The 134,550-nt window shown below is 59.4% G+C and overlaps 8 protein-coding genes across 13 annotated transcripts in view; 3 read left to right on the plus strand and 5 right to left on the minus strand.

Annotated features, from left to right (window-relative positions):
• Positions 1–9,414: 9,414 nt before the first annotated feature.
• Positions 9,415–18,806, minus strand: SNAI3 (snail family transcriptional repressor 3). Of its 3 annotated transcripts, none has more exons than XM_055552785.1 (3): positions 14,734–18,796; positions 13,038–13,262; positions 9,415–12,388 (listed from the first exon to the last, which is right to left on the minus strand). In XM_055552785.1, the coding sequence occupies exons 1-2, from the start codon at positions 15,440–15,442 to the stop codon at positions 13,084–13,086; spliced, it is 888 nt and encodes a 295-aa protein (XP_055408760.1). In that variant the 5' UTR covers positions 15,443–18,796; the 3' UTR covers positions 9,415–12,388; positions 13,038–13,083. The 3 variants fall into 3 exon arrangements, with proteins under 3 accessions (XP_055408760.1, XP_055408759.1, XP_055408761.1); XM_055552786.1 differs by having other exon boundaries at positions 9,418–13,262; positions 14,734–15,354; positions 18,674–18,806; XM_055552784.1 differs by having other exon boundaries at positions 9,417–13,262.
• Positions 18,807–18,948: 142 nt separating this feature from the next.
• On the plus strand, positions 18,949–41,441 carry CTU2 (cytosolic thiouridylase subunit 2). 3 transcript variants are annotated; one of them, XM_055554394.1, is made up of 15 exons: positions 18,949–19,180; positions 20,552–20,724; positions 32,622–32,699; positions 34,631–34,709; positions 34,881–34,940; positions 35,980–36,040; positions 36,444–36,553; positions 36,663–36,928; positions 37,007–37,142; positions 37,258–37,389; positions 37,651–37,742; positions 37,830–37,924; positions 38,023–38,152; positions 38,443–38,501; positions 38,580–41,441. In XM_055554394.1, the coding sequence occupies exons 2-15, from the start codon at positions 20,561–20,563 to the stop codon at positions 38,747–38,749; spliced, it is 1,632 nt and encodes a 543-aa protein (XP_055410369.1). In that variant the 5' UTR covers positions 18,949–19,180; positions 20,552–20,560; the 3' UTR covers positions 38,750–41,441. The 3 variants fall into 3 exon arrangements, with proteins under 3 accessions (XP_055410369.1, XP_055410372.1, XP_055410370.1); XM_055554397.1 differs by lacking the exons at positions 18,949–19,180; positions 20,552–20,724 and adding exons at positions 31,817–31,971; positions 38,284–38,350; XM_055554395.1 differs by lacking the exons at positions 18,949–19,180; positions 20,552–20,724 and adding an exon at positions 31,817–31,971.
• RNF166 (ring finger protein 166) lies at positions 24,226–31,745 on the minus strand. The gene is made up of 6 exons (XM_055554398.1): positions 31,505–31,745; positions 27,215–27,371; positions 25,798–25,910; positions 25,305–25,419; positions 25,109–25,216; positions 24,226–24,432 (listed from the first exon to the last, which is right to left on the minus strand). Exons 1-6 carry the CDS (start codon positions 31,657–31,659, stop codon positions 24,367–24,369), a joined length of 714 nt encoding a protein of 237 aa, XP_055410373.1. The 5' UTR covers positions 31,660–31,745; the 3' UTR covers positions 24,226–24,366.
• On the minus strand, positions 38,741–94,835 carry PIEZO1 (piezo type mechanosensitive ion channel component 1 (Er blood group)). 2 transcript variants are annotated; one of them, XM_055554392.1, is made up of 51 exons: positions 94,400–94,835; positions 65,058–65,153; positions 60,463–60,585; positions 59,595–59,652; positions 59,333–59,471; positions 56,424–56,592; positions 56,064–56,277; positions 55,790–55,961; positions 55,593–55,706; positions 55,424–55,514; positions 54,499–54,599; positions 53,967–54,227; positions 53,301–53,412; positions 53,038–53,216; positions 52,784–52,932; positions 52,514–52,696; positions 52,132–52,244; positions 51,879–52,033; positions 51,598–51,774; positions 51,381–51,506; positions 51,105–51,305; positions 50,514–50,718; positions 48,899–49,003; positions 48,168–48,321; positions 47,827–48,070; positions 47,612–47,708; positions 47,350–47,521; positions 46,940–47,029; positions 46,775–46,869; positions 46,405–46,476; positions 45,765–45,865; positions 45,249–45,330; positions 45,122–45,178; positions 44,861–45,033; positions 44,596–44,681; positions 44,210–44,401; positions 43,845–44,103; positions 43,588–43,776; positions 43,139–43,400; positions 42,783–42,924; positions 42,562–42,709; positions 42,268–42,482; positions 41,996–42,154; positions 41,761–41,908; positions 40,349–40,537; positions 40,161–40,253; positions 39,907–40,079; positions 39,667–39,789; positions 39,511–39,590; positions 39,230–39,419; positions 38,741–39,140 (listed from the first exon to the last, which is right to left on the minus strand). In XM_055554392.1, exons 1-51 carry the CDS (start codon positions 94,461–94,463, stop codon positions 38,891–38,893), a joined length of 7,542 nt encoding a protein of 2,513 aa, XP_055410367.1. In that variant the 5' UTR covers positions 94,464–94,835; the 3' UTR covers positions 38,741–38,890. The 2 variants fall into 2 exon arrangements, with proteins under 2 accessions (XP_055410367.1, XP_055410368.1); XM_055554393.1 differs by lacking the exon at positions 46,405–46,476.
• A 12,622-nt stretch (positions 94,836–107,457) lies between these two features.
• On the plus strand, positions 107,458–111,828 carry CDT1 (chromatin licensing and DNA replication factor 1). The gene is made up of 10 exons (XM_055552151.1): positions 107,458–107,801; positions 108,281–108,406; positions 108,485–108,636; positions 109,100–109,297; positions 109,389–109,534; positions 109,692–109,792; positions 110,149–110,337; positions 110,593–110,745; positions 110,833–111,034; positions 111,274–111,828. The coding sequence occupies exons 1-10, from the start codon at positions 107,571–107,573 to the stop codon at positions 111,435–111,437; spliced, it is 1,662 nt and encodes a 553-aa protein (XP_055408126.1). The 5' UTR covers positions 107,458–107,570; the 3' UTR covers positions 111,438–111,828.
• Positions 111,829–111,985: 157 nt separating this feature from the next.
• APRT (adenine phosphoribosyltransferase) lies at positions 111,986–114,631 on the minus strand. Its single transcript, XM_055552154.1, has 5 exons — positions 114,473–114,631; positions 114,260–114,366; positions 112,799–112,932; positions 112,468–112,546; positions 111,986–112,363 (listed from the first exon to the last, which is right to left on the minus strand). Exons 1-5 carry the CDS (start codon positions 114,550–114,552, stop codon positions 112,221–112,223), a joined length of 543 nt encoding a protein of 180 aa, XP_055408129.1. The 5' UTR covers positions 114,553–114,631; the 3' UTR covers positions 111,986–112,220.
• Positions 114,632–115,267: 636 nt separating this feature from the next.
• GALNS (galactosamine (N-acetyl)-6-sulfatase) lies at positions 115,268–131,176 on the minus strand. Its single transcript, XM_055552152.1, has 14 exons — positions 130,932–131,176; positions 127,671–127,794; positions 127,016–127,090; positions 126,635–126,737; positions 124,626–124,769; positions 123,951–124,017; positions 123,636–123,763; positions 123,215–123,354; positions 122,020–122,123; positions 121,641–121,777; positions 121,034–121,136; positions 119,346–119,467; positions 117,923–118,040; positions 115,268–116,157 (listed from the first exon to the last, which is right to left on the minus strand). The coding sequence occupies exons 1-14, from the start codon at positions 131,046–131,048 to the stop codon at positions 116,071–116,073; spliced, it is 1,569 nt and encodes a 522-aa protein (XP_055408127.1). The 5' UTR covers positions 131,049–131,176; the 3' UTR covers positions 115,268–116,070.
• Positions 131,177–131,290: 114 nt separating this feature from the next.
• TRAPPC2L (trafficking protein particle complex subunit 2L) overlaps positions 131,291–134,550 on the plus strand; it is a 6,299-nt gene continuing 3,039 nt past the window's right edge. Inside the window, exons 1-2 of the mRNA XM_055552354.1 lie at positions 131,291–131,398; positions 133,509–133,681. Of these exons, the coding sequence (XP_055408329.1) occupies positions 131,366–131,398; positions 133,509–133,681 (206 nt within the window). The 5' untranslated portion in view covers positions 131,291–131,365. The remainder of the gene's footprint in view (positions 131,399–133,508; positions 133,682–134,550) is intronic.

The following is a 134,550-nucleotide window of genomic DNA, read 5'->3' on the forward strand; positions in this document are numbered from 1 at the left end:
GCCCGAGGTCCCCCACGCCTCGCCGCCCTGGGTTTCCCTCACCCAGCCGCCCGAAATTCCCCTCACCCGGCCGCCCTGAGATTCCGTCGCCCGAGTTTTCCTCAGCCCGGCTGCCCGGGGTTCCCACAGGCTCTCGACCCCTCACCAACCAGTTCCTGGGTGAGGGGCTGCTAAGGCAGGAACTTCTTCGGAATAGGTACTTTCCAGCCCTACCTAAAGCTCCGTACCAGCCGGGATTCCCTTTCCAGGGTTAAAGTTCAGTTGCTCAGTCGTGTCCGACTCTCTGCGACCCCATGGACTGCAGCACGCCAGACTTCCCTGTTGAAGTGGGTTGCCACATTTATAATGACTCGTATTGGTGTAAAATGTACCATTTTAACCACTTTGAAGCTTGCAATTCTGTGGCATTAAGTACCTTCACATTGTTGGGCAACCATCACCACTCTCCAACTCTAGAACTTTTTCGTTTTCCTAAGGTCAAATTCTATTCCTTACACAACAACTCCCAGTTTCCCCCTTCCGTTTGTAAAAATTTATTTTTGGCTTTAAAATGATTCGGTTTTCAGTGAAGATAGGAGCGCAGCCCCCCACCCAGTTCTGTTCCTACAAGTATCAGCAAATAGCTTTCTTCTGATTAGGTGTTTTTTGGAGACCATCCTGAAGATCTCCATTTGCCATAACTTGTCCAACTGGTCCCCTGTTGGTTGACAATGAAGTTGTTACCAGTTTTTGGACACAAGCAGCTTTCTTGCGCAAATGTTGAGTCCTTTTTTAGGATAAATCCCTGAAATTCGAATTGCTGGGCCTAGCAGGATGTACCTGAAGTAAAGCTGATAGCTCTTGGCAAGTTCCCTCTGGAAGTTCCATTGACCCCAGCCGCCAAAGTAAGGGATCTGGAACGTTCTCCAGCACAGCAGCTCCCCGTCAACCTGACCCGTGAAAAATGGTATCTCACTGTTTTCAGTTGTGTTTCTGATGGTTGTTACATTTTTCTTGGAATCACTGTTTTGTTTCATGCAGACCCATTAAAACTTCCTTTGAAGAGCTGTTGCTGCATTTCTCTGGACAGTGGTCACAGTGTATTCTCTGAGCTATAGAAGCAAGGTCGCCTATGAATATCAGTGATTTGTACAGTGTGTGGCAGTGATGAAGGGACATCTCACACGTTCATGATGCCATCTGTTTTGCACCAAGTGCTGTGCCAGGTGTCCCACTCTGGGGGACTTCACCTGGGGGACTTCATTTTATTGTTTATAATTTAAGTATTGACTATAGAGTGAAATGTGTCACCCCACGTTCATATGTTGAAACCTAGCCCCCAGTATGATGGCGTTAGGAGGGGGCCTCTGGGAGTGATGAGGTTATGGGGGTGGGGCCCTCATAACAGATCCCACAGAGCTCCTCACCCTTTCTCCAGGTGAGGGTACCATCATGATCCAGGAAGCGGCTCTCGTCAGACACCAAGCCTGCCAGCACCTTGATCTCTCATACTTCCAGTTTCCAAACTCTGAGAACTCAGAGGTGGTTGTTTAAGGCCCCAAGTCTGTGGTATTGTTTGTTACAGCATCCTGAACAAACGAAGACAAAGACAGTATTATATGTACTTGATTTAAAGAGAGAATTACCAGACACTCTTCTATGCTTACCCCCAGGTTCGGCAGCCACTTTATTTTTTAACTTATTTTTGCTGCACTGGGTCTCCATTGCTGGGCGCGGGCTTTCTCTAGTTGCGGCGAGCAGGGGCCACTCTTGGTCGCGGTGTGCAGGCTTCTTATTTTGGTGGCTTCTCTTGTTGCGGAGCACGGATCTAGTTGCCCCGTGGTGGGATCTTCCCAGACCAGGGATGGAAGGGACACTGTGTCCCCTGCACTGGACTGCCAGGGAAGTCCAAAGGCAGCCACTTTTACATCTGTTATTTTCCTCCGTGTTACTTTTCTTTCTTAATTGATTGACTGTTCTGGCTGCACTGGGTCTTCATTGCTGCATGTGGGCTTTCTCTAGTTGCATCTGGCGAGGGCTGCTCTCTAGTTGCGGTGCATGGGCTTCTCATTGCAATGGCTTCTCTTGTGAAGCATGGGCCCTAGAGTGCCAGCTCAGTAGTTGTGGCACATGGGCTTAGTTGCCCCGTGGCATGTGGGGTCTTCTTGGACCAGCGATTGAACACGCGTCCCCTGCATTGACAGACAGATTCTCAACCACAGGGAAGCCCCTTCCTCCATGTTTCTAAACAGCCTACTTGTTTCCCTCTTTCTTTTTCTCCTTCCTTTATTTTCATTTTCAATGGCATCTTTTGATTGTCACCAAGCAGAAATGAGGAATTGTTTTCTATCCCCACCACAACCCATCCTCCCCCATACAGGTAATGTTCTCAGTGTTATGATCGTGTGAACCATGCTCACAGTTGAACACATAGGTGTAAGTGCCTGACTGTGCATTTGTGTAGTGGGGAACCTTGAACAAACAAGCCCCCTGAAAGAGGGCTGGGCATAGACCCCAGGCTGACACCATCAGCCCCTGCTCTTCCGAACAGTCAGCCTTCAAGCATGTAGAAGATAAGCTCATCACAGGGCCTCTATTTCTAGGGCTTTTTGTTAACTAGATGTGGGTTAATGCCTGTTCTGCCATGGTGAGAGTGATAAACCAAAGGACAGAAGCTTTTACAGATGGGCACGTGTTCTGATTTGCTCCATTAAAATGTGTTTCATGGAGATGTGGTAGGTGCCTGGACACCTCCGGGAGTCAGCCTGAAGTGTCAAGGCTGCAGGACAAGAACGGAGCCTGGAGCGTTTCTCACAGTCTTCCTCAGACTTCCTGTCTTAGTTCAAAGCATTTTTTAAATGTAAAATATATAACATAAAATTTACCTTCTTAACCTTTTCCTTTAAAAAAAAAATTTGGCTGCACTGGGTCTTAGTTGCAACATGTGGGATCTAGTTCCCTGACCAGGGATTGAACCCAAGTCCCCTGCCTTGAGAGCACAGAGTCTTACCCCTGGACCCACCAGGGAAGTCCTTAACCATTTTCAAGTGTGCAGTTCAGTGGCAGTAAGTGCACTGACATCAATGTGCAGTCATCCCCAGGTCTGTCTCCAGAACTTTTTCCTCTTCCCAAACTGAGACTCTATGCTCAGTAAACTGAGTGTGAATCTCCTCCTCCAGCCCCTGGCAGCTAGTCTTCTACTCTCTGTGTCTGAATCTGTCTGCACCAGGGACCCATGTAAGTGGAATCCTGTGTCTGGCTTATTTCACTGCGTATAATGTCCTCAAGGTTCATCCATGTTGTAGCAGATGCCAGAACTTCCCTGCTTTTTAAGGCTGAGTAATATTCCATTGTATGGATGGACCACGTGTTGTTTATCCAGTCATCTGTTGTGGGTATTTGTGTTGCTTCCACCCCTTGGCTGTTGGCGGGTAACGCTGCTGTGAACGTGGGTGTCCACTATCTCTTATTATAGTTCCTCTTATTTGGTTCTTTGGGGTACACACCCAGAGGTAGAGTTTCTGAGTCATGCGGTAGTTCTGTGTTTAATTTTCTGAGGAACCTCCAGTTTTTTTCCACGCTGCTGCACCATGTTACCTCCCCACCAAAGTCCCCGGCTTCCATTTCCTGTGTCCTCACTGACACTTGTTCTTTCCCTTCCTTCCTTTTTTGCGCAGACTCCCTAACGGCCGTGAGGTGTGAAGCCGTGTCTCCTTGTGGTTTTGATGTGCAGTCCCAGATTTCCTTTGATTTGCAGTGATTTCTCAGTGTTGTTAAGACAGTGCGTGGTGTGGCGTTGCTCAAACATTAGTATGAATACCAGTCACGCAGGGAGCGTGTTGAAATGCTGATTCTGAGTCAGGAGGTCTGGAAGACTGCCTATGTAGCCAGTGTCCCGGGTGTTCAGGGCAGAAGCTTGCTGGTCGAGGGCCACACCATAAGTAACAAAGAGCCCAGGACACACAGGGGCTCTGCAGTCAGACCAACCCCGTGTGTACATAACTTTGCAAGCCACAGAGAAGTGTTTCCTACATCAGAGCAATGCTCCCTCCAGGGACTTAATGGACAAGAGGTGACTTGAAAAGATGATGTGTAGAGTTTTCTTTATTGCCCTTTCATTTCAATTCAGTCCACCCTGGAGACCCTCAGCAGCGAGGTTTTTTTTTGGAATCTGGGGGTGAAACACCACAGAGCATGGCTGTGCAAGACAATAAGGGAGGGAGTCTTCTCTGCTGGGAGATTACCGTGGGGGCGGGGGTAATCTGACACTTACAGAAGAGGTGGCGGTGCAGAGGTGCAGGGAGACTCCACCGTGTGGTAACGCGGGTAAGGTCCACAGCATGGGCTGCGGCGTGTGTGTAAGAGGAGTCGGCAGTGGGAGCTGAGGTGGCTGGAGCACCAAGGAGTGACGCAAGGGGGGCGGTGTGCCAGTGGAAGGTGGGAGGGACGTTCTGGGGACGCAGGCAGAGGGGAGCGGACTGAACAGGAGCGCGCCATCCCTCCAGGAGGAAGTCCATCTCTTCTTCAGGCCAAGCTGGGAGCCAGCAGGCGGCCAAACCCTCCTGTGCAGTGGTTGGGAGCACCTGTTCAGAGTGAGAAGGGCCCAGAGCCCCAGACTTCACCCCCCCATCTCATTTCTTGTCCTTTTCATCATCTCCTAAACTCCTCAGGACTTAGCATCTTGGCCTTGGGGATTAAGGCCTTGAACTTGGTGATCTCTAAAGACCCAGGACTTGTACTCTGTGCCCGCACAGCAAGCAGGTCTCCATGGGTCGTGACAGAGACATGGAGGCATGATACTCAGAATATTTTCTGGCCACAAAATCTTTTGATTGTTTGGTAATTCTTTTTTTAACAGAATTTTTAAAAATTTCCATTGTAACCATTTTTAAGTGTACAGTTCAGATGCTTTAGGAGCATTCATGTTGTGGTATGGCCATCACTTCCGTCTGCTTCCAGAACTCCCTCACCTTCTCAAGCTGAGACTCTCTTCCCACTAAACGCCTCCCTCCCTCTACCCCTCCTTCCCCAGCCCCCCACAGCCACCATCTACTTGCTGTCTCTCTGACTGTGACTCCTTTAGGTCCCTGTATCAGTGGAATTGTACAGCACATGCCTTTTTGTTTCTGGTTTATGTCACTGAGCATCATGTCCTCGGGACACCCCCATGTGGTGTGTATCACGATTTCCTCCCGTTTTATTGCTAAGGAGTGTCCCTTTGTACAGATGGACCATGCTTTATTCATCCACCTGTTAACCACTGTGAATAATGCTGCTGTGTCTTCTGCTTTTTTTGGACACAACCATCCTCAGCTCATGGGCTGTCCAGAAGTAGGTGGGAAGAGCTGGGTTTGGCCTCTGGGCCATGGCTCACTGACCCTGCTTGCAAACATAATCATCCCCGATCACATTCTATGCTCAGCTTTGGGTCTTTCTGTGAGTCCCTGGGGACATTCCCATCCAGAGGAAAGGCTCTGGGTGGACTGGCCCAGAGCCGAGGGCTGACCATGTCTACAGGGAGCCTCCGTTGTGCGCATGGTACCGCGGGCCACTTCCTTGCGTACCCTTTAGCCCCATGCCTGCTGTGAGCAGCCCACAGTCACCTGCCTCAGGATCTTTTCAAGCTCTTCTATGGACCCATCACCCTCTTTAATTACAAAGTGTTCCTGTGAATTATGACTTCCCTGTAGCTCAAACGGTAAAGAATCTGCCTGCAATGCAGGAAACCAGGGTTGGATCCCTGGATCAGGAAAATCCTCTGGAGAAGAGAATGGCAATCCACTCCAGTGTTCTTGCCTGGAGAATTGCATGGACAGAGAAGCCTAGTGGGCTACAGTTCATGGGGCTGAAAAGAGTCAGATACGACTGAGCGACTAACACACACGCGCGCACACACACACACACACGCACACACGGACCCATCACTCCGACCTCCCTCTCCTCTTTTTCCTCTGCCTCTCTGTCTTGTTTTCCAAACTCTGGTCAGCTCTGAGTGGCTTCCTTCCGGCCTGCTTCCATCTGCAAGCCCTTCCTCGTCCCCCAGCCAGGCACGAGGGTCCCTGCCCACATGGCTTCCAGAGCTCCCCTCCCTGCACATCCTCCCAGCCCCTTCTGACCATCTCACCCCACACCGTGGCCCCGGGTTAAAAACAGTATCTGCCATTCTGATCTAGTGTGTTATTTCTGATTTCCAAGTAAAAGGAAATTCAAAATTGCTTACTGAACAGCAGTGTGGTTTAGGAGCCAGGACCCTGGAGCTGGAAATCCCAGCTCTGCCACAGGCCTGCTGTGTGACTCCGGGCAAGCTGCTTCAGGCTCTCTGTGCTAGCACCCTCCCTTATAGGGGACAAAAACACGAGAGAGGTCATGTCAGTGCCGCGCCACGTGCATCTGCAGCAACTGCTGGTCACTCTTCGTCCCCAAAGAAGCTCTCAGGTAAGTCCAGTCGCCCTTCAGAAAAACTGTTCATTTGGTTAAATCAGGAGTAAGTTACACGGAGTCCGTCACTTCCAGCTCCCCCAAGCAAGAGCTCCAGACATGGCATCACATACTGTATGCACGAGGTGGGGACGCCTGGCCAGCCGGGACAGGCAGCTGGCATCTGCCCACACTCCTGCCTTCCCGCCAGAGCCACCGACTGTGGAAACTATTCCCTTCATCCAGGGACACGTGCACCCAGCTCACCTGCTTTCAGACGCCCGCACGTGTGCTCCAGCACCCCAGCCACCCCTGTAAATAGATCTGGGGCTTGATTCTTGTGGCCTGGATAAACCAGGAGACTGCTTTGCAGGCCTCCTGGGGCTGATGATGGTATTTCATTTGTGCTAAAAAGAGCAGACCCCTCTCCAAGGCTGGGAAAAGCCCTGATAGCTGGATTAAAAGGGGAGGAAAGTCTGGTTATGTCGAGGTCGCCTTGTTCCGTTTATTCCCTCCTTCTCTTGATGGTTGTCAGGTGTCTGTCCAGGATCTGGTGGAGGTCAGGCATGGATATGCAGGCTGCCACTGCGCGGCAGAGATCATGGGGGACAGTGGCTTCATATGTGCTGCCGAGGATGTCAGGCTTGAACTCGAGGCTGCAGGACAGACAGGCCATCTGAGGCTGCAGGACAGACAGCCTGTCTGAGGTTGGAGCAGCGCTGGGTGAGTGGGTGGTGGAGCTGCACCGGCATGCAGGGTGGAGGCTGGATGGAAGATGGACCTGGGGGCCAGGAAGATTCTTCCGCTGTCAGCCTGAGATTGTGAGAATGTGGACTGTGGTGAAGGCTATGAGGGTCGAGGTGAAGATGCTGGTCTGAGAAAGGCTTGGGAGGTGGAATTGGGTGACTGTGGGGTCAGGAAGGTGAATACAGGGGTGAGGAAGTCACATGGCCTCAGAGTTGTTCCCAGAGTCAGTGAATAAAGCAGAAAGCATCTAGGCAGAGTCACCCCCACGTGACCAGCCAGTGTCTCCCCTGGAGCGATGGGCCCACCGCCCAGCTCCTCCTGGGGCTGCCCACCTGCTGCTCCAGCCCCAAGAGCTCACATTCACATGCCAGGGTCACACAAGGGACAGGGGTTGCCACGCTGTGCATCTCAGGGACCCTCACAGATGATCGAGGACCCCAAAGAGTGAATGTGGGGGGGCTCCCATTTATTTTTACCTGCTTCAGAAGTTAAATGTGCTAAGTTTCTTAAAGATTTTGTTTATTGTTTATTAAAAATAATCACAATAAACCCATCACACCTTAACATTTTGTGAACAATAGCTATTTTCTGAGACAAAGCTGTAATGAGAGTGGCAATGTTTGGCGTTTCTGCACGTCTCTGCCTTTGGCCCCATGAACATCCTCCTTGTAACACTTTGCCTGATGGGTGGGCTGTACTGTAACCGCTTTTAGACAACATGGCTCTGGTTGGAAAGGACGAGATCTCCTGCAGGGGCATTCTGATCCTGGCACTGGGCAGTGAGCTTCCCGAGCTCTGCTGGTCTGTCTGCTGCTTTGTCTTTGGTGCAGGCAGGGCTTTGTGGCATCTACATTGGTCATTTGGAAAATACTGCTTCACTGACTAAGCAGAGCTTCCAAATGCCGACGAGTTTCATTTTATAGTATCAAAAACTCTCATCCGAAAAGTCCTTAAACTTGGGAAACTGCCAAGCTTTTAGGGAAGACAGACGTTTCCAAAATTGCCATTTTTTTCTTGAAAGCACAAATGCTTGTCACTAGCAAGTGTAGTTCTTCACTCAGAAGCTCAGAGGGACCAGGACTCGGGGACGGAAGATGTCCTGAAGCTGATGTGCTTTGTGTGGGTAGGTGGTGGTGAACTGTGGTGCCCTGGTGTGTGTGGAGCCTCTGGCAGTGTGGCCCCCCAGCTTCTGCACTGTCCACGGGTGTGGTGGCCGTAACCAGCGCCCCCTCCCCAGTGCAGCCCCTGGTCTGCTGACCACCTGAAGAACTGCTGGTGTAGGAGTGTGGGTTAAGTTCTGCAAAAGAAGGAGGTAGATGACCCCTGAGGTGACCAGAGCTGAGCGGCTGGCTGGCCGTGCCTCCCCAATGCCCAGCGGGGTCAGCTGACTGTCCTCAGTCTCGGGCTCTTTCTGACTGGGGTCCCAAGCCGCTGCATCTCAGAGGCTGCCCTGCAGCACTCAAGGAAGAGCCCCTGGGCTCCATGACCCACCTTCCTGCAGCCTCCCATTTCTGAAGCGCAGGTGTGACTGTGTCCTGGGCCCCAGGCCTGTTCCCAAGGTGGGGGACAGGTGGCAGGTGTTTGAGCTGCAAGCAAGAACTGGAGTGATTCTGCATCTTCCTGAGCACTAGTTCCAGGCCATCCTTATGGGGGACAAAAGAGCAGCCCTGAGGGGTGGAGGCGTGGGAGGGGTCATCCTGGGGAGAGCGGGCTGTGAAACCCAGTCGGAGGCTCTGACTGACCCATGGGAGAACCGTCGTCTGTTCTACATGATACCCAAGGATGGACCCTCATGGGAGCCCCCTCCACTCTTGCCCTCTGCTCTCCTGTCCTCCAGCTCTGCCCAGTGCTCTGCGGGCACCTGGGGATGGATGCTTGGGCAGCTGCCAGACCACCTCTCCAGCAGCTCAATGGGCCAAGCGGAGGCAGCTGGGAGGAGAGGCGCACTGGAGCTAGAACTTGGTGGTCAAGAATTGACACAGCATCTGGGAGAGGTTAAGGGTGGAGGGTCCCTAGAATGAGCAGTTGTGTTGTATTTTTGGCGTTTCGTGTCTCCTTGGCTGCCATGTCCCCCGGCCCCTCCTGAGTTCTGCAGCAGAAGCTCACCTACTTTCTCACAGACACCGAGGCGTCGCAGTAGAGTGAAGCTCAGCAGAGCCACGAGGCTGGAGCCAACACGCCTCACTGCTCACCTGGCAAGGACTCTGCATTTGCCGGCGGAGGCCTGCAGACCCCCAACTTGGGGAGGGGGTGCCGCCCGCCGCGCCCAGGTCCTAGCCTCTCCCTAGCACCTCTCGGTCTTGGCTGCCATGGTGCTCTCCCTGGAATGCTCCACCATCTGCAAGGTGATGGAGGCTGGAAACTTTTGTTCCACTGAACTTTGCCAGGGAGCTATACTTAGCCACCAAGTGGAGGCCAGGAGTGGGCTCTCTGAGTATAGATAGTAACCAGTGGGCTATTTTCAAACTTCCAGAGAACCCCCGGAATATTCTGGGCCAACCCGATATTTATGGAAGCCTCTGGGCTCCCTAGTGCGTCTGCAGATTCAGGAGAGAGGTCTCAACAGGGAGTAGGGGGCAGCTGGGCCCCCAGGAGGCTGGGCATCCCTCCCACACCTGTCCTGGGACCTGAGCCATGAGCCGGGCGCGAGCGTCCCAGTCAGAAGGCAGCCCCAGGGGTTTTTTGTCTGCTGCCCCTCATGCGCCTCCCGGGAGCACTTTTCATATGGTGCAGATGCCGCCCCCCCACCCCAATTCTCTTGTCCAGAATCCTGCAGGTTTCTTAGGCTCCTGCTTTTGCCCAGACTTAGCCCACCGCCTCCAAAACACCTGCTTCCTATTCCTCAGGTCCTGGGGCTCCTGTCCCCCAACCCAGTCTCCTGCCCTGGAGAGAGGCACTGACAGTGTGCGTGGAGCAGTGTGATCAAAAGGCCTTCTGATGGGAGAACAGAGAAAGTGTGACACATAAAAATCTGGGTAGAGAAAAGCAAGCCTGTAGTTGCAGGGCAGGAGACCCAGATAGCAGTGCCCCACCTCACATGGGGTCAAGCGTGAGTGAGGGTTGGACCCCTTCTTGATTCCCACCTGTGGGTGTTGGGAGTGGGCTCCAGAAACCCGAACACTAAGCGAGTGTCCTGGGTCAGTGCTGCTGCTGACCAGGCAGAACCACGAGGAACAGACAGGTGGGAAGCTGTGAGGCCTGAGTGGCCAGCAGGGACGTGGCCCCATGGCAGGGACGCGGTGTGCTGACTGCGGCCACCCTGCTCGCAGGGGAATGTCTCCCCCATTCATTCCACGTTGGCTCCTTGGCAGGTGCCTGGGCCTGTCTTCACCCTGCCTGCCAACCCACCCTCCGCCAGCCCAGATATAAATATAAGAGCATTTTCCATGGGCCAGCACAGAAGGGCAAACATGGGACTTTATTTTAGGCTTGTGAAATTCCCTTCCTCCATCCCCAACAGGTGCATCGGCTTCATTTAGATATTGGTGCTCAGAAATAGAACACAATTTACAATATAGCTTCCTTCAGGCATCTGGATGCCATTTTAAAAAAGCCGTCCAGTGCGGTGGTCGGACACAAACACAAGTGCAGTTGGAGCTCAGCCTTTGCCAGGAACCAGCAGAGGCTCCCGAGCCCTGGGCTGCCCACCCCACCCAGCAGCGGCCCGGGCACTTCAGGAGATGGTGCGGGGTGGGGGTGGGGTGTCCCTTTAGGCCAGAGGCCCCTTCTCACCTGCAGTGGGGCCCTGACCAGGACAGCAGAGAGGAGGTGGGGTCAGGCACCAGCAAACTCCAGAGGGGGCTGCGGGGGTGGGCTCATGCTGCCTTTGGCGAGGTGTTTCTTGTGAGATGGCTGCCGCCTCGACCCTTCGTGCCTGAGGGTAACAGGGACCCACCAGGCATCTCTGGGCAAATGTGTGTTGTCATCAGCTGTTACAGGGTGAACAGTGCCCCCATTCATATACTGAGGTCCTGACCCCAAGGAACCTCAGAACGAGGCCTCATTTGGAAACCGGGTCTTTGCGGATGTTGTCAAGAGGAGATCATCAGGGTGGGTCCTCGCCCAGTCTGACGGGTGTCCTTATAAAAAGGGGAAATCTGGACACAGAGACAGACACACACACGCGGGGAGATGGAGGCAGAGATGGGGGTGATGCTTCCATGAGCCACAGAATGTCAGAGGAGCCAGCAAAACAGGAGCTAAGAGAGGCCTGGGGCCCCAGAAGGGACCAGCCTGGCGGGCACCTCAGCCTCAGACTTCCGGCCTCCAGGCCTGTGGGGGAGTCATTCTCTGTGGTCTGAGGGCCCCACTCTGTGGGTTTGTAACAGCCACCCCAGCAAAGGGCACATTTCCTTCAAGGGAAACGTCCGGTTCCTGCCATCTGTCCTCGAGGGAGGCTGACTCCTGTGAGGGGAGCAGCGGGCCTGGGAACGCGAGTGTGGCTTCCTCCTCAGGGTCTGTGTTGTCAGCAGATGCAGTCTGGTTCAGGCTGGATCAGGGGCTCTCCTGGGTGGTTAGTTTCATCAGGGTCACCCTTGGTCCAAAGAAGCCCAAGGTCCGGTTTCCTCTGGCATGTCCCCAGGTCCCTTCTGACGGCCGGATCAAACCAGCCACCCGGGGCCTGTTTGCCCCCTGACGTGTCCCTTGGGGTCTGTGTGTGCAGAGCCGGGGACGGTGTGGTCCTGTCACACAGGACATGGGAAAGGGGTCAGCAGGTCCAGTGGCTCAAGGCTGAGAGCGGGGGCTTCTGCCACTTGCCATATGACTTCACTCTGGGAGCGGGACTGAGGTGCCTAACTCTTTCCCTTGGCCCGGACCAGCCCTCCTGCAGAGTGAAACAGGCGTCCCCTCCTGGTGTCAAGGACTCAACCCATCTCCGCCAGACTCAGGCTTCCTTCCCAGTTCCTGAACGCCACCCTGCAGGGTCCGGCACAGACGACTCAGACACGCTGCCAAGAAGCTGGGCCAGCCCAGCAGGTGACTGCCCATGACAAGGAAATGGGGTCTCAGCATCTGAGTCAGCTGGGGAAGCTGTGTTCTGGGTGGGATCAAAGATGGGCTGTTCACTGGTTTGAGGGTGCTGCAGCCTCAGGAGGGCGCTGCAGCCTTAGGAGGGCGTGCGCAGGAAGGAGGCTGGACGCTGAGTGACGGGCTTGGGCCGCGGGCAGTGGGCTACAGTGAAGCTGTGTCCATGGTGGTCAGTAGAGATGCTGCAGGCACATCATGGACTGTCCTCCGAGTTAGGCTTTGAGAAGATAAACGCCCACCGCAGACAGCTGGCCTCAGGTGCTCTCTCACACCCTCACCCCGTCCCTCATCTGCGCTGAACTGTCCCTGCGTCCTTCCAAGGGAAGGTGCCCTGCTCACCTGGGGCTGCCAGCCCGGAAGGACCGCACAGCTCAAGGCCCTTGCCCCTCGGTTTCCCCTACTCGGGCCAGAAGCCCGGATCATCCAGGTGCCCTGCAGCTGCAGCAGCCTGTCAGAGCTCAGCCTCTTCCGTGGACCTGGGGGACTGGGCGAGCCTCAGAGGCCAGCGCTTCGGGAGTGCAGGCTCTTTATCACCCTGAATCCACCCGCCTCGGGGCCTCCTGCTGCTCCCTCCTCAGGACAGCCTAGTGAGGAGGCAGGGGGATGCGTGTCGTGAGTGTGCGCCTGTGCACACGTGACATGAGACAGCTTGGCCCACCTCCAGGCAAGTGGAGGTGAGCCTCGAGGTAGCTCTGCCCGCGGGTGGCCCCCAGGGATGTGCTTGGCCCAGGTCAACCTGTCAGTCGGGAGCGGAGGGCACCCAGGGTAGCCCCGGTCTCGTCAGCCTTGCTCAGGGGTCGCCTGTGTCGGCTGAGCACGGAGGTTCTCATCAGGATGAGCGTCTTCCCTGGAGAGAAGCCCCTCACCTGGGCAGGGGAGGGTGCCAGGCTCCTCAAGGACACCCCTCCCCTCTCAGGGGGTGCAGCAGCCAGCCTCCTCATGCCGCGCCAGGAGCGCCATGCGGGAGAAGGTCTTGGCGCAGCGCTTACACCGATACTTCTTGGTATCCGAGTGTGTCTGTAGGTGGGCCCGCAGGTTGGAACGGTCGGCGAAGGCCCTGCTGCAGTGAGGGCAGGTGTAGGGCTTCTCACCTAGGGGAGCGGAGGGGACACCGGTGAGGGACCCGCTTGCAGCAGTCAGAACACTGAGGGGGAAGCCCCCACCTTGTGAGTGAATAACTGCCCCATCCAGAGGCTCGCTCAGCCCCCAACAGGGACTCCAACGCCTTCCTCCCCATCGCCCCCTCCCTCTGGATAACTGATGGGGGTGTCCTATCCACGCCTGCCCTCAGCCGAGGGGTCACATGCCCAGTAACCTGGGCAAGACCTCAGCAGCTAAAACACAGACTTTGGTGAGATGGCTCTTCTGCTGGAGCTCCCCGGGGCCCCTGCCACCAGCCCTGGGCGGGAAAGGCACTGCGAGCCTTCTGGCAGCTGTGCCCGCCCCCACCTCCCCCCAAGCCGTGAGTGAGGGTGGCCATGCGCGGGCAGCACACAGGCCCTGGAGTGCACCCGTGTCCTCCAGGCCGCCTCCAGTCAGGGCAAGCGGGGATTTGGACAGAGTCCTTCTGCTGGGACCTTCTGTTAGGCCGACCCAACAGGTGTAAAAGGAAGGTCAGTGAGAGTCCTCTGTTCAGCTCTGCCTGTGTGGAGAGTCCTGCGGGGCCCAGAGCATCACGTTCCCGCTGCCCGGCCCTTGTGTTCCCAGAACAGGGCGCTGACCCCTGATGGTGTGATCGGGCGCCCGGAGGGGGACATCCTCAGTGAGTGGTCAGGGAAAACCGGATGGATTTCCAGCCTGAAGAAAGGCTCCTATGAAACCCTCCTTCCTGTCCCTCACTCAGTACGACTCACAGGGCTGTGACCAAGGGTAAGGGAGGGTCCAGTTATGGAAAATGTGTTGTAAGGCCCGGAGCTGCCTCTCCGTGCCTGTCTCTCAATCACCGAGTGCTTCACAAAGCCCAGGACTCGAGATGAAGAGTCCCCGAGGGCAGGGCAAGGCTGGGCCCTTGCAGTCTTTCTGGGCTGTTTAGTTTATAATGGACAGAGTGAAGACGTGGCTCCCTGCCCCACATTCCCCTCCCATCTGCCCCTCTTCTGCAGCACTTGGCACTCCGTGGCCACCCTCTCACCCAACGATGGGTTTGCTCCAGAGTAACTCCCAGCCCCATCTCTGTCCCTCAGACAGACTGCAACCCCCTGGGGTCCTCCTGCCCAAGCCAGGCCCTTCTGGCTCCTCTCCTTTCCTTCTCCTCCAGAATCTGGAAAGGCCACGGAATGTGAGAAGTCAGGCCCTGCAGACGCCCTGTGCATCCCACCAGGTGTATGAGTTGATACTGGAGACAGGAATGTCCCCAAAAGGATGCCTGTGTGTCCTAAACCTGGGTACCTGTGAGTCTGGGGGTGTGGGCCTTTGAGCCGCAGCCTCAGGACACCAGGAAGTAGAAGCAGTGTGTGTGCATCTGTCCTCTTGCTTATTAAACCACCCCTCTCCCTGCACCTCCCACTTTGAGAGCCAGGCCTCACCCCGCCCCCAGCTGGCTCCTTGGGGGCCCGCGTCTACCTGTGTGGGTCCGGAGGTGGCCCTGGAGCAGCCAGGGCCTGGAGAAGGCCTTGCCGCAGATGGCGCAGAGGCAGGGCAGCGTGTGCGTGCGGATGTGCATCTTGAGGGCACCCAGGCTGCCGTACTCCTTGTCACAGAACTTGCAGGTGAAGCAGCGCTGGGCCTGCAGGTGGCAGTGCAGCTGCTGATGCCCGGCCAGGGCGGCCTGCGCGTGGAAGGGCTTGTGGCAGGGGAAGCCCCCCGGGGTGCAGGGGGCCCGCTCGGCCCCCTGCAGGCAGCAGCCCGGAGCCTGGGCCCCATCTGCGTTCAGGATCGAGGGCCAGCGCATGGGCAGAGCCAGCAGCGGGGGCAGGTTGAGGTGGTTCACGCTGTCTCTGAGAGGTGCGCTGGGGGCCCGGCCAGCCCAGGGGTCCTCCAGGCTGACTTCCAGGGGGCCTGGCCCCGAGGCCCTGCCAGCTTCCTCATTACACAGGAACGTGGGGAGGGGCAGGGAGACGTGGGCGACGACGGAGGTGAAGTCCCAGGGCTGGGGAGGGTCGCCAGATGTGGACGGGGCTGCCTTGTCTGGGAAGACGAAAGGCACCACCAGCCCCCCACAGGCCGCACAGGCACCATTGGTATCTAGAAGCAGGGCAGGAAGACAGGGCACGGTGAAGTCTGAGTCCCAGTGCTGAGAGTGCTCCAACCCGCCTTCTTGGCCCAATCCCATGACCAGGCCTTCGGCAGCCCTGTGCAAAGGAGGTCCTCACCAGACAGAAGTGTGGGCCACTGGGTCAGAGCAGGAATCTCAGCTCCTCTTTAAAAACAAGGACAGAGAAACATCTCACAGGGTCCCAGAGCAGCCCTCAGGGGCCAAGGGAGGCCCCCTGACCCCCTGGGCAGGACAGGCCCTGTATCTGAGCCCCTGCCCCAGCTCAGGGCCAGCTCAGAGCTCTGTCCTGCGGGCTCCCACACAGCATTAATTCACAGCACTTGGCAGCAGGCCGATGTGTGTAAAATAGCTAATTGGCCTCCAGTCACCTCCGACCCCCGCTTGCCCATCGCAACACGGGTGCACACAGCCTCCTGCGATGCTCCCAGGTCAAAACAGGCTGTTCCAGCTGGTGTCCACTGCCTTCTGGGTTGGCCTGCCCTCAGGCTGTGGGCCAGCATGCCTCATGCTTGACCCGGGGGCAAAAGCCCCCAGAGTAAACAAGTTAGGCAAGTAAGAGTTCAGTTCTGCACTTCCCCAAAGATCAAATCTCCAAACAGCTCTCAATCTATTTCTTATTTCATGTGTCAAAATAAATCTCTGGCCCCATTTCTGTGTCCGCACTATTGCTCTGGGTTGAGAAAGACAGACCATAGAATGGGGAAAATATTTGCAAATCAGATATCTGATAAGGAATTAGAGCCGAGAACATATAGGGAAACTTTGCACTCAACAATGAAACAACAAATAATCCAATTTTTAAATGGGTAAAGAATCTGAATAGACATTTTTCCAAGGAAGACATACACACAACCAGTAAGCACCGGAAAAGATGCTCAATGCCCTTAGCCTGCAGGGAGATGCAGGTTAAAGCCATAGTGAGGTGCCACATCATATCCACCTAGGATGGCTAGAATTAAAAATAGGCAATTAGATGTGTTGACGAGGATGCAGAGAAATGGATAAGTGAAGGAAGTTTTCCCCTCCTCCGCCCTCTCCTGACTTCACTGTTTTCCACTGCAGTCTTCCCAGTGATAACATCAACACACCAGTTTCCTGTCCTTCCAGAAGTGGAGGCTGGACAGTGACTAGCTAAGGGATGAAGTCCAAGGAATTTCTGGAGACAGCACTGGGGTGCCCAGACAGTCTAAGGGCCCTTGTATAGGAAGAGAGTCACCTTAAGTCTCTGAGGCTCAGCTACTACCCAGGCCCCAGGTGCCACCATGGAGCCAAACCCTATCTGGGGGCCAGTGTTGACCCCACTGGGAGGGCAGGGGAGAGGCAGCCATCTGCTGGGTGCTTGTGACTGCATGCTTCTGTTAATACTTTTCTTTTTAGTTAATTAATTACTTTGGCTGCGCTGGGTCTTAGTTGTGGCATGTGGGATCTAGTTCCCTGACCAGGGATTGAACCCAGGCCCCATGCATTGGGAGCACAGAGTCTTAGTCACTGGACCACAGAGGAGTACCTCTGCTAATACTTTAAATGTTTCCCCATATGTCCTGGGTTAGCTAGATTGTTTTATTCATCCTGTACCTCAGATTCCTGGGAGAATAGACTTTTAAATTCCCTTCTGGCTTCAGGGGTTCCCTGGGGAGGCCCAAAAGGGCACTTACTGAAAAGTGAAGAATGCTGCTGCTGCTGCTGCTGCTAAGTCTCTTCAATCGTTTCCGACTCCGTGCGACCCCATAGACGGCAGCCCACCAGGCTCCCCCGTCCCTGGGATTCTCCAGGCAAGAACACTGGAGTGGGTTGCCATTTCCTTCTCCAATGCATGGAAGTGAAAAGTGAAAGTGAAGTCGCTCAGTTGTGTCCGACCCTCAGCGACACCATGGACTGCAGCCTACAGAGGAGCCTTCCTCTGTCCATGGGATTCTCCAGGCAAGAGTACTGGAGTGGGGTGCCATTGCCTTCTCTGAAAGTGAAGAATGGGGGACCCCAAATCCAGCATCTCCGGTCTATGCTAGGGTAACTGCCTGACAGAAAGAGGGTCACCACAGCCATTTGGCCTCAGGAAGCTGGTGCTCAAGGCTGAGGGAGAGGGGTAGGGAGCAGAACACTGGTGGCCCGAAGCTGCTCCCTGACCATCAGTCACTGGGCCTTGGGCGACTGTGGGGTCTGCACAGATGTAGAGTGGGGTGCCTGTGACACTGGACTCTAGACAATGGTTTTTCAGCCTGTAAAGCCATGACCCATGTGAATTATGTGTCCTGTCATACATGTATATCCAAAAGAAAAGTTTCCTTTACCATCTGCATTGTACTCTGATGGTTTCTGTTCTTTTTTATTTTATAAAATTGCTGGTGGTGACTCAACTGGATTTCTAAATGTGAAGTTGAGAATCCCAGTCCTAGACTCTGCCCACTGGTGGCAGCACCCGCCCCCCTCCCCCAGCCTGGACTGTCTCCCTGCTGCCAGTCCTGAGTGGGCACCGATTCTGTGCTCTAGTCTCCACAATGTCCCTCCACCCCGCTCTGAGACAGCAGTACCCCAGAGGGTCTTCACCCCAAGAAGCTGTGGAGCTGGGGGCAGCTCTGACCACTCTGGAGAGGCCTTTGCCCTGGCACCTCCATGTGTCCTGACCCTAAAGGGAGTGGGGATGAGTGCACAGGCCTGGTTGCTGGACGCCCGTTTCCCCACCAGGGTGAGGACTGTCCTCCCTTAGTCCAACCTACCCTGGGCAACCTTCTCTAGGGTGAGGGGAGGTGGGAAGGAAGGAGACCCCCAGGAGGGGTGAGGAGGCATTGGAGGGGGCCCAGCAACCTACTGGGCGAGCTGGGGCTTGGCACCACGGGCCCCCTGGGTCACTCTTCCCGTTCCCTCTGCTCACCACCCAAGCCAGGATGCTCTGGGGGCCTTTGGAGAGCAGCCTGGGGTCACGTCGTCTCTCTCCGCAATATCTGTGGGGCTGTCTCAAATATCTTGTCCCAGGAAGATGGCCCTGGGGTCCTTTTGCTAGGATGAACATGCCAAGCCATAGCGAAGAGCCTCAAAGTGACTAGGGGCCTGGAAACTTATCTAAGTGGACAGAGAATCCTCACCCACTCTGCCTGACGCGAGGCCGAGGTCCCTGAAGTGCACAAGGCTCCCGCGTGACACCTTCCTACCTTCAGCCCCGTGGTCCCTCCTCCCACCTGGGACAGGTGTCCCGGCTCCCCGGGGGGCTTGGGCGGGCGGGGGCGAGGCGTCTCCCCTCTTGCCCAGCGGGAGTCGAGCCCTGGGCGGGGCAGGGAAGCGAGCAGCCCCTACCTCTCTGCGTCTCCAGCTGCCCGTAGTTGGGGACCCTGTGGCTGGAGTGAGTCTTCACGAGGAAGGAGCGCGGCATGGTGCCCTCGCGCGGGTGGCGCTGAGCGTCCGCCGGCGCCCGAGGGCTGCGCGTCCCGCAGGTGCCTGGAGGGTCAGCTTATTAGCATAGCGCACCGCCTCGGCCAACCAGCGCGCGGCGCGGCCGGGCCGGAGCGGGGCCGCGGGGCGGGGCCTCGGGCCACGCCCAGGACAGGTGCGCGGGCCGCGGGGGAGGGAGCGCGTGGCTGCGTGTCCAGCCCACGGGACTTCCCTGGCGCGCGCCATGAGTCACGCCGACCCCGAGACCTGGCGCGCCCACTCGCCGTGGACTGAAAGGAGGAGGTCAGGGCTGGGCGGAAGCCGAGCTGGGCTCAGTCCACCCTGTGGTGGGAGCGTGAGCAGAGTCCAGCTTTGGAGAACCTGCTCCAGCCAGTTAAAAGCCCGCCCCGCCTCCTGCGCAAACCCGCAAAGGTAGGTTTGATGAGCGCCAGCCCTGAACTGCAGAGCTGACCCTGCTGACCCGCTAGAGTGGTGACCAGGGGCTCGACCGGCCTTGGGGAGAGTGGCCCTCTCCCAGTGGGAGGGGACCCAAAAGAGACAGTACTTTAGCAGTTGGCTCCAGAAGGCTCATTTGGTGGGAGAAAGGACACCACCTGACATTCCGGAATTCCTAGGGTTCAGACAAGCAGTTGTGGGAAGTGGTGTGAGAGGGCAGTGTGCATGCACCCGCTGCCGCAGCCTAGTCTGTGTGACCCAGGCAGCCTCACCTTCTGTGTCTTTTGGAGTTTTCAGTGCCACCAACAGCCGGCCATGCCTGCATGTCTGGTACCTTCTGATGTGGACATTTTATGAGTTCAGGGGTCCCTCTCTGGCGGGAGTGGAGGAACACATTGCCAGGCCCCTGAGAACCACCAGGCACTTCCCTGGCTGTGCATCAGGCCTGCCTTGAGAGGCACAGGCGCCACGTGCAGCCTGATGCTTTGCCAGCCAGGAGCCTGGGGGTGAGTGGAGGTGGTGAGGAGTCCACAGAGGAGCCTCAGAGAGACATGGGGAGGGAGGTCTGAGTCACACCGGGTCTTATATGCCTTCAGTTTTGCAGAAAAGAAAACGTGCCGAGGTAGGCTACAGTGGGACTGGGACTGGGGCCGGCACTTCCGGCCTCATTCAGGGTGTCTGTTGCTTGGTTAGGGCTCATGGAAGAACAGACAGGTGGGGCACAGATGGGAGAAGATGTCTGTCTCTCCCATCACCTGGCTTACCACCGGTTGCCACTCGCATGCATTTCAGAGAACATGTGGCTGCCTTCTGCTTGTGTGTTTCTCCCGTGGCCTCAAGCTTTCCATGTGTACCTTCCCTTCCTTTTCTTCTTCCCAGACGTAGATAACACTTGCAGATACCCGGACCAGCCCTGCACCCACACCGTCCTTCCTTGCCCAGTAAGCCACTGTGTGGCCACCCCAGGTTGACTTTAGTCCCCAGAGGGACTCGCACACTCCCATGGAGAACCAGCTGATCTCATCCAGGAAACACCCCAGGGATTTCGAGGACCCTAGATCACCTCTGGGGTGGGGTGCTCCTTTCCGAGGGCTGCCATGAGCAGTGACCCAAAGGGAAGTTTGAGGTCCATGCCTACTGCTCAGAACTGCCCTCCTGTGGTCACACAGACTCCCTGTTCGGCTGTGACTCACAGGGTTGTGTCCGGGCCAGGCTGGAGTAGGACTCACAGAGGAAAACCCGAGTGTCTGCCCTGTTCGCACCCGGGCAGCCCTGGGAGGTCGGTGGCAGTGCCCCCTCATCCTGCTCTGTGTCCTCTGTCTTCAGTATGACCACCTTGCCTTACAGCTAGGCCCCATGCTACACTGTCGGAAGCCCACTCCCCCCAGCCTCCTGGAATGGTGCTCCCCATCAGAGCAGGACGTGCAGGGACCCCAGGGTCTGCCCTTGACACTTGGTGATGTCTGCTTGTGGTCACATGCCTGCTTGCCTCTATCAGACACTGAGCCAGCAGAGGCCAGGTAAGATTTTACAATTCCTCCTACATTGGTGTTCTCTTTCTTTTACAGGTATGTTTTGTTCTTTTCTGTGCTTTACAATGTGGCTCTGGGCTTGTGCACCTGTATTCTGTTAAGCCTGGATTTTCTACTAACTGGGCTTCCTGGCCCAAGGTGTAAAGCCCATCCCTGTTAGATGCAGCCCAAGGGCTGGACAGGTGGGATGCTCTCACCCTCCCCCACAGCGTCTGGGCAAGGTTGGGTCTGTGGTTGGGGCTCAGCGGTACCTGTCAGATTAGATGGAAAAGTGTCAGGTGTGGTCCAGGCATGCCCCTCCCCAGGGATCTCTCAAGTGTAGACACCTGGGTGAAGGGACCTGGCCCCGCAGTGGGCCTGGCTCTGGGGCTCAGAATGGCACTCAGAACCTGGCCTTGCAGCTGGGGCTCGGCTGTCCCAGGACTCGGGGTACTTGCCCTGGTGGCGTGGCCCCTGTGTGGGTGTGTGGTGTATTTGTCATGAGGGCGTGGCTGTGACAGCCTGCCTTGGAGCGTCCTTGTGGCTGGGCCCAAAGTCATGGACACAGTGCTGTGGCTCAGGCTGGTGGCCAGTGTGTGTGTGGTCACCCCCAGAAGGGGCTCACAGCTGCTGACAGCTGCAGGATCCCTCTAGAGGTCTGGTTGTTAGAGGTGATACTGGTTCTTAAATGGGGGGAGGGGTTCACGTGCTGTGTGACATGGGGTTTCTGGGAGGGGACCCTGACCTTCACCCACAGCAGTGACCCACAGTGGGTGTATCACCAGGCGCTGAGCCTTGCAGGTGATGCGGGGCTGAGGAGGGATGTATAGGTATGCATGCATCAGTGCTCGGGGGTGTGCAGGCCTGCACTCTGGCGTGCACACAAGCAATGCTGCAGGAGCTGTTCCGGGTGTCACTGTGGTCGGGCTTCCGCAGGTGGGCCGGGGTTTGCAGGGGAGTGTCTGCTGATGCACAGCCAAATTCCCAACTCTGGGCCCCACAGCACCCTCTCAGGGCCCCTTCCCCGTCTGGGCCCTCGTTCCCAGCGGCTTGTGGGAGAGGCCGGAGGGCCACGGGGCGTGGCTCTCTTCTCTGATTGTGAGGGCAGCTCCTCCGGGTGGGGTCCTGGCCCTGGCAGCTGGCTGGGCTGGAGAACAGGGCTCATCATGGGTTCTGGGCATGGAAGCTTGCTGCCGGCTGGTGCTGATCACACGCTGCTGGGGATGTGTTATTAGGCCCACGGAGTGGAGGTGTCTTTGGGCCCGTTAGTCTGCGCTGCCTTGTCATGAGGGAGTTCGAGGCTCCTTCCAGGGAGTACATTTCGTGGGCAGACGCATGGTGCTCAGGTATGTCAGAGTCCAGAAGGAGGCGTTGCAGCCTGGACATCACCCCCGAGGACTGCCAGCCTGCTGTGGCCAGGAGCCCTTGGTCGAATGCTGACATGGTGGGTGCAAGGCCTCTACAGGGCGAGACTCGGGGACAGACACCTGGGCATCGCCTCCTCGAGGGCACTGTGAGGTCAGGACCTGCTGAGGCTGCCCCAGGGCTGCCCCTGGGACTCTCTGGGCACCAGGGGTTGTGACGGGCACGTGAGAACAGCTCCATCCTCCCCAGGTGGCCTGTGGGTGGCTGACCAGCCTGGCTGTGTCCAAGAGGGGAGAACGTAGCTGCCGCCAGCCCCGCTCCCAGGGCTGGAGGCTGAACTGGGGCTGGGACACTGGCCCAATGACCCCAGAACCACACGTGTCCCAGACATGACGTGCTGGCAGCTCCGGGGTGGCAGGGGGAGGAAGCGACAGGTCCTGGATGGGGGCAGGGTGGCCAGCCCCGGAGGGGTCAGCAGTGATGACTGCTGGGGGCAGAGGAGGGTCGTGGTGGAGTGAGGCGCTGGGCTGGTGGGGGGAGGACGTGGGGCAGCGTCTGCACCTGGCTTCAGGAGCCAGGTGGTCCCCACGCTGTCCCCGCTGGCTCCAGGCCCTGGGTGACCTGCCAGGGCCACCCCGAGGCTCCCCTATCTGCACACGGGGGCCTGAATCCCAGCCCCTCAGCCTCCTGCAGGAGGGGGACTTCAGCCACACGCTTCCCTTCCCTCCAGCCCTGGGGAAGCTGATGCTGGGCCTGGGTGGCCCCCGGATCATGTCACAGCCTCTTCTGGAAGGCAGCAGGAAGGACCGGCTGGCAGGTGGCATCTGTGGCCAGTGGGGGGCGGGGTGCTGGTGGCTCCTGAGGAAGGCTTTCTATAGCGGCTAACTGTGCCCCAGGCAGGACGGTCCTCTCGTGGAGGCCTCTGCTTGTCAGCCCTGCCACGGTCAATGGGAGCCTCACCTTCTCCTGAGGGGCAAGGTCCAGGGCACAGGTAGGGGAGGCAGGCAGGGACAGCTCGGCAGCGCACCAGGACCCTGACCACACGGGGTTCTCGTTGTGTTTTAAAGGCCTGTGGTGACTTGGAAACAGCAGGGGGCTCCTGGCATTGATGTTGGCCTGAGACCACCGTCCCTGGATGGATGTCTGAGAGGAGGGCTGGCTCCTGGGCTGGAGTGAGGGCACATGCTGAGGGCACAGCCTAGCAGGCTGCCTGGGGAGGCTGTGGGAGCCTCAGAGGTGGAACTCCTTGGGAAGGACACATGACCGCAGGCCTGCAGCAGAGGATGGCCTCCTGACCCCACTGTGGCCCTCTGCTGTTAGTTAATGTTTGCTGAAAGAAACGCACTGGTCAGGCCACTTGAGATGCTTTGAAACGTTTTATTTAAATTTTTTTTTTTTTTTTTAAGACAGCAATAATTTACGCCAGGAACCAAACAAAGGTGCCAGTGAGCATTTTCCGGCCTGACCAGCCACTGCCCCGGCCCCGCGTTCTGCCACCCTTGGGGGTGGCCCTGCCTGGGCCGGGAGGCTGTCAGCTTCAGAACAGTGACTGCGGGGCTGAGGCCAGGACCCAGGCGGGAGGCCAGGAGCAGGCCCGGCTGCCTCCGCAAGTGGCCAGACATTGGAATTTCTTCTGGCTGTTATCACAGGGCCCCTGGGCAACGGCGAGGTGACCTGGGCAGGTGGTCACCTTGGTCCCCATGCACAGCCATTGTCCTGTCTCTCCCTTCCTTCCCCCACCTATCCCACAACCGTTCATTTTTTATTGTTTTTTTTAAAAAATATAATTTTGTAAATGTTCCATAAAAATACTATTGTTCCTAGTCAAACACAGATATTGCAATATGAAGGGTAACTGCTCTGTCTTTGCTCTAGAAAACATGAAAAGGTCATCACACCGGATAATATAGAAAAGTGCAGAACCTCTAGGTATCACAAAAGCCAGTACCGAGCGCGCGAGGGGGAAGCGTTGCCAGGTGCTGGGCCGGGCCCCTGCGTGTCCCTGCTGGGTGGCGGGGCCTGAAGGGTCCTCTCGGCAGGGAGGACAGCATGGCTTTGAGACACGGACAGGGGCCGCACTCGCCACCCCACGAGGCCACGTGCTCAGCCCGAGCACCGAGGAGCCAGCGGCGCTCAGTAGGAGCGCAGGTGGTGGGGACGTGGCCTCTCCTCTGGCAGCAATGCGGTTCTGCCCGGCCCTCGAGGCGCCTTCCCAGGCGGGTCTGGGCGCAGGAGCTGGCGGGCTCTGTCCTTGGAGGTGGGAAGGCTCAGCCGGTGGTGGCACCGTCAGTTCTCGGAGAGAGACAGGGCCAGGGCGGCCTGGAAGGCGGCCTCCTCGTCGATGCTGTAGTCCTGGAAGACGGGGCGGAGCTGGGCGGGACGCCGTGGTCTCTCAGGGCCACCCCCACCCGGTCACCTCAGACAGACCTGAGTGCAGTCCCTCCGCCCTGCCGCTGTTCAGCCTCACGGTCATGGGTCCTGGGCACCTTGTGGCAACTAGTGGGGGATGATCTGGCTGCCCTGAGGACACTACACTCAGTGACGGAGGGCTGGACAGACTGTGCGCGGTGGACGCGAGGAACGAAAGCTGTCCTTTCCCCCCAGATTCAAGGATGGCAGGGTGGGGGAAACCAGTACCCCCATATTTCTACCATCAGGACCAGGTGCGGGCAGAGCGGAGGCGGGAGCCTACAAGGCCGGGTGCCTGCAGGCTGGCAGGGGACGGGAAGAGCAGACCTGGGGGCGCACAGGAGGGGAGCATCTGCAGGCGGGATGTGGCTCTTTCCCAGCGTGCACTGGAGGGGCCTGTCCCCAAGGAGGGTCTGTGTCCCCAGGCCTCAGTGCAAACTCGGAAGACGGTGCCCCTGCAATGGCGCCTCCCCCAGAGGACCCCCCGAGTGAGGAGAGCTGGTTGGCCTGTGGGTGAGGGGCCCACTCTGCACAGCCCAGAGTCCCCAGGCCTCTGGTGGCCCTGCAGACCCAGCCACCACCAGCACTGGGGAGGGCAGGGGGAAGGCGGGTCACCCACCACGAAGGTGTCGTAGGAGAACTTGTGCCTGTGGAGCAGGTGTTGCAGGAAGTTGGCGCTCTTGTAGCTGGGGTCACCCCAGGGCATGGCCGAGCAGATGGGACATACCTGGGACAGAGCCGGGGGTGGGGGTGAGCCCACGGGGCCTGGGAGGCCATGCGTGTGGAGAGCAGGGTCCCGGGCGCAGGCAGCTTACCACGCGGTTGGGGTCGCTGCGGTGGTTGTCCACGCAGTGCTTCACCAGCTCCTGCTGGTCCAGGTTGCGGGCGCCACAGTAAGGGCAAGCGAAGGTGGACCTATTGGGGACGGCGCTGGGGTGGGGGTGAGGGGTGAGTGGCGCTGCCCCTCTTCCTCCGGCCCAGCCGGCTCACCCTCCCCGGCACTGTGGGCCCTGTGGTTGTGGAGCCCCTGTCCTCTGCACGTTCCACCAGGACCTCCCACCTGGTAACTCCCAGTCTCTCCTTCCTCGACGTGGCTGCCTGCCCAGAGTGGTGTCTGTCTGGCCCCAGCCTAAGGACTGGCGCTCCCACTAGGAGGTGACAGGTGGGCCGGGCCAGGCCCTCCTGGGTCCCCACCTGCAGGGGTTGAGGCCCTTCAGAGCCCTCCCACCTCCTCAGGGTGGAGCCACGCTGCCCACCCTGTGACGTAGGCCAGAAACTGCCCCAGAGGATGACTTGCGCAGGGCCTACCTGGGGATGGGCTGGGACGTGGGCACCACGGGGACGAACTTGGGACAGTTGGCCATCTGCTCCTGGACCTTCACGCAGGAGGACACGTGCACTCTCATCTTGGCCAGCGTCACCTGGGAAGAGAGAGGGGAGGGTCAGGGGGCGGGGGCTGAGGCCCTGGCTCCTGACACCCCGGCCAGCACCATGGCTGGAGAAGGAGGCCGATGCACCCAGGGCTGCAGAGCTGCACCCCGAAGCAGGTGCTCACAGCTCACGCTGTGGTCATGCAGGGGGCAGGGGGCCTCCAGGGAGCAGCCCTGACGGGGCCCCTGGGGAGCTGGGAGGCATGGGAGGGTTGTTCGTTTAACTGATTGATTGATTTGGCTGCTCTGGGTCTTAGTTGCCCCACTTGGGATCGTCAGCCGAGCCTTGTAGGATCTAGTTTCCTGACCAGGGGCCGAACTCGGGCCCCTGCATCAGGAGCGTGGAGTCTTAGCCACTGGACCACCAGGGAAGTCCCATGGGAGGGTATTTACTTGTGATAAGTTACCCCTCATAACGGGAGCCAGCAGACAAAATTCTAGGCAGTCAGATGTGCTGAAAACTCCTTACTAAGAAGCAAAAAGCTAATGTGACACAGCCTTCTCAATCACCAGGTTGCGCGCTCCGGCCAGAGGCGGAACCGGCTCAACAGGGCAGGGCAGGGGCACACTGGCTGCCCGGGGCAGGCAGGAATGAGCGGGGAGAAAGAGGCCCGGGCAGCCCTCCCAGGTGGCACAAACAGGAACCTCCAGGAGCGCCCACCCAGAGCCTGCAGTACAGGGGGAGGGCCTCCTGACACCGGCCTGGCCTCCCTCTGCCCAGGGCTAGGGACACTGTGCGAGGCCTGCCCCTCTAATCCCGCCTGTGTGGAAAGAACCATGACACAGACCGAGTGTGGGGGCACCTCACGCTGCTCCTGGGCTGGGAGGGAGGGGCGCGAAAGCCTGAAGGAGGCCCCTGGACATTCAGACCTGTGACCCTGAGGACAGAGCAACCAGGGCCGCTTCCTACTGTGGTAACTCAGGAGAGTTAACCTGTTAACCTGAGCAATGGCGGAATCTGAAAACCTCACTTCACGTTCTGCTCCCAGGCTGGGTCCCTTGAGAGCTGGTACGCCTGCCTGCAGGAACAGCAGGTGTCAGGCGGGCTGGGGGGGCTAGGGTGCTGGAGGGACGGTGGGCCTGGGCCTGCCTCAGTCACCGCCTGCAGCGCGAGGGTCACTGGGGTGTTAGGCTGCGTCTAGGCTGGGCTCAGCTCAGCCCCCATCCCCGCATCGGCCACAGCCCAGAGCCTGGGCCACGCTCGGGAAGTGAGCGGAATGGCAGGTTGCTCAACAGGACCAGAGGGTGGCCTGTGCCTGGTTCCCCCGAGCACCCGCCAGGAGCCCAGCCAATACCTTCTTACTGCAGCCTCGGCAGGGTGCCTTGTAGGACGCGAGCTGCTTCTCCACGTGAGCAGCCTTGTCCACCTTCTTGGGGTCAAAGGGCAGGCGGCACAGCGGGCACAGCGGGGACGGCACCTGCAGGCAGGGCTGGAGGCACTCCCCACAAAACCTGCAGGGGGGACACGGGCCTGAGGGCTGCGCGCCCCTACGTCAGCAGGTGCTTCTGTGCGGGGTCTGCGGGCAGAGTGGGCACTGTCTGGCTGAAAGATGACCCTGTCCCTGCCCCGTCATGGGCTCCTGAGCTGCAGCCGTGACCCCCTGTCCTGTGCTGGCTCCCAGACTTGGTCCCAGCAAGAGCACTGGCTGCGGGAGGGCCAGGGCCCACCCTGCCCATCTCACTGCCACGGGTGACGACAACACCTTGGGGGCTCCAGGACAGCGTGGGAGATTCAGAAGGCCCTCCACCCACTAAGTCTGGGGGTAAAATCACTAGTGCTGAGAGGAAACCACAGGGCCCCAGGGCCCAGCACTCACTGGACGGAGCAGGGCCAAGGCTGGCCAGGGAGCATCACCAGTCTTGGGACATGCCCTGTCCCCAGGCAAGCAGGGCTCAGGCCCTGAGCAGAGGAGGCAGGGTGGCAGAGGGGCTGTGCCCAGGTGCCCAGTCTCCTCTCGGCTCTGAGCTCTTAGCCACGTCTCTGGAGGTGCCATGTCCTACACCCTCAGGTGCTTGGCCACAGCAGCTTGTGTTCACAACCAGCCCTGTGCTGTGGAAGAGCACACGCCGCAGGTCAAACATTCTCAGCTGGGGGACAAGAGGGACTAAGAGCCTGATCTCAGGACCAGCTTGGTCTGGCCTTGTAGGAAGTGCTGAGGGGTCTGCTCAGCAGAGACTGGAGCCTCATCCACAGCCCACAGGCTCAGCCCCGCGAGAAAGGTGGCAGCTTGGTGGCCCGCACAAACCCTGCTGGGCATTGGGGTTTGTACTGTTCCCCACGGGTCAGGCAGGTGGGGCTACGGGCATTTCTAGGGGCCCAGCTGAGCGCAGGGTCCCCGTCCTTCTGCCTCAGACTTTCACCTCTTCTCAGGAAGAGGCACCTCAGGCGATCCAGAGGCCCTTCTCCTGCATGCTGGCTTCCGTGCAGCCACCTCTGTGTGCTTTCAGTGAGGGATGTGTCCCCTGAGCCACAAGCAGCTGGAGGAAGCTTGCAGAGCGCCAGGCTGAGGGTGTACTCAGGACAAACCGGCCTCGGGTCGGGAGAGGGGCGCCTGGTGGGGAGGGGAGGCAGGGAAGCTGCGGTTCCAGAAACAGGATGAGCCCCGCCTGACCCGCCCGCCACACTGCCAGCTCCTGTCTTACTCCCTAAGGAGCCGGGGGCAGAAGGAGGTGCAGCACGGCCCCTACCCTCGCAGGTGCACGGAGGCCTGGTTAGGGGGTGGGGGGGGCGGCCCATCAGCTGGCCGGAGCCTCTTCTGCGTGGGCCCATCGCTCGAGTGCTGCTGCCACTGGTGAACCCCTGCACAGACACAGGGGAGCCACCTGGGACCCTGAGAGGCCACTGAGCCTGTGGACAGAGGCCTTGCAAACTGAGCAGAGAAGCCCGCCCCAGGCTGGTAAATGCTCAGCAGTCCCGGGTCTCTGCAGGCACTGGACCACGGGTGCTGGGGGCTGTGGCCACAGAAGGGGCCTCAGTGACAGGGTGAGAGGCTGGCCTGGCCCAGTAGCCTGAGCTCCAACCTCGGCTTTGCTGAACACCTGGGGATTGCCCTTGGCTGCCCCGATCTCCTTTTCCTTGTGCTGGAAGAGTAACAGCACCTGTCTCCCAGGCCTCTGCAAGCAGGGAGGACTCAGAAAATGTCTGTTACCACCATTCCTTACACATGTCCTGATGCCTAAGTGTGCCAGTTTTTCTACAACTTCTGTTCATTAACAGACTGCACGTGGGGACACTTAAGCGGGGGACAATGTGACGGCACTGACCAGAGAGGGCGACAGAAGAGGCACAGTGGCTGGAGGCAGCCCAGGCAGAACTCTGGCCCCAATACACTGGCACTAGGGGAGGCTTTGTCAGAGCGTTAGAAACAGGAGGTGGCTTCTGGTTCCAGATGCGGCTTACTGCCCAGGGCATCCCCTGAGTGTGACAGATTACTGGCTCATCTGGGGACTTCCTGGGAGCGCTTTCACAGTCTCCACCGAGGAGCTCCCTTGCCTCTGGGCTCCTGCTGGAAAGCCCTCCCTATGACCTGCCCCTTCTGTCGGGTGCTAGAGCAGGAGTCCAGGCCCAGGCAGGGCTGCTGTCACCTCCAGAAAACCTGTTTTGTGGAAGGAAACTGCTTAGTTAGGTAGCTGTGGGGTGAGGCAGATAACCAGACCACCAGAAGACTTTTTAAAAGGAAAGGTGTGTCTTTAAATCTTTCATGTTCGTTTGCGCTGCTGCTGCTGCTGCTAAGTCACTTCAGTTGTGTCCGACTCTGTGCGACCCCATACACGGCAGCCCACCAGGCTCCCCCGTCCCTGGGATTCTCCAGGCAAGAACACTGGAGTGGGTTGCCATTTCCTTCTCCAATGCATGAAAGTGAAAAGTGAAAGTGAAGTCGCTCAGTAGTGTCCAACTCTTCACGACCCCATGGACTGCAGCCTACCAGGCTCCTCCGTCCATGGGATTTTCCAGGCAAGAGTACTGGAGTGGGGTGCCATTGCCTTTTCCTGTTCGTTTGCACACACACCTTCAAAACATCGGACAATAAACTTATAGAAAGTAGGCAGCAGAGATAACCAGCCAGGAAGTTTACATCAGCAGTAGGGTCAGGAAGGAAATATTTCCAAGGCAGAAGCTAAAGAAGAGGCTGCTGCAGGACCAGCCTCAGGAACAGGAGCAGAGGGGTCTGATTCTGCCGAGAAAAGTGTGGGGAGAGGGTATTAGAGAAGAATATGCTTTCACAGCAGTCTGTGGAGTTCTGTATTCTAAAAAATATTATTTGGGAAAAAAGGCTTGTGTCTAGGGCTGGGTGAGTGTTGATAGAAATCCTAAGCCCAGGAAAGGCTTTCTAAAATTGGGCCCCAAGACAAGCTCTGCAGCTCTCTCAACGATTGGCTGGAAGAAGCTGAACACACTGTGACAACACCCACTGGTGTGTGTTGATGAGAGAGGTGCTGTTCAAAGGCTGCCCCTGCCAAAATGTCACAAATGGCATGAAAAAGTGAGGTGCAGCGCCTTAAGGACTCGTCAGCATTGCTCCCCCAGGGTGCGCAGGTGGGTGTCTATGCCGCCTGCAGTGTGAGAGTGTGTGTGTGTGTGTGTAGGCTTCCCGACACCTGACACCGTCCTGCAGCCCGAGGATACACAGCATACACACCTAGCAGTTCCAGTTCCCTCTTTGCATCAAGAACCTCCTAGGCCAGCTGCCTTTGTTTGCAAAATGTTCTGGGGCCTCCTACTATCCTGGGTGCACCTCGGCCCCACCTCCTCAGCAGCTCTGCGGGCAGCCAAGCCCTCCTGTCCCCTCTCCCACCCTGCTATTTTCACTCAAGAGCTGTGTTATTCAGCCTTCTGGAGAGTTGGAGACCACACACTCTGATCTCAGGCCCCTCCCAATCAGGCTGGCAGCTCCCAGAAGACAGGAGTGCAGCTCTCTGCTGGGAGAAGAGCTACATCCTCAGGTTTGTGTTCCTGAAACAACTGGCCCTGACGCAGCTTGAAACCCTAGCAAGGTGTGTGGCATCTGGTCCACCGAGGGCCAGCCTGCCTGGCTGCTCAGTGACCCATGTGATCCAAGTTCTCCATCAAAACAAAACAGCACCAGACTCCAAGAAAGCCTTTGTCCAAACTTTAGGGAACTCCTCTCCTCTGCAGTCACGACAAGCTGACAGCGGATCCAAAAAATAGTTGACAGCAAAAGCCACAAAGCATTTATTTACAATTGCCCACCCCAGTCTCCACTAGACCAGATGGAAGGCGACCGGCACAGAGGTCGCACCCGCTGCCCTTTGAGTTCCCAGGGAGGCCCGCCGAGGCCGTCAGCGGCTCCTGGCACACGAGACCGGGCAGAGCTGCAGGTCGGCCCTGTCAGCCGACGGGGTGATCGGGGTCGAGCGCCCGGGGCGATCGGGGTCGAGCGCCCGGGGCGGGCGGGCAGGACGCTGGGCTGAGGCGGATGGACGTGCCCAGAGGGCAGAAACGGTGCTGCGCGTGGAACCCCTCGCCCCGCAAGTCCTCGCGCGCTGGGACTGCGCTGGGGTGGCCTCAGACCTCCCCGCGGCGGCGCCCGACCCCGCGGCCTCCCGGAGGCCAGCGCACTCACGTGTGGCCGCAGCTGCCGATGGCCACGGGCCGGTGGTAGACTTCCAGGCAGATGGGGCAGCTGTACTGCGCCTCCAGGGCGCTGTCGCCGCCAGCGGGCCCGCCCGGCGGCTGTCGCTGCTGAGCCGAGCCCACCAGGCTGCGGAACATCGCCATCCCGGGGCCCGGCCCGCCGCAGCCGCCGCCTCCGCCCCTGTCCCGGCTCGGCCTGCGCGTCACGGCCGCGCAGTCGCCGAGTTGACGTCAGAAGGAGCGCCCGCCCCCGGCTCTAGCGTCACGGCTGCGCCGGCGTCGTGTTGACGTCATAGAGAGCGACCTCCCCTCGCGGCGGCGCCTAGGTGACGTATCAGGATGCGCCCCGCCTCTGCCGTCGAAGCTGTCTGCTAAGCGACACGGCGCAGCCATGTGCGAGGTGTCTGAGGAGTACCGGGAGTCCGCCCCCAAAGGGCCGCCGCCGCCACGGCTTGGGTAAAAGTTGGGCAGCTGCACCCGCCACTTCCTTTCCGATCCTCCGGCAGGCGGCGAGCCCTGCCCCGAGGGCCATCCCGTACGCGCTTTGCGCTCAGTCTCGGGGGCCACGCTCCGGGAAGCCCGGAGACCGCCCAGGGCGGGTCCTGGGAGTCCAGGAATCTCTGGTGTGGGGTGGAACTCGCTCCTCAGCATCCGGGGAGTGCCTGGCAAGCCCGTGGTGAACACTTGGCGCCCTCGGACCTCTAATTTTTGTAGCCAGTGGAATGGTTCCGCCTCTGACTAAGCTGTCCTTACTTGGCGAGGAAAGTCGACCTGCCGGCCGCTTCTGCAGTCTGGTTCCAGTTCTCCCCTCCAGCGCCTCCCAGAGCTAGCTGTCTCTTTTCTCGTGCCAGCCCTAAGAGACAGAGCCCACTGAGCTGGCTTTGACGAACTGAAATCCCCTTAGGGCCCTGATATTTCCTCAGAGGGGTAGTCTGGAGAAGATACTAGGTCCGGTCTGTGAGGTGCAGGCTCCTTCCCCCGCAACCCCGACCCCCACCATGGCCTCTGTGGTACAACAGCTTGGGATGAGAAACCGGCTGCCGCCTCCCTCAAGCCCCTGAGCGCATGTAATCAGTGTCCTGGTCTCTCTTCTCCCAATGCCTCAGAACTGGGGATCAGAAGTGTGTGAAGTGCAAGGAAGGCCTGCCTGTGGTGGTGATCCGGGCTGGAGACGCCTTCTGCAGGTGAGGTCTGGAGGTGGGAGGTGACCCGGCACACACAGTCTCAGTAACCAGGACTGCCTCCATTTCTGTGGCTTTATTTCTTGCTTTTGAAAGCATTTTACTCCTAATGTCCAGGGGTGGGTGAGTGTGTGTGTATGGCTGTGGGTGTCGGTTCTTGTGTGAGTGCCGTTCTCCCAGGTGTGCATCAGGAGGCAGGAAGGTCCGAGTGGCGCTTACAGAGAGAGTTGGGAGCGAAGGTGAAGAGGAGTGTGGTGCAGGCGAGAAGAGCTCCTCAGGGCAGCTGGAACGTATTCAGGGGCAGCTTGGAGCACCCTGGGCTCTCTGGCAGGCGCTCTGTGTGTTGCCTGTATTACTTGTAAGAGAGCGATGAAAGGGGGAGTTCTAACCTCCCAGCTGTGGGGGCATCTCTGGGGATTTTTTGTTTTATTTGGCTCCATCAGGTCTTAGTTGAGACATGTGGGATCTAGTTTCTTGACCAGGGATGGACCCAGGCCCCTGCATTGGGAGCACAGACTCTTAGCCACTGGACCACCTGGGGCAATCCGTGGGGGGGACCTCTGGACAGGAGCAGGGGCTGGTCCCAGAGAGGCTTAGCATGTTCTGTCTGATCTGAAGCTGTCTGTGGCCCTGTCACGTTGGCCATGAATCATAACTTTCAGTGTCTGGTCATGTTCACGGGGTCGCTAGGTCCACAGGGGTCAGGCTCGTCACCTGCTTTATGAAATTTAGGTGACGTGACATGCATGGCAAACAAACACGTTGAATTATTTGACCAGCTCACATTTTTAAATTGGTCTCCCAAAGTATCAGACTCTACTTATTAAGTTTCTGAAAAAGAAGCCAGAGGGATGGAATAAGTTATTTTCTCCCAAACTTTCTCACGGTTGCCCATTTTTGCGGGGCTGAGTAGATTTGCTGTGTGCTGTCAGGAAATATGTTTTAGATACAAAAGTCACTGCTTTAACCACATAAGAGCATCTGGAAATGACGGTCTCTCCAGTCTGCTTGGAGAGCTCCCCGATGAAGAGGAGAGAGGCCACAGCGACTCCTTCTGGGCCCAGGGCTCCCCTCCCCTGCTCACTTAGTATGGAAAGAGGTGATAGGCTGATCTTCCAGGTTGCAGATTTTGGCAGTCTGGGTTTTGAGCAAGTTCCTCATTGGTGGAGAAGGTCAGCATGTAGGAAGCCCTTGCCTTGCCTGACCAGAGGGAGAGCGTGGTTTCTGGGGCCTCATGGTGCTGTGGGGGGCACGGCTGTGGCAGCTGCAGGGTCCTCTCTGCCACTGTGAGCGTCCGTGTCTGCCCAAGGAACCTCCCAGGGCCCTGACCTTCCAGGAGCCACCCCGTGGCAGATCCCCTGGAGTCCCTGGAGCCTCAGTGTTCTGCTGTTGAGTTACTGTCCACAAAGCCTCCATGGGGTGTTTGGTCAGCTGTTCATAAGCAGGGCCTGCTCTGTGTTGGGGGGCTGTTGTGACACTAGATCGTCTGACCAGCAAGAGGTGAATGCTGCGGGCACAGCCCCAGGCTTGGCCGCTGTCTGCGGCAGCGCTGCTCCCCTCCGCTCAGGTCCCTCTGCTTGGGCCCCTCTGCTTGGGCCCCTCTGCTCCACCTGCCTGCCTTCTGGGTTGCTGGGGAGGGAGCTTGCTTTCTCTCTGCTTGTCTCTCTTTTTTCTCTTTCCTCCCTTCTTTCCCCTTCTCCCTTTCTGTCTCTTTCTCTTCCTTTTTCATTTCTTTACTTGCATTTTTTTTTTTTTTTTTTTTCATTTCTACCCTCACCCATCTTTGGGTGCAGCTTTTAATGTCAAGACATTGCTTTAAGGGTGAAAGTTGCTAAAAGAAAGTGTAACCTGGTGGACTCTCAGGCTGTCAGCCTGCGAGGTGTTGGTGGGTGGCCTGGGCTGTGTTGCCGCGGCTGCCAGTGTCTGTGTTGCAGGGACTGTTTCAAGGCGTTGTACGTCCACAAGTTCAGAGCCATGCTGGGGAAGAACAGGCTGATCTTCCCAGGAGAGAAGGTAGGCTGTGGCGCCCCCCTCGCAGGCGGCCCGTCCCAGCCACATCGTGCCAGCCCCTCCCATGGGCGCATACCCGGACTCCTGGGGGACTCACGTCTGGAGACATCCGTGGGTGGAGTAGGGGGCCGTGTTGGAGGTGCGGTGCCCCCAGTGATGTTCCTTCTTCCGCAGGTGCTCTTGGCATGGTCTGGGGGGCCTTCGTCCAGCTCCATGGTCTGGCAGGTCCTTGAGGTATGTCTCCACACCATCCTCCTGCCACGCCTAGCCAGGATCCAGTGTTGGGGGCTGACACCAAGGGACTCTTTCTTGGGGCTGGAGAGAAAGGTCCTCTTCCCAGCCAGGATGCTCCGGGCTCTTAGATGTGGGCACGTGGACGCCGGCCCTGGAGTGGTATGGGGAGTGCCCAGCCATGTCTGGGTTTAGTGCCCTGTCCCTTTGCTTGATAGCACAAGGCACCAGGGTGGCACCAGGGCAAAGCACCCCTCAAGGCGTCCAGGGGCGTTCCCCTGGTCCAGGGAGGGTGTCAGAACAAGACAGTAAAGCAAGAGCAGGTGCCCCAGGGACCTAAGGGCTTGGGGGGGGGGGTCAGGGTGGCTTCCTTGAGCAGTTTAAGGGGGGCTTGGAGAGGCAGGGGCAGGGTCTCGGGGGTTCAGTGGAGAGACAAGGAGCATGGGGGCTGTGTTTTGGCCCATCCACAGGCCTACTTTGGGCACTGGAGGCAGTGGGACTTCTGGTAGCCCTGGGGTGCTTGGGAGGCCTTGACCCGCGTGGCACATACCTGTACCCCTGTGCACCCTCTAAGGGACAGTGGTGTGGCCTGTACCAGGGCTTCCTGAAGGTGGCACTTCTGCGCTTGGTTTTCTGCCCTTGCCTCCTGGTCCCCTCAACCTGGCCAGAGGGTGTGAGACCAGCCCCCTCCCCACCCTTGCCCGGTGGTGCTCCTCCCCGTGACCAGAGACGCCTTGCTGTCATGGTCTCTTGCCCTGAGTGGTCTGATGGGCTTGGCAGGGGCTTCTCGGGTGTTGCCAGGAGGCACAGACAGGCTTTGAGAGCGGGTTTTGCTTGGAGGGGGGACAGAGGTACCCCAGGGAGTGCCACTCTGAAGCGCGCTGGGCTGTGCCTCCACCCTGTGGGCCTGCGTGGAGTCTGGCACAGCACAGGGGACACTGCTGCCCTTTCCTGGGGCCCTTGGTCTGGCAGGAGCAGAGTCTGCAGCAAAGTGCCCGGTTGCTTCTGGCCTTGGAGCTGAGGCCCTGTCACGTCCCCCCAGGGCCTGAGTCGAGATTCTGCCAAGAGGCTGCGTTTCGTGCCAGGGGTTGTCTACGTTGATGGTACGTCTCCTCCTGGGCCCTGGTGTTCAGATGGGCCTGCTGACTGCTGGCACTGTGCCCACAGGAAGCCCTCCTGGGGCGTTTCTCTGGAGACAGTGAGCGTGTTCGGCAGACAGCACTGCTGCCGTCCTAAGTCTCAGACCATCCAGGGTTGGGCAGGAACGTCTGCTGAGTGTCCACCACGGGGTCCAGGGTACTGAGTGAGAAGGGCAAGTTCATTGCCTGAGGGGACCTGCCCTTCCGGCCTCCACCCCATCCTCAGAGAACTCACCAGCCACTCTGAAAATGCCCCCCGAGGAGACAGGTCAGCATTCAGAGACTGCTGCCCCCACAGGGCTGTTGGTCCTGACCACTGTCCGCATCTCTTGAAGCCTGACTCTCTTTTTCTGCCTGCGGGTCTCAGAGGGAGCCGCCTGTGGCCAGAGCCCCGAGGACAGAGCAAGAACTCTGGCGGAGGTGAAGCTGGCCCTGCAGACCACTGGCTTCCCATGGCACGCTGTGGCCTTGGAGGAGGTGGGCGGGCCGTCCCTGTTCGAGGGCCTGGGGGCGAGCACTGGGTGCCTGAGGGGCACGGTCTGCTTCCCCCACGTGGGGTGGGCCTCACAGCTCTGGCCTCCTGCAGGTGTTCAGCCTGCCGCCCTCTGCACTGCGCTGCTCTGCCCAGGAGCCAGCGGGGACGGAGGGAGCCTACAAGGCAGCCGTGGACAGCTTCCTGCAGCAGCAGCATGCACTGGGCACCGGCGGGGTGGAGCGGCAGAGCCAGCACTGTGCCCAGGACCCCCAGAGCCCCGCTGGGCCACCCACAGCCGCCCAGACCCAGGCACTGTCCAGGTTGTTTGACTCAGTGAAGACGCTGACGGCCAAGGAGGAGCTTCTGCAGACCCTGCGGTGAGTCCGCCTCGCCCTGCCCCCTGAGTTCTGGGCCTGTCACCCTGGGCTCCTGAGACCTCCCGCCTTGATCCACAGGACCCACTTGATTCTCCACGTGGCCCGGAACCACGGCTACTCCAAGGTCATGATGGGGGACAGCTGCACCCGCCTGGCCATCAAGCTCATGACCAGCCTGGCACTGGGGAGAGGGGCCTTCCTTGCCTGGGACACGGTGCGCCTGCAAGCTGCCCAGGGGTCACCCAGGAGGCAGGGAGAGCTCAGGACCCCCCAGTGGGCAGGGACAGCCGAGTATAGTGAAGAACACTGGTCCCCCTCACCACCCCCAGGGCTTCTCAGACGAGCGACATGGCGACGTGGTGGTGGTACGGCCCATGCGCGAGCACACGCTGAAGGAGGTTGCCTTCTACAACCACCTGTTTGCCGTGCCCTCCGTCTGCACGCCGGCCCTGGACACCAAGGTGGGCAGCGTGCACGCCCCTTGCCGTAGTGGAGCCCGCATGGGGCATCCCTGTGCTCCCGGAGTGGGGCTTTGTGGGGGTGGGGTGAGGGGCAGGACGGGCTCTTGTCAGGGTGCCTGATTGAACGGGGGGGCGCTCTAGAAGTGGGGCGCCTGGTTTGCTGCACAGCAGACTCTCAGGGCTGATGCTGTGAAGTCCGGGGTCCACGCTCCTCTGAGGTGGGGCCCCTCCCACAGCTGCCCCCTTGTCTCATTGCCCCAGGCACCCGAGAAGGCCAGCATCCACCGGCTGATGGAGGCCTTCATCCTCAGGCTGCAGGCCCAGTTCCCCTCCACAGTCAGCACCGTGTACAGGTGGGTGCGTGTGGGCACTGGGGGTGGGGGCACTGGCAGGGTGGAGCCCCCGGCCAGCAGTGTCTTAGAGCCCTGTCCCCACCCCAGGACAAGCGAGAAGCTGGTCAAGGCCCCCAGGGACGGCTGTGCCGCCGGCCCCCGCTGCCTGCTCTGCATGTGCACGCTGGACGTCGACACTGCTGGTCTGTCCTCACCCTGTGCGGTGCTGGGGCGGGCCACCCGTGAGCGCTCTTGGGGTTTTGTGGCCCCCGAGGTCCCCTCAGCTCCTCTGTGTTTGCAGACAGCGCAACGGCTTTTGGGGCTCAGACCTCACATCTCCCCCAGATGCAGACCCCTGTCACACAGGCTGGGGTGGCTGCCGGGCCCTGCTGCTGTGCTGGAATTGGTGGGGCCCCCAGCTGCTGCAGGAGGTGAGTCCCCGCCTCGACCTGTCGTGCCCCCCACCCTGCTGTGGTTGGCACCTTGGGGTTGCACAGTGTGGGTGCACCCTGGGGTCCTCACTGAGGGCCAGGCCAGGTGCTTAGTCCAGCGTGCTCTGCAGGGAGGACCCCCGGGCCCAGGTCATGGAGCAGCTGTGCTATGGCTGCCGAGTGAACATGAAGGACTTGGTGAGCGGCCACCTCTCTCCCGGGTGAGGGACAGGTGGGCACTGGCCAGCCTTGTGCCTTTCAGCCCCTTGCCCATGCTGACTCTGTTGCAGCCCTCTTTGGAGCTCTTGCCACCCTATATCCTGTCCGAGGCCCAGCTCCGCAGCCAGAGGTACTGCCTGTTCTGCTGGGGAAGGGAGCATAGGAGGGGTCCTTCTGGGTTTCGGTTTCTACCATGCGGTTCCCCCAGGGCCACAGCCGAGCAGGAGGTCCAGGAGTACCTGCTGGTGGACAGTGAAGACGAGGCTGGGACTGGTGAGAGCTGAGCTCGCGGACCAGCGCCTGGGACAGGAGACCCCCCCCGGGGGCAAGAAGGCAGGCAAGGCTGGGCAGTCGGCATGTGATTGCCCCTTTGTATAAATAAAAACGTTTTAATTAGAAAACTACAGTACGCGTGGGGGTGGGGGACAACGGGAAGGGCCAGCAGTCCTGCACCGAGCGGGCCGCGGCTTCCTGTGACAGCAGCATCAGGCCGGGGCCTCGACTCCACCCATGGTGGCTCTATTCCTTGTCGCGCGTCCACTTGATCATGGTCTCGGGTGAGCGGTACAGGAAGATGAGCTTGGCATAGAGCTCCTCCTCCAGCTCCAGCTCCCGCGTCTCCCGCACCAGGAAGATGTCCTGGCATAGCTTGAGGATGCGGTCCACGCACGGCAGCTCCTCAAACATGATGGAGTGCGAGATCTCGCTGAAGAAGCCGCGCACGAACTTGCCGATGACCAGCACGATGGACACATACAGCCCCATGATGCTGGGGGCAGGTGGGTGGGCAAGTGAGCCTCGGGGCTGCCGCTGGCCTGCACCCCTCTCCAACCTGCCCCCCAGCACCGCCACACTCACCCGTAGCCGGCCAGGAAGCCCAGGCTGGGCGGGCTGACCTTGTCACTGAAGATGACCATGGGCAGTAGGTTGCAGTTGGCCTGGCAGTCCTGTAGCTCAATGACCCACCACTCGAGGAAGCCAGCTGCCCCTGTGCCCACACGCTCCCTGCGCAGCTGGATACGCACGCCAAGGTAGTCAGCCTCCTCGTCTAGGTGGGAACCGGGAGGTGTCAGGGCCCCCATCTGTCCAGGGCCACGGCCACAGCCAGCACCCCCACCCAGAATCCCTGCCCCACTCACTGGGCTGCAGCTGCTTCACGGGGTTGGCTTCAGGCCCACTGGGGGCACGGATGTACTTAGGGAAGAGGTGGGGGATGACCCTGTGGGGAGAAGTGGTAAGTCAGGCCTGGTCCAGCCCTCCTGTGGCCTCCACGCCCGGCCCCCCCACCCACTCACACGGACTGGTCCGAGGTGCCTTCCAGCAGGCTGGCCAGCTGCCGCCGGGCGGTGCTGTTGGGGGCCAGGTCCAGGGTGTGCTTCTCGTTGGTGTACTCCACGCTGCCGCCCTTGGCCAGGTCCCTACAGCAGGGGCACAGTGTGACCTGGTGGGGTGTGTGACCCTTTGAGGTTGCCCTCTGCCCAGGATGCCCTTCTGAAGTTCCAGGTGAAGGGTGGGGTGCCCCCCCCAGGACACACCTCTGGAAGTTCCAGGTGAAGCGCAGGGTGATGTCAGCCGTTCCATTATACAGCTCCCGCTTCATCTGCGCCCGGCTTGGCGGGCTGATGCGCCACAGTGCCCCGGAGCTCCCCTCGATGTGCACCGTGACGATATCCTCGGGGCTGTACTGGCTGATGAACTGCATGGCCAGCTGGGTGCAGGGCAGCATCTCAGTGGGGAGCAGCCAGACCCTCCCTCCCACCACAGGCCGATGCACGGGGGGGCCACTCACTGGGTGGGGGTCAAACTGCTTGGACAGCTCCTCATAGGCGTTGTGTGTGAAGGGCACGATGGATGGCTGCTGGGCGCTCATGGTGAACAGGGGCTGGCAGTGGGGACATGGTGACCTGGCGCCCGGAGAGGCCCCCCCAGCCCCGCCACCAGCAGCCACTTGAAGCCAGGCCCCCTTATGATGCTCACCTCATAGCCACCCAGCTTGAGGGTGACGGTGACGTCGATGGGCTGGTTGACGACACCGACCACAGAGCGCACCAGGGACATGAAGAGCAGCGGGAACCAGATGATGGCCACAAGGAACAGGATGATGAGGCCGCCCATGCCGTACTTGACAATCTTTTTCTTCTTCTGCCCCTTGGGCTGCGGGTATTTCTGGGGGTGGGGGGTAAACACAGGTCACCCGCCTGGCCCCGTGGTCTCAGGCTCCCCTGTGACTCCACAAAGTCAAGCCTTGACTATACATTGAAACTGAAGCCATAGCGGTGAAGACAGCTGACCAGGGAGTAGAGCCCAAAGCCAGAACCAGACCCTCACCTTGAGGCTGTGGGGAAGGAAAGCCTTTGCCACAGAGGGCACTGGTCACCCACATCCTTGACAAAGATGAACTCATGGGAGACCTAAAGCAGTAGATGCTTTCAGGGCAGATCTACCTGATAAGGGTCTAACTTCCGGAATGCATAAGGAACCCTCACAATGACCAAAAACCACCCAAGTAAGAACCAGAGAGAAACCTGGACAGACGGTCTCTCCAAAGACAATGATACACAGGTGACCAACAAGCACAGGGAAAGATGCTTGATGGGAAACAAGTCACCAGGTGAAACAAGGAGAAGCACAGTGCGACACCTCCCTGCCAGGGCGTGGGGCAAGCAGGCTGGCGTCCCTGCCATGCTACAGCCACAGGGCTCGGCAGGGGCCCCCAGAGACACAGGGTTCTTTCCTAAGCGCACACCCAGGAGATGTGAAAGGCCGTGGAGGCTTTTTTTTTTTTAGGACATATACAAGTCTTAACCACAACGGACTACTACTTAGCCTTGAGAAGAAACTGGTACAGCTGCATGGATAAGCTTGGACCACACTGCGCTGCGAGAAGCCAGTTGTGGAAGGCCATGTGTTGTGGGTCCATGCAGCTGGTTTGACAGGAACAGGCAGACCCATGTAGGGGGTGGATGGGGGCCGGGGGCCAACTGCTTGTGGGGCTGGGGTTTCTGGATGATGAGTGTGGTCTTAACTGTTCTGATATTTGTGGAGATTTGAATATACTAGAAACCATCCACCTGGTGATGTGTGAATGTTATCAATAAAACTGATGAGAAAGCACAAAAGCCCAGTTAACAGGTCAGTGCTCACACTGTGACCCACAACAGTGAGCCAGGGCCCAGAGGCCAGGCCTCTCCTGCTCAGTGTTGGCTCTGGCCCCTCTGTGGTTGAGCCACCCCTGAGGCAGCCTCAGTCACCGTCCCCTGGGAGGAGCCCTTTCTGGCCACCAGGAGGATTTTAGGACAGTGCTGTCTGGACTTCTGCTGTGTGGGCAGTGAACCCCAGGTGGGACCCCAGTGGGGGTGAGTGGCCAGTGCCCCCTAGGGCCCCGGCACCTTCTCAGTCTCTCGGCTGCACTTGATGATGAAGATATTGGCATAGATGTCCTCCACGCACATCCAGTTAGACAGGGACAGTGTGGTGTCCGTCCACACCCAGTCCATCACTGCCCGCAGCTCCACCAGGAATGGCACCAGCCGGAACCTGCCCAAGGCCGGGGGCACCATCAGGAGGGCTGGAGGGACGATGCCCCCTACCCCCAGACCAGCACCCCAGGCTGGCCACACTCACCCCTGGAAGAGGAAGAGATTGAGGTGGTTGTACTTCTTGGTGAGGAAGTTGCCGAGGATGCGGGTGGGGTAGCCACAGCGGATCTGGTAGGCGGACAGAGCGAAGTAGATGCATTTCACAAAGTACCACAGCTGGGCCACCGCGTTCTGGCTGAACATCCTGGATGGGACCGGGAGGCCAGGTCAGAGGTAAGGGTGCCCACGCCCCCAACCCTGCCTCCACCAGGCACCACAAAGCCTGTGTCTGGGCGAGGCCTGCGCCCTGGCACGCACCGCTCAGTGACAGCGGGCAGGATGAAGAACATCCAGAGGTGGACGGCCAGCACCAGGACGACCTGGAAGGCCAGCTTGCCAAGCACGGTCTTGCGCAGGTAGAGGGCGCGGTCGATGACCATGGTGCTAAACTGGATCAGCAGCATAACCAGGAAGGCCTCGGGCACCTGGTCATCTGACAAGGAGGACGTGATGTCCGTGGCTGCCGAGTGCTTCTGTGGCCGGGAGAGCAGAGGTCAGAGGTGCTGGGGAGGCCGCGGGGCCTGGGCTCACCAGGGCGGAGACCCAGCTCACCCCAAAGGCCCAGAATCCGAAGATGATGATGATGAAGTCGATGACGTCGGCCAAGAACATGAGCGCGTAGACGTCAGTGGCGGCCCGGTACTTCGTGTGCAGGATGTCCTGGAAGAAGCGCCGCACGGGCCAGTACATGCTCTGGGCCCTGCGGGCGGGCGGGCTCAGTCCAGGCCCTGCTCTTCCCACCCGCACCTGGGCGCTCCCAGCAGGGCACTCACAGGGACAGGCAGAAGCTCTGCAGCCGGACCCCCAGCACCCTCACTCTTTCCCGGGGGCGACTCCGCCTCTTCTCTCTCCGCAAGGTCCCTGCCCCCGCCGCCGCCACCGCCACTGCTGCCTCCTCCTCCTCTTCCTCGCCTTCTGTGAGGAGCAACCGCCACTGATGGTGGAGCCTGCACAGCATCGGCTGGCCCAGCTCAGACTCCTGACCATCCCAGGGAACCCCGAAGGGGCTGCCAGTGCAACCAGCCCACTTTGTACAAATCAAACCGAGTGCAGGGACCTCCCCAGGGTCACCAGCAGAGGGTGTGAGGGCTGTGGGGTGTGAGTGGCTCTGCCGGGTGGGCCCTCATACCAATGGCCTGTCCTCTGGTTTCCGTGCTCTCCTTCCTCCTCCTCCTCAAACGGAGGCTGATGCGCCTCTTGCCGCCGGGCTCTAGGGGCCCACCCTTCACTTCCGCCTGGACGTTGTCCTCAGCAGGGGGCCTGGCCGCCCCTCCTGGCTCCTCCTGGGGTGCAGGCAGGGCTGGCTCCTCCTCAGCCCCCTTCTCCTTTGCACTGCCCCTATCGTGCTCCTTGGACAATGGGGGTTCCTCATGGTCCCAGAGGCCATAGCACTGTGGAGTGAGGCAGGCTGGTGAGGCTGGCATGGCCACACTGGGCTGGGTGAGATGGCCAGGCCCACCCTGGGCCCCACTATGTCCCGCCTGCTTCCTGAAACAAACTGGCTGTGTGTGTGCATGTGTGTGTGTGTGTGTGTGTGTGTGTGGACTTACGTGTGCAGGTTTGTGTATGAGTACTCACCAGCAGCTGTGCGCGGTGGAAGAATAGCGCCATGAGCTGCAGCAGGTCATACTTGACGTAGCTGTCGCTCTTCTCCAGGCCCAGGATGCGCGGCGGGAAGTAGGGCTTGTTTTCATAGCGCCGCAGCACAGCGTGGCTGTTCCACGGGAAGAAGCCAAACTGGAACAGGTACTTGGCGACCACCGTGACCTGCAGGGGTGAGAGGTCAGCGTGGCGCCCGCACCCTCCCCCACCCCCACCCCTCCAGCGACGCCCACCTCCGTGAAGACGATGGCCGTCATCCAGAAGCGCTTGCTGGGCCGCGGGATGGAGAGCATGGCCCACAGGAAGACCAGCACGGGCAGCACAAGGGAGGTGGCTGAGGCAGTGACCATGTGGTTGAGGACGATCACGAAGTAGCACAGCAGCTCCGAGTGGGCAGCCACGCACTGGTACAGGGCCTCCAGCAGCCGAAGCGCCCGGCCCCGCCCCGCCGCGAAGTGCTCCGCCTCCTCCAGCTCCGGAATGTGCATGCGCCTGCGGGGGACCAGGCTCAGGCCTGGCGCAGAGGCCTGGACGGCACCAGCACCGGCACCGGCTTGGAGCCTCGGGGGCCACCCGCTGTACACCCCTCCCTGCTCACCTGTCCACCAGCAGCTCGCTGGCCGTGCGCATTCGGGCGCGGCCGCCAGCGGGAAGCTCCCCAGAGCTGCGCAGAGAAGCCCCAGGCTCGGTGACGACCTCTTCGCTGCTGCTGCGGGTATTGTACCCAGTGCTCAGGGGACTGCTGGTGTCCTCGGTCACGCTGCTCAGCGGCTCCTCCACCCCCAGCCCGCTGCGGGAGAAGGCAGCTCACAAGGCGGCCTGAGCTCTGCCCAGGCTCTGGGGGCAGTCTGGAGGGCCTCTGGGTCTCTGGTGGACAAGGGCCCGGCCGGCTACCGCCCCCTGTGCAGCAGCTCAGGCGCTGGGGCTGGACAGGCCGTGTGAGGTGGGTCCCCACTGTCCTGAGCCGCCCGCCCCCGCTCCTACCTCGATGCTGTGCTCAGCGCATCACGGGCTGCCTCGGCTTCGCTGGCGTACAGCTGGTCCAGCACGTCCCGGCGCACCTCTCCGCCCTGCAGGGCAGCCAGGGTCTCAGGTCAACCGACTTGGGCAAATGGGGGGGCGTGGCAGGCGTCTGTGTAGGGGCGGGGCATGTGGTGGTGGGCGGGGCATGTGGTGGTGGTGGGCGGGGCGTCGGCGTAGGGGGCGGACCCGGGGGAGTGGCACGGCGGGGCCGGGGCAGCCCGCTCACCCGGAGCAGCTCCCGCGTGAGCAGGTAGCGCTCTGCGCGCAGTACGTCGCTTATGGAGCGGTGGTGCCGCGTGAAGTCGTGCAGCCAGCGCGTCAGCCCGTCCACCAGCGCCTGGCCCAGCACCCACAGGAACTGCACGGCGCTCAGCACTCGCTGCATCACATGGCTGCGGCCTGCGGTGAGGGTTGGGCAGGAGGGCATAAAGGAGCGGTCAGCGGCTGACCCCCGCTCCCTGACCCCAGCCCTTGGCCGCCAACTCACCGGTCACCTCGTCCTCCAAGCCCTCTGCCGGCCCTGCTTCCTGGCTTGGGTCGCCTCCTAGGCACAGGGGATCTGATCAGTGCTTTGCCTCCCCACCACCCCACAACCTGCCCATAACCGGACTCACCTGTGCGCAGCTGCTCGGCCCTCTGCTGCCGCTGCTGCCGAAGCACCGTCTGTGCGTTGGTCACCCACGCCTGGTACGCCATCTGCAGGCAGGGCCCTGGGTTAGCACCCCTCCACCCCTGCCATGGGATCCCATTTACCCACCTCCGCCTCCCGTCCAGGAGCAGCCTGGGGTCAGGAGGCCAGAGTGGGGGCCATCAGATCCCTGGGGGGCTGTGGTGGGAAGACGGGGGTGGTACATGAGCCACCCAGCACATCCTGGCTGCCATTCAGTGCCAGTCCCCATGCTGAGAACAGGAGCCCAAAGGTGGACAGGAAGGATGTGTCTAGCAAACAGTGAGCCTTCTCAAGAGACCAGGGTGGTCAGTCAGGGCCAGGGGAGGTGGGCAGAGGGGCACACAGCTGCCCATGACCTATACCCCTCGATCCTGCCTTCCCCCCGATATGTGAGTGCAGGAGGTCTGAATGGGCTGGGTAGGTGCCCTAGGCCTAGGGAATGTCAGGCCCACATGCTCACCTGAAAGGCGCTCTGTGACGATGGCCTGGGGTCCTCGGGCTGGGCTTCCTCCTCCTCCTCACTGTCCGACTCGAACAGGAAGTAGTCCCCGGAGTGGATAACTGCGGGAAAGGGGGGCACTGAGAACCAGCCACCCTCCCTTCTCCCGCCAGACCCTCAAGTTCATCTCCTTGGTTTGGGATGGGTCCAGTAACAGCCTGGCTATTCTGGCCAGCTTGGGACCCTCAGCAGCCCGTGACCCTGGGGCAAAGGCCCGCAAGCCACCCTCCCCAGAGGGACGGCCACGGGCAAGAACCAGGGAGTGGCAGGCCGGGGGACAGCAGCACATGCACAGGACACAAGAGCAGGGGGGGACGAGATCAGACTGGACAAGAGGAACACGAGCGGGCAGGACTGGGAAGGAGGGACACTGCCAGCCAGCAGCCAAGACTCATACTTCTGAGTCCAAGAGTTAGAAAGCAGAAGACACACAGAGCCTGTTGTGGGGACGTGGCCCCTGATGACCCAGAGGCTCAGTGTGAAGCCTGAGAGCAGGGCTCCTGGGAGGTGCCGGCCAGGTCAGTGCAGGGCAAGAGGGAAGCCTGCCTAGCGTACAGCGACTCTGAAAGGGAAGTCAGGGAAGGCCAGGTGGGAGCAGTACCTGTGGCGTGGTCCAGCCAGGGCCGCCACCACTGCTGTTGTGGCGGGGAGGAGCCCCCTGGACTGCCGGGCCCTGTGGAGGGGCAGGGTGCGCATGAGCCAGTGGGAAGGGGCGCAGGCGGCCCCTCAGCAGACACAGACTCGGAGCCCCTGGGCAATGAAGGGGCTACATGAAGTGCCACGGTGGGTGGAGGACAGCCCACAAGCGCAGACAGATAGTCATGGTCCGGCCATGTGGCCTGCAGGGACAGAGTGACCACACAGCACAGGGTGGATGGGCCAGAAGCCCGTGGGACGTCACACAGCATGGACATGGCTCCAGCGGGCGTGGACACATGGAATGTGTGCACCGAGGCTCTGTCCACACTCACCTGGCTCTTGGCCAGGGTCCGGGGAGCCCTGAAGGCAGCCTCGGTTGGCCCGGCCCTGCCTGTGCTTCTCTTGCTTGGCCCGGATCCGCTCCATCCTGCAGAAGGGGAGGTGGCTCAGCATTGGGCAAGTAGAGAAAGCCCTGGCCTTGCCCACATGGCACCTACTGTCTTTTCAGCTGGGCCAGCGACTTCTCCTCTGCCCTGCGGTGGAGCTCAATGGTCTTGAGATTGGCAGCATTGTAGAGGGCAAAGCCCCTGTAGGGCAGCAAAGCTGCGTATTAGCTACGGCCTGGCCCAGTTGGGCTCAGGTCCTACCCGCCCACACCCCTCTTTGTCCTGCTGTGGGGAGAGGGAGACCCTCCTAGAACCTCCAGTATCACAGGGAGGGAGGACAGGAGCAGCCAAAGCGCAGGGCTGGGGAGGAAGGCCTCCCAGTGGGGACGCAACCTCAGTCCAGCCAACAACCAAGAGGGGGGCGAGACCGCGCATCGCCAAGGTCCTGAGAAGGTCCCAGGGGGTCTGTCTCCTTGGTTCTCCCTCTAGGTGACAAGTCAAGTCACAGAGGGGCGGCACACCTGGAGGCCTGCAGGGCGGTGGCGCGGAGCTCGGCCTGAACGTGCAGGAAGTAGTAGCTGAGGAACACCCTGCGCTGCAGCAGCAGAAACAGGAAGCAGACGCTGTCCCACAGGACGCCCGCCTCCTCCACGGGCAGCAGGCAGTCCTGGTCGCGGCCCAGCATCTCCTTGGCTGTGGACAGACACGGTTCAGGTCAGGGTCCTGTACGCCGGCTATCCCGGAGCACCCCCGGAGCCCCGGCCGCCTGCTTCGCCCACTCACGGTCGTAGTAGCCCTTGACGGTGCATACGAGGCTGAAGAGCTGGATGACCCAGCAGAAGCTGCTCTGCATCTGCTCCACGAAGACGCAGGACAGGAGCTGCGGGTGGAGGAGGGTCAGTCTGGGTGGCAGGGTGAGGCGGAGCCAGGGGGTGGGGCGGGGCCAGGCGAGATGGGGCGGGGCGGGGCGGGGCGGGGCGGGGCGGGGCCGGGCTCACAGAAAGCATGTTCTTGGAGACGATGACAGTGACATTGTAAAGGATGAGGCAGTCCCACAGCACGAGGCGGGCACGCGTGTCCTTCTGCTGAAGGCTGGTGCCGAAGAGCAGCAGGTAGAAGCAGGCCAGTAGGTAGCCCAGCCCAAAGACGCTGATGCGCGTGGCCCCCGTGATGAACACCACCACCAGCACCAGCCAGAAGAGGTAGCGGAAGACAGCCACCTTCAGCATGTCGAGGTAGGACCTGCGGAGTGGATGTCACCATGGACCCAGGTCACCACCACTTCCCCAGCAGCCCGGGACCACAGCCCCAGGAGTCCCACAGCCTCTAAGACCCCCACCTGCAGTGGATGAAGTTGGGCACGGGGTTGGGCTCCCCCCGCAGGGGCTCCAGGCGGTCAGTATTGACGCCAGCCATGTGCCGCCACTCCTCCGTGCGCTCGGCTGAGAACACCTGCCACTGCTGGGAGGCGCAGAGCAGCAGCAGGAAGTCACCTGTGGGCAAATGGGAGGCCACTGTCACGCCCGGGAAGTGCAGTCCATTTCCTGCCAGCTCGGCCCTTATCCTGGGGTGATGGGGTGTGTGGGCAGCTGGGCAGAAACGGCCATGCGTATTTACGCCAGCATCTACACACCGTGTGGATGTGCACACGGGTGTCAGAGAACATGCCTGTGTGCATTTTCTGTGTGTACACGTAGATCTACATACACACACACACGCATCAGGAAATAGGCCAACGCGAGCCTGACTGTGTGCCATGTGGCATCAGTCTCCACACCCGTGTCCACCCGTGTCCACTCCTGCATGCACACCTGTGCCCACACCAGTGAGCAGACATGTGTCTGTGTGGTGGACTGTGTACATGTGAGATGGGCCTGTGGGACGGGGTACATTCATGGAACACAGACCCCACAGGGAATGGCAGGACTGGACTGCCTGGTGAGGCCTAGACAATGGGCCCCTTGCTGGCTGGAGATGAGGGTTGGTGCCCACCCGCTGACCATCCCATGGGCATCTGCAAGGTCTCAGCATGGCTGGCAGTGGCGCGTGTGTGAGGGGCTGGGGACTCACTGATGAGGTTGGTGGCATTGGGGGTGCTGAAGAAGTCAGGCAGGTACAGCCACTTGATGAGCGCGGAGTTCATGGGGACGGCCCGGCTCCAGCGCCACGGGTAGTCTGTAGGCAGAGGGTGTGGTCACCCACTGTCCCAACCCACCTCCAACCCCAGCAACCCCAGGAGTCGCTCATACACACCCTCTTGCACACAGGCCCAGGGAGCCCAGTTCTCACAGACATGCGCTCCAGACGCCCTGGGTGGGCAGGGGGATGTGGGTGGGGCACAGGGGTTGACGGGGGTGGGGCCGGAGCCCTGCGTGTGGGCCACAGCCCAGATAGACCCAAATGAGGCTTCACTGCACACCTGTCAGAATGGCTAAAACAGTGTGGACACCCAGTACCGGAGCAGAGGGGAACTGGCAGGACTACCTGGGGTGATCACCCGAGAGAAACAGAAACCACGGCCCCACAGACACCTGCACACTGGTGAACAAGCAGACCTCTGTAGCACCTCATCCCCGACATCTCCTGCACCTCTTCTGGTTCTTAACTTGGGTCGCTGCACCAGGTCGAGTCAGAGGCTGACGCTTCACAACTACGTGAAGCATGTTTACAAGCTCTGTTCTGCTTCTGCTGCTCTCTGTCAAAACTCACAGACTGTCAACCAAAAGCAGCATTTCACGGGCCAGGGATCTGCCTTCCACAGACACTGAGGGAGGAAGGGCCTGCCTGGGGGCTCCAGGCACCGCCGAGATGCTCCGAATGTGAAAGGGAGCACAGGACATTACAAGGCGTCCAGAGAAACCCCTGTACCTGCAGACCACAGGAAACAGCAGGAGGGGGAGAAACCCCAGCTCCTCTCACAGAGAGGACAACTAACAGGTGCGCCAGGAGTAACGGAAGTCAGAACCGATGTCCACCGCATGCAGACTTGCCCGCAGCAGGGAGTCTGCAGGTGTGGATGTACACACACAAGACCGCGCACCAGCCCCTCAGCATGCAGGGCTGATGGCCGCTCACTCCCCCCGCTGTGGGCCGTTCCTGCCCACGTGTTCACCAGCCTCTAAGCCTGGGGCATAGCCCACAATTCCAAGATCAGGGCTTTCTGCCAGCCCGTGGCCTGACCCCAGAAAGGTCACAACAGAAAGGTGAAGGAAGGAGATGGCCAAGCGCTCCCGTCAGGTCCTGCTCAGAGCCAGCAGCCACCAGGGACACGGCCTTGAGGATGCGGCTGCTGACCCTGGATGGCGCACCAGACCAAGGTGTCGTCCAGGGATGGGCAGCCGAGCGTGGTCACTGCCCTGCACACAGAGGCCTCCACCCTGGGCATACTGGACATGGACTCCAGACAGCCCCCACTAGCCAAGAGGAGCACATGTCTGCTCCCCGGACTATTTTTCAAACTCTCAACCTCTCTGATCATTTGAAACTTTTCAAAATAAAATTCTTGGCAAAAAGAAAACAACGGATTCAGGGAGACCAGTGAATGAGGGGCCAGCACTGCCCGCTAGAGCTGGCACGGCTGCAGCCCACAGAGCCCACGGAGGGGGAGGGGGTGCAGGTGCGAGGGGCCTGACGCCACACCAGCAGCCAGGGCACCCAGTGTGTGCCCTGCCAGCGGCCCACTCACCAATGCACAGGGCGGGGGGGACGCCCAGGCACAGCAGGTACTGGTACAGCAGGAAGAGCGCCAGGAACAGGCAGTAATTGGGCCAGAGGCGGGCGATGGCCTCCCGGCGTCGGCGGGTAAGGATGGCCACCAGCCAGCAGCCGTGCAGGATGACCATGAAGTTCATGCGCTGCCCGATCACGTTCACGGCTGCCAGGAAGCAGACCTGGGGGTGGCAGAGAGCAAAGGGGTGGCCAGGGTGAGGACAGTGAGCCGGCGGCGGGGGTGGGGGGTCCTCCTGGCTCTGCCTCTGGGTGGCCTTGGGGGGCAGAGGGTGTTGTGCCCAGGATGCGGGCAGCGGCCCAGGCCACTCTCCTGGACAAGCAGAGAGGCTAAACACGTCTCCATGCTGGGGGAATCAAGGTGGGGGCCCCACGACAGAGTTGAGCCCAAGCCCAAGCCCACCTCCAGCTGGGGCCCCCGGCCCCCTTGGTCTGCACCCTCCCCCATCCCCTCTAGCCTTTGCTCAGCAAAGGCCCCACAGAGGGTGGCAAGGCCCCCTGCGGCTGAGCCCAACCCCATGGAAGGGGCAAGGGTTGACCCCCACCTCACCTCCAGCCCAAATTTGTAGAAGAAGAAGTTCACGTAGTACTTGAGGCAGCTGGGCAGGTCGTGGTCCAGCCGCTGGCGGGTGCCCTCGGCGCAGACAGCCTGGGCAGGCAGTGGGGCCAGCTGGTGCCGGCGGCGGTGGTAGTCCTGGCTCCGGTACACCATGGCCTCAAACACCAGCAGCAGCAGGATCTGCAGATGGTTCTGAGGGGCAAGGGCAGTCAGGCCCCACCTGCCCCACAGCACCCCCTACCCGGCCCACCTGCCTGCTGCACTCACCTGGATGTAGCCCAGGTTGGGGAAGCCCTTCCGCACCCCAAACCAGTTGGCAGGGTCAACAGGCCCGCGATACAGCAAGGACTGGCGGATCTCTGTCTTCTGCAGGTTCGTACTGTTGGGGAAGGGCTGGGAGAGGAGCGGAGGGCACTGCATGCTGACCCCAGGGATGGACCCCCACCCAGGCCCTCTGCGCCCGCCCTTCCACTGTGACACGTACCTCCGTGCAATTGCTGGCGTACTCGTGGGGGTTGACCACCTTGAGCTGGTACAGCATCTTGCACACGATGATGATGCAGGTCCACACGGTGGCCAGGCACGAGGCCATGGGCCGGAAACGTGGGTAGGGCAGGGCGAAGGCCCAGAGCACGACCAGCAGGAAATTCAGCACCGACACCTATGGGTGGCGGCAGCCGGATCAGCGCCCTCCCCACAGGCCCCTTGCCGCCCCTCACAGCACCCGGGGGGCCCAGGCGGGTGTGCGAGAATGTCCACACTCACCTCCTTCAGGGCCACCCACACGGTGTACAGGGCCACCAGCTTGAAGACGTGCAGCTCCAGCAGGCGCCGCACCAGCACCTGCACGCGGGTGATGACGTCCGAGAAGCCGGTGGCCAGGTCCAGCAGCCGCTCAGCCACCAGGCCCCACTTGCTGGCTGGGGGGGTTGGGGGGACAGTGAGGAGGAGGGGCCTGGGCCATTCTGTCCCGTGCAGGTGGGGCTCCGGGCCTCAAGTCTGGGCACCTTGAACTTACCCTCTGGGACCTGCGTGACCTGGTGGGGGCTGGCCGTGCCCAGCCCGTCGTCCCTGGGTACCTCCTCCTCTTCCTCCTGCTGCAGCAGGGGGGTCCGGCTCACCGCGTCCCGCCTAGGACAGGGCCCCGGAGTGTCCTTCCCACCCGCGCTCCTCAGGCGGCCCTGCAGCCCCTTCCTCTCCTGCCTCCCCCTCCCCAGCTCTGGGACCCCGGCTGTGGGTGCTGCAGCCACCAGGTGGGAGCATGGGGCCTGCTGACCTCCTGACCCCTGTGACCCCATTGGGGTACCTGAAGGTGACAGCTGAGGCCCTACCCCCATTCCAGGTCTCCTGCCCAACACCATCAGCCTCTGCAGACCCCCAGCCCCAGGGGGCAGGCCTACCCGGGAACCCAGCGTGGGGTGCAGGCGCCAGGTAGGGGCCGGTGCTCGGGGTCAGTGAGCTGCATGAAGGGCCGGTGGAAGTAGTGCAGCTGCAGGATGCAGGCGAGCAGGAAGAAGCCGGGGACCAGGATGCTGGAGAAGAGCTCGGACACGCTGAACTGCTCCAGGCCCAAGTCCCCCAGCCTGGGTGGGGAGGTGGGGTAGGGGTCAGCATGGTTGCATGACCCCCATGGCAGCATCCCGCCGCCCCCAGCCCCATCCCAGACTCACTGCTCATCGGTGAGGCCCGTCAGGTTGCGCCAGTAGGCCGGGAAGTCCTGGAACTGGAAGGTGTAGACGGCCACCAGCACCAGCATGGTGTAGGCCACCACCAGCCACCAGAACGCCTTGAGCAGCTTCCGCCACAGGCTGTAGTAGACCTGCCGGCCAGCGGGCGCAGTGAAGCCGGCTGTGAGGCCCAACCCCCCGACTCCGTGCCCCCCTGTGCCCCCACCTCCACCTCTCTGTGCCCCGTGCCCCCACACCTGGAAGAGGATGAGACAGAGCAGGAAGAGCAACATGTAGACGATCTTGTAGACCACCAGGCGGCCAGCGAAGCTGACCACGATGAACATGCCTGCACACACGTAGATCCAGTACTTGGCGTAGATGCCCCTGACCAGCTCCCCCAGGCTCCGCAGCAGCATCTGCGTCCGCGTGGGCTCTGCAGCGGGTGGGGCAACGGCATCAGAACCAGGCAGGTGGGAAGGAGCTGCCCCCCAGTCACTCAGCCCTCCCGCCCGCTCACCCGTGGCGGCCACGGTGACCTCTGTCAGCGCCACAGGGGCCCGTGCCCTCCTCAGCAGCTTCTCCTTCACAAACTGGCGCAGCAGGAGCCAGAAGGTCAGGGTGCACAGCAGCTGGGGAGACGGGGGCGGCATCACTGAGGGGCCCAGGCAGGGGAGCCAGAGGCGACACTAGAGCGGGAAGGTGTCCCCCAACCTGCCATCTTCCTCGCAGGCACGAGTTCACAAACAAATGCACACACACTCCCACACAGTGGCTCCTACTCACACATGATCTTGTGTGCACACAGACCCACAGGTGAACACAGGCTCACATGTGTTTGCATGCTTGCATGCCAGTGGACTCACATGGTGAGCTGTAACCCACACCCCTCACGTGGCCACCGGTGGCATGGATGCCCAGGTGCAGTGACCTGTCTCACAAGGGGCACCATGAGCGCACAGAAACTCACTGGGACCTGGGACCACATGCAGTGCTCACAGAGCCTGTCTCAGGCAGATAGGATGGTGCCCCCAGCAACGTGAGGTCGTCACACATTCACTCGACAAACACCGATTGAGCAACTATGCTGGGCTTGGCCAGGGGGTCCTGGTGACACCCAGACGCAGGCCCTGGGCTGCAGCACGCCCACCACACTGGGAGCCGGGTGAGGGCTGGGCAGACTCACCATGGCGCCCAGGTCCAGGCAGGGGTAGCGGGTGTGCTCCAGCCCCAGCTGGCGCAGGCTGACGGGGCCCAGGGCGGTGGGCAGCTCGGGCTGCAGGTCCATGGCCCACACGTAACGCAGGCAGCAGAGCGCCAGCCCATAGAGCAGGATGAAGGGCGAGCAGAGCATGGCCAGCTGGTGGCGGCTGCGCACCGTCCAGATGAGGCAGGCCCAGAGCAGCAGCACGAAGGTCAGCCAGCTGTGGTAGGTGATGCTCCACACCTGTGGGCCGGGCGGGGCAGGGCTGCACGCACGCTCCCCAGGCCAAGAGGAAAGCAAACCCGCCCTGCTGGCCCACCCACACACCCACCGCACAAACGTGCACACACAACCACGCAGCTGGTGGCTGGCCTGGACGGCTTGTGGCCCAGCAGGCAGGCCACAGTCCCACCCACTTCTGGCGACAAGGCACCAGGCCACCATCCTCTCCTGGAATGCCGTGAGAGCCCGTGGGAAGGCCCAGCCCTCGGCTGGTCCGGGCCAGTGCCCTTACCATCATGGCGATGAGGGCACACACGTAGCTCTGGTCCATGATGAGGTGGCCCAGGCCGTGCAGCGGAGACGTCTCCTTTGGCTCAGCCAGCCGGGGGCATGCTAGGGTGAGGGTAGGGGTCACAGGTGAAGCAGGACGCCTGCTGGGGAGGCTCCGAAATCAATAGGGCAGAGCCCCTCACCCATACCTGACTCAGCCCCCAAGTGCAGACAGTGCTGGAGCTGCAGTCTGGAGTGGGGGCTGGGGGAGCCATGCTCAGCACAGTCTCACAGGGGCTCTGGCGGCAGAAAAGGGTCCAGGCTCCTGTCTGACCCTGTTCCCAATGTGTCGTGGGACCCTGGCCCATTCTCACCCCCCTCCCAGCTTTGGTTTCCAAGACTCTAGAGGGACAGGGTGGACAAGATGGCCTCAGTCCCTCCAGCTCTGTGAGTGCCCACATCCCCCGAGGCCAGCAACTTCATCCCCTTCGTAAGATGGAAATCGAGGCTTAGGGCAAAAGAAAAGAAAGAAAAAGCACCCAGGAAAAACGCCCAGACCTGCCCTGGAGACACAGAGCCAGCCCAAGACAAAGCAGTGAATAACTCTGGGACTGAAAGGCAGGAGGACAGGCAAGGGAGATCCCTGCAGGGTCTTGGGTCCGTGAGTAAGTGAGTGAAAGTCGCTCAGTCGTGTCCGGCTCTTTTTGACCCCATGGACTATACAGTCCATGGAATTCTCCAGGCCAGAATACTGGAATGGGTAGCCTTTCCCTTCTCCGGGGGATCTTCCCACCCCAGGGATCGAACCCAGGTCTCCCGCATTGCAGGCGGATTCTTTACCACCCAAGCCATGAAGGTCCGTGGGCAGCCCCAAAGAAGGGTGCAGCTAGAGAGGCCAATACGGCAAGGCCGCCAGGGGGCAGCACTGCACGGCTACATATACTTACAGGTCCGCTGCTGGACGGCGCTGTGGCCAGTGAGGTCGTGTATGATGCAGTTGTCCTCGGGGTCTGGTGTTGTGGGAGTAGGCATTGTGTGCTGTAGACAAGCCAAGCCCGTAAGCCAAGCCCGTGGGCAGAGGGGTGCCGGCCCCACCTCTCAGTCCTGACTGCTCACCTGGGCAGCCCCTTCCTCCTTGATGGCCACAACTCTGGCCTGACCCTGGGGCCACTGGTCCACCTCGGTCAACTCCACCTCCCGTGTGTCATCGTCCCCGGCCGCCTCCTTCCTCTGTGGAGACCAGAGGTGAGGCTCAGCCCCCTTGCCCTGGCCCAAGGGGGTGGGGGACACAGGGTGCTGGCCTGGGTGCTCACCTGGTCCGCAGGCTGGTGGGCATGGAGCTTCAAGAGTGAGGTCACCGTGTAGCAGAGCAGCAGCAGGATGCTGGGGCTCACGTACACGGGCCAGTCGTGGTCAGCATTGATGACCAGTACGTTGGGGCTGGAGCAGTTGGTGGGGGCCACAAAGTCCTTGAGACCAAACACCCTGCCCAGAGAAGGCGTGTTGGTGACTGCGGTGAGGGGGTCATGGGTGCCGGGTGGGCAGGGCTGGGGCGAGGGCAGGGCGGTGCCTGGGGTGAGCCCTCACCTGGCCCAGATGCCGGCAGGTGGGAGAGTGGCCTGGGCGAGAGGTGTCTGGTAGCAATAGAGGCAGATGAGATGGCCGGTGCCAACGCAGCTCACCATGACGCAGAGTGTGTTGAAGCCCAACGGGCTGATGGGAAAGTGACAGGCCCACCAGGTGCCAATGGCCAGGAAGAGCAGGAAGTAGACACTGGAGAAGGCTGAGGGGTGGGCAATGCCTGCGGGCCAGGCAGGGGCACACAGGGTCACTCCTGGCTGGGGTGGTGTGACCACCATCTCACTGGTCAGTGGGGAGCTTGGCTGCTGAGACCCCTCCCAGCGTGATGGTCAGAGGTGGGGTCCCAGCCCCCTGCCCAGTGAGTACCTGCCAGTGCGAGCAGCATGATGGCCAGAGTCCGCCCAGCTGCCACGAGCAGCCAGTGCGCTGTGATCCGGAACCGGGCGGCCAGCCGAGATCTCCGCGTGGGGGACAGTTCAGGGGCTTCCCGCAGCTCCCCCAGGGAGCCAGTGTCCAGTTCCTCACTGTCATCGTCCTGCCAAGGTCATGGGAAGAGCAGAGGTCAGGCACATGGTGGGGGAGGGGGAGGAGGGAGGAGGGAGTAGAGAGCGGGAGGGGGAAAGAAAGAAGGGGGGGAGGAGGGGGCAGGGAGGGAGAGGGAGGAGGGGGCAGGGAGGGAGAGGGAGGAGGGAAAGGGAGGAGGGGGAGGAGGGAAAGGGAGGAGGGGGGACGGAGAGGGAGGAGGGAGGAGCCCACCCCTGTGGCCATCTCCCTGGCCCCCCTTCAACACCCACTGCTGGCCCTCTGAGGTCACAGGGCCACTAGCCTGTGTGCACCAGTGCTGCCCTCCATGCCTGGTCTGCCCACCACCTTCCCATGGCCTCGCAGCCCTGGAGGCCTTCCTGGACGTGGCCCACTGCAGCAGTGACACCTTCCTGCCAAGGCCTGGCGCTCAGATGACCCAGGTGCCCCTCAGGTGGGTCTTCTTTATCTCCCACCTGCTCCAGGGGCCCCGAGGACAGGGCAGCCCACAGGCTCATGCATCTGTGCCCCAGGCCCCTGGCCTGAGAGCGCCCCAGTGGGTGTCCCCAGTGGACGCATGCCAGGACCACAGGTGCTCCTCATTCTATGGTCACAGAGCAGCTCCACACCCTACTCCTGGCCCACAGCACCTTCCTTATAAGAACGGCAATGGAGGCTTGGGGGTGGGGGGACTCAGATCACACTGTCAGGGGAGACTGCGCCAGGGGACAGCCTGCTCTCATTCTGCTGCCCATGGGGCATCTGGAGAGTGAGGTGGGCCTCCTGGGTGTCCCTGGCCAGCCCTACTGGCCTCACCTGTCCGCAGGCACGGAGACCCACCAGGGTCTGTCTCCTTGGCCCTGCCTCAAAATTTCCCAGAACAGACTCTTTCCTGGAATTGGGGAGCCTGAGGGAGGCAGAAAGAACAGCCTCTGTGTCAGAAGCCCAGGCCCTGGGTCTCCACCTGAGATGTGGGCGCTGGCCTGTGCCTCACCTGTCCTGGCCAAGGCAGCCCTCGGTTTCCAGGCTGAGAGCGTGGGGGAGCCAGGAGCCCTGGTCACACCCCAGCTCCACATCTCCCAACTGGGCAGCCTCGGCAAGCCCCCTAACCTCTCTGAATCTGTCTTCTGCCTGTCAAACGTAGGTGGGGAGCTGGGCAGGCCCCAGGGAGTGCTGCTGGGCCATATCTGTTAGTGTGGAGGGGACAGGGCAGGGCAGGAGGCCCAGCCTTGGGGTCAGAGTGGTACCCAGGGACATACCCCCCGTTATGTCGGGAAATGGGGGTGGGGGGTCAGCCCTAGAAGGCACAGCAGCCAGGCCTGAGCTCACTCCGCCCACAGCCTGGCCCCAGCTCTGGGAAAGCTGCCGTGGAAAATGACCGCTTCTGGGTGTGGGAAGAACAGAAGCAGCTGCTGGGCGAAAGGACAGGTGCTGGGGGCCGCTAGCAGCGTCCAGCCTGCCCTGGCCAGTCCCCCAGGCCGCACCCCCCACCGCAGCCCATCTGAAATGCAGGGCAGCCATGGATACACGTGTGCCAAGTTGGGATGGGCGCATGCACGCAGACACATGTACTATGGCCCTGCCAGGTGGGGTCGTCCGCAAGGGGTGCTGTGCCTGCTTCTGGCTCAGACCTTAAATGCTGGGTGCCTGTGATGCCTTGCTCTGAGGTCCGAGGGGCGATGGGCAGGGTGGAGTGGGGGGCTGGCCCCTCCCTCTGACCCAGGCATGGGGAATCAGCTAGCTCCTTCCCGTCAGAGCTGTTCCTGGAAGCCCTGGCTCTGCTAACGAGGAAACCAGAGGCTGCCCTGTGCCTGCCAGTGCCACACGCCATAGGGATGGAGGGAGCCAGCCAGTCAGGGGGCTGCCCCAGCCCCCATTCGACCCCCACAAGTACCTGGAAGAGCCGCTTGACCTCCAGGCCCCATGTCCCCTGTGAAATGGGGGTGCCAGCCTTGTCCCCCAGGACTCAGGGGATGGGCAGTCAGTTGCAGGCTGAGCCCCACCCCAGTCTGTGACAGGAAGGGCCCCCTCTCTGGGGACTGAGGCCCTCATTTCCACTAGCATCAGCAGCCTGACCAGAGGACACTGGGGCTAAGGGTGTGAGCCTGTGTCCCCCACCGCCTCCTGGGCAGGGACCCTGGATATCACAGACCTGACCCAGCCCTGGAAACCAGGTCCTACTGACAGAGGCTGAGGCTGAGTGTGGGACCCAAATGGGGCTCAAGACTACAGCCCTCATGCAGGGACAGGAGAGCTAAGCCTTCAACCAGAGGACATGGAGGAAAGACCCAGGGTGGGACTCTGATGCAGGGCCCTGCTCTAGGCCTCCTGCCTACACAGCCTCTGCCTTGTCCACAAGCCCATCGATGCCCTTGCTGTGGGTGGTGCTCCTCAAACATCTGTCTGTCTGTCCATCCGTCAGTCCCCAGATGCTCCTTGACGGCCACACACACGGCCTCCCAGCACCACTGATTCCCTGTGGCCTGCATCCCTGACGACACTCCTCAGGAGCAGCTCTTGGGGCAGATGCTGCCTGCAGCCCCCACACGTTCTGGGACCGTACGCTGCGATGCCAGTGCCCCACGGGACACACACTTGACCTCTCCGCTGCTGTCACGTCTCTCCACGGTGGGCACATACAGGCTTTTACAACTAAAATGTCCACGTTTGTTTAAGAAAAGAAAAGAAAGAAAGAAAGAGGACGTACAACAGTCCTCAAACGGCTGGGACCTGGGGTGCCCCATAGCCCTCACCGGCTCCTGGACGTGCTGGCTGTGCCGGGCTGTCCTCGTGAGGCGCCTGCAGACCCCAAGGCACAGGGAGGAGACTACTAGGATGCCCAGGTCAGGGGCCACCAGGCGGATGGCATTGGGAATGTCCTTCAGGTCCAGCCTGTAGAGGGCAGGGAGAGCCCATGGTAGGCTTAGTGGGGCTGGGGCCAGTGGGGGCACCCCAGGAGCTGGAGGCCCCCACCTCAGGCCCAGGAAATCCCTGAGGGAGACTGAGGACTCTCACCTCGTGACCCCAATGAGCCGGGAGATGGTGTCCCAGGTGATGGTGTCCCAGGTGCTGCCTGCAGAGAGAGGTGGGGGAACCAGGTCAGGCAGGTGGGTGCCAAGAAACCGTCTCGTTGCCAAGAGGCTGACTGCTCCTTGGGAGCCGGAGGGGGCACACATGGGAAGCCTGGTCTCAGAGCCACCAGGACCAGAGAGCCCTCAAGGCACCTGACTTCCAGTCTCTAAGCTGCAGGAGACACACGATCTTCACAGAATGAAAATGGGAAGCCAGGTGGGACATCCTGCCCTCCACGATCCAGGCGGGACATGGAGGTGGGAAAGCCCTCCTCCAAGCAATGGGGATGGGACCCCAGGGCTCTGTCATCTGCACACTGGGGTGCTGGAGTCAGTGGAGGTGGGAGGGCTGGGTGCCAGCTGGAGATTCTGTCCACAGGTTGAAAGGGTGCAGGATGGTGGGCGGGCAGCTCACCTGGTCTGCTGGCACCCCTGTCCCCCCAGCCTAGCCTCTATGCCTCCAATGGCTCAGGAGGAAGATGTGAGCAGGTGGGGCCTGAGAAGACCAGGGCTGTCCGGTGAGCCAGACGCCAGGCTCAGTTTGATGTTGCCGGTGTTCAGCCCAGCCCCATGGCCACCTGTTACTGGGGCAGTTAACCTGGGCCCATTTGCACTGGATATAAATAGTGGATAGACACTCAGAGGTAGACAAAGCCTGGGTGAGGCAGGGTGGCCCCTGAGGCTGGCTGACCTTGCTGAAGAATGTGAGGCTCCCTAACCCTGCCCAGGCCCTCTGGTAGCTCAGGGAGACCATTGGCTCTCCCCCAGGCCTGCTGCCCTCAAGCATCCCCCCAGGCCCCCTAGTGACTCACAGTTTGGCTCCAGAAGCTGGTCCAGGCGGGGCACAGTATGCAGGCATATCTGGAAGGTGACGTGGGCTGCCAAGAAGAGGAGGCTGAAGCCCAGCAGGGCTCGGAGGAGGCGGCCAGTGTGACCTGCAGGCAGAGTGGGCAGGGGTAAGGCCAGCACGCAGCTGAGCCTGTGGGAGTACGGGGAGGCGGAGACCAGTGAAGGCCAGTCAGCCCTGGCTTTCAGCCCTGAGTCAGGCTGTGTCCACCAGCCTATCATGGACCCAGGGTCTGTCAGCAGAGAGCTCAGGCAGCACACCCCTCCTACACCATCCCACTGATCACTCACAGCTGCCCCATGGTCCTGAGCTATCGTGACCTCACTTTACAAAGAAATGGGCGCAGGGAGGTGAAGTCACTTGCCCATAGCCATACAACAAGGAATCAGTGGAGCACAGCACACCCAGCCTGCCAGTGCTTGAGTCTCTCCCCCTACTTGGGGCATGGGACATGGGGGTCAGAGCCAGCACCAGAAGGAAAGGTCCCCTCAGGCCGGAGGCCACCTTCAGGTCTGGTCACATATCCAGCAAACATCTGTGTTGCTACTTGACCCTGGCAGCATGGTACTGCCTCACCCTCAATGTGGGCTGAAAGCATGCACCATGCAGGGAAGACCCTGTCTGACACTCAACCACAGGACTTATCAAACCTGCCCACAGAACAAAGCCTCAGATTCCCAGAGGCGACTGTACCCCAGGAATTCACATGATGGATGGGGGACAGATGGAGGGACAGACGGAGGGATGGATGATGGCTGGATGGAGAAGAGGATACACTGGATGGATGAGAGGATGTATCACGGGAATGGATGGGAGATGGATAGATGGATGAATGAATAGATTAGAGAAGGGATGGATGGCAGAAGGTCAATGAGAAGACAGAGGATGGGAAATTGGATAAATGGATGGGCAGCTGTGATTATGGACAGATGAATGGATTGGATGTATGAGAAGATGGATGGATGGGTAAATGAGGAATTGATGGGAGGATGGAGAGATGGATGAATGGGAAGAAGGATGGTGGGAAAGATGGATGGATAGATAGGAGGACAGAGAGGTTAATGGATGGGAATGGATGGATGGATGGATAGAGCAGTGGGTGAATGGATGGAAGGATGGATCAACAGGTGGAAGATGGATATACAAGTGAATGGGTGGGTGGGAGGATGGGTGGATAAATGGAATGATGGATGGAGGATGAGAGGGTAGCGGGATGGCTGACAGCAGTGTTGGGTGAGGCCGGGAGGCAGCTCTAACTTCAGAGGGTGGAGGGCAGTCAGGCTGGTGTGGGGATCCTGAGAGGGTGGGGCGGTGTGTGTGGGTCCTGGGCCACCCACTGCAGTTGCTGGAAGCCCTGCCTGCCTCTCCCCTTGATCTGGGGTCACTCGTTTGGTCTTGTGAGGCCTGCAGGGCACAGGGAGCGTGGTGGAAGGATGGTGCCCTGCCTTGGTGGGCAGGCGACCCCCACCTCTGTCGTGCAGAGGAGGGGTCACACAGAAGTGTTTCCTTCCGAAGGATCCAGGGTGCCACTCAGGCCAGAATCTCTGGAGAAGCAGGAAATGGGGCTGGGAGGCTGGGGCTTCAGGCGTGGAGGAGAGGGAGCTTGTAGGGGGTGCAGAGAGCATTTGACCAGAGTAGGCACTGGGGCTCAAGCCCCAAACCTCCCTGATCTGACCGCTCAGTACGCAAACACTCCAGGACAGCCCCACTCCCATGACCCTGTTCTGGGGCAGCCTGGGACCCCTGTGAGTGTGGTGCCCACCTGGACCCAGCTCTAGCACCATGGTGAGCTGCTGGTCGACCTCACCCTCCCAACATGAACTGGGTGAAGGGTGCTGAGGGAAGGGGAGTCCCCTACTCATCTGAGGCCCTATCACAGGGAGGATGGTCCAGAGCTGGGGGGCATGGAGGGACAGGGCCAGAGAAGGTCAGAGCCTGAGCTCGAAGCCCTGGGAATCTGCTATGCCACACCTGGCACGTTGTCCGCCCACAGGCAGGAGGGCACAGGTCTCCGGAGGACAACAGAGCCTCTCATCACCTCTTCCAAAGAGCACTGGGTCCTCCTGGGGTGCCGTTCTGCGACGTGAACGAGGTCTGCCCGCCAGGCCCTCCTGTCCACGGCCCCCAAGTCAGAGCAGAGCCCAGGGCTCCAGGGAAGTCACCCTCTCTGGACAGCAGTTGCAGGGCCTGGCTCCTTAAGTCCCTGTTAATCAGGTCACAGGAGCTGACCCTCAGGTTTCCCTGAAGCTTCTGCTGAGGCTGTGCTCTGCTGGGGCACGTGGCCCACAGTGGCAGCAAAGTGACTGAGGAAGTGCTGGAAGTTTCCTGAGGATGCACTGAAGTGGACACCCCTCTGCCCAGCACAGGGAGCTGGGGTCAAGCTGACACCCACGTGAGAATACAGCCAGGAATCAGCACCCACAGGGGACCCGGGCAGCCTCAGACCTTCCACCCAGAGCTGGCGCCAAGGCCCAGCTGCAACACGACCATGACCCTGTGGCCAGGCACTCAGGCATGGATGGGCCTCACATTTTCCTCTCTCCCACCCGGAAAAACCCAGCAGCCTCTCTGACCCTGAAGGGCCTCTGAGGCCAGACAGATGGACAGAGGGAGGTCAGGCAGGCGAGTCTTCCCAGCGCCCTAACCCTTCCCCACCCTGGACTCCTGCCCTGGCTGAGAGCCTGTGCTTCTCCCAGCGCCAATTAGAAGAAAGTGTTCCCCATCACTGCAGGGCATGAAATACAATGGAACAAACAGCTCAGAGCTGAGACCCTGGGAACGGGGTCCACGGAGAGGAGGGGAGGGCCTTGACTGCCCAGTCTTCCCAGGTTGGCCTGAGCTGCGGATTGGGGAAGGGCTGGGACAGCCAGCCATACAGGGTTGTGGCCTGGGGTCCCCCGTGGCTCCCAGCCCTACACCTGTGTGGGACCCCTCCCTGAATTCTCCCTGCACTCCAAGGTCAGGGGCCCCCCATACCAGTGCCCACGGGAGCAGAGAGTCTGACCAGACACCACAGGCCGGGGAGGGGGACCTGTGACCCTGTGGGAGGCAGGTTGACACCCCTCTAGGAGGACCCATGCCCCAATCCTGGGACCCTGTGAACATTTCCTGATGCAGCAAAGGGGAACCAGGAGTGCCAAGCAGCTAACCTTAAACAAGGGCAGCTCCTGACCACCCCCACCCAGGGCAGGCCCAGTCTTACTCCAGGGTCCCAACCATGGAGACGGGGCAGGAGGGCCCAATCAGAGTGATGGGGGGTGATGTTCAATTGGCCATTGCCAACCTGGATGATGGGGAAGGGGCGCCGAGCTGAGGAACTGGAAACAGGAACCAGATTCTCCCCAGATCCCCCAGGAGGGACCAGCCCGGTGACACCTGGGTTTTCACTCCAAGAAGCCCATGCTGGACTCTGACTCCCAGACTGTGAGCAGGGACCTGCGGGTGGCTGCTGGGTGTGAGGTGGTCTCTGCAGCCACAGGACACACCTGAGGCCCTGGGCGGCCAGCCTGCCGCCAGTACCTCCCAGGGGCAGCAGGTGTGGGCCTGGCTCCCTGCGGCGGTCTTGGTGATCCCTGCCAGGCTATTCTTCCATGACCTCTGTCCGGAATGGGATGGGGGTCACACCACTGACAATGTGCTCCCTGGGAACCCTCTTTTAAGCCTGGGCATCTCTCTTCACCCTGGGAAACCTAAGGGCCTCCCTGCCCATGGGGCACAGAGCCATCCACAGCACCTGTCCTTACTGAAAAGCCAGGACAAAAACTGACCCGGAAGCACCCCAAGAGTGGCTGGTGGGACTCCGGCCTGAAGGGGCTCCTCAACCACGCGCCCCGTGCTGTCGGCCTGCAGGTCTGCATCCCCCTTCACAGGGACCTGTCTGTGCTCCACAGGACAGGCGGCAGGGCGCCCTCCTACTCGGGGATCCTCTCCGCTCTCAGCCCCTCTCAGATAAGCCGGTTCTCTTGGCCCCACTATGCAGACTGCCCTGGGGGCAAAGGCACCCTGACAGGCTTTCCCACACATCTTGTCCGCCTGGTGGACTCAGAGGCCACCCTCCAGGAGCTCAGAACTAGGTGGGGACCGCCGGGCACCCAGTTACCCTGACAACAAGGTGGTCAGAGGAAAGCACCGCCCCAGAGAGCACCAAGCACACATGGATGGAGCCTGAGTACACAGTGGGGCAGGGGCGCTGGTGAGGTGGCTGGACTTAAGGGTTGGCCAGAGCCACTCAGGTCAGATGGGCTGCAAGGTCAGTGCTGGGACCGGGTGGGAGTCAGGGGAGGGACCTGGCAGGAAGGTGGCCCAGCCCATGGCCGGAGGAACACGGCATCGGCCCTGCAATATGAGGTCACAACAGAGATCTGAAACAGCCAAGGGTCCACCATGAAAAATGAACCTAGGACCACTCATCCTTTACCAGTGGCTCTTCAACCACAGAGAACATAACCGCTGCCCGGTTCAGCCATGGCCCAACTCTCCCCTGCCCCGGGCATCTGGAGAAAGAGCTCTGAGACCCCTGAATCCACACCCCCACCCCCACCGAGCCCCACCCGCCCTTACCTCGGATGCTGTGCCGGGAGGGGCCCGGGAACCAGGGCAGCAGCAGCAGGAACAGCAGGTAGACCAGGGAGAGCGCGTTGACCCGGAACAGGCAGGCTGCGGAGGAGACGGGACAGTCATCAGGGCTGCTCGGCAAGGGAGGACAGCCAGCCCCACACCCCAGCTGCTGCCCCGAGCCTCCCCGCCACAGGTACGGTGCTTGTCACCCCAGGAGGCTGCCCACCTCCCTCCACATGTGAGAGACCACACTCGGTGCAGGACGAGTCACCTGCCCTGGGAGCCCCGTGTCTGACCTACGTCAGGCTCTGTTTACACTGAGCAGGGGGCCCTCATGCTGCACGTGTAGCAGGACTCACCCTGCAGAGCTGCCCCCCGCCCCCAGGGCCAACACGGAAGTTTTGACAACCTCCCCACTTGTTTTCTCTCCTTTGTAAGACTTTACGTCCCCAGGCAACATACAGCACGGCTGACTTAGGGGTCTAGCTCTCTAAATCTCCTCCCTCCTGCCCGACTTCCACTTCCTGGACACCCTCGTGCACCCCCTGGGGCCGTGGCCATGTCCCCCATCACGTCTCCCAGGGGAACCACGGCATGACCCCTTCAAGCCATGCATGCATCCACAACTCACTCCCGGAAGCCTCCCCAATGCCATCCTGACAGAGTGCAGCAGATGCTGGGATTGGGGAGGCTGGGGAAATGCCAAGTGTCCCAGCTCGGGGCTCATCACCCAGAAACCAGCCCTCTCAGCCTTTCCCAGGGGCCTGAGAGGGAGCTGGGCCAGGAAAGCCAGGCTACCAGCCCAGAGGGTACTGGTATCCCTGAAAGCGGCCCCTGGCCTGGAGCCACCTCTGCCCATTCCACTCCTCAATCCACGGCCAGCAAGTGGCCCCAGTGACCTGGCCCTGCCCACCACCACCCCCACCAGCCCAGGACAGAGTGGACAGATACGGGTGCCAGTACCCACCACAGACCCAATCTCATCCCTAGACGGTCCAGCGTCATGGCCCTGTCATCGTGACTGAGCAGAGTGGCACAAGGGTAACCCCCCTGCTCAGACTGGCCTCCTGGGGGGTGCTATTCCACTTCCACTCTCACCCCTCAGGCTCCCAGGTGGGGACCGTGAACCCAGCAATAGCTGGACCTCCGCTTAACAGCCCTCTGGACGTCCTGGGCCAAGACAAGCTGACCTGAACCTGGCCACACCATCTCCCCAGAGCAGTCAACAGGGCCAGGTTGGGTGTTCAGTCCCCAAGCCCTCCAACCACCCCAGCATCAAGGTAACCTGGAGAACCATACGGGAAGAGCTGCGACCCTGAACTCTGATCAGCAGTCTTCCTTTCTGGACACCACCATGCTCTCCTGCTCCACGGAGCACCCTGACATGAAGCTGCCTCTTTCCATGAGGTATACTAGCCATAGCGACCGGCTCAATCAAAGCCTAAAACTGCTCACAATTACACAGTTGCATAAAAAACAAACAAAAAATCAATCTGATTTGGCCTGAGAAGACCAGGGAAGAGCATTTATGGCAAAGGCTTCTAACGTTCCGTTCTGTTTTCCAGGGCCGCACTTTTACCCTCTGGGCTCTGCCCCCTGCACCCACAGCACCAGCCAGGTGATGTCCACGCATCTGACCAGGTAAATTTGCTCCTAAGGGTGCATCCTGCTGGTCTCTGTACTGAGGTGTTCCTGTTCTGATCCGCCAGGGAGAACAGCGCTGGACAAGCACTTGAGCCCCTTTGACAGTGCGCACAGGCCCGTGATAGGGAGGCTAGCTCAGTGCAGCCCTGGGGAGCTCCTGGTTCTGACACCAACCCTGAGCTGGAGGGATGGTGTGGGGAGAGACGGAGTCAGAGTTTCATGATGCGGGCTGCAGCCTGGAAGACGCAAGGTTCTGGAGGTGGTGGTGCTGGCTGCACAATGCTGAGAATGCAATTAATGCCACCGAACCATCCACTTGAAAATGGTTAAGGAGGGGACTTCTCTGGTGGTCCACTGGTCAAGACTCCACACTCCCAGGGCACAGGGGTTCCATCCCTGCTTGGGGAACTAAGACTCTGCATGCTGCACGGTGCGGTCAAGTAACTAAATCAGTTACATGGTTAGGATGGTGAGCTTCATTTTATGTGTATTTTACCAAAATAAAAGAATACATGGTCCCAGAAATCAGTGAAGGATCTCAGACCAGAACCAGAAGGGCAGGAGCCACCCAAGCCCCCTCCTCTGCCACCAGTGGGGCTACAAGGCATGCGGAGCTGGGCCTCTGCCCCTTCCCCAGCCCAAGCAGAAGGAAAAGAATCTAGAAGCTCCTTCTGCCAAAAGCAGGAAATCAGAGACGAAGGGTCAGAAGGGAGGGCATGGGAAGACAGGACGGATACAGTCACCCCATGTGGGTGCTGCCGGGCACTGCCCTACCCTGAGATGGTTGCCAGGCACCAGAGTCCACATAGGGCCTGCCCTGGAGAGGGGGAACAAGGACCCCTCAGTCATTCATTCATTAGACGCAGAGCTGTCGGCCCAACGGGAGTCCTGTCTCCATAAGGATACGGCAGAGAGCTAGAGAAAGAGAGTGTCCCAGGTGGTGCTAGTGGTGAAGAACCCTCCTGCCAATGCAGGAGATGTAAGAGATGCGGCTTCCATCCCTGATCAGAAAGATCCCCTGGAGGAGGGCACGGCAACCCACTCCAGTATTCTTGCCTGGAGAATCCCATGGACAGAGGTGCCTGGCCAGTTCATAGGGTCGCAAAGAGTCAGACACAACTGAAGTGACTTAACATGCATGCATGCACTGCCAACACAGATGAGGAAACAGAGACCCTGGGGTGTCCAGGAGTACAGCCCGGCTGCTGGCCCCGCAGAGACAGGCTGAGAGACGGTCCCCCGACCAGGAAACTGGCACCACAGGCAGTTGGTGCCTGGACAAGCCCTGGACTTGACCCAGGGGACGTGAGCTGGGAACGTAGCCCAGGGTTTGTGGGCCCACTGGCCTCCAGCCCCAGCAGGGCAGCCCTGGGCCAGGATGAGAGAGGCTGAGGTCACATTCCCAGACCACCTTCCCTTCCTGTTATCAGGGCCTGGGGCGAGAGGCTAGCAGAGCAAGAGTGACAGAGGGCGGGCCTGGACACAGAGACTAGAGGCAAACTGGCCTCTTGGGGGAAGCCAGGGTGGCTCTCGCATGCTCCCTTGTTCAGAGAAAGAAATCAGGTGCCTGGGGGCAAGGGTGTTCGGATGGGAGACCAGGACTTTGGTGTAGACTCCTGGCTGCATACCCGCCCTTGGAGTCACTGGTCTAAATGCCAAGGACATGGACTCACTGTGACTCTGCAGGACCAGGAGACTCAGGGCATCTGAGCAGGCTGCCTGGAGGAGGAGGCACAGCTTTTGGTCTTGAAGGCCAACTAAGACTCAAGAGTTTTGCATCGGTCCCAGCTCCCACAGAGAAGGAAGATGCTCAGCTGGGGAGGCAGTGGGGACATTCTGAGATGGGGTACAGGCTGCTCTGCCCAGGCAGCTCCCACCTCCCCAAGAGAGCTGCCGGTGGCTGGTGACCTCATGGGGGAGATATGCCTTTTCCTGAGCAGGAACAATGGGGTGGGGGAGGGCTGTGCCTGCAGGGCTGTGCCGGCAGGAAAGGCCCTGCAACCCCTCCCCACATGCTTAACCCTTCAGAGCCTCCCTGCCCCTGTCCTGCAGGTGAGGCAAGTGAGGCCTGGGGGGAGAGACGGAGTTCTGGTCTGGCTGGTGCCTGGCCAGGAAGGGAGGCGGTGTGGAGGGTACAGACACCCGGACACTGCATGCAGAGCTGGACCCCACAGCCTGGCCTGCAGGGAGACGGGGTCCCTTGCTGGGGGCTGGACTCTAGAGATCCCAGGCCTGCACGTGGTGCCATGACACAACCCCGAGTCTGGCTTGCGTGTGCCCCCCCACCAGATGGGAGACATGTGGACAGTGAGGCCCCATCCTCTGCTCCCACGCCCAGCCCTGATTTCCCTGCCTGTGAAGGGGTGGGGGCTGCAGCTCTGCCCATGCCCTTGAGGTCCTCATCGTTACCCTCCGAGGGGTCTTTCAGCCCATCTGCAGGGAGGCCTGAGCACCATATCACCTGGCTGGTGGGACCCACACACAGGGTGGCACAGGTGGGTGACCCCAGGGGCCAGCAGAGATGGCAGGAGGAGGCTCAGAGGTCATGTCAGACCTGCATCAGCATCCAAGCTGGAAGGACGGAGGAACTGGGAGAGACTTCGGGAGAGCGCAGAGGCCAGGAGCGGGGGACGCACAGCGGCCACCACCATGACTGTCCTGGCACCTCCTCTTCGCAGATAGGGAGACAAAACAAGTCCCCGGCACAGCGGCTGACACTCCCGCCGGGGAAGTGGTGTGGGTCTAGGTGGCCCAGGGTGTAGAAGCGGGTGGGTGAGGGTCACTTCCAGGCCAGGCATTAGGACCTGCTGAACCAGCTCTGGAGGACAGCCGGCAGTGGACAGATGGGGCAGGAGGGCTGGACCAGGACTGGCAGACCTGTGGGGTCAGCTGTGGACAGGGGACGCAGCCAGAAGGCCCGACGTGGGAAACCAGGCCCCGGGAAGAGCTGCCATACCCTCCACCAGGCTAGGGACACCAGGCCCCTTCCAGGGCAGCCAGCACCATGGCACCCAGAGAAACAGGGAAGAGGATGCACGGGCGGGGGGCCCAGAGTCCGGGGCAGCTGCAGCTCCCTGGCCCTTCCTACTCTCCCCACTGGTCCTGCTCGAGGTCAAGGGGAGAAGAGCTGTGGGCCTCCGCTTGGGGATCACTTCTGGTGTAAGGTGGCTCAGGAGCCCAGAACCTGGACCCCAGACCATGAAATTCTTCCTTGAGAAACGAATGGAGGAGACCTAGTCCTGCAGGAGACAGGCCGCTCCAGGCCACTGTCTCCCCAGCCGCTGGGTGGGGTTGGAGGGCTTATAATCACCCGGAGGGGCTGCTGCCATGGGGACAGCGCCAGACGGGCAGCAGAGAGAACTAGCCAATCCCCAAGGCATCATGCAGGATGGAGGCCGCAGCTGGCAGCCACGCCCACCACCACTCCTTGTGTAAAACTTAAGTGAGAACAGACACACGCACGTGTAAACATCACAATTGCCCAGAAGAGCCATGCCAGCGGAACCAGTGTTTACCTGCACAGGAGGGACCTTGCTTGCCCCGGAGTTTCCTCCTCGGGGTGTGTTACTGGGCTTGTTGGCAGTGTGACCAAGAGGGTGAGACTGCGGGACACACCACAGAGCCGTGGGTCCGCAGACCCAGGCTTCCTGGTCACAGACGGGGCGGGAGGCTGGGGAGGATGTGCGTCACTGGAGTCCCCAGGCGGTGGCAGGACTAGGCCCGGGGTCTCCTGACCTAACAACGGGCACCCTTGGGCCACCTCTCTGCCAGCTCTTCTGGGCAGGGCCGGGCGGGGCCCAGAGGCTCAGAGTCCCCAGGGGCCTGCTGCCAGGCCACAGCAGCAGCCAGGGCAGGGGTCCCATCCGAGCCTGCCCTCCCCCAGCCTGCTGCATCTCCCGCCAGCTTGTTCACCCTGCCTTATTTGGCCTGGAGGAGAAACCCATAAACACTTCCCTACTCACTTCAGCCAGGGGCCGGTGGGTGGGGCGAGGGAGGAAGAGGAAGACAGAAGAGGGGAGATAGACATAGTGGGACCAGCCGTCCCCTGCCATCTGTGGGGCCGCATGGGCAGCCAGGCCTTGCAGCGCCCACGGCAGCGCCCACGGCACTCAGTTGCTGCACCTGCCACCACTCCCACCCACACCAACCAGGCCCCAACCCAGAGAAGACCAAGACTCAGATCAGACCCGACTTTCTGAAGAAGAGGGCGAGGAGATGGGCTGAGGGCCCCCCAGTGCCCCCTACCTCAGGGGACAGGAGCCCGGGGCCAGCACAGGCAGTGTGGGTGGCACCTCAGGGCCCCTCAGAGGGCGTGCAGGCGGCTGGGGGAGAGGGGAGTGAAGGCCCTGCTGCCCAGACCCGCCTGTGGCCAAGACACCTGGCTCTTCAGCTGCACTTCCTCCACTGCCTGCTGCCTACCCCATGCTCCATCTAGCTCGTGCCCACCTGAGACCCCGTCCCACTGGGGTACCACCTCCGCTGAAGCTCACCCGAGACCCTGTCCCACTGGGTTACCACCTCCACCAGAGCTCACCTACCTGAGACCCCATCCCACTAGGGTACTACCTCCACTGGAGCCCACCCACCTGAGGGTCGCACACAGGCGTCCAGAGGCTCCCTCCATGGCCACCCTTGGGGTGGCGGGGGTACACTGCATGGCAGGAGGGACGAAGGCAGTGCAGGGTAGCCTCCTCCAGCTCAGGGACCAAGGAGGATGGGCCCACAATGCCCTGGAGCCTCAGTGACCTTCACAGGAGTCCCCTTCCCTCCACAGTAGAAGCTGAGGCCACAGGCAAAAGGAGGCCACAGACACGGCCGCAGGCTCGTAGGGGTGCAGGACGGAGTCAGGGGACAGGAGAGGCCAAGGGACACGGCTACCTACTTGGAGCCCTGCCAGCAGCCTGGGCGCCCAGGGCAGGTGGAGGGTTTAACCACTACCGCGTCCAGGTTTAATGAGCTCGGTGTCCAGGAAACCAGGTTTCACAACTTGCCTGAGTGCACACAGGTGGCCGCCCCTTCCCCACAGCACAGGCTCCAGGAAGCATGATGACCAAACTTCCAAACAGCGCAGCCCAGGCCAGGGGACATGGCGGGGGCCAGGGGTGCTGAGAGAGCTGCTCCTGGGGTCAGGCATGGGCTTCGGGGCTGTTCACAGCCCTCCTAATTCAAAGGAGAGCCGCCCGCAGCCCATGATCTGCCAGGGAGACATGGGGGAGGGGAACTTTGGCACCTGTCCCCCACCAAGGCTGCTCAGACCCCTTCCCCCAGAGCTCAGCCTTCCCTGAAGACCCTCAAGCACTGCTGGGAATGAGCCGGCCTCCCCAGACCAGGGCCGCACTGCTGCCCCGAAAAACAGCTGCCCCTCAGGCCTGTGTCTGGAGCTTCAGGTATTCGCTGTGGCCCGGAAGGGTCAGGGTTCCCACCCCAGCTACCCCTCCACAATGGAGAGGCTGGATTCCAAGCCAGGGGTGGGAACCACATTCCACAGGGAGGGACAGAGAACCCCTGCCGGGCCCCCAGCCTCCCCGGGGCAGGAGGAGACAGCACTTATCTCAGTCTCTGCAGGTGGGACTAAGGGAGGACAGACACGCCCCTCCCACCCCTGCCCGGATGCGGCTTGACCATGCGGCCCTCCCCAGCGCCTGGTGCCCAGGGCCTGGCAGACACATGGGTCACTGCTGGGGCTTCACGGAGAGCCACAGTGAGCAGGTAACGGTCAGCCGTGTCCCCAAGGCCAGCACCCAGCAAGAGGAACCCACCCTCCACAAGGGCAGACAGGGTCCGCCGGCCTCTCCATGCGGGTCGGCTCTGGGCATGGCTCCTGCCCTCCTGGACTCCCCAGGAACAGGCAGGACCCTCTCCAGCCTCAAGGAAAGGGGCTTCCAGCTGAGCTGCACCCCCAGACTGAGGGGAGTACACCCCACTGCACTCCATTGCACACTGCCACCCCCAACTCCAGGCTCTGTGCCAGCAAGGGGCTCCTGCTGGCCATTAGTCAGGAGCAGAAGCTGAGGCCTGGCAGGGTCCACATTTAGACCTTAGGGCCTCCCACAGCCCGCTGCTTTTCCTGTGATCAAGTTCTGACCACCTCCTCCAGGCACCAGCCTCACTCAGCCAGGTTCCACCTGCTCTCCCCCAGACCTTGTCCCCAGCCCCCCAGATCAGATCAGATCAGATCAGTCGCTCAGTCGTGTCCAGCTCTTTGCGACCCCATGAATCACAGCACGCCAGGCCTCCCTGTCCATCACCAACTCCCGGAGTTCACTGAGACTCAGGTCCATCGAGTCAGTGATGCCATCCAGCCATCTCATCCTCTGTCGTCCCCTTCTCCTCCCGCCCCCAATCCCTCCCAGCATCAGGGTGTTTTCCAATGAATCAACTCTTCGCACGAGGTGGCCAAAGTACTGCAGTTTCAGCTTCAGCATCATTCCTTCCAAAGAAATCCCAGGGCTGATCTCCTTCAGAATGGACTGGTTGGATCTCCTTGCACTCCAAGGGACTCTCAAGAGTCTTCTCCAACACCACAGTTCAAAAGCATCAATTCTTCGGCGCTCAGCCTTCTTCACAGTCCAACTCTCACATCCATACATGACCACAGGAAAAACCATAGCCTTGACTAGACGAACCTTTGCTGGCAAAGTAATGTCTCTGCTTTTGAATATGCTATCTAGGTTGGTCATAACTTTTCTTCCAAGGAGTAAGCGTCTTTTAGTTTCATGGCTGCAGTCACCATCTGCAGTGATTTTGGAGCCCCCAAAAATAAAGTCTGACACTGTTTCCCCATCTATTTCCCATGAAGTGGTGGGACCGGATGCCATGATCTTCGTTTTCTGAATGTTGAGCTTTAAACCAACTTTTTCACTCTCGACTTTCACTTTCATCAAGAGGCTTTTGAGTTCCTCTTCACTTTCTGCCATAAGGGTGGTGTCATCTGCATATCTGAGGTTATTGATATTTCTCCCAGCAATCTTGATTCCAGCTTGTGTTTCTTCCAGTCCAGCGTTTCTCATGATGTACTCTGCATATAAGTTAAATAAACAGGATGACAATATACAGCCTTGACGAACTCCTTGTCCTATTTGGAACCAGTCTGTCGTTCCATGCCCCCAGGAGCACCCCAAACCCCGTGTATCAGCTCACAGGGGATGGACAAGCAGCCCCCAACAACCAGAGCGCCCATGTGCCCCCTGCAACAAGGTGCCTGCCTGGCGGATGCAGACAGAAGTGGCCGTGGTGACAGACAGCAGCCCAGGTGCTCAGCTCTGCGTAAACAAGGATGCTCACGACCCAGGCACTCCCACCCCACCCCAAACCTCAAGCCAATTGATATGATGGGGTTCCTACGGGGGTGGGCCCGGCATGGGGTCCCCTTGAGATGCCCTGTCCACAGTGCCAGGAGCGGGGTGAGGAAGGGCAGTGCCATATAGGGGACCCTCCTGAGCCAGCACTGAGGCATGTCGGCACTGGGGCCTGAGGTAGCCTCAGCCACCAGCATGCCTCCCACAGCCTCAGCCAGGGCCTCCCATCCCCGAGCAATGTGAACAGGTCACAAGGTCATGGAGAATGCGGGGAGAATGGGGAGGAGACGTGAAGCCACAGGAGGTGCTGCTCACACGAGTCTGGACAGAGCCTCCCCTCCGGGGTGGGCAGGCCCTGGACCCGGGCCTCCTGCACAGACAGGGCTCCCAGGGCTCTCCAGCCAGCGGCCCAGATCCTCCCCAAAGTTCTTCACTGTGACCAGATGTGGCAGAACCCGTCCTACAGAGCCGTGGTCCTCCCAGTGGATTCCCAGGCCACCCCATCGCATCCCCTGTGGATCTGGCAGCGAGGCCCAGCTTGCCCAGCCCTGCATGTTGTGACATGGCCCTGCGGGACTTGCCTGCAGACAGAAGGTTACCCAGACATGGAAAGAAGCAGGTGCGTGGTTCTCCCAACAAACGGTTACTTGTGGCACCCCCTGCTACAGCCTAGCCTGACCTGTGGCATCTTGGCAAACAGTGCCCCCCAAGTACCCCCAGGAGAACAAGCTGCCTCCCTGAGTCCTTCATCTCCCGCAAGTGGAGGCGACGTCCACTGTGAGGCTGGCCTCAGCAGCCGGGGCTGAGGCCTCTGAAGGCTGAGGTGCTGACTCAGAGCGCCCGCCCTGTGATTCAGCACCCCAGTCCCTCAGCCTCTCCGGTCTGGCTAGTGCAAACAGCCCCAGAGCCCGGTCACAGTCCCCCCACTCTCCAGGGCCCTTCCTGGCATCTAGTGAGGAATGCCACCCAGCCGCCTCGGCTGGCAGGTGGGGGCGGGCTCACTGGCTGAGGGAGGCAGGCTGGCCAGCAAGAGAGGGTCCACAAGTGCCTTCAGAGCCCTGCCCTCCCCATGAGGTGGGACCTGGGGGAGAACAGTGTCCTTGCCTGGGCATTTATTTATTTTCAACCAGTTTATATTTTAAATTGGGATAAAGCTGCTGTATGACATATTGGTTTCTACTGTACAACCACGTGAATCAGCTATACATATACATAATCAAACACCATCTTCCAACAACACAAGAGACAACTCTACACATGGAAATCACCAGACGGTCAATACTGGAATCAAATTGATTATATTCTTTGCAGTCGAAGATGGAAAAGCTCTTATACAGTTGGACAAAATAAGACCTGGAGCTGACTCATATCATGAGTGCCTTACACTGAAGAAAGCAGGGAAAACCACTAGGCCATTCAGGTTTGACCTAAATCAAATTCCTTATGATTATACAGTGGAAGTGATGAATAGATTCAAGGGATTAGATCTGATATGGTGCCTGAAGAACTATGGATGGAGGTTGGTAACACTGTACAGGAGGCAGTGACCAAAACCATCCCAAAGAAAAAGAAATGAAGAAGGCAAAATGGTTGTCTGAGGAGGCCTTACAAATGGCTGAGAAAAGAAGAGAAGTGAAAGGCAAAGGAGAAAAGGAAAGATATACCCAACTGAATGCAGAGTTCCAGAGAACAGCAAGAGATAAGAAAGCCTTCTTAAGTGAACAATGCAAAGAAACAGGAAAACAATAGAATGGGAAAGACTAGAGATCTCTTCAAGAAAACTGGAGATACCAAAGGAACATTTCATGCAAAGATGGGCACAATAAAGGACAGAAATAGTAAGGAGCTAACAGAAGCAGAAGAGATTAAGAAGGGGTGGCAAGAATACACAGAAGAACTGTACAAAAAAGGTCTTAATGACCTGGATAACCACAATGGTGTGGTCACTCACCTAGAGTCAGACAGCCTGGAGTGTAAAGTCAAGTGGGCCTTAGGAAGCATTCCTACAAACAAAGCTAGTGGAGGTGATGGAATTCCAGCTGACCTATTTAAAATCCTAAAACATGATGCTGTTAAAAGTGCATCAGTCAATATGCCAGCAAATTTGGAAAACTCAGCAGTGGCCACAGGACTGGAAAACATCAATTTTAATTTCAATCCTAAAGAAGGACAATGCCAAAGAATGTTCAGACTACCATACAAATGTGCTCATTTCACATGCCAGTAAGGTAATGCTCAAAATCCTTCAAGCTAGGCTTCAACAGTATGTGAACTGAGAACTTTCAGATGCATAAGCTGGATTTAGAAAAGGCAGAGGAACCAGAGATCAAATTGCCAACATCCACTGGATCATAGAAAAAGCAAGAGAATTCCAGGAAAACATCAACTTCTGCCTCATTGACTATGCTGAAGTCTTTGGCTATGTCAGTTCAGTTCAGTTGCTCAGTCATGTCTGACTCTGGACCCCATGGACTGCAGCACCTCAGGCTTCCCTGTCCATCACCAACTCCCAGAGCTTGCTCAAACTCATGTCCATCAAGTCGGTGATGCCATCCAACTGTCTCATCCCTCTATAGTCCCCTTCTCCTCCTGTTTTCAATCTTTCCCAGCATCAGGGTCTTTTCTAATGAGTCAGTTCTTCGCATCAGGTGGCCAAAGTATTGGAGCTTCGGTTTAACATCAGTTCTTCCAATGAATATTCAGGACTGATTGACTGGTTTGATCTCCTTGCAGTCCAAGAGACTTTCAGGAGTCTTGTCCAACACCACAGTTCAAATGCATCAATTCTTCAATGCTCAGCTTTCATTATGGTCTAACTCTCACATCCATAAGTGACTACTGGAAAAACCATAACTTTGACTATACAGACCTTTGCCGGTTTGTCACAGTTTTTCTTCCAAGGAGCAAGCGTCTTTTAATTTCATGGCTGCAGTCACCATCTGCAGTGATTTTGGAGTCCAAGAAAACAGTCTCTCACTGTTTGCATTGTTTCCCCATCTATTTGCATGAAGCGATGGGACTGGAAGCCATGATCTTGGTTTTCTGAAATGTTGAGTTTTAAGCCAACTTTTTCACTCTCCTCTTTCACTTTCATCAGGAGGTTCTTTAGTTCCTCTTCGCTTCCTGTCATAAGGGTGGTGTCATCTGCATATCTGAAGTTACTGATATTTCTCCCGACAATCTTGATTCCAGCTTGTGCTTCATCCAGCCCAGCACTTTGTATGATGTACTCTGCATATAAGTACTCTTGCCTGGAAAATCCCATCGGGGGAGGAGCCTGGTGGGCTGCCATCTATGGGGTCACACAGAGTCAGATACGACTGAAGTGACTTAGCAGCAGCAGCAGTACTCTGCATATAAGTTAAATAAGCAGGAGTGGATCACAACAAAATGTGGAAAATTCTTAAAGAGATGAGAATACCAAACCACTTTACCTGCCTCCTGAGAAATCCGTATGCAGGTCAAGAAGCAACCGTTAGAATCAGACACAGGAAAACAGACTGGTTCCAAATTGGGAAAGGAGTACGTCAAGGCTGTATATTGTCACCCTGCTCGTTTAACTTTACCCAGAGTACATCATGCGAAATCCTGGGCTGGATGAGTCACAAGCTGGAATCAAGATTTCCAGGAGAAATTTCAATAACCTCAGATATGCAGATGATACCATCCTAATGGCAGAAAGTGAAGAGGAACTAAAGAGCCTCCTGATGAAGGTAAAAGAGTAAAAAAGCTGGCTTAAAACTCAACATTCAGAAAACTCAGATAAATGGCAATCCCATCACTTCATGGCAAACAGATGGGGAAACAATGGAAACAGTGGCAGATTTTATCTTCTTGGGCTCCAAAATCACTGCAGATGGTGACTGCAGCCATGAAACTAAAAGACACTTGCTCCTTGGAAGAAAAACTGTGACAAATATAGACAGCATATTAAAAAGCAAAGACATCATTTGCCAACAAAGGTCCATATAGTCAAAGCTATGGTTTTTCCAATAGTCATATATGGATGTGAGAGTTGGACCATAAAGAAGGCTGAGTGCCGAAGAACTGATGCTTTCAAATTGTGGTGCTGGAGAAAATTCTTGAGAGTTCCTTGGACTGAAAGGAGATCAAACTAGTCAATCTTAAAAGAAATCAACCTTGAATATTCACTGGAAGGACTGATGCTGAAGCGCCAATACTTTGGCCACCTTATATGAAGAGCCGACTCATTGGAAAAGACCCTGACGCTGGAAAAGACTGAAGGCAGGAGGAGAAGGGGGTGACAGAGGATGAGATGGTTGGATGGCCTTACTGACTCAAAGGACATGAGTTTGACCAAATTCTGAGAGATGGTGAAGGACAGGGAAGCCTGGCGTGCTGCAGTCCATGGGGTCACAAAGAGTCAGAGATGACTTAGCAACTGAACACCACCAATACATAATCCCGTCCCTCAGGGGCCTTCCTCCCACCCCTCTAGGTCACCACAGAGCACCAAGCTGAGCTCCCTGGGCTACACAGCAGCTTCCCACCAGCTGTCTGTTTTACACATGGTGGTGTATATATGGTAATGCTACTCCCCCAGTTCAGCTCACCTGCCCCTTCCCTGCTGCGTCTACAGGTCCATTCTCTACATCTGTGTCTCTATTCCTGTGTTGCAAACAGGTTCATCAGTACCATCTTTCGAGATTACACATTATGCGTTCATATACATTTGTCTTTCTCTGACCTACTTTGCTCTGTATGACAGACTCTAGGTCATCCACATCTCTGTAAATGACCCAGTTCCATTCCTCTTTATGGATAAGCAGTACTCCACTGTACATACACGCACTGCATCTTCTTCATCCATTCATCTGTCATCGGACATTTAGGTTGTCTCCGTGGTCTGACAGTTGTAAATAGCGCTGCTGTCCACACTGGGGCATGCCTGGGCATTTAGGGAGGAGGCCCTGTGTGTGTGTGTGTGTGTGTGTGTGTGTGAGATCAGGAGATGAAAGGGGACATTCATGGCCCTCTGCCCCACGACCATCCTGCTTTTGAGGAGGTGCCTGCCCCAGCATGGTGCTGACCCCAGAAGGTACCCCACAAGTGTGTGACTGAGTGGGTGCCAACAGCAGGGAGCAGCTGGAGAACCTGGCCACCCTCTTCACTCGGGTGAGGGTGCTAAGGTCAGGGGATGGCCTGAGAGCCTGGAGGTGTGACCAGAGACATCACATGCCAACCAGCTCACGCAGACTTCTTTTCCTAGAGAGGCAGACTGGCTGAGGGCTTCTGCAACAGGCCTCAGGCCTGTGAGGTGCTTCATCCCGTGACCATCAGAAGCTGGAGGACGGTGGATACTTCCTCATAGTAAAGCCTGAGACCCCCAGGGAAGAAGGAATTCTCCAGCCCCTTCAGAGTCTGGACGCCAGACTGCAACACCAAGGCTTGTTCGAATTTCCAGCCTGCTGGGCTCCCTGCAAATTTCAGACTTGTCTCACAATTGTGCAAGCCAATTCTTTAACACAAATCCTTCTCTCCCTCATGAGTGTATGTATATGCCTCTTCTGTAAGACACCACACCACTCTATCCCTCTCTTACTGGCTCTCTTTCTCTGGAGAACCCTGACTGATCCACCGGCTCTCGGGGATTCTGCACTGTGAGCCACTGGCTGACCTGCCCGTCTCTGAGGTCTGGGCCCTGGTGGCTGCAGGGCTGGGGCAGAAAGGGTGTCGGGGCCCCACTTGGGCTCTGGGACTGTAACAAGCTCAGAGTCACTGAGGGAGAAACCAATACCATCTAGTCCTAACAACCAGCCTGGGCAGGGTGGCTCAGCCTGGCTCCTCCCCCAGGACACCAGCCCCTGGGGCAGAGACGCAGCCCACGCTACTCTGTGCACCCACCCCCAAGGGCAGGATGGCTGGGGGCAGGGCCTCCCCAGGCCTGAACCCTGGTTCCATCAGGCCAGGAGTGGGCGATCTCTTCCCCTGGGCAGGAAAGGGTGCTGACCAGCTCACAGGACATTCACTTTCCTTTCCTTCCCTTTCAGAAGTTTTTTAGATGCGGAGAAGCACAGAAATAACAAACAAGTGAGTTCCACTCCTCCCGTTCCTGCGGTCTGGCTGTCACACAGTCCTCCTGCCAGAGCACGTCCCTCCAGGTCACACGTCACCCTCGGTCGTCACCCTCAGCCCGAGTGTCCTTTGCTCATCTCCCCAGGCCTCCTCTCCCCTCCCTGAGAAAAAAACGCGCATGAATTTCAGGATATCCTTCCAGGAAAGAGGCACTTCTGGGCTCTGGAATTCCATCTGGGGTGGTTTCCAAGGGGGCATCTGGGCCTGCAGCTGCTGTGTGTTGAGCCAGAAAGAACAAAAGAGCCCTGGGCATGCAGGGCCCCCTGGCCAAGCCCCAGGCCCACTATGGAGGGTGGGCCACCCTCACCCAGGCTCCCAGGGGCCTGTCTCAGCCCCTCCCCTCCTGTTGCCCAGAAAACCAGAACCCAGAGGACCCTGCCAGCCTGCCCGACAAAGGTTGAGCCGGTCTGGGGCTTTCTCCCCTTTTAAATCTGCACTGAAACTTCCTGAGGCATGAATTCTGAGCCTGTGGAGAAGGGGCTGGGGAAGGGAGGGGGTCAGGGGCAGCGATCAGCTTTGCTGGAAACCCCTGCCCCTGGGCTCCAAGTTCTCAGATTCTGCAAGTGCGATGCTATCAGTGCTCACCCAGGGCGCCAAGACAAGCCCACTGATGTCTGCTTATGGAGGAGGGAGGTCCTGCGGGTCACAAGTGACCATGGTCACTGGGCCAGTGAGTGACCAAGCCGGGCCTCTCACTGCGTACTGGGCAGCCTCTCCGCAGCGGGAAGCAGCAGCCCTCTTGCGGAGGTCCTCTTGGGACGAGGACTACTCCACAAGCTTCTCTGTGTAGCTCCTGTTACCTACAGACAAGTCCATACTCTCTACTGTGCCCCCAGCCCCTCCAAGCTGTGCCCACAGCTCCACCACCCCTGGGCTCTTCCCTGAACTAGCCGTGAGATTCACACCCTTCCCCATGCACAGAGGGCCTGCCCAACCCCTGGCTGAGCTCTTCACCACCTCTTGTGGACAATGGACCCTCCAGACTGAGGCTGAAACCCCCAGGGGTCTGTGCTGTCAGGCGAGAGGCCAAGGCCAGGCCATCTCCCCCTGTCCAGCATCAGTGGCTGAGAGGTGTCCCCCTCCAACTTGCCCGGCTCTCGGACCACATGGTGGGAGTGTCCCTGCTGGATCCTGATGATGGAGTCAGCTCCCCAGACAGAAGAAGCAACCACTTAAGAGCAGAGAGCACTGTCCCTGCACCCCAGGGGGAGGCGGTGGGTGGGGACAGGGCAGTCCTGGCCAAAGCCATACATTCAGTTCCTGGAAAAAGAGGCGTGACAAAAAAGATCGAACACTGCCTCTCACCCACCACATCCTGTTTTTATGGAAAACTAATCTAATTCCTGACAGCAAAGCAAGCAGCAGACATCCGCGGGGGTCCCCAGGGACCTGATGGATAGGCCCCCATAAGGCATGAGGTGGAGCCAGTGCCCACCCCCTGCCCCGACCAGCCCCACACCCAGGGTCAGAGCCCCCATCTAGCACCCCTGACTCCCCAGGGAGGCCGGGATTGACAGACCTTCTTTGGCAGTGAGGGGCAGGCCAGCTCCTGTCTACTTCCCCCTAGTCTCAGCTGGCCCTGCTCCAGAGGGCCTTGGCTGGTCAGCACACAGACAATGGTCACCACAGGGCTGCCACCCACAATGGACGGGTCATGAAAGATGAGGACGCCCTGAGCTACGAGAACAAGCTCCCAGGTGGGGCAGCCTCGTGGCCACAGGACTCTGGCTCAGGAGTCCAGTAGCCTGGGCTGGGGGGCTGTGAGGTGGGGACACCAAGACCATCCATCCTAGAGGCTGGCTCATGGGTGGTTATCAGCTGGTGGTTCTCTAGCAGCAGGGAGAGAGCTCGCTAATGCCCGCCAGAAGCCTGGCCTGTGCTTGGTCCACCTGCCCAGAGCCCAGGGGCCCTGGGCCCAGAACCCAGCCTCAGGTCACCTCCCACCACTGCCACCTGACCCTGGACTCCCTCCCAGGCCCACCTTCTCCTAAGGGTCAGTGCCAAGCCTTCGGGAACATGCAGGCTCCAGTCATCACAGGGAGGAGGCCACCTCCAGACCTGGCTGCTGTTGGGTCCCCGTGGGGTACTCGCTACACAGGGACAGGCCACATGGTCTATGTCCCATCCAGCTGCTGCAGCCAGTGGCGAGAGACCAGGAAGGCCAGAAAACTGGAGGAGGCCCACAGAAACCCGCTCCCAATGCCCCGCAGAATGTCTCTCCACCCAGAGGGGCTCCCGAGGCCTGAGAGGTCCCCCGTACAGACATGCCCACAAGCGGGGAGCCTTCTCACTCCCTTTGCCAGCTGAGTATGCGATTCCATCCTCGCACCCTCATCAGACGAATCCCTGGGAAGCCTGGGCAGGAACCTGACCCCAGGACTTCCCGTCCTTGTGCACCCTGATGCCAACCACACACCCATCCCCCTGGATGGGTCACAGCCCCGCTGACTTCTGGTTCTGAGGATCCAGTTTGGGACTGGAAACCAGCTCAGCTTCTCTGGGCTGCAAGACTCTCTTCTGCTCCCTCAGAGTCAGGCCGAGGCAGACAGACTCTTGTGGGGGTGGGGGGGGGGGGCGCCAGGAAACATGGCCAGCTACCACAGCCCCAGGAGCCCCTGGCACCCCTACCCAGGCCTGGGCTCCAGGCAACATCCTCCATTCCCTCCCGGCCTCCGCCAGCAGCCCAGGGCCGGCCACGTGGTGTCCAAGCTGCTGTCCCAGGGGAGTGCCTGGCCGCCGTGACTTATTCAGACCCAGCTGGTTCCACTGCGCTTGCCTGAGTGAGGTGTCCTCACCCCACCGCCCTCGCCTCAGCCAGGATGTCACCAGCAACTCTGCCCCAGATTCCCCCCTGGTGAGACCGCCGCATGTCCTGAGGCTCAGGGCACCTTGATTAAAGCGCTGGGCGGCCAGGCTTCCTGAGAGGCGCCTGGGGGTGTGGGCACGGCAGCACGGCAGCCTCGCACTCAGCGACTCAACTGAATATTTCCACCCACGTCACCTGGCAGGTCACCCCGAGGGCCGCGGGGCCAAGCAGGGTAGGTGTTAGTCTCACAGCTAGAGGTTACGACAAGCAGGCGCAGAGACGTGGGAGCCTGGCGCAGAGCAGGCTCCGCACCCTGGCTCCGCTCCAGACGGCCTCCCCACAACCCAGTGTGTCCTGCTTCTAGGTGAGGCGTGCAAAGCCCAGACAGGCTGCGTCACTTTCCCCAGGGCGCCCAGCAGCAGAGCCAGGGCTTGGCCCAGCTGGAGACTGGGAGCGGAAAGGTGACAGGAGCTTGTCCCGGGAGCCTTTCCACCCCACTCCTCTGCTCTGAAGGTACCCGCCAACCAGCAGGCAGAGGGAGGAACGTGCGGCCTCAAAGCACGGGTGCTGAAGTCCCGCCGGCAGGTGCTGGGCACACTGCGGCCACACTCACTGGGGTCTGAGTCCCGGCCCAGCGGCACCTGTGACAGCGCTCAGGGCCAGGCGGGGACTGCCTGAGGTCCCAGGACAGGCCTGGCGGGCCCCCACGCTCCGCACGCAGAACAGGACCGGGCAGGGCACCGATGAGCAGGAGTGACACGGGGTGATGACATCCAAACACCTGTTCATAAACACCCCCGGAGCCCCGGGACCATCCCGGCGGGAGTTGGATTCCAAGCAGGGTGCTGGCACAACCATCCGCTACCTCTGGGTCCAGCATCTGTGTCTCCAGACCTGACAATCCAGGTCTGTGGTCAGAATGAGGAAGAAGTAATGTGACTCCAGGACCCCGTGCCAGGCGGCAAGTGAGGAAGCCGACGATATGCCCTTTCCCACACGGAGAGCCCAGTGGACTGTGGTGGCCTGGCCATCACAGGAGCCACCGGAGAGAATGCAGGGCAGAGAGGAAAGCAGCTTCAGGTTACAAGGAACAAGCAGACAGGTGCTGGATGCCTAACTCCTGGTGGCCTCGCTCACAGCCTGAGGCCCCTTGCCCGCAGACAGGAGAGACAGAACAGCCTCGGCTCCATCCCCCTCCGTGGCTCCAGGGCCTGCTGCCTCCTCACTTGAGGGGTGGCACTGGCGCCCCGGGCCATGGCCTCAGGTCGCCCCTGCGAGGGCGCACCTGCTCCCAGCCCGCCCCTCTGCAGCAGCACCATCCCCGGGGCCCCTTCATCTCCCAAGTCCCAGTGCCCCGGCCCATGGCCCAGCCCCTGTAGGCACCCTTCACTTCCTGAAGACATGAGTGGGCTCCCCCTGCCCCCCCTCCACACACCCCCCAAACACCTGGAAGTGTCTCAGGCTCTGGAATGTGACACAGCCTGTCCAGCCCAGAAGCTTCCGGGAGCCGCCTCCAGAGGCAGCCATTCCTTCTCTGTCTGCCTTGTGTGCCTTCCAGGCCCCTGAGGGTCAGAGGGCTCCTCCATTCAGTGTGGGCACCCTCCTCCCCAACAACTCTTGGCCTCCAGCCTTTCATGCCTCACTTTCGCGAGGAAGGGAGCAGATGAGGTGGGGTGGGCACTGCCCTCCTGGTGTCATCACCCTTCTAGTCTTCATGGTGTGAGGGAGGCGATGGTGAGGGCAAAGGGGCCGCGTGGGGGTGAGGTGGGAGGTGCACCCCCCGGGGAGTGGAGCACAGGCTTCTCCTTCCCTGTGTAGCCCAGGTTTCGTTCATTCAGCGAAAGCCTGGACAGAGGACCCCCCCTCCCCGAGCTGGAGACTCCACCTGCAACCCCGAAACAGAAGCCACCCCCCCACTGGAGGCCCCAGTTCCTAAGGACCGGAGTCTGATGGGGCAGCTGCTGACGGCCCCACAGAGCCAGGGTGCAGCCCCCAGGGCAGCAGGGAACACCGGGACAGAGGATCCAGGGCCCAGGCCCTCCCCCCACCCCAGAGCTGCCTCCAGGCCAGAAGATGCCCCAGCACTTTGCTTTCAGAGCTACTCCCGCTTCCTGAGGTCACATCTGCCCGTTTGTCAGGACGAGGTTTCGGAGGCAAGAGAGGCCCTTGCTGGGGTCACCTGTGGGTTGCCCACCCCAGGGCCCCCTCTGGGACCACTCAGGGGCCCCCACAGGGTGTCAAGACCCTGTCTCTAGGTCACCCACACCCCTGCCAGTGCCCCCTGCCCCTGACCTCCAGAGATTAGGGCCTGACAGGCCAATTCTCCCCAGCAGGGAAGGTCTGCACCACTGATAAGCAGCAGAACACTCCTGGAGCAGGCAGGGCTCAGAGCCCACAGGGCCTCTGCCTCAACCACTTCCCACTCGCAGGGCTGGGCACGGGCCCACCCTGGCCAGGCCACAGCAACAGTGACAAGGAAACAAGCGCCCAGGGACAAATGGGCACCACCCCGACAGCAAGGGTGGAGATGAACCGTGAGGGCACCTCCGCACAGGGTGGAGAGACAGGCTAAGCGTGTGCCAAGCTGGGCAGGGCCCAGAGGAGACAGGAGCGGGCAGGAAGCAGGGTGCCGGCCACCCTGGATGTGGACAGGCCCCGGGGACCAACCACCTCCCCAGAGGCTCACATGAGACTCACACCCCAGAGTGTGCATCCAACAGCAAGGCTGTCCTGTCCTTGGACTCGGGGGTCCGACTCTGGGGGGGCTTATGCTGGGGGGTGGGGAACAATCAGGAGGGAAAGCCAGTGAACAAGAGCTGGTCACCGTGTCCATGGGGACCACAGTAATGGAGGTCAGGAGGCCAAGACCATCTCTGCAGCACTTGAAATGAACCCACTTCATGCAACCAGCGGCTGTGGGAGGTCACACGTCATGACAGGCAGAGTGAGGGTCCCAGTGGCAGGACTAACACCAGGACAAGAGCCTGCCGTGGCAGGACAGAGGCCCCGGAGGAGGTCTGAGAGCCGGCAGAGCCCTGGGTGGGCAGCAGAGGCGGGTGGGATGGGAGGGCAAGCGGAGGGTGCAGGAAGGGCAAGGGCAGGATGCAGCGGAAGCGGGAAGGCCTGGCCCAGTGAGTGGGGGGCCCACCCACCAGGGAACACTCAGAGACCCCACCACCAGCTCGGGGGAGCAGGAGAGGATGTCCCAGCCAGTAACATCTGAGTTCACGGGACTTTGAGCTAAAAACACTTGCCCTTAACCGGACACCATAAAGATGACGATTAGCTCTTAACCGGACACCATAAAGATGACAATCAGGATTGTAAGCCACAGGCAGGGAAAACCATACGCAGTACAGAAGGGTGATAAAGAGCTTACAGTCTCATGTCCACAAAGAACCCCCCAAGTCAGAAATAAGAAGATAAACAATCCATTTTTTTTAATGGGTGAAAGATTCTTAGGGACACATGCCAGAGAAGATACCAAGGTGATTAGCATCATTGGCATCAAAGTAACGCAGCCTGAAGTATCAGGAGATGCCACCTCACGCCCACAGACCAGCTGGAATCAGAGGCCAACACCACGTGTGGGGCGCCCTGGAACATCCCCAAATGACAACCAGGAGGACAGATCAGAGCCTACTTGCAGTGGACAATCGAGGCCCATGACCCGGCAACCGATGCCCAGGAGTGAATGAAACACGTGAGTGTGTCCGTGGAGATGCACCCGCTCGCAGCCTACACCTACTTGCCAGGAGGGATGGGTGATGGGATAAGCAAATGTGGCAGTACTTTCAGGGGACAAGCCAGCGCCAGAAGGGACCACCGCCACGTGGTCACAATCACCCAAACTCAGTACTGAGGAGACAGCAGGCACAGCAGTACATGCCCCCAGGGGTCCCTCAAGCATGGACCCCAGAGCAGGCAAAACCAAGTTGGGGGCGGGGCTGGGAGGGGGCAGCGCAAGAGGTGGAAACGTTTTCCAAGTCCTTGGGGAAGGTGGTACGTGGCTGCACTCGACTGTTAACCCAGCTTCAACTGTGAGGCCTGCCCTCCACCCCGAGCTCCAGCTGTCCCCATGGAGAGCTTGATGCGTGGGCTGTGCCGTCCTCCCCTGGGGGCTCTGTGGGGACCCCAGAGACTCCTAAATCTGGGCCGAGTGAGTGTCGGGGGGGCCAGAGGGGCAGCCGTGGGAGGTGGTGGCAGGCGGACAGCTGGCAGATTCCAGGGTGAGGACAGGTTCGGGGAGTTGGTGGGCCAGATGGAAGTTCTGCAGGCAAAGAGGTGCAGCCAGAGGAAGGAACCGAGGAGCCTCCCATGTGCTGACAGACGCCGGGGCAGGCGGCTCCCGGGAGGCAGGGGCGTCACGGCCAGAACTCTGGCCCTGGGTGCTCATCTGTGACACGGGGCCACTACTGCCCACCCTCAGGAGTAGAAAAATGAGTGGAGACTCATTCTGAGAGAAGACTAGAAAGCTGGGGGGCCCCGTGCCAGGTGAATGCAGCAGAGACGGCATGGTGGGCAGCAGGCAGTTCTCGAATGACTGGGAAGGTCACCTTGCCATGGGACGCATCTGGGAGCAGAGCTGGGAGCCTGGGGCCCCCGAGTGTCCAAGCAGAGGCTGTGATGCCAGTGGACGTGGATGGAGGCTGCAGGGTTGGGGTTGGGGGTGAGTGGACACTGAGGCAGAGACATGATGCAGAGCTGTGTGCCAACATGACTGGAGGAGATGGTCAGCGCCGGCTGCCCACACAGGCACATGACGGTTAGGGGCCTGGGGACCTGCCCTGCAACATCACAAAGGCAACTTGTGCAAACCTTGTCCCAGCTGCCCCCGGGCCCATGGGAGCCCGCCAGGGTCTCTGCCATGAGACTGACTCGTTCCCCCATGAAGCAACCTAGGGATACTCCCCCAGCAGGGGAGCCAGGTACATGCTGCACAGCCTCTGAGGACTCCTGGGAGCACCCCGTGGTCACTATGAGCCCTGGCCATTGACAGGGAGGAGCAAAAGGGGAAGATGAGGCAGCTGAGAGGGGGAGTGGAATAGGAGAGCGTGCTTCCCTTTGAAAAGCACCCTTTAATGCTGTTGTAATGATGTGTTGTTTCAGTGTTTTAACCATAAATATGAATCAAGTGAATGAGAGGATGGAATTGGGAGGATGGTGAATGAGGGGGAGGGATGGGGGTGAATGAAGGGGAGGGACTGGGGGGAGCGGGAATGAAGGCAGAACAGGAGCCTGAGCCCCAAGGGGAAGCTGGGGTGTGACAGGGCCCAGCCGACAGGTCACAGGCCTGGTGGCTCCAGGAGGTGAGAGAGACTGAGACTCAGGCCTGAGGCTGGTGAGGCTTCTGCTCCGAGGCCCCTGCCTAGGAGCCCAGGCCGTGTGCTCTCTTGGTTGGTCCCTCCAGACTGGGCCGTGATCCTGGCCACAATCACAGGCCTTTGGCTGCTCATGCGGGCCCAAGGAATCTGTGCACATAGCAGTTCTGTTCTTTTGTTTTCCCTCAGAGGATCCACCAGAGGCCACCGAAGGGCAGGGGAGGTGGGGAGAGCCAGGGAACGGCCGCCGGTACACCTGGGCACCGCCACGGTCACAGCCGAGCCTGGACAGGGCCCAAGAGGCGCATCCCTCACAGCCCACCGCGCGGTCAGCGGTTCCGAACTCGGGACAGACCCCCACCTGCTCTCGAGGACAGAAGCCCCCAGGCCCCTCCCGCTCTGCGGAAACTACGGGGCCCGGTTCAGCTGCCTGTTCACTGGCAAAGGAAACCACAGGAGGCGGCTGAGGTGGCCACGGTCCCGCTTTAGCCTGACCCCAGGGAAGGAGAGGAGGCCCAACTATATATACTCTGGGAGACAAACAGCGCAGGTCGGAGCCTGGTAAACAGCCGGCCGTTACAGAGAACTAAAAATACTCCCTATAATTATGTGATTAAAACACACCAGAAAAATCGACCCGCCCCACTCGGCAAAGGCCCGAGACGGTGCATGGAAGGGGGAGGCCACGCATGTCGGCCTGAGGTGCCCAGGGCGGCTGGTCTGGGCCAGCACTGCCCATCACATGCTGGTGGCTTTCCAGGGCTGCCCGAGTGCCGGGCCTCAGCCTCGCAGGGTCCTCCCCAGGGCAGAGGCTGGCGACCCCGGGCACCCACAGAACCCCAGCCACAGGGCACTGCCAGGGCTCTAAATGCTGGAGCCACCTAACCTCAGGAGGGGGACACAGCAACCTCAGGCCCTCACCACCGACCAGGGCCTTTCTTTGGACAAAAGGGAGAAGAAAGGATTAAAGAAGAAGAAACTTACTCTTATCTGATTTAACTCTTGGCTATTTTAAGACAAGTATTCATACGTTACTTTTGTAGTGAACAATTAATACAGATCAAAACGTGGGGGGGGGTGGGGATCAAGTCCCTCCTGCCTGACTGTCCACTGGGCCCTGCCCCTTCCTCTCCACCCCACCTCAACCCTCCGACTGGCCACCTGGGGGACTGGAGCCCCCATCTGGAGGCCATTCACTGACCTCCTTCCACAGACGGCCTGACCCTGGCTGCACTGGCTTGGCACCTTGGATCTGCCTTTCTGCCCCCTGCCCAGCATGGCGGATAACCTCTCTCCCTCCGGCAGACTGGTCTTGCCCGGTGCCCACCCCTCCTGCGCCCCCCAGCCCCCTCCAGCCCGGACCTCGATCTGTATGGCATTTACTAGGGGACACCCCCGGGGACGGCGTCACTGATGGCACCATGTTTCTCTCCCATCTGGACTCAGCACAGCGTGAACAAACACGGCAAAGGCCCTTACAGAACCAAGGTGCCGGAAGCTGGGGGGATCCATACCTCCCTTTATACCCAAGGAAACCTTGGCCCAGTTACAGAGGAGAGCAGGCCCAGCTCCTCCCATCCCACCGCCATGGGCCCTAGGCAGGCCAGAGCCTAGGAGGCTGCCCGGAGCTCCGTCTCAGGAGACCTGGTGAGACGATGCTTGAATGAACTTGGGAACAGGTTCCACGTGAGCACAGGAATCTGGGCAGGCACGTGTCAGGCAGGGTAGCTGGGCTGGCCCTGGATACCACACCTCCTGCCCTGGAAACCACCTGTGGCCAGTGGGCAGCCCTGTGTGTCGCGGACCCACTCAGTACCCCCAGCACTGTGCAAGGGAGGGCTGCCCCGCCCGGCCCCATCCAGAGGCCAAGAGATCAGAGACCTGGCATTGGCCTTCAAGCTTTTACTGTCTTGTTTACAGGTGAGGAAACTGAGGCCCAGAGAAAGGGGTGAGGGCCTGGCAAGTCAAAGCAAGGCAGAGGCTGGCACCACCTTGAGCTCATCCCGCAAAGCCAGCCCCTAGCCTCCCTGAGGCTGCCCACCCTGGGCTTTTCTACAGGTAACACCTGCCAACAGGTACGCAACTCACTTGCCCTGGGAAGGAAAACCCGCTTGTGTTCTCATCCCCCAAGCCCCCCCCACCCCCCCATCCTCATCCAGAGAGCAAGCTCAACTCAGAGGGTTCAAAGGTCAAGAGTGGGAGGAGCTCACACAGAGGGCACTGACCTACCTCCTGGCGGCACTCAGGGCAGCCTTCTCACCTGCTTCTATAACACCTGGAGCCTGTACCCCAAGGAGGAAGGAAAACTGCTTTGGTACCCAGAAGGGAGAAGTCTACACACAAAAGAGTCTACATAAAAAATGTCTAGGAGAAGGAAATGGCAACCCACTCCAGCACTCTTGCCTGGAGAATCCCTTGGACAGAGGAGCTGGGCGGGCTACAGTCCATGCGGTCACAGAGTCGGACACGACTGAGCTACTGACACACACACAAAATTGAGGAGATACTTGGTGGCACAAGTGTACACTTTATCTATTCTCCCATCTCCTGCAGGAAGCAGAATGGGGCAGGCAGCACCAGGGGGCAGGATGGCTCACCCCCACCATCCCTTCTGGAAGTCTTGGGGCCTCAGTGCCTGCAACAGCTGGCCTTGGGCAAATAAAAGACTAAGTTTTTTTTTTTTAAGTTTATATATTTCTAAAAATAGAAAACACAGAAAAGACCAATACTTCATCGGACGAGGGTGGTCAAGAGTGGCTTCCTGTAAGAGGCAGCTCACACTGGGCCCTAAAGATAAGGGGCAGGCCCAGGGGATACCCTCAACCCTTGCGGTGGCCCCGCCACAGAAGGCAGTCCCCTGCGGCTGCACACAGAGCAGAGGGCCCCTTTCCCTCTCCATCTCTGAGCACTGAAAGTGTTAGAGGAGTGACACCGCCCAGGAAGCAGCCTCAAAGCCAGGACCCAAAACGTTCCCCGCCGCTCCATCAGCACTTCCTCTGCAGGACTCTTCCCACTGGTACAGATGCCGGTGGGGTGGCCATTCTCAGCTCCCGGGCTGACCCCGGCCCCTCCCTGATCACACTGATTTCTCGGGGCCCATCAGCCAGACACCAGAGTCCTGCAACATAATTAGTCCTGGGAGCAGGTAGGGGCTGCCAAGGCCGAGTCTCCTCCCTAAGATGGCAGAGGAGAGCAAGACCCACCCCTAGCTCTGGGGGGGTCTCTGAACCGGACAGCCTGGGCTTGCTGCTGGCTCCAAGAGCCTGGCAGCCCGGGAGCTGAGGTGGACTCTCGGGGCTGCATTCCTAACAGGGGCCCCTGTCTTAGGACTGCCTTCCCATTGCCTTTCTCACGGCAGTGTTGAAACAGTGATGGTGAATACCCTATGTAGAGGAGGAAGCGTCCCCATTCTAAACAGTGACACAGCAGTGACAGGCTGGCAGGTGACGTGGCGTGCGGTGGGCGTGCCTGAGAGGCCGGAGCCCCATTCCACAGGAGGAAGCCATGTTGCCGCCCTGCACGTGTCTGCCGGTCAGTGATACAGTTACCACCTTCTCACCACCTGCCTCGCTGCTACAGTGCTACCTTAAGGCTGCCCCTGCCCCGTTAGGTCAAGAGTTGGGGGCGGGGCCGTTCCCGGGGAAGTCACAAAGGTTCTGTCCTGACGTCTCTCTAGAAGCTTTCGGCTCTGGGTCCCGACCCCCGCAGGGCTGCAGGGACAACAGGTGAAATGATGAAGGCAGTCCTGGGATGGGGGACTGGGGAGCCTCTGATGTTCTAAGGAAGTGGAAGTGGGATTTTGGGAGGCGAGAGGTGCCCTAGGATAACCCAAAGCCTCAGATGGCCTCATCCAGCATCCACCACTCACTTTGAAAACACTGCTGAACTAACCATTTCTACCAAAGCTCATCACAGAGCGAGGGGTGCTCAGAAGGCAGCAGGGTGACCATCCCGCCTCCAGCAAGCAGCACAGCAAGATCCCTCGGGAGCTACCCGGCCCCAAGAGCTGGCCTCTGGCTTCCACCCTCTCAGGTGTCACTGGGCAGGGCTCTCGGCCAGCTCTATATCACCCTCGCCTGAAGCTCAAGAAAAAACATGGAAGTCCAAGTCCTACACCCAGACACAGAATCCGTGCGGGGTATGGCCTGGGTATCTGGGTTTTAATTAATGGACTTTATTTTGGGGGACAGTTTCAGGTTTATAGAAAAACTGAGCCAAGGACACAAAAAATTAGTCATCAGGATGTGAAAAGCTCCCAGGAGACTCCAATACACCCCAGGTGGGAACCCTGAGTAGCTCCACCCCGCATCCAGAGAACTAGAGACCTACCCTCCCCCCTACTCCATCACCCACTTGAGTTGCAGCCAAGGGCCCGAAGAACACAGATTAATTCTTGGGGTCAACAAACCTCAGCTCTCAGTCTGAGCCTGGCTCCACCACTTGTTTTGCTGCAGCCCACAAGCTAGGAGTGGTGTTTACATTTTTTAATGGCTGGAAAAAATATCAGAAGAGTTGATGATGTGAAAATATTTACTATCCAGCTCATCAGAGAAGTCTGCTGACCCTGAACAAGGAGACTGCACCGTGGGGGGAGGCATGCCCTTCAGGAGGGAGGCCCCTCTCGCACAGGCCAACCCGATTCCCCTCGTGTCTTCGGAGTCTAAGGAGGCTGCAGGTGTGCTGCGGGCCGTCAGAGGCGAGCCTGCAGTGAGAAGGTTACGGGCTTTTGAGCCCAACCTCCAGCTGGGTCTCTTCTCCTGGCTTGGTAACGTGTGCTTTCCCGAGGCGAGAGGAGAAAGACAGGCCGGCTGACCCTGCGCTCTTCCCAGCACATCCTGGGCTGTTCTGTCCACACAAGGCTGACTCAGACCCTCCTCCCTGACCTCAATGGTTTTCATTGATTCCTGTCCTGAAATTTTTCCCAAGTTTCACCACCTTTCTCTGCTACAAATCAAAACACAGTCTGTGTGGGAGTTGGTGCCGGCTGCTCCGGGCCCCCATATTCCTGGCCCACTGGAGCCCACACCCACCTATGACAGAAGCGGGCAGAGTCCACCTGGAGAGATTTAAGAGGCTCTGCAAAGGCTTTCAGAGTAAAACCACCAACACCCACCACGGTCTGACGGATTTCCACCCAACAGGCAGACTCACAGTGCAAACCATTCCCTGTTTCTCCGAATTAATCAGACCACTCTTCAGCTCACACCCAGTAGAGGCAGCCCCAGAGGAGGGAGCTGGGGACAGAGGGCTGGCGTGTGAAGGGTGAAAGGAGGCTCCGGCACTCTGCCCTGGGCACAGGGAGGCCAGGAGGGGTGCAGAGGGGAGGGGCCTTGAACAAGAACCACAGCTAGAGCTTTCCGGAAGGGGTGCAGATGACAGCTCAAGCTGGAGACACTGATGCCAGGGTGGGGACCTCAGCTCTGGCACCAAGACCAGAGTCTTCTGGAGGCACCCTCTCCCCCAGCCCAGATCAGAGCCACCCCCAGTCCCTCCCACAGCTCTAGAGCCCAGCGGAGGAGCCCAGGCACCGGGAAGGCAGGGAGGAACCCGAACTATTTTTTCCAGAGCAAGGGCCTGCCCTAGTCCGGCCGGGGGTGGGGACGGGAAGGGGAAGAGTGAGGGGGGCCGAGCCCAGGGCACAACGACGTTAGTTCTGCTCCAGAGGCTCCAGATTAAACAGCTCCAGGCAGGAAGCCCGCCTTCTCCCAGATTGGTCAGGAAGTCGTGATGCAAGTTTGCGCTTTTTTTTTTTTTAACACGAAAGAGAAAAAGAGATTCGTGCCCCACTCACCGACGCCCCAGCCCCTCCCATGAGGGCCGACATTCCTACCCCTGTCCCCGTGTCCCTATCCCCAGCGCCGCGGGCCGAGGCACCCGCCGCCCTCTCCGGGGGGCGCTCGCCGCCGGCCTTCGTGGGCGCCAGAGTGCCATCTGCCCGCCACCCCGCCGCCGCCCTCCCAGCCTGGCGCTCGGACGGGGCCCCGGCCTTCCCGGCGGGCCCGGCGCTCTCATGCTTCTGGAATGCGGGCGCCCAGGGCCGACCGTCCCGGGGAATCTCCGCGCCCGCCCGCCCACCATCCTTGGCCCGACCATTCTCGCCGGGTGGCCCGGCCGGAATGCCGGGAGCGGGGACGCAGACCCTGTCCCAGTCCAGAGCCCTCCACGCACGCCCCCACTCACCGGCCAGAAGCGCGAAGGGCAGCAGCAGCCAGTACAGGACGGCGCCGAGCACGTGCGGCTCCATGCCCGAGGGGTCCGGGGGCCGGCCAGGGTCGCTCGGCCGGCGCGGCGCTAAGGGGCGGTGCCGGGGAGCCCCGGCCGGCGCATGGCGCACAGGGCGGGTGGCCGCACGTGCCGCGCGCCGCGGCCAGGACCCCGGCTGGTCAGCAGGGACCTGAGCGCCTCCGCTTCCTCCTGCTCCTCCTCCCAGGGCCGGGGTCCGCAGCGCCCCGCCGGTGCCGACGGCCGGGGTCCGCGCTCGCTCCTGTGTCAGCCCTGCCCCGCGGCAAAGCGCCGCGCGCGGCTCGCGACTCTCTCGGCGGCTCGCGACTCTCTCGGCGGCTCGCGGAGGCCGAGCAGGGCGGGACGCGGCTCGGCGGCTCCCTCCTCCCTCGGCCAGCCCGTGGGCCTTTATAAGCTCGGCCTCCGCCCTCCCGGCGTGCCCGCCCCCGCGCCTCCCCGACTGCCCGGCGCGCCCCGGCACCCACTCTGTGGCTCCACGCGGCCCGCGCCCGGCACTGGCCCTCACGGTACGGGGTGGCCAGTAGGGGCCGGAGACCCCCGCTCGGCGCACTTCCCTAGAAGATCCCCCACCCTCAGTAGCCTTGGCGGGGCCTTTCGGAGTCGCGTGGGTGCGGGCGGGGACAGCTTCCTCCCCTGCCGTCGCAGCCCGGAGCGCTCGGTAAAGGTGCCATAGCCCCGGGCTTCTCGGACAGCACCCCACTCGCAAGTGCGCCCCGCGTGGCAGGAGCAGCCGAAACCTTGCTCCCCCGGCCCGCAGCGCCCCCTGGGACCGTGGAGTGGCTGGGAGGCTTCCACCGGCGCCTCCGCCTGCCACCAGCACCACCACGGGCCCTGCCATAGGAAGGAAATGAGAACTTCCCTTGGGTCAACAGGCCAGGATCTGAATCCAGGCTGCACTGGGCACTTCACTTGGCCACCCCAGTTTGGCCTTCTCCACCTTGAGTTGGGCTGGGAAAGGAGAAAAAAAGAGGCGCCCAGTGTGCAAGGCAGAGCGCACGGAGGTGGCAGGACTCAGGGCCCAAGGACACCTGAGGAAGCTGGCGCTGCCTGACCAGCTCCAACACAGGCCCAGACCCTCTCACTCTTCAAGTCAGAAAATTTCAGTGGACTTTCACGAAAGCTAGGATTTCAGTGCTGATTGTGTTTCTCCTTGCCTCTCTGCTTGCTCGTTCCTGGAGTCATGTCTGACCCCGGACTTTTTCTGGACCCCTTGAGACTTTAGCCTCAGGGTTCCTCCCCAGGTCAGAAACCAAAGGAGTCTGGGGACATGGGGTTGAGCTAACTGAGAGTCCCAGGACTGCTTGTAAATGCTACCTATTCCCAGCCTCTAGAGATGGCTGGAACCTGGCCACCGGAGTCATCCCTTGGCAAGGACATGGCCAGCGTCTCTGAGCAGCACCAGCATCAACAGAGAAAACTGCAGGACAGCCCACAGCGGCTCCCCTGGGTGCCGGCCTTCTGCCCAGGAGGCCACCCACCTCCCCAAGCCTCAGGGGACATCCGTGAGATGGGGTGGGGGCTCAGCTGCAAAACTGTGAAGACTTCAGACGAAGCCATGTAAAAGTGATGTGAAGTGACACACCCCCCTGAGGGGTCACCATCAGTCCCCTAGGTGACCCTCCATCATCCTTCTTTCCTGGGGTATGGGCTGGAGAGAAGGGGGCAGAGGGAGCGGGGCTCACCCAGAGAAATGGGCAGAACAGACTCAGCATCAGGGTCAGGGCTCCCCGCACCCTGTCCTCTGCCTGGCCTGCCCTTGGCATGACCGGGGCAGCCGAGGGCCCCTCTCAGGACATGGGACACAGGGCCTTGTCTGCATAAAGGGTTTAAATGCGAAAACAACAAAAAGCTTAAAAATCACTTCCTTAAGCTGAGTCCGTCTAACGCCTGGGGTACAAGGTTCTAGACTCTGTCCCAAGAGCAAAGCCTGAGAGAGAAGCAGGACTCAGAAAATGAAGACGAGGGGAGGAGAGCCCTGGGCGAGCAAGCCCCCAGACCCACTACGGCTTCAGGGACCTGGTTCACAGCGCTTCCCACCTTCCAGTCCGGTTCCAGAACACAGCGAGAACTCTCCCTGCAAAGGAGCACAAGGTATGCTTCCAAGAATTGTGAGCAGCAAGATTGGAAAAAAACTAACTGTTCCGGCCAAGTTAGGAGCCCTTAAAGAAATCACAGTGTATCCTGCAGTGGAGGCTTCAAAGCAGTTAGAGACCCAAGCAACTCTCTGTGTATCAATATGGAACAATCCATAAGATACAGTGTTACAACTGGGGAAAGCAGCCCCCCTTGGATCCAGCCTGCTGCAGATATTCCACTCTCTGGGAGGCACACAAGCCTTAACCAAGCTTTGGGGGATACTATCAGATAGGAGGAACAGCGGAGAAGGCGATGGCACCCCACTCCAGTACTCTTGCCTGGAAAAATCCCATGGACAGAGGAGCCTGGTAGGCTGCAGTCCATGGGGTCACTAAGAGTCGGACACGACTGAGCGACTTCCCTTTCACTTTTCACTTTCATGCGTTGGAGAAGGAAATGGCAACCCACTCCAGTGTTCTTGCCTGGAGAATCCCAGGGGTGGGGGAGCCTGGTGGGCTGCGGGCTATGGGGTCGCACAGAGTCAGACACGACTGAAGCGACTTAGCAGCAGCAGCAGGAGGAACAAAGGTTGCTGAAATGCCCTTTTGTGTGTGTGTGTGTGTGTGTGTGTGTGTGTTTGCTGCACACATGTATCATCTATTCACATAATAAATTCTATATGAGCACAGTGGGGACAGATCCTCAGCAGAAGAACTTTCCCACCTGCCAACTTGCCAAGTATCAGGTGGGGGGAATCCTGGCTGTTCAGTAACACAGATTCTAATTCTTTGCAGAGGAGGACGCAGGGGCCTGACAGGGGGACGTCTGCTGCCAAAGGCCAGGCCAGGCCTTGAGGGTTCCTGATTCCAAGTCCAAAGCCATTTCTGCCCCACCACCTCATGGCTTGGCATCCTACCACATTTGTTAATTAAAACAGAAATTTAACCACTATGGAGAACAGTATTAAGGTTCCTTAAAATCTAAAAATAGAGCTACCATATGATCTAGCAATCTCACTCTTGGGCGTATGTCCAGAGAAAACCACAATTCAAAAAGACACAGGCACCCCAATGTTCACTGCAGCACTATTCACAACAGCCAAGACATGGAAGCAACCTAAGTGTCCATCAACAGAGAAATGGATAAAGAAGATGTGGTCCATATATACAGTGGAATACTACTCAGCCATAAAAAGAGTGAAATAATGCCATTTGCAGCAACATGAATGGACCTAGAGATTATCATACTAAGACAGAAAAAGACAAATATCATATGCTGCTAAGCTGCTAAGTCGATTCAGTTGTGTCTGACTCTGTGGGACCCCAGAGACGGCAGCCCACCAGGCTCCCCCACCCCTGGGATTCTCTAGGCAAGAACACTGGAGTGGGTTGCCATTTCCTTCTCCAATGCATGAAAGTGAAAAGGGAAAGTGAAGTCGCTCAGTCATGTCCGACTCTTAGCGACCCCATGGACTGCAGCCTACCAGGCTCCTCCGTCCATGGGATTTTCCAGGCAAGAGCACTGGAGTGGGGTGCCATTGCCTTCTCCGAAATATCATATGGTATCACTAAAAAATACCAGTGACTTATTTAAATAAGTGACAACTTATTTACTTATTTACAAAGACTATTTGAAGAAACAGACTCACAGACTTTGAAAACAAACTCACGGTTACCAAAGGGGAAACAAGAGTAGGAGGGATAAATTTGAGGAGTTTGGGATTAACGTATACACACTGCTGTATGTAAAACAGATAAACAACAGGGACTGACTGTACAGGAGAGGGAACTCTACTCAAAATTCTGTAATAACCTATATGGGAAAAGAACATGGAAAAGAATGAGTGTATGTATGTACAACTGGCAACTGTATACCTGAAACTAACACAACATTGTAAATCAACTACACTCCAACATAAAATAAAAATTAAATTAAAAAAATAGTACTTTAGTCGTGAAAGAGCAGAACTGTCAGGTCCCCCACGGAGAGAGGAAGGGCCAGGGCAAGAGCGTCATCAGAGGGGATTTCATCATTCAGACCTAATTTTCCCCAAGGAGATCACAGTTATCCTTACCTGTCTCTATACTTACAAATTATTTCTGAAAGAACCCAGATACTCATGAACAGATGAATGAGTAAACCAAATGTGATCCCTCCACACAATGAAACATTATTTGGCCATAAAAAGGAAAGTCCTATTGCTACTACAACCTGGATAAACTCTGGGAACATTCTGCTCAGTGAAAGAAGTCAGATACAAACGGACAAGTATTACACAGTCCCACTTAGATCTAAAATAGACAAATTCATAAAAGCAGAAGCTAGATTAAGGGTTCCTGGGGCTGAGAGGAGGAGGGAGTGGGGAGTTATTACTTAACAGGTATGGTTCTTCCTTTTGGGATGATGAGGAAGTTCAGGAAATAGTGGTGGCAATTACACAACACCATGAATGTACTTAATGCCACTCAATTGCATGCTTAAAATAATTCATCTCGTGTTATGGATTTTGCCCACTTTAAAAAATTAATGTGGGGGATTTGCATGTAGCTAAGGTTTTCCTGTAGCCTACACTGAGGCTTCCTCCACCAGGAGCCTCCCTGCTGCTGCTGCTGCTAAGTCACTTCAGTTGTGTCCGACTCTGTGCGACCCCATAGACAGCAGCCCACCAGGCTCCCCCGTCCCTGGGATTCTCCAGGCAAGAACACTGGAGTGGGTTGCCACTTCCTTCTCCAATGAATGAAAGTGAAAAGTGAAAGTGAAGTTGCTCAGTCATGTTCGATTCTTAGTGACCCCATGGACTGCAGCCTACCAGGCTCCTCCGCCCATGGGATTTTCCAGGCAAGAGTACTGGAGTGGGGTGCCATTGCCTTCTCCAAGGAGCCTCCCTAGAGGCTACCAAGTTGTCTGTTTCTTCCGGATGCTGTCTTCCTGATTCCTGCCCAGAGACTTGATGAGATTGGGGATTATTTTTTAATTTCCCCGAGTACATTCCCACTGAGTCTCCCCAGACCCCCTTTCCTGGAAACAAGACCAGGAATCGATCCAGCAGAGAATAAGCCCAAGTCGTGTTCCTGTCAGTGGATCCCAGGCCAGGCTCTTTCTTCAGGACACGTCCCCCCAGAGCCCCCTCCCATCCATCTGCCCACGAAGGCCTAGCCCTTGGCCCTGTCCATGCTCAGGACATGACTGGACCACAGTCAACACTGGTGCTTGGTTCTGCACTCAATGCTCCCAGCTGGTCTGGAATCTGACCGCTGACCGCACGGGCCAGCTGAGTCCAGAGGCTGGAAATCGGCGCCTACAACACAGAAACATGCCTATGGGGCCTGTGGCCGCAAGCTCTTCACGAGCCATCACCAGGAATGGCGTGGGCACTAAACCCACACTGTGGGAAAGGTGGCCTGCTGAGTAACTGCGTTTTCCATGTGAAGCCAACGTTCAGAAGTTGGTCAGTGGTTTCCCTACCCCCATCTCAGCAGCCAAACGACTCCAGCTGGACAGGATGACAGAGGGACCAGGCCAGAATGGCCTTGTGGTGCTGATGGCCCGGCCCCAGGCGGCAGATACTTCCCAGCTGCAGCAACAAACCGGGCCAGCGCCCAGCATCCTGTGGCTGACAGGTCAACAGGGACAGTAGGCTGAGGGGCCTCACAGAGGTGACAGGCATGGCTGAGACTCACGGCTCTGCCCAGCCCCCCGCTCTGCCAGGGAGGGCAGTGGAGGGGGACTATGCCCACAGCAGGGGGCACTGGCAAAGGAGAGGGGGTGGCCAGGGGCGGAGACAAGGTTGAAGCACAGCCCTCCACGTGAACTGGGGTCATTTCCACCATCAGATATTTCTTGGGATTATGAGGGTAGGGATGCTGTGAAAAATGTCCAGCACCAAACTTGCACAAAGCAGGTGAGTGAGGGAACAGAGGAGGCAGGTGACTGTGGGCAAGAGTGAGATGGCCTGTCACCCCTTCATCGATTAGCACCTGGGGGCCTGGAGTCAACATTTCACCCGTGGTTCTAAAGAAAACTGGGGACTCCCTGGTGGTCCAATGGCTAAGAGTCCATGCTCCCAATGCAGGGGGCCCGTGTTCAACTCTGGTCTGGGAACTAGATCCCACATGTCCCAACTAAAGATTCCACAGGTCACAACTAAGACCTGGCACAGCTGAATAAATAAATAAATCTTCAAAAAGAGAGTAACACACGTGTTTGTTTCTAACACCTGAAGAAACTGAGCTCAGAGAAGGGGTTGCCAGGCCCAAGGACAGTCCAAACTGACCTGTCCCCCTCTGCCGGGTCCCAGATGCAGCAGAGGCTCGGGCTGGCTTTGAGGACTCCAGGGCCTCTCTGAGCAGAGGACCCCTGCCCCCTCAGATCCCACTCAGGCTACACCGAGTAAGGCGTGATAGGCAGACGACAGTGTCTCTCATCACTTCTGCATCTTCTTCACCCTGGTTTTTGGGGAGATGGTGGTGTTCTGAGCTTCCATTGCCCCAGCAACATGCTGAAGGAACCCAGGGCAAACCACCAGGGTGTCCCAGGGCAGCTCCTCCCGCCCCTGGGCAGAGCAGCAGGCAGATGCTGCCCAGGATGCAGCAGCCTCAGCGACCAGGCACTCCAACCCGAGCCTGGCAGGACAAGGTGGGCATCACCAGGTGAGCAGGTCAGCTCGTGGTCCTGCTGGGTCACACTCACCCCTCCTCCCTTCCGACACTGTCCGATCTCAGTAGCCAGGCTGCCGCAGCCTCCTCCAGGCCTCTCACCCTACAACATCCTCTGCCCAGCAGTGGACTGGTCTATTGTTAACACGGATCTGCCTGCCGCTTTCCTCCCCACCAGCCTTGGAGAAAGTTCGAACTTGATCACAGTATTCTGCGTCCTCTGTGGGCTGGTGGTCACACCTGTCCTGGCCACACTGTCTGTCCTGCCTTCAACTCCCAAAGTCGTGGGCTGGGCCCTCCTCATCCAGTCCTTGGATGTGCCAGCTTTGCCCCATGCTGGTGACCAATCAGTTCTCGCACCTGAGCACTGCCCTAGAGGCAGCAACCTGTATGCTGGCCCTGCGGACACACAGAATGCCCTCCTGGGCGGTGCGCTCACCCGCACAAGGGCACACAGCATCGTGTGGGAGAGTCGGCCTGTGGCCTGATCTTGGACCTGCCCACTCCTCTCATCCAAAGCCAGGGGCTTGTGCCCAGGTGCCTGCAGCAACCCCTGCCTGGCGTCAGTCTACCCAGGCTTCCTGCCCAGCCAGGACAGTGTCTGAAAATCCTGCCAGCATGCGGCTTCCACTGCCCTCAGGAGAGACCAGATGCCCTCTGAGGCCAAGCCCGCCCCCTCCCACCAGCAGATCGCCCTCACTGCCTGGGCTCCGGGGGCCCCTAGCCCAGTCAGAGCCCACGGCGGCGACCCCCTGGGTGTCACTGCACCCAGTCCACCTCGGCTGGGTCCTGTTCCCCTTTATATACTTGTTCAAGGTATGTTTCTGCACTGGCGGCTCCCCGAGGTCCCCTGTGCTCGGTACTCCGAGCACAGTCGGCATTCCGCGAATGCTGGACGAACGGCGGCCTCACTCCAGCCCCAGTTCTCAGCACCAGCTCACCTTCCACTCGGCCGGACTTGAGCCCTCAGAGGCCGGACACCCCCCTGCTCACGGGCGGCAGGCCGTCAGGGCGTCAGAGGGACGTTTACAGCGCCTCGGGGGTAGTCCACGGGCCGCGGCTACCTCAGGAGGGGTGCCCACCGCCACCCTCCGGGGGAGGGAAGGAACCCCGCTGGGCAGACGCTGGAGTCATCTGGCTTCCGGAGACAAGCCCCTCGGTCTCAGGAACGTCTCTGTTGTCTCAGGTTGTTCACGCAGGTTTAGGACGTCTCGCCACGTGGGGCCACCCTGTGGGCAAACGGTGCGCCGGGAGGGCAGCAGGCGACAGGACTCGGGGTGGTCAGGGCAGGCAAGCTGGAGCGTGACAGGACCCTGGGGCTGTGGTGACCAGGTAGCCTGGCGCCCCCTGGCGGCCGACGCCGCGACTGAGGTACTCTGTCCAGCGACAACTCCAGGAACTCTCCTGGAGGCAGCCACGCCCCTGAGGGCTCGCCCCGCCCATCACGTGGTTCCCCACCGCCTGGGTGGGCAACGCTACGTGACGGACAAGCAGGCCCCTAGCCTAGCCCCCACTAGTCCCGGGCCTGCGAGATTGGCAGCTCCAGGGTGCGTCGCTCTCATGCCCCGGGTGGTGCGCGTCCACTCGAGGGCTGCACCCAGGATTGGCCCTCACCTTCGGCCGCCTCTTCTTGCGTCGCAGGGCTCTCGCACCGTCTGTTCTTTGTGTCAGGTCCCTGGTCGTCCACACCGCTTCTGCCTGCTCCTGGCTCCACAGGCCGGTGCGCAGTGGGGGGCCTCTGGCCTGCTCTTGCATTTGCCTTTAGCTAATTTTAACTCTTTTTGCCCTTATTGGAAAAATTTAAGTCTACTTAGAATAACTTGGGCACGTGATTCCACTCTTCCAATTTCATGATTTCAAAATAAAGATCGAGTATTTCCATGACAGTTTAGCATGCTCCAAATTGAGATGTGCTGTCAGTGTGAAATCTGAGAAGGCAACGGCACCCACTCCAGCACTCTTGCCTGGAGAATCCCATGGAAGGAGGAGCCTGGTGGGCTGCAGTCCATGGGGTCGCTAAGAGTCGGACACGACTGAGCGACTTCACTTTCACTTTTCACTTTCACACATTGGAGAAGGAAATGGCAACCCACTCCAGTGTTCTTGCCTGGAGAATCCCAGGGGTGGGGGAGCCTGGTGGGCTGCCGTCTATGGGGTCGCACAGAGTCGGACACGACTGAAGCGACTTAGCAGGAGCAGCAGCAGTCAGTGTAAAATACAGGCTTCACTTCATATGATTGGTACTAGTGATGAGTACTTCGTGATGATGATGGTAATAGTAAATTTTATATTGACTTGTTGAAATAACATGTTGGAAATATGGGTAATTTATCTCACAACTGTCACCTTATCCTTTATACTTTTTTAATGCAGCTACTAAAAAATTTAAACTACACTTGTGGTTCTAGCTACATTAGTTTTGGACAGCACTGTGGCAGACACTGACATTGGAGCAAGACAGTCCCCCACCCCCACCCCGAGCTGCTCTGAAACTAAGAGGGCTGGTGACAGTATCTGTCATCATCACGTGAGAGTCTCAGGCTCAGTTCCCTTTTCCATGATTCTCACAGTAGCCTGCTGACACCAGGTTCCTTTTAGGTCCCCCTGGTATGGACGAGGAGACTCAGGCCTGGGGAGGGGGGAAGGGGAGACTTCCTGGGTCACTCACCCTGGAGCCAGTGGCTTCCACTTTGTCCCATCCTGTTATGGAGCCCAAGGTTGCCTGGTGGACAGTGAGCGAAGTGCAGATGGATCCTGGCTGAGATCCAAATGTCTTCACTGAAGGTGAAAAACCGCCTCCATACGTGGCCACGGACCTTGTGTGACAAGCCAAGACCACTAAATGCCCCCTGGTGGCTGCCAGTGGGGGCTTTTGGCCAGGTCCATGGGAGTCCCCAGAAGCCTGAATTCCACCACAAGTCTCTGACTGCAGAAGAGCAGCAGACTGAGAGGCAGAGGTAGGAATACAGACACAGCTCCCCAGTGTACCTGCTCTGTGTGCCGCGAGAGTCGGTTTCTTCACCCAAAATGGGAGACCACTTGTAGGGTGAGACAGATAAGGCATTCCAGTCACAGGGGCCAGGGCCTGCACACAGCACACCTCAGCAGAGGCCAGCTAGTTTTGTTTTCTGAAACTGTGTAAAATCCATAAGTGGCTACATACCCCGGGTAATTGCTGTGACGTGTAAATGGTGCCAAGGTACAGCACTAGGGATCAGAGACGCAGGTACTAAGGTGGCAAGACTGGCAGGAGCAGCAGTGGGGTTGGGTGGATCCTAGGGAGGTCAGACATGGCTGTAGTCCAAACTCGGAACCTACTGCAACTCTTCGTATTTTGCAGTGTGGCTAAAGTGATGGTGGTGATAGTAATGATGGTAATGATGGCAAGCCCCATCTGCTTGAACTGGCTGTGGTTCGAGCACTGTGCTGGGCACTTCACCCACACTAACCCTCATGGGCCAAGTAGTATTACCATCCCTTGTTACAGATGAGAAGACTGTGGCTCGGGTGATGCAGCCACCTGTGTGGAGTCACATAGCCAGATTCTACTTGGGCTGTTTGACTGGAGATCCTTCACCCATTCAGACCCCAGCTGTACATCCCTAAAAATTACTGAGGACCCTCTAGGGGCTTTTGTTGATGTGGGTTATAGCTATCAATATTTGCTATACTAAAAGAGGCTTTAAAAGCCTATGTATTAAATCATTAAAAATAACAGTGATGGACCCACACTTTAAAAAAATGAAAATGAGTTGTACTTCCCAAGACAAAAAATGTTAGTGGAAGAATGGCATTCTTTTGCTTTTTGTCAGTCACTTTAAAGTCTGGTTGAATAGGAGGTGGCTGGATTCTTACAGCTGCTCCACATCCAGTTTGCTGTGATGAGCTGTTTTGGTCAAAGCATATGAAGAAAATCCAGCCTCACATTGGGGATGCTGTCTGGGACCAGGGCACAGTGACAGGAGTGAAGCACCAGATTGCCGGAGTCTGTAAACTTCAGCTTGTGGCCTGATGAGACCAAACCCTGGGCTGAGGAATTCTGCAGGAAAAGCAAACTGGAGACCATGACAGTCCCCTTGGCCAACCTCCAGGTTGAAAGTTTAGGTCAGCCCACAACTAGTGATGTTCCTGTATGTAGATCCAGAACAGGCCTGGCTGACAGAGATTAAGCCCACAGGCCTCTCAAGGAGCTGGTGGAGGGACCAAACTAAGTCACTCCAGTCAGGGATGGGGGTCACCTGGGTGGGCACAGGCTCTGGCTCACCTCAGATGGGTGGGCTGGCCAGCAGTGGGGGCATGGGTTTGAATTTCAGTTCGGTCTCTTGCAGGGTCTGTAACCTGAAACAAGTGGCTCAGCCTCTCTGATCTCAGTCTTCATATCCATGAAATGGGCATATCTATAGAATCTATGTCCTAGGTAGCTGTGTGCATCAGATGTAGCAGTATATATAAAGCTCTCAGGACTAGACCCGGCACGTGGTAATCACACACACTTTGGTCATTAATATTCAATGCCTGAGTCCCTTCTCCTTGTGGTCCTTCGTCACTCAGTAAACACTGGTTGACCAAATGACTAAAGGCACAGTCCCAGATCTCCAAGTTTCTGCAGGGTAAACATCCACAGACAAGGACCCTGGCCCCTCTGCCATTTGGTCTCTCTCCTGTACAAGCATTTCAGCCAGACTGTCCTCTCTGAGCATTCCACACCTACAAACTAACCTGACATGTCAGAGGAACCTTGTCACAGAAGGGGATCTTCCCAACACAGGGACTGAACCCGCATCTCCTGCATTGGCAGGTGGAGTCTTTACCACTGCACCACCTGGGAAGCCCCAAGACTCCTTGGGTTGGGAGAAATAGAAATCCACCCAGGCACTTTAAGCAAAAGAGGCGGATGTGTGGGAAGGAATTGAGGCTATCTCATAAAAACGTGGGCCTCACAAGAGATCAAAATGAAAAGTATTAATAACAATCTGAGTTAGTTCTTCTCTGGGGCCACAAGGCCCTTACTCTGTCTCTACACACATGGTGAAGGTGGCGGTCCTCCTCCATCTCACTTTTTGCCACCAGAGAAGACAGAGGGGATTCCAACTCCAGAGTCCTGGGTCCCAGAAAAGGTTCTGATTGGCTCAGCTGCCCCTCAGACCAGAGGGCCATGTGGGGGAGGGCTGACACACTCCATCACTGCAGGTGGGTGGGCAGTTCTCTTGAGAAGTAACTGGCCCCAGGGTTAAAGTCACCCCCAAATGCCTACTCTCCAGGGTGTGTATATATATATATGTGTGTGTGTGTGTGTGTGTGTAAAATATCACCGTGCTATACAGCAGACATTAACTCAACACTGTAAAGCAACTGTATTTCAATAAAGTAAAATAAAAAAATTTTACTAGGTGACACGAATACACACACCAAAACAAAACTGTAGCAAAATGTAGCCTTATAGCCTCGGCCCACGAATAGCTTGCTCCTGTCTGTTAACAAACTACGGATCTAGTTGCGGACACCCTTTATTACATACGGGAAACGATGCTTCTATATCCACCTGTCTCGGCGGCTCCCAACTTTCTCACTCTTGTCATTTTGCAAACAGCAGCCCGACAGATGTTTCTGTTCCTTTAACTTTTCTAAAGGCACAATTTACACCCTTTACACAAACCTTGGCAAAGATGGCAAAGTAAAACGCCAGTCTAGTCTCAGTTTTCACCCCCTCCCAAAGACAACCCTTGTGATTTAGTTTCCTCCCAGACCTGCGGTCAGACTTCAGGACCGGGCTAACTGCATTCTTCTATGATGGGAATTCCACAGATACGGAACCTGCCAGATAGCCCGATAATCACGTTCACCCTTAAAGAAGTGTGCAATTCATTGGTTTCGGTCGGAGAGGCGCACCCCCCCTGCCTCAGCGTCCGGGTCCACACACAGAGCCTCAGGCCTGGCCCAGGATGCGCCTCCCACATGAACAGCGCCCTCCAGTTCCGAGCAGCCTGACGCCAGCTCTACTGCACCGTATTAGCTTAAATTTCCGCTGGAAGCAGCGTACCATTTCCCTCTTTGCCAGGACAACACTGGCTTGGCGCCCACTCGCGCAGACCCCGCCACGGCCTGGAAGATAGCAGGGGGACAGCCAAAGTCCCCAGCCCTCCCAGTGGCGCATGCGCGGCAGGCGCAGTCCGAGCCAGAGCGGCGCGGGAGAACCAGCGCGCATGCGCCCGGGAGCGTCCATTTCGCGCCAACTCCCTGGCCGAGGTGCCGATGGTCCCGCCCATGGCAGGGGCGGAGCCAGGGCGCGGCGCGAAAATCCGCGGGAAGCGCGGTTCCACTTCCGTCCGCCGGCCCACCACGGTGCTCCTGCTGCTCCAGATCCCGCCGCTCCCGCCATGGCGCAGCGCCGCCTCACCGACTTCTTTGCACGCCGCCGTCCCGGGGACAGCGCCAGGCTGCCGCGCGCCAAGCCGGCGTGGCGCACCCCGAGCCCCGCCAAGTCCGCGCCCTGCGCCGCGGCTCCGGGTCCCGGCAGCAGCCGCAAACGCGCCCGCCCGCCTGCCGAGCCCACGCGCGACGAGCGTGTGCCGCCCGCGCGCAAGAGGCTGAAGCTGCCGGCTGACGCGGTGAGAGCGCGGGGCGCGGAGGGGAGGGGGAAACTGAGGCCGGGGTGACGGACAGACGGGAGGGAACCCGTGGAGAGGGGATTGGTGCAGGGCGGGAAGGAGGCGGGGCTGCTGGAGAGACCTGCCCTGGAGGAGGGCACCGACAGGGGGCCTGGAAGCCCGGGGTGAACCAAGATCCACCCCCAGTGGGAGGAGGGGCTAGGCCAGGTCACGTGCACCTGGTAGGCGGGGTCCTCCCTTCCAGAGGACGTCCGAGATGCGGGGATGCCTGCCGGGTCTGACCGATGTTGGAAGAGAGCCAGCGGGCTGGTTAACACCAGGGTCGTCTGCAAGACTGGCCAGGGGTCGGGCCTGGATGACTCGACCTGGCTGTGAGTGGGCGTCTCCTGGTTAATCGAGGGGACTGGAGAGACGCTTTCTGGGAGACGGTGCACCCCAGGGTCTTGTGGTTTCATCACCTTTGGGGTCCTTCCCATCAGGTCTCTGGCCGCAGTTCCCCGGCTGCCCCTGGCTCCCCAGAGCACCCTTCTCCCCAGAGCAAGGAGACAAAGAAGGCTGCCCGCTCAGCTGGTGGGCGACCCTGCTTGGCAGCCCGGGAGAACAAGGTGAGGAGGCTGGACCGAGGGGAGGGGAGGTGGACTAGAGTGGGCTGACAGGCGGGCTGACGAACCCTGTGTTCACAGGTCCCTTCAAAGGTCACCCTATCTGAGCTCAAGTCGTGCCTGCAGCGGGCACAGGAGCTGGGGGCACGGGTCCAGGAGCTGAAAGCAAGTGCACAGAAGGATGCTGGGGAACCCAGCGCGCCAGAGGATGAGGGACGCCTGGAGGGGCCATGGTGAGTCCTGAGTGGGTAGGCACCCCAGGAAAGGGTAAGCTGATGGGAGGCCTGATGAAGCTGGGCTGAGCTGGGTGTAGGGGGACAGGATTGCTCCTTCCAAGGGGGTCAGCATAGTCCACAGGTCTCAGCCTCTGTCAGAGGGGCCAGTTACTGGGTACCTTTTGCCCGGCTGCATGTCTGTCTTCCACCCCCCAGGTCATGTGGTTATCATATGCCTCTTAGAGGCAAGGAAGCCAGGGCTGGAGGTGGTCGCGGACCTCCCTGGGTGACAGCTGGGTTTGAAGCCATGCTTTTGTCTCTGTCACTTCGTCGTTCCAGGGAGGCATGTTGGGGCTTTGTAAACTGGAGTATAGTGTATCCTGGGGCAGCTCTGGGATCTCCCCCGCCATTCTGCCTGCCGTTGAGCGATGGAGGGGGTGGGTCTGGTGCTTCTCTCACAGCCCTGCTCCCTCCCTGGCAGTGGAGAGCAGATGCCAGCCTACCAGCGATTCCATGCCTTGGCCCAGCCGGGGCTCCCGGGCCTTGTGCTGCCCTACAAGTACCAGGTGCTGGCCGAGATGTTTCGCAGCATGGACACCATCGTGGGCATGCTCTACAACCGCTCCGAGACTGTGACCTTCGCCAAAGTCAAGCAGGGTGTCCAGGACATGATGCACAAGTGAGCGGGGTGGGCCAGGGCCTCGTCCTGCCCTTGAAGTCTGTGTGCCCTCTGGCCCCGGCTTTCTGACCTCTGCACCCTCATCCCACAGACGCTTTGAGGAGCGCAATGTGGGCCAGATCAAAACTGTGTACCCCGGCTCCTACCACTTCCGCCAGGAGCGCTTCGTCCCCACTTTCAAGGATGGCATCAAAAGGTCCGATTACCAGCTCACCATCGAGCCGCTGCTGGACCAGCGTGAGTGTACCAGGCCTCAGGTTCCTGACTGGGACGCTGCCCGCTTTGAGCATGGGTGTGAGGTGGCAGGCACTGGGCCTCATCTGAGACCCGCATGTGTGGGCTGGGTGACTGGGTAGGCCTGGCCCCTGGGCTCAGGCCCTGATTCTTCCTGCAGAGGCTGGCAGTGCAGCCCCCCAGCTCACAGCATCGCGCCTGCTGCAGCGGCGCCAGGTCTTCAGCCAGAACCTGGTGGCCCGAGTCCGGGAGCATCACAGGGTGAGCAGGTGCCCCAGCTTCAGTGCTTAGTTGTCCCTGCTATTGCGGTCACATCGGATCCACAGGCAATGGGCTCCTCCCAAGGCTGAATCCTAGAGTTCTTCTAACTGTTCTCCCTGGCTGTCTTCTACACATGGGTGGCTGTAGGGCTGGGCAAACTGGGAACTCAGGGCTGCAGCCTCTGGCCCCCGGAGGCTTGGGAAGAGTCCCAGAGATGCTTCTGGGTGCTCTTTGCTTTGCCCCCAGCCCAGCTGAGCCCCTGCAGCTCAGAGGTGAAGTAACTTGCCCATTGTTTAGCTGGGACAGGAACTGGGCAGATGTGCCCAGGGTCACCAGCTGCCCCCCTTCTCACATAGGCCTTCCTGGCCTCCCTGAACCCCCCCATGGAGGTGCCAGAGGACCAGCTGACACGCTGGCACCCCCGCTTCAATGTGGATGGGGTGCCTGACATCGAGCCAGCTGAGCTGCCCCAGCCGCCCGCTGTGGAGAAGCTGACCACCGCCCAGGAGGTCCTGGCCCGTGCCCGTAGCCTGATGTCACCCAGGGTAAGGCTGGGGTGGAACAGCCTGACCCCCATGTTGGTGTGTGACAGGCTCCACCTTTGGCCACGGGCCTCAGAGTGGGCGGACGTGCCCTTCCCACTGTGGAGCACCACCCACCAGCAGGCACTGCCCTGGGCAGGCGAGCATGGGCCCTGGATGTGCTGGAATGAACCTGGGCTGGATACAGGGCTCCTGGGGGCTCCCCTGCAGCTGGACGGGGGAGGCTTCTCCTGACCTCTCCCTTCTTACTTGTCCCAGATGGAGAAGGCCCTGAGTGACCTGGCCCAGCGCACAGCTGAGCCTAGCAGCCCCAGGTCCCCCAGCCTGGCACAGCCAGCCACCCCGCCAGCCACTCCACCTGCTGCCCCACCTTCTGCCCTGAAAGGGGTGTCCCAGGCCCTGCTGGAGCGAGTGAGTGTTCAGCGTCTATATGGTGGGTGGGTGTGCAGTGTGTGTGAGAGAGAGGGATAGGCCCCTGAGCACCCATGCCCACCTCAGATCCGGGCCAAGGAGGCGCAGAAGCAGCTGGCACAGATGACACGGCGCCCGGAGCAGGAGCAGCGGCTGCAGCGGCTCGAGCGGCTGCCCGAGCTGGCTCGGGTGCTGCGCGGCGTGTTTGTGTCGGAGCGCAAGCCAGCACTTACCATGGAGGTGGCCTGTGCCAGGATGGTGGGCAGCTACCGAGCAGCCATGAGCCCTGGTGAGTGCAGAGTGAGGGTGGGCACCGTACCCTTGGGGTTACCTCCTGAGGCCCCACGGGACTTGCCTGTTCTCTCAAGGCCTCTGGTCCCTCAAGGCAGGGCAGCCCATGGTGGGGTCTCCGTGGGAGCACAAGCTGCTGGGCGAGGCTGCAGGGTCACTGTGGCATCTTCTCCTGTCTTGTTATGGGAGGCTTGACAGGGTCCTGGCACCCAGCCTCATGTTCCCCTCTCTCTGCAGGGGAGATGGAGAAGCACCTGCAGCTCCTCTCTGAGCTGCTGCCTGACTGGCTCAGCCTCCACCGCATCCGCACGGACACCTACGTCAAGCTGGACAAGGTCGCCGACCTGGCAGGTGTCATGGAGCAGCTGGCCCGCCTGGCCCGTGCAGAGGAGACACTGTGAGCCCAGTGGACATGTGCCGGGCCTGTGTCTTACTCCCTTTCGGAAAATGATGCACTTTGTTCTCCCTGTCCTGAGTCTCATGAGGGCCAGGCTGGCCTGGGCTCAGGCTGCTGAGCTAGAGGGTCTCTGGTGGAGGCCTCCTGCCTTGTATACAGGATGCAGGGAAAAGGGGGGGGTGGGGGAAGGTAGTGTGACGGCCAGAGTTACCCTCTCGGGGGCCCACAGGGGCTCCTGGAGGACCCGGTATCACACATGTTCCCCACAGAGGGAGGCCTATGCAGAATCTGAGATTGAGTCTCCCTGCAGCCTCCAGGAGGAAGCAGCTGTGCCCACCCACGCCCTGGATCTTGTATTTGGTCTCTAGACTGTCAGATAAAGTTGTTGGAAGTCAGCATGTTTGTGTGATGAGTTACAGCAACAGGGGAAGGCAAGTTGGGGTGCCCCTGTGCGTGCAGACAGCTCACAGGGCTTGAGAACCACCAAACGCTAACATCAGAAAGTGCCCAGCCTGCTTACTGGGCCGTTTCACCCAGTCGCTGGAAAGGAACTCTGCTCTAGAAAGTTGTTTATTCTCATTCCATTATCAACCAGCTGGCAGCTCCTGGCCACGGGGCTTCCAGAGCCTCAACAGGGTTTCAGGGGCAGCCCCACCCTGAAGAAAGTCACTCAGCCACAGACACAGAGCAAGTCCAGGTGAGCAGCCAGTGCCCCCTGGTGGCCAGTGGGGGTTGCTGCATCTGCCCATGCTGGTCCTCTCTTCTTCCAGGTGGCTTGGGGCTGGGGTCACTCGTACTGCAGGAGGGAGAAGAAGGGCACAGCCCCCAGCTTCTCCCTGCCCTTCAGTGAGGTCAGCTCCACCAGGCTTACACACTCCAGCACCTCAGCCTGCAGCTGGCCCAGCAGCTCACAGGCTGCGCACATGGTTCCTGGTGGGGGAAGAAAGGGACCATGGAGACAGCCCCTAGGAGACTAGAGCTGAAGCCTGTTCCCACCCGGACACCAGGCCCACTCTGCTGGGAAAGACCCTCACCACCAGTGGCAAGCAGGTCGTCCACAACCACCACCTTCTGCCCTGGTTTCAGGGCATCTCTCTGGATCTCCAGTTCAGCCTGCAAAGGAAAGTGGACATGTGACCTACAAGTGTCCCCAAAAAACGGCCTTGGTATACAGAGCTGGGGAACTAATAAGGGCCACCTCCTAGGCCCAGTTCTAACCCACCCTATCTCCTGGCTGTGTCAACCTGGCCTAGCTCCTCAGCCTCTCTGAGCTCCCATGTCCACTCCAACCAGTGGCTCCACTGGAGTCCATGGCTTTCCTTTTGGGAATGCACAGTCCACGGAGACACCCCCCAGCCTTCTCACCTTCCCGTATTCCAACGTATATGAGGCACACACGGTGGGGCCTGGCAGCTTCCCTCGCTTGCGGATGAGAATGCAGCCCAAGCCCAGCTCCTGGGCCAGGGATGGACCAAACAGGAAACCGCGTGAGTCTAGGCCTGTTGGCGAGACCTGGGGTGTTGGGGAAAGCCGTGTGCTACAGCAGCATTGCAGTCCCCGTAGTTAGGGCTGGACAGTGACACGTAACCATCGTGACCCAGGACACATGGCCTCGTGGGCTCCAGGTGAAAGGCTAACAACACCCATCCACTTCGGGGACGTTGACAGATTCCCCTATCACCCCAGGACTGCTGTGTGCTGGAGAGCAAGAGGTCAGGAGCTGGGCAGGGGCCACTCCATACAGCCGTGTAAATAGCCATGTGGCCTGAGGTAAGTCACCTGACCTCTCTCCAAAGTTAGCTGCTCACCACCGGCTGGCGGTACCTGAAATGCCCTTTGCAGATGGCTCAGCTTCTGCCCTAGGAACTTCAAGTCCAGAAGGAGAGGCTGTGACTGCACCGGCCACCTCAGGGATGGACTGAGCCCTTCTGGGGGAGCTCAGGGTCTCCTCCCCACCTGGGAGTTTTGGCTAGGGAGGGAGGCTTCTGGAGGAAAGACTCCACCTCTGCTAGCCGGAGCCCCTCCCAGTTCCAGGGCCCAGCAGTTGGCCCCTCAGGGTATTCAGGAATCAAGTGAGGGTTAGACTTGGGGCTCTCAAGGAGACACATGACCTGACAGGGTCTTCTCGGATCTGCTGCTGCTGCTGCTGTCACTTCAGTCGTGTCCGACTCTGTGACCCCATAGACGGCAGCCCACCAGGCTCCCCCGTCCCTGGGATCCTCCAGGCAAGAACACTGGAGTGGGTTGCCATTTCCTTCTCCAGTGAGTGAAAGTGAAAGTGAAGTTGCTCAATCATGTCCGACTCTTCCCAACCCCATAGACTGCAGCCTACCAGGCTCCTCCACCCATGGGTTGCCATTGCCTTCTCCCTCGGATCTTCTGGGTTTTCCTAAAACCCTCCACTGGGTACAAGGCCTGGCACAAGGCAGGCGCTCTATAGGCAGCAGTACAAGAACAAGCAAGCATGTTTGGCCCTGGGCAATCAGCCTGGGAGCCCCATCTGTCCAGGGCTGGGGCAGGAAACTGGGGTGCCAGTCCTCAGCCCGCCGCCGGCAGCCACTGAAGAAGCCGTTCCCAGGCTGAAGGGGCCTATTGCCCCACTTTGGATTGTTAAGTGGGCGTAGGGCAACGGGTCTGTTCTTACTTCATTGGGGGCGTCTGGCAGGTCCCCCCCTCGTCAAAGCCCTCCCCTAAGCAGAATGCGGCCGACCTCCGGAAGCCTGCCCTGCCCAGAGTAAAGGACCCTCGACACCGCGCCCTGGTGGCGGACACGCGCAGCCTCGGGGAGGGTCCGGGGACCCAGGGAACGCCCGCCGCTCCACTTGCCCGCGATGTAGTCGATCCTGCCGCCGTGGGCCTTTTTCAGGTGATTCGCCAGGAGGCTGATGGAGGCGCGGAAAGAGGTGGGGTCCTTCAGGACGGGCGAGATGTCCCTGGCATGCGAGGACAGGCCTGGTGACTGCCGGACCCACGCAGAGGCCACCGCGTCCCAACAGCCCTGGCCGCGCGGACCCGTCAGTCCCTCCCGCCGCCCGTTACCTGAACAGCACGCCCGGGATGGGGAAGTCGGGGAAACTGCGGATGCGCCGCGCCACGAGCTGCAGCTCAGGATCCGCCATCGCCACTTCCGCGCGTGTCGCGGGCACGAGGGGCCGGCTCGGCAGCTCCGCGCCTGCGCGGAGTGGGAGCGGAGCCCAGGGGGCGGGGCCGGACGCCAGGGGCGGGCTCAGCAGCTCGGCGCCGGCGCGGGAGAGGGGGCGGGGCGAGACCCCAAGGAGCGGGGCCACCTCCTCCCGCAGGAGGTACCGTATTTCATCGAGTCTTAAGTACGGTCGGTTTTAAGACGCTCTCTTGTTTCTGGTGCCCAGAACACAGGCGTCCCCGCCTCGAGGACGTTCGCGCAGGGCCCAGATGTGAGGCTGGGTTGATGAAGTACAGCGTTTACGCAGGCCCAACCAGAGTTTCGGGGAAATACTCGCCCAGTTTCGGCCGAGCCGAGAGTGCCCGCAGGTCTTCGGCACAGCTGTGGCCGGGACCCCAGGCCTTGGGTGGCGCGCACCGACCGGCCTTGCCCACTCTCCTTCCCTCCCAGCGGGTCTCGGCTGAGCTCCGGCAGCACCATACGAGGGGGCCTTCCCCCCAGGACCCCCGCCTCCCCCCCAGTCCCCGGTGCCTGAGGACTGGAGCAAGAAGGGGTTCGGAGCAGGGCCTGAAGAGGAGCAGTTCAGAAGACTCAGGGCTGAGAGAGGGGGCGAGCCAGAGGTGGAAGCCCAGGCATTTGGCCCATTCCAGCCCCAACCATGGCACCCAGGGGGCCACCTTCCCTAAATAGAATTTGTTTTTTAAAAAAGCTAAATGCCTGTTACTTTATTCTAAACCCGTTTTCTTCACCATTCCCCAAGTCTTAACAGTAGAGTTGGCAGGGCAGCCTGCAGAGCGGAAACCACACCATGGGAGTAGCCCACAGGCCCTTAGGGTGGGTCCCCTGGAAGCTATGCACAGGCTGGCTCAGGCTCATCTTCAAGCTTTGCCACCCTGGACTCCACAAAAGGAGGGCAGGCAGGGAACCTCTGAGGCACGGACAAACCCCAGTGTCTAAGATGTCTAAGGGAGGTGCTGGCATCAGCAGTCCCCACTGGACTAGGGAGGCTCTGGGTCAGAAAGGCCCTTGGCCACCCCCATCATGTTCACACCACACCCCTGCACCATGGGGGTGGGGTACACGGGGGAGGTGCTGGGGGAGGCCCTGTGCACAGCGCCAAGGGGCAACAGGATGGGAACGCAGGCTCAACACCAGGACCACAGTCCTCGAGGGGCTGCATCTCAGCCTCTGGGTCTGGGGACAGAACTCAGGCCCTAGACGAGGCGGCCATGAGGTAGCTGGAGCAGGGTGGGAACACGAGGCGAGTAGCCTCCAGTTCAGGGGCTGCTGTAGGCCTCAGGCAGCAGTCAGGCGGGCCAGGACAGCTGGCGAGAGACTCCAGGGCTGGGCTTGGGCAAGTACCGCTGCTGGCTACAGGTGACGTCCGTCTGGCAGGCTGGCAGGGCAGAGGGAGTTGGTGCTCTTCTAGCCGAGGGCCCTGAGGCCAGAGCCTTCCTAGGCCGGGGCTTGGGCCTGGCCTGAACCCAGGCTGTCGCTAGTGGGGCCAGGAGCACTTCTCCGGGACAGACTCCGGGGGTGTCAGGCACTTCCCTAACTTTTCACAGCCTGGGGGCGCCCAGTTCTAGGTAATGAAAGTTCAGAAAGAGGACATGCAGTTACTCCAAGCACTTCCAGACTAGGTACTGTCCAGACTCATGCCCTGCCCAGGCCTGTGACCTGCCCCACCCCAATAGATGGATGCCACAGTGTGGAACCACCTGTCTCATCTCCACCTGGCCTGGAAGCTCTGCGCCTGAGGCTGGCACAGGAGACACTGCCCTGTGGCAACCCGGTATTAGCAGGGCCTGCTTGTCACTGAAGGGGACAGTCTGCTAACTGCCCAGCACCATGGCCTCTGCAGGCCCCCAGGTGGTGGTGGAGGGGGTGGGACAGACTCCTCCCTCCCCATAAGCTATGTAGGTGGTGGCCTTGGTGCCTCTGCAGGCTTGCCCAGCTGCACCTTTGTGCACAGACTTGCTTTGTGTGGCCATGATTTCCTGGCAACAGGACACTCACATCCCTGAGAAGGAGCCTTCGTGGCTTTGCTGGGTCCCCCGACACAGGAAGTGTGCCCTCCCCAGAGTCACTCCACCCACTTTCGCCCCCCTCAGACCTTAAGTCTGAATTGGAGCATCAGTGCCTGTGAGAACCACGGCTCAAGTCTCCCCTGCCCTGAACACCATCAGGTGGCCCTCTGGATGCACGGCCACCTGGCAGAGCCAGGTTTAGGAAAGGGAGCAGTTCCCAACCTTTGAGGCAGGGCAGAGAAAGGGGTTGGGTGCACGCAAACGCAGATTCTGGGCCCAGCCTGTGCACCTGGGGGTCAGGGAGGGTGTCTGTTGAGGCCCTAGGGAGACGGGCTGCGAGTTGCTCTTGTCCTGAGAGCGGAGGACATGATCCAGAGTCTACACGCTGGTCCAGAGGAGCTGGGTGGACCAAAGCATGGAGGCTGGGGAGTGCTTTGCACACTGGCGCGCACATGTAGCTGCCCACATGTGTGTAAGCCGCTGAACCTCTTGTGGCAGTGCTCGCTTCAGAGTCTGAGCCCAACCCCCACTGTTCACTCACCTGGGAGCCGTGGCAGTTCCTGCCACGCCCAGGAGGTGACGGCAGTGCCCGTCAGGTTGGCCCCTCCCCATCTGCTGTACTGTCATTCTCTGAGCCACCTGGCGACCCAGCCCACAGGAGATGGTGTGCTGGGGTGGGGATAGCACCACATCCAAGACGACAAGACGGGTTTGGAGGGGGCACCGGGGGCTCTTCCCTGGGTGGAGGTCTCTCAGCCACGGGACCTGAGGGACCTCGGTGGTCCCAAGACGGGGCCCTTCTGCTCCATTGCTGAGTCCAGGGGCCAGAATGCCAGCCTGGTGTCCTTCTAAGGGACAGGGAGGCCCTGCTGGCCCCTGCCCCGAATCTTTCCCTGTGAGCCCTGGATGTGGACCACAGTGACCAGGCCACCCTCAAGGACAGCTGCCCCCGGTACTCCTCACCCCCAGGGAATACATCCAATGTCCTTTAGTTCTCGTCCCCGCTCCTCCACCCAGCTCAAGGCAGCAGCTCGGGCTGCACATCCATCCTCACAACTCCAGCAGGGTTTGGTGGGGGTGAGTGAGGAGCGGGGCTCACAGGCTGGCCGCACCCCAGGCCATCCACCCAGCCGGTCCACACCCACATCCCACACAGGTTTGGCTCATCTTGCTCCTGCAGAGAGGCCAAGAGACCCCCTGCCACTCCTGTGAGGTTGGAGCCAGAGCGTCAGGAGGGAAGCGGGGCTCATGTCTGAGGCAGACAGCTCAGCATGCACGCGGCCCTGAGCCGCCCCCACAGTCCACGTACAGACCACTCACCATGACTGCCCGGTTGCACACATTGAGCTGGGGCTGTCCGGGGACCAAGGCCTCCTGGTGCTGCTGGACAACCGGGGTGATCCGGCGAAGGGCGTCCAGGTACTCGATGCTGGCAACGCTGCAGGCAAACAGCACCAGGTCACGAGGTGGGGGAAGGGCAGAGCGAGCCTGGCAGCCCGCTCAGGTAGACCAGGGTGTGGGGAGACTGAGGGGACAGCCCTGCTCCAGGTGCCACCATATGGCAACCTGCCAGGAAGACAGGTTGGGGCTGTGGTCCCCCCTTGTCCTGCCTGCCCACCCTGAGGTGGGCACTCAGGGAACCGTCCAGCAAATGAGGGTTCAGGCAGAGCCAGGGGCCCAGGACAGTGGCTGCGACTCTTCAACCTGCTCCTCAGCTGGAAGCCCTGGAGCACTGCCCAGAACCGGGGGGCTCTTTCCTCTCTTGGGGTCCCTTTTAATCCTCTGGCCCAGGCTCCTTTTTCTTGGAGCAACTGGTCCTGGCGGATTGGACCGAGCCCACGTGGCTCCTGGGCCCTCAGCATCCTGCTCTGTTGGCTAAACTCGTCCCACCAGCTAGTCTCCCCAGGATCCTGTGTGACGGCATCGGGGGAGACGCCTGGGAGACCTCGTGCTCAGCCCTGCACACTTCCCAGACAGGTGGCAGCTCCAAGGGCTTCTTGCCCAGAGCTCTGTCCCCCAAGTCACCCCATGCAAGTCATGTGGTCTCCCCACCAGGGGAGCCTGGTATCCACGCTGGACCCTCTTCTTGGGCCAGTGACCCTGACAGTGATGGTGGGGTCTCCTGGGGGCACAGTGGCAGGTATGTTCCTTGGGACCTCGAATTTCAGGAGACACCATCTGGCCCGCTCACAGCCAGGGGCAAGGCTCGCTGCTGCTGCCGCCGCCGTCTAATAGACACTTGTATTGGAAGTCACGCATCTCCCTCTCTCTCTCACACACACACACACACACACACACACACGTCTGCCATCCAGGGTGGGTCAAACGATGTCTCTCCCACCCCACCTGGAGACCTGGAGGCCCATACTACTCATCTGTGAGGCGGGCTAAAGGCCTCGGGGCTGCCGGGGGTGGGATCATGTGCCCCACCTCTGCCATGGCCTGGCTGGAACAAACATCGGGAGCAACAAGCAGGTGCTGGGAGGTGACTCAGGGGAAAGCCCAGTAGATGGAAAACTATGGGGTGCAAGAGAGCAGGGCCAGTGACTCACTGGCCTTGACCTCTGGGTGGCCCCAGGGGGCAGTCAGACTGCCGGGGCCCTGTAGGCACAGGGCCTGTGGTCTGCTCTTGCCAGGTCTCAGCTCCACACTCACTCCCAGGCTGCCTCAGCCCAGTTGTAACCTCCAACCTCAGTCTCCCCACCTGTGCAAGCGTCCTGGGCCCCACAAGCCCCCGGCTCACCTGAGGGGGAACCTCTCTCCGGGGTCTCGGCCCAGGTGGAAGATGAGGGGCAGCTTCGTGTGCTCCTCCTGTGAGTGGGTGGTGACCCCTGAGACGTTCTGCCCGGGACAGAAATCAATGCCCTGAAATGAAAGGTGGGGGGGTGCAAGTGAATGTTCGATCTACGGGGCTCCTTGAGGCAGAGCAGGTCACAGGACGGCAGCAGCCGGTGAGCCCAGCAGGAACCGCAGACGGAGCCTTACCACACCCAGAGCTGCACCACCTGCCCTGAGCACCATCCCCTAGGGTTTCAGTACTTTTCTGTGGGGAGGGGTGAGTCTCTTTAAAATACTTTAGTCCACATTCTAATTTCTAGAGCAAAGCTTCTCACACCCACCCTGTGAGCCTTGTAGTGATGAGGCACATGGCGACCAGCATTTGTCCAAGACCCCTTGGCTGGCTGAGGAGGAGGGACTACGGACCTGAAGCCAGAGGAAATACAGGTGATCCCGACGCCTGCCTTTAACAGGAGTTGGAGCATCTGCTCCACCAGGCTTAGGGTCCAGCCCTGCTCCATGCCCTCCGGGTGGCCTCTGCCCTTGGGTTCAGCCTTTGATGCTCGTGTGAGATGGGGTTCCTGTGCCAGCGAGGCCCCCAGGCTGGAAGATGCCCCCCGGGGCTCCCTGACTTAGTTCAGGGAACTGCCTGCTGCTATCCTGGGTGAGTCAGATGAGGCCAGGGCAACCCTCCGGAAGAACTGGACCCCAGGGCCCTATAAGCAGCTGGACAGAGGTCTCCAGCCATCATTGGACATCGTTTACAGGATCTGGAATGGAGCCCTGGCTGGGTACGTTAATCCTGACCAGGGCTGGGGACACAGTGGTGCTCCCTGCTCCTTCTGACAGGCGATCCTCCCAATACCCATGGGTCTCTCCTGGCCAGCCAGTCAGCAAGTATTCTGCTGTTCAGTAAAGCAGGAGCCGAGGAGCCTGGGAAATTCCATTGTCTGCACCAAGCTATAGACCCCAAAGTCCGTCTAAGCTGCTGAGGGCGGCGAGAATGGACACCCAGGTGGTTCCCAAGTGGGTGACTCTCTGACCTTCTGGGAGCAGCCCAGCTGGAGAACAAAAACGGATTTAATGGTGGGAGAAACAACTATGTTCAGTGTAAAAAAGCTGAGCAGTTAATGGAGAAGAATCTAAGTCTAGACAGAAGACACAAATTATAATTTGGATGCAAATCAAATAAGCTATTTAATTAAGAGCCCACTAATTAGCACTGGATTTTTTTCTTACGACTGCTCACGGGAGGGAGGCCTTGCCCCTGGGGCATTGTAGCTGAGCGCCACCACCGCAGCCCAGCCAGGCAGAGAGGGGTGCGGGGAGGCCCGCCCAGCACAGCGCTGGCTTCTGGAGGGCAGGGTGGAAGGAGGGAGAGAGGGAGCAGAGTTGTGCCCTTGAGCTGACCTTGTGGGTTTAGTCCATAAATGCAGAAGGTCACATGGACACACAGACCCTCCCTCCTGCCTCAACCCCTAGGCATCAGACACCCTACAAGGGGAGGTCATGGACTTGGTGGGGACAAGCATGGCACAGCCCTTCTCCCTCAGTCTGGCACCCAGTACCTGACCCAGGACACCCTCAGGTGGCTCCCGGGCCAGGGGCACGGAGCCCTCCCCAAGATGGCTCCATGGGGCTGAGACTTCTCACCTGTTTGAACTCCTCCCAGGAATTAGTCCAGGTCCAGAAGTGGGCCTTGTACTGGCCGAGCGTCACTGCCATCAGCGTGTTGCCACGGTAATAGAATATCGGCCTGTCGGGGGACCGGCAGGGTCAGGAGAAACGGTCCCTGGGCTTCAGGGGAGGTCCCCCAGCAGGCCCATGATCTTTGGTTCTGGGGAGGCTGGCAGCGGAGTGAGGGGGTGGTGCCTGGGCTTGGCAGGTGGCCTGGCAGGGAGGGCCATGATGGCCGGCACCCCCCAATCCCTAACCCTGCGGTAACAAGCTCTCGTGGCAGGTTTTAAGACAGAAAAAAGGGAGCAAGCTGTCCGCTCCCAGCTGTAAACCTGCTCCAGCTATGCTGTTCACACTTTAGAAACTGCACTTGTTCACAGCACCCAGGAGAACTGATTTTGTTTGAGCACAACAGTAGCTGGTCTTGAGCTGGAGAAAATGACTGGACAGCGCCCAGGAGGAGCTGGACATGAGCAGAGGGTGGTGAGGGACACCGCGGGAAGGAGCAAGGCCTCTTGGCCCCACCACGCATCTCACGCCCAAGTCCCCTGGATCTCACCTCCCTCTGAGCAAGGACATCTACCTATCTGTCAGGCGGCCCTGCAGCATGGCGGGGAGGAGATCCAGGCCATCGATGGCCCTGTCCCTGGGCGGCTCCAGGCCTGCGAGGGACAGGCTGGTGGTGAAGAGGTCCATGATGCTGCCCAGCTGGTGGCTCACCTGCAATGCACATGGTTCTGTGCTGCCCAGATGCGCACAGTGAGATGCACACATACACGCGTGCGCGCGCACACACACACACACACACACACATGCAGTTACATCCCACACGGAGAACAGAGGCAGTCCCTGACTGATGACACATATGTGTGTCCTGGTGAGCACAGGGAGAAGGCCAGGAGGGGACAGAGCCTTCTTGCCCCAGGATGACCACAGGCCTGGCATGAGGCCCGCTGACTCACCTGGCCGGCAGGGATGCGTCCGGGCCACCAGGCGATCGCAGGCTCCCGCATCCCACCTTCAAATGTGGTCTGCTTCCCGCACAGAAAGGGCCCGTTGCTGCCACCTGGGGAGACAGCTGCCCATCAGCCCATGTGCCTGAGTCCCCAGGGTCACACACGCCCTGCCGGGCACTCGACCTTGGGACATGACTGTCCGCCTGGCTCCCTGCCCTGCCCTTCAGAGGTGCTGAACCACCAAGGCCACCTTGGAGACAAAGGACCAACCCTGGGGTTCAGGCCTCAAGTTCAAGGTCGGAATGCCTGGAGATAGCTGTGACCTAGAGCTGTGGTTGTAAGGTTGTGCCCCTGTGGACAGCGACCACAGATGCACAGAGCATGTAGACCATTGCTGAGACGTGAAATGTGAGACAGTTAGAACCCCAAGCCTGGCAGGTGCTGGACCCTTAAACGCCAACGTGCACAAGCAGTTCCTGTGCGGGGGGCTCTAGGGGAGCAGACCCCATCTTTCTGACATGCGCCACTCTGAGCAGGCGGTCCTTGAATCTCTGGGCAGAGGGCAGTCAGCCCGGCTCTGGCTAACAGTGCCCATGACAGAGGGAGGGTTCCTGCCCCCTGGGGACCCGGGGGACAGGGAGATGAACGCAGCAGCACAACGTTCAGCAGCGACCCAGTGGCTCATCCCTTCCCTGAAGCCCAAAGCCCACCTTGCTGGTCGGCACAGGGCCAGCAAGGGTCACTGGCCAGTGGCTGACGAGGGCTGTTCCTTGTGTTTCTCCAGCTGCAGGTGAGTACACGGGTCATCACCGTATTGTCCTCCCTCTCCTCCTTCTCAACCAGTTGCTCTGGTCCTGTCACTGAACACCCCCGGGCCCCTGTCTGCCCAGGACTCACAGCTGCAGGGTGTCCCAGGACCTCCCCATGCAGGCCCAGCCCCGGAGGGTTTCCTGCTCTCTGGGGCCTTCCTTACAGAACTGAATGACTCAGGCCCTCCTGGGGCCCCCAGTGTTTTTAGAGACACGTCACCACAGGGGTGTGAAAGCCTTATGGGACCGTGAAAAGCCAGGTATAACCACCTCCCTCCACGATGTGGAAAAGCCTCAGACCTGAGCAGCCTGGAGGCCAGGGTTCCGAGCAGGCCTGCAGTGGGCCAGGAACTGAGGGGCCCCAAGTGGACCCCATCTGCTGGGGCACCTACCTTGTCTGGGCGCAGAAATAAGGGCGGCACCATTGTCAGACGTGAAGAAAACAAAGGTGTTCTCTGCGATGCTCAGGTCCCGGAGGAGACGCAGGATCCTCCCGACGCTATCGTCCAGCTCACGGATGGCATCCCCATACCTGCGGGAAGGATGGGGCGATCAGTGGGGGCCAGCGGCATCAGGACCCAAGGGTGGTCGGAGCCTAACCTCAGGGATGGAGGGGAAGGGGCACAGGGGTCAGTCTCAGGTGGAATCGGGGTAGTGCCAAGCCCTCCGTCCACCCCCTGGAAGAGGCACAGATGCTTCATCACCCACAGCTGATGGTCACTCTGACTCTGCCCTGCAGGTGATCAGACATGGCTGACCACCCCCCCACCACTCCCGCCCTGGGGGTCCAGGTCTCTGGGGCAAAGGGCTCACCGCCCTCGCTGGCTGGTGCCCAGGAAAGGCTTGGAGGCGTAAATGGGCGCATGTGTAGCGTCGACAGCCCAGTAGAGAAAGAAGGGGCGGTGGGCTGCCTGCTGCCTCTGAATGAACTCCAGTGCCTCCTAAGGAGAAGGATGACGGTCATCCCCACCAGAGACCACCCCACTCCCTGGCCCGGAGCCCACCCAGCCCCATCATCCCCACCAGAGACCACCCCACTCCCCAGCCCGGAGCCCACCCAGCCCTGTCGTCCTGCCCAAGACCACACCCTCCCGGGCCCAGAGCCTGCACGGCACTGGCAGCCGTCACCTGCAGATAGATCTGGGTGAGGTTGGCTTCTCCGGTCTTCAGGTTAATTGGAAATTCTTCATAAAATCTGAAAACAGTACAGACCCAAACAAAGATCAGCCTTCACTGCAGGGAAGCCCCCTCCCTTATCTCCTGGAGGAAGTCAGAGCCTGGAAGGTCCCAGGTCCTGGGGGACCAGGTTGGGGTAGGGCTGAGGCTGCGCCCCTGCCCGGCGGACAGGCAGGACTGGGAGAGGAAGGGGTGGGTCCCCGGGGCTGTGGAGGGCACAGGGCCTTTCTCTGGGGTGCAGGGGGGTGGTGCTGGGTGAGCTACCCAGCTCTGTGGTGCACTGACATGTAATAAGCTCCAGCAAAATACAAATAATAAAAAGGAACAAAGAAAGGGAAGTTAACCCAAACCCTGCCCCACAGCCGCCCGATGGTCAGAACAGGTGGTCCTGCAGCTGATGGCCCCTGGACAGTGGATTAGAATGAGGCTGACCATTTGGAACACAGCCCCCTGGCCGCTTCAGGGGTCGGGCCTGAACCCTAGAAGCTGAATAAAGTGTCTGGGGCTCTCAGCACATTTCCTGAGACTGTTAGAAGCCCCCTGAGGTGGGGTGCTTATCAGCCATGGCTCACAGGACAAGTCTGGGCGTGTGCAGGAGTTGGTGGAGTGGAGCCCAGGACTCAATACCTGCCGACCATCTCCTGATCCCGGTACACGGGAATGTTGGGCCTCGCCTTGTTGTCGTAAGGTCCAAAGTGACAGTTGGGGGATCCAAACCACTCATCGAATCCGTGCTTCAGGGGGTGGAACTGAGGTCGGTGGCCCAGGTGCCTGGAGACAGGAACCCAGGGCACTTCAGGGAGCTCCGCAGAGCAACCACCCTCGCCTTTGGAGAAAGGCTCAGGAGACGAGGTCCTGCCAGCCCAGGGCGCACTGAGTCTGGAGGCCACAGCACCTCCCACCTTGGCCACCCAGGAACAGCAGAGGGGAGCACACCCTGGGGCTGCCTGGACCAGGTCTGGTGATTGTGCTCAATGCCTGGGCAGGAGCCAGTGGAGACAACAAAAGAACATGGCGAGATGCCTGCAGGGTGACAGCCCAGCTGTTTCCTGAGGCTGTGTTTGGACCCACCCCCTGGTCCCACCCAGGGGCCCCTTCCCACGTCAGGTCCTTCTGCCAGAGACTCTTGAGAAGGTATGGCTTAGGAAAGCAGCGTCCGGGCAAGGTGCCCCCACCCTGGGAAGTGGACAGGTCTCCTAGAGTCACGTCTGCAGGGTCGCTGGCACAGGCCAACCCCAGGTGACCATGAGCTCGCCGCACTGCTTGGTCACTCGGCCAGGATGGATGTGGCCAGGGCACCAGGGCAGGACAGGGCCAGAGCTGAGCTGGCCAGCAGCGGAGTCTGGGTGCCTATAGGCAAACCTCTCGATCCCCCACTGTGGGTCCTGACCCACTCTGCCTCTGAGGGACGGCTGCCAGCCTCTGCAGCCCTTGTGCGGAGCAGGGTAGGGGACACCGCACCAGCTCTGCCCTGAGCTCTCTTTAGAGGTGCTTCCTCTCTGGGCCGCAGCTACACAGCAGGGCTGGGCCTGAGTCCTTCAGCCCAAACGGCCTTCACGGAACAGAAACACCCATGAAGGTCCAGCTCGTGTGAAGCTGTTGATTCAAAGAGCTGGTCCCAGAGCAGCTGTGGGGTCAGCACTGTCTGCAGGTCTCAGAGCCCATCCTCATCCTGGCCAGGGCCATCCTGACCCCAGCCCGTCCACCTCCCTGAGTCCACGCTGGCTGCTTCTCTAGGCCCTGCCATGCCCTTTCCTGCCCCAGAGTCCGCCTGCCTCCAGAGCTCGTGGGGACAGGTTCCGCTTCCAGCTGGGGCAGCACGGAGTCACGGACCATGAACAGAAGACCGCTGGACCAGGGTGGAGCTGCCAGGCTGGGCAGGGAGCACCAATCACAGGCACTTCCCCTCTGTGGGTACAGCCCTGGCGCGGCCCAGCCACTGTCTCCCCAGGCCTTCCCGTCTCTTCCGGAGCCATGCAGGCTTCTACAACCCTCGTGCCCTCTTCGGCTTCGCGCTGCAGCCACCACCCTCTCCCAGCTCATCAACTCAGCAGGACGGCTTCCGCCTGGTCTCAGGAGTGAGGAAGTGCTCCTGAAGCTTCCAGACTCCCCGACTCGCTGAGTCTCCTCTCCTGGCTTCTGCAGATCCCCCTGCCGCCATAACAACCGGGTGGAGCAGGGGCCCCCAAGAGGTGCAGATGAGGTGCTTGAGAAGTGCGTGCCAGGGGGCTGAAGGGGAGAGGGTCTGAAGCACAGCCGCAGCAAAGGAGACACAATCAGGTCTGGAAAAGCAAGGGAGGCTTCCTGTAGGAAGACAGGCCTGGTCTCTGAGGGGTCCAACAATCAGGAGAGGGAAGAGAGGACATCCGACCTCTGCATCAACCTCCAGGGCCATGCATAGTGGTGTCCCCGGGGAGCAGGAGAGGAGACACCTCACAGCCCTCTAATCATCACCCCGATGACCCAATCACATGACCTTCCACCCCTGCCTGCTTCCTGGTTTCACCATGAGACAGAGCCTCCTGACGTGTCCTCCGTGATGGCATGTGTGTGCAATAATGGGGCTGCTTTGGTGGTGCTGTGCAGCCAACACCCCAGCCTCGTCACGGAGCTGGCTGGCGGGGTGTGGGACTCACCACTTGCCCACGATCTTGCTGGCATAGCCGGCTCCCTTCAGCAGTGCCGGCAGCAGGAGCTCCGAGTCCGGGATGCCCCCCACTATCTCCTGTGGAGTGTAGGCTGCAGAGCAACACAGCCCGTGAGCTGCACGCAAGGGAGGCCACGCACCGTGAGGATCGAGGGGCAGAGCCCTGGTGGGGGTGGCATCGCCCGGGCACTTTTCGGGTCTTCCAGCTATACCTCACTGTCAGCACTGTTACCGGGGTGGGACGGGCAAATGTGCCCCCAAAGGGGGTCTGGGCCTCAGGAGAGGGCCCACCCCGGGGTCTCTGGAACACACCCTCCTCCAAGGACCATGAGAAACCCCACCAGGTCAGGGAGCCCGCCCTGGAGCCTACCGTTCCTGGCGTGCCCATTGGTGGTATAGAAGCCGCTGCGGATGGGCAGACGTCCGGTGAGCAGAGCTGCCCTGGCTACACAGAAGGGACACAGCAGAAACATGTGTCACACGTCCAGCCTGAGGCTGGCCCTGCAGTGCCTGAGTCCCGGAAGCCCCTAGAGAGCCGGGTGGGCGCACAGCCTCCCGCCTCGTGCTCTCCAGCTCCTGGGACAGCCTGTGGGTCATGGCCAGCCCCACCAGGATTACTTCTCATCCTGAGATCAGAGATTCTCCTCACCTGTAGGGCCCCCACACCTCTGGCTGACAACCACTTCCCCAGCCCAGCGCTTTCCCTGAATGAGCCGCTGAACTCAGCTCCGTGAATGAACAGCTGCTGCCAAGGTCCCCACAGGCTCCAAGCCCTTGGTGACCTCTGACAGCTCTGGTGGCCCTGTGTCCTCCAGGGGGTGGATCCTGGGAGCTCCCCAGCATCAGGGTTCGATGGACGCCTGGATGGATGCCCCTCCACACCCCTGCCCCGTCCCATGCCTGCCCCCTGTATCCCACCTCCGGTCTGCAGGTCCCCCCACCCCGCCTCACTTCACTGCTGTCTCCCTGCTCCATGTGTGCCCCCGGCCCCCACGCCCCAGTGGCCTGAGCCAGCCCTGACTTACACGGGGAGCACAGGGGGTTGGCCGTGTAGAAGTTCGGGAAGAGCATCCCCTCCGCGGCCATCCGGTCCAAATTCGGGGTCTCTCTGGAAGGTTCTCCATACACCCCCAGGTCACCCCACCCCATCTGCAGGAAGGAGCATGTGGAGGTCGGGTGAGAACACAGCTGGAGCCGCTCCTGGTGCCCCAACTGCGGCCAGGACACAGTCTGCCGCTTCCCCGGTGCAGATGCCAGCCCATGTGCTCACAGGGCACCAGCATCAAGAGTCCTCTGCCCTCCACACAGACATGGAGGCCGTCCTACTCCTCGGGGCAAACTCAGATTTGAAAACAGCGGTGAGGGCCCACAGAGCCAACCCAGTGAGGCCCCGAGACCTGTGGTCCCTCCTGAGCTTGCCACCCGGAGAACCAAGCCGGCCGGCACCCAGACACGGGGCAGATGTCCACAGCAGGACTCCCGACAGCCCTAAGAAAATGCCCGAGTCCGTCACTGATCAACAGTGGACAGAACGTGGGCTGTCCACCTAGTACCGGGATGAACAGAGGCCCCCCTCAAGTTTCTTTCCATTCAGAACCTGTGAACGTAACCGTATCTGGAACACAGATGTATCAGCCTGCCTGCACCTGTGCAGAAGGCAACCGGACCCTGGCCCTGTGGTTCCCCTCCTGCCCTCCGCCTTGCTTTCCTTAGTGGGACATTCAGGGCTTCTGGGCAGTACAGGGGCCACACGTGGCTATGAGGAATGATCACGTGCACGCGCATGTGTGTGTCCACATCAACACACTTGGGAGGAGGCCCTGGAGATTCAGGACACTGTGGGGACCCAGAGCCGGTGTTTGTACAGCCCGGCCTCACACCTCCCAGGAGTCATGGGGGCCTCCTTAGTCCTGTTTTACGAGTAAAGAACAGAGACACACACGGTGCTAGGGTCCAGGTGGGCTAGAGAGAGCTCTGTGCCCCGGCCCACCAGCCACAGAGAATGGAGGTGAGCCAGAACCACTGAAAAAAGCTACTCAGCATCTTCTAAGAATTTCCACGAGCTGATGCCTACTGGGCCTGCGCCGGGTCTGAGGACCTGCTGGGGGGCACCCCCAGGCCTGATGACTGTAGGGGTGAGGCCGGGTGAGGACACAGCACTGTGGGGGGCCTGAAGCCTGTCTGGTCTGGAGAGCCGTGCTCCCCACTAATCCTCAAGTTGCTTTGAGTCTGTTTTCTAACATTCACTGACCAGGACAGAGGTCTCCCCAACTTCTCCGGGCTTCAGCTGCCAGAGTCACAGGAGGAGATGACACAGGAGAGGTGGGGGCACCAGGGTCTTTTGGCCTGCTGTTCCTGGTTCCTGGGGCCCACCCTGGGCACCCAGGTGGACAGTCCCCCGGTCAGCCCCCTTGAGTAAGATGTGCCCAGCATCGGTCCCCCTCCACCACTCAAAGAATGCAAGAGAGACCAGGAAGCCACCCGCTAGGCCTATCACCCAGCAGCCCCAGTAACAAGCAAAGAGAAACACTAGGTGTGGGCACAGGTTTTGTTTTGTTGCTTTAGCTGAGCAGGGCCTTAGTTGCTGTACATGGGACCGTCCATCTCTGTTGCAGAATTTGAACTCTTAAAAAAAAAAAAACTATTTATTTGGCTGTGCCAGGTCTTAGTTGCCACACCCAGGATCTTCAATCTTCACTGTGGCATGTGAACTCTTAGTTGCGGCAAGTGGGATCTAGTTCTCTAACCAGAGATTGAGCCCCAGGCCTCCTGCATTGATAGTACAGAATCTTAGCCACTGGACGACCAGGGAAGTTTCCAGGTTTTTTTTTTAGCTCCATAAATCCAGGAAACGACCATCTCAACAAGCCTGCAGCGTCAGTCTTTCCTAATGAACCGTCACCTTGGGGAGAGGAGAGGCAGAAGTGGGAGAGGCTAAGGGCTCAGCTTGGTTCAGCCTCGATGATTTAAGTACTTAAACAGCCTTCCTGCCTGGGAGCCTCAGCTCTGAGAAGGCTGACCCTGACACAGCAAGCATTTCCAAGACCCACGTATTGGTTATGAAGCAAAGTTTCCTAACCAGCCATCAGACGGGCTCCCAAAGAGAGGAGCTTTGGGGCCCCTTCGGGAGCCAAGGTGTCTGAGCAGCTGTGACTGAACTGAAACACATTCTATCTCACCTCTGAGAGGAGCCTCTACATATTGGTGGCTCTGCGATCTTTTCTAGCTTATCTGAACACTGTTAGCTTTTTGTAATAAAGAATTAGGGATTCCCTGGTAGCTCAGCTGGTAAAGGATCCGCCTGCAGTGCAGGAGATCGTGGTTTGATTCCTGGGTTGGGAAGATCCACAGGAGAAGGGATAAGCTACCCATTCCAAAGAATTACTTTGATAATAAAAAATGTTGCATGAGATATATTTTACGTTTTTTTCTTATAGTAAATGTTTGAAATCTGAGGGTTTTACACACACAGAACCTTGCAATTCTGACAAGCCAGGAGCGTAGAGCAGCAATGTGAGGCTCGTGGCCTCAGTCCAAAGACTACTGGGAGTCTTTGCTGGCCTTTTGGGGGAACTTTGAGATATTTTTACTCGCAACTCTTCTGACACTAAATGTGTGTGGGAACCTCCATTTCACTCACCCAAAATACATTCCTGGCTTTCTTGGGAAGGAGGATGGGGACCAAGTCATAAAGAAGCTGGGAACAGCTCGGTTTATCCCCAGAGTTGGCTCACCAGGGTGACCAGGGTGACCTAGGGCCACACACATGCTCAACGGGGGACATTCCTCTGGTTCAGTTCTTTACCACCCCACAAAGACCTGACCTTTGGCCAGAAATCCCAGCAGAGGCAGAGCAGCCAGATCAAGGAACTCTGGTCCAGTAGGGCAAAGACAGCAGAAGGGACTTTCAGAGCAGGCAGGCCGGAGTCTCAGTCAGCTCTGCACTCTTTTTCTGCTACCAACGCCCGGAGAATTGGAGGGCAACAGGTGAGCAGAGGTCCTGGAGACCTGGTCCTCACGTGGCCAGCACCACAGTTGGTCTGGGCTGCCGCTCAGACCTTCCTGCACGGTGTGGGGCAGGGATGGGGCAGTGGAGGCACAGGGCAGAAAGGTCTTCTCCTGGTCCGGCCCGCAAACGCCCACCTCACTTCAGCTTCACTCAAGAGCCACGCTGCGGACGGCAGAACCAGGCATGACCCCCACACCGCTGGCCGCCCTTCCCCTGCCCCCGACCTCGCGCCGAGCGCAGCAGCCCTTCCCGGAGCCCGGCTCGCGCGGACACTCACGTCGTCCATGAGCAAGAGCAGGATGTTGGGGGGCTGAAGGGCGCGCACGACCCCCAGCTCCGCGGCGCTTAGGACCAGAAGCAGCCACCACCTGGTCGCCACAGCAACCGCCGCCATGGCAACCAGGCCAAGTGCCACGGACCCCGGAAGCTGCAGGAACCTGGCAGGCGAAGCGAGCTGTCCTTCCGGCCTGGCGATGGGGCGATGCCACGATGTCTGAGTGACAGGAGGGGCGGGGTCAAGGCTCTTACACTAGAAGGGGGGGGGTAGGGCGGGGTCAGGCCCACTGAATACCAGAAGAGGTGGGGCAAGGCCGGCTGAGTGACAGGAAAGGCGGGGTCGCGGCCGACTGAAAGACTGGCGAAAGGGGCGGGGCCTGGCCGGCCTCGTGACCGGTGTCGTCGTCATGTGACGCGGCCGGTCGGGCTCCCAAGATGGCGGTGTGTGTAGCGGTGATCGCCAAGGAGGTGCGTATGCGGGCTACAAAGCCCGCTCCACCGTCACCCTCTTTCTCCGCCTTCCCTCCTTCCCTGCCTCGGGGACTCCAGAGGGTGGGCGCCGGGACTTTGCCGAGCCTAGGTGGCCGGGGCGGGCCCGGGGTAGGCGCCGCGCAGACCTACACCTGCCGCTGCCGGAGCGTCACAGACCGGGTCCTCCTCTTCTGTCCCGGCCCCTGCTCCGCCCAGCCATCGTCGGCGGGCTGTGTGGTTTCCTGCTCCGGAGTCTAGCCGTCCACTTCGGTTCGTCGTGCTCCGCCGCGCGCTTCCACTGGCCGGGCCATCGCTTACCTTCCACCCCACACGACTGACTCGCTTTTCTCCGCTCCGCAGCCACAAATGTACCGTGACACACCCCTGCCTAAAATCTCAACAGTGGCTTCTCATTGGAATCACGTCTGAATAATCTTCCTCCCATACCAGTGACATCCTCCACTCCAACCGACGGAATTACTTGCAGCTCCCCTGCCAGGCTGTGCTCTCTCACTGGGCCTTTGGACCTGAAACCCCACCCCGCCCTCCTCCACTCGCGTTCCCTCCACTGGCCACCATAGATTTCACTTTCTCTAGAAAGCTCTTTCTAAATCCTACGATTGAGCTGCGTGGCCAACCACCCGCCCCAGTATACTGCAGGGAACCTTGGTAGCCTCACAACCTTTGGTTAAGACAAGCCTTCTGAGGCAGTTCTCCCGTGAAGCTCTTGTTACGCTGGGTTCTGTGTTAGCACGTGCTGCGTTATTTGTCGGTGGGTTTGTGGACTGTCTCCTTCACCCGATGTCATCCCTATCAGTCAGGGTAGGGGCAGTGTTGTGCACACTATATTTGTGCAGCACCAGCCCTGTGGCAGCCTGGAAAGATGCTGTTTAAACTCCAGGGTCAGTTCAGTTCAGTTCAGTTCAGTGGCTCAGTCGTGTCCGACTCTTTGCAGCCCCATGAATCGCAGCACGCCAGGCCTCCCCGTCCATCACCAACTCCCAGAGTTCACTCAAACTCACGTCCATCGAGTCGGTGATGCCATCCAGCTATCTCATCCTCTGTCGTCCCCTTTTCCTTCTGCCCCCAATCCCTCCCAGCATCAGAGTCTTTTCCAATGAGTCAACTCTTCGCATGAGGTGGCCAAAGTACTGGAGTTTCAGCTTTAGCATCATGCCTTCCAAAGAACACCCAGGGCTGATCTCCTTTAGAGTGGACTGGTTGGATCTCCTTGCAGTCCAAGTGACTCTCAAGAGTCTTCTCCAACACCACAGTTCACAAGCATCAATTCTTCGGTGCTCAGCTTTCTTCACAGTCCAACTCTTTCATCCACACATGACCACTGGAAAAACCATAGCCTTGACTAGACGAACCTTTGTTGGCAAAGTAATGTCTCTGCTCTTCAATGTGCTATCTAGGCTGGTCATAACTTTTCTTTCAAGGAGTAAGCGTCTTTTAGTTTCATGGCTGCAGTCACCATCTGCAGTGATTTTGGAGCCCCCAAAAATAAAGTCTGACACTGTTTCCCCATCTATTTCCCATGAAGTGATGGGACCAGATGCCATGATCTTCGTTTTCTGAATGTTGAGCTTTAAGCCAACTTTTTCACTCTCCTCTTTCACTTTGATCAAGAGGCTTTTTAGTTCCTCTTCACTTTCTGCCATAAGGGTGGTGTCATCTGCATATCTGAGGTTATTGATATTTCTCCTGGCAATCTTGATTCCATCTTGTGCTTCTTCCAGCCCAGCGTTTCTCATGATGCACTCTGCATATAAGTTAAATAAGCAGGGTGACAGTATACAGCCTTGATGTACTCCTTTTCCTATTTGGAACCAGTCTGTTGTTCCGTGTCCAGTTCTAACCCCAGGGTCAGGTTGCTCCAAAATGGCTCTGCAGAGATGGAGGTCTGAGCTGACCCTTGAAGAATCTAAAATGAGTCTGCCAGCGCCTCTGCCCAGGTGACAGTTGCAGGAGTTGGCATGTTGGGAAACAGCCAGTATCATGGGGTTAGGAGAAGGGCACCCACTAGGGTGGGGCCTTGTTTTCTGGGCCAGTGCAACCAGGGTGGATCCTTGTCACTTCAGCCACCATCATCCTTTTCTTGCAGAATTATCCTCTTTACATCCGCAGCATCCCCACGGAGAATGAGCTCAAGTTCCACTACATGGTGCACACATCCCTGGACGTGGTGGATGAGAAGATCTCTGCCATGGGGAAGGCCCTGGTGGACCAGAGGGAGCTCTACCTGGGCCTGCTCTACCCTACAGAAGACTACAAGGTGTATCCTTGTGTCTGCCAGCGACTTCAAGTCTGAGGATTTTCTGCAGTCTCAGAGTGCACTGTAGCATCAGGTCCCTTTGAAAAGCATCTTATAACGTCACTTGGAAAGGAAAAAAGATGTGGGCTTTTGATCAATGGGGAATTAGAGCAGCTTGAGGCCAATTACGACCTCATACCCTTTTCCTTTAGTTAGGAGGATGATGTGGGAACAGCCAGGCTTGAGTTGCCTGGAGAATTGTGACAGTCCTCACTTGTCCCTGGGGTTTGTGGAGGGACTGGGGACTCTCTAGCATCATGCCTGCGAGGACACCTTCCTGTGCCGTCCCAGCGGGGCCACCACCTCCTGAGCCAGGGGTCATCGTTCACTAATCTCTTTTTCAGGCTCAGCCCCACCTGTCACTGTAAGATCTTGACCAGTCCTCAGGACATATTATTCCAAAACCCATGGAGTTCAAAGACATTCCAACAAGTATTTCATAGTAATGACCTTGCCCAGTGTCACTGCCTGGGAGCCACTGGTCTACAAGACAAAGTAGCCTTTTGAGGTGTGGGTACCTTAGGCTGACTGCACCTCATTTGTGCAACCTCTGGTTTTGCAGTTAACTCTCTGGGGCCAGGAATTGATGCAGAGAGAGGGCAAGGTGCCCCAGGGTTCGGGCAGGTTGCCCCAGGACTTGAGTTGTGACAGGCCTTAGTTGCCTGCCCTCTGCTCCTCCAGCAAACACCGGAAGCTGTATAAGGAAGTGTTCGGTCACATCTGGCATGGCCCTGTGTCCTCCTGGCACTGCAAGACAGGCTCAGGCCAGGGCTGGTGCTGTGATGCAGGTTGTCATGCACCTTCAGAGCAGCTGAGGAGCTGGGAGACATGT

This window comes from Bubalus kerabau, chromosome 17, assembly GCF_029407905.1.
Source record: "Bubalus kerabau isolate K-KA32 ecotype Philippines breed swamp buffalo chromosome 17, PCC_UOA_SB_1v2, whole genome shotgun sequence".
Taxonomy (NCBI): Eukaryota; Metazoa; Chordata; class Mammalia; order Artiodactyla; family Bovidae; genus Bubalus; species Bubalus kerabau.

Bases quoted from the DNA above. Each gene is read 5' to 3' on its own strand.
- SNAI3 (XM_055552785.1), bottom strand. From the start codon at position 15,442: ATGGGATTGGGCCAAGAAGGCGGGTTGGAGCACTCTCAGCACTGGGAC. The intron at 13,263-14,733 runs GTAGACGCGGGC...CCGCTCCCCTAG, and splicing joins CCACCTCCGGACCCACACAG to GTGAGAAGCCCTACACCTGC.
- CTU2 (XM_055554394.1), top strand. From the start codon at position 20,561: ATGCTACACTGTCGGAAGCCCACTCCCCCCAGCCTCCTGGAATGGTGC. The intron at 34,941-35,979 runs GTATGTCTCCAC...ACGTCCCCCCAG, and splicing joins TGGTCTGGCAGGTCCTTGAG to GGCCTGAGTCGAGATTCTGC. The intron at 38,502-38,579 runs GTACTGCCTGTT...CGGTTCCCCCAG, and splicing joins GCCCAGCTCCGCAGCCAGAG to GGCCACAGCCGAGCAGGAGG.
- RNF166 (XM_055554398.1), bottom strand. From the start codon at position 31,659: ATGGCGATGTTCCGCAGCCTGGTGGGCTCGGCTCAGCAGCGACAGCCG. The intron at 25,911-27,214 runs GTATTGGCTGGG...CTCTCTTCCCAG, and splicing joins GCCGAGGCTGCAGTAAGAAG to GTGACGCTGGCCAAGATGAG. The intron at 25,420-25,797 runs GTAGGCCCTGCG...CCCCCACCCCAG, and splicing joins ACGTCCCAGCCCATCCCCAG to CGCCGTCCCCAATAGGTCCA.
- PIEZO1 (XM_055554392.1), bottom strand. From the start codon at position 94,463: ATGGAGCCGCACGTGCTCGGCGCCGTCCTGTACTGGCTGCTGCTGCCC. The intron at 59,653-60,462 runs GTGAGTCACTAG...CTCTCTCTGCAG, and splicing joins CCAGCTTCTGGAGCCAAACT to GCAGCACCTGGGACACCATC. The intron at 50,719-51,104 runs GTGAGGTGGGGG...TGCCACCCCCAG, and splicing joins TCTACAAATTTGGGCTGGAG to GTCTGCTTCCTGGCAGCCGT.
- CDT1 (XM_055552151.1), top strand. From the start codon at position 107,571: ATGGCGCAGCGCCGCCTCACCGACTTCTTTGCACGCCGCCGTCCCGGG. The intron at 109,793-110,148 runs GTGAGCAGGTGC...CTTCTCACATAG, and splicing joins GAGTCCGGGAGCATCACAGG to GCCTTCCTGGCCTCCCTGAA. The intron at 110,746-110,832 runs GTGAGTGTTCAG...TGCCCACCTCAG, and splicing joins CCCAGGCCCTGCTGGAGCGA to ATCCGGGCCAAGGAGGCGCA.
- APRT (XM_055552154.1), bottom strand. From the start codon at position 114,552: ATGGCGGATCCTGAGCTGCAGCTCGTGGCGCGGCGCATCCGCAGTTTC. The intron at 112,933-114,259 runs GCAAGTGGAGCG...TCTCGCCAACAG, and splicing joins CAGGATCGACTACATCGCGG to GCCTAGACTCACGCGGTTTC. The intron at 112,364-112,467 runs GTGAGGGTCTTT...TTCCCCCACCAG, and splicing joins CGACCTGCTTGCCACTGGTG to GAACCATGTGCGCAGCCTGT.
- GALNS (XM_055552152.1), bottom strand. From the start codon at position 131,048: ATGGCGGCGGTTGCTGTGGCGACCAGGTGGTGGCTGCTTCTGGTCCTA. The intron at 127,091-127,670 runs GTAAGTCAGGGC...CCTTCTGTGTAG, and splicing joins CAACCCCCTGTGCTCCCCGT to CCAGGGCAGCTCTGCTCACC. The intron at 121,778-122,019 runs GTGAGTCAGCGG...TGTGCATTGCAG, and splicing joins GACGCATCCCTGCCGGCCAG to GTGAGCCACCAGCTGGGCAG.